General features: G+C 33.5%; 4 protein-coding genes, 1 long non-coding RNA gene and 2 pseudogenes across 16 annotated transcripts; 6 read left to right on the top strand and 1 right to left on the bottom strand.

The window, feature by feature from the left end:
- Nucleotides 1-13,313: 13,313 nt before the first annotated feature.
- Nucleotides 13,314-32,376, top strand: LOC142637312 (uncharacterized). 5 transcript variants are annotated; one of them, XR_012844602.1, is made up of 7 exons: nucleotides 13,314-13,444; nucleotides 25,623-25,725; nucleotides 30,937-31,006; nucleotides 31,172-31,278; nucleotides 31,618-31,701; nucleotides 32,027-32,104; nucleotides 32,183-32,376. XR_012844602.1 is itself a non-coding variant. In XM_075811587.1 (7 exons), exons 3-7 carry the CDS (start codon nucleotides 31,225-31,227, stop codon nucleotides 32,222-32,224), a joined length of 333 nt encoding a protein of 110 aa, XP_075667702.1. In that variant the 5' UTR covers nucleotides 13,314-13,444; nucleotides 25,623-25,725; nucleotides 31,172-31,224; the 3' UTR covers nucleotides 32,225-32,376. The 5 variants fall into 5 exon arrangements, 2 of the variants coding, with proteins under 2 accessions (XP_075667702.1, XP_075667703.1); XM_075811587.1 differs by lacking the exon at nucleotides 30,937-31,006 and adding an exon at nucleotides 31,414-31,510 and having other exon boundaries at nucleotides 31,640-31,701; XM_075811588.1 differs by lacking the exon at nucleotides 13,314-13,444 and adding an exon at nucleotides 20,508-20,701.
- Nucleotides 32,377-40,684: 8,308 nt separating this feature from the next.
- On the top strand, nucleotides 40,685-43,291 carry LOC142633341 (receptor-like protein EIX1; annotated as a pseudogene).
- A 451-nt stretch (nucleotides 43,292-43,742) lies between these two features.
- On the top strand, nucleotides 43,743-48,377 carry LOC142633751 (uncharacterized). 2 transcript variants are annotated; one of them, XR_012843957.1, is made up of 3 exons: nucleotides 43,743-43,798; nucleotides 46,008-46,237; nucleotides 48,287-48,377. It is a non-coding gene; the product is annotated as an uncharacterized LOC142633751 (long non-coding RNA). The 2 variants fall into 2 exon arrangements; XR_012843956.1 differs by having other exon boundaries at nucleotides 46,338-48,366.
- A 13,924-nt stretch (nucleotides 48,378-62,301) lies between these two features.
- Nucleotides 62,302-65,034, top strand: LOC142634084 (receptor-like protein EIX2; annotated as a pseudogene).
- Nucleotides 65,035-66,442: 1,408 nt separating this feature from the next.
- On the top strand, nucleotides 66,443-72,596 carry LOC142636098 (uncharacterized). Of its 5 annotated transcripts, none has more exons than XM_075810177.1 (6): nucleotides 66,443-66,574; nucleotides 66,883-66,977; nucleotides 68,312-68,586; nucleotides 71,523-71,562; nucleotides 71,848-72,060; nucleotides 72,299-72,596. In XM_075810177.1, exons 1-5 carry the CDS (start codon nucleotides 66,545-66,547, stop codon nucleotides 71,975-71,977), a joined length of 570 nt encoding a protein of 189 aa, XP_075666292.1. In that variant the 5' UTR covers nucleotides 66,443-66,544; the 3' UTR covers nucleotides 71,978-72,060; nucleotides 72,299-72,596. The 5 variants fall into 5 exon arrangements, with proteins under 5 accessions (XP_075666292.1, XP_075666291.1, XP_075666290.1 ...); XM_075810176.1 differs by having other exon boundaries at nucleotides 72,295-72,596; XM_075810175.1 differs by having other exon boundaries at nucleotides 71,640-72,060.
- A 2,838-nt stretch (nucleotides 72,597-75,434) lies between these two features.
- On the bottom strand, nucleotides 75,435-82,872 carry LOC142637192 (coatomer subunit zeta-2-like). Its single transcript, XM_075811479.1, has 4 exons — nucleotides 82,782-82,872; nucleotides 80,574-80,733; nucleotides 75,772-75,919; nucleotides 75,435-75,652 (listed from the first exon to the last, which is right to left on the bottom strand). The coding sequence occupies exons 1-4, from the start codon at nucleotides 82,788-82,790 to the stop codon at nucleotides 75,505-75,507; spliced, it is 465 nt and encodes a 154-aa protein (XP_075667594.1). The 5' UTR covers nucleotides 82,791-82,872; the 3' UTR covers nucleotides 75,435-75,504.
- A 30,386-nt stretch (nucleotides 82,873-113,258) lies between these two features.
- On the top strand, nucleotides 113,259-120,595 carry LOC142636097 (receptor-like protein EIX1). Of its 3 annotated transcripts, XR_012844252.1 has the most exons (4): nucleotides 115,568-115,887; nucleotides 116,270-116,345; nucleotides 118,468-118,697; nucleotides 120,172-120,595. XR_012844252.1 is itself a non-coding variant. In XM_075810172.1 (2 exons), the coding sequence occupies exons 1-2, from the start codon at nucleotides 113,259-113,261 to the stop codon at nucleotides 116,305-116,307; spliced, it is 648 nt and encodes a 215-aa protein (XP_075666287.1). In that variant the 3' UTR covers nucleotides 116,308-116,941. The 3 variants fall into 3 exon arrangements, 1 of the variants encoding a protein (XP_075666287.1); XR_012844253.1 differs by lacking the exons at nucleotides 115,568-115,887; nucleotides 116,270-116,345 and adding an exon at nucleotides 117,240-117,606; XM_075810172.1 differs by lacking the exons at nucleotides 115,568-115,887; nucleotides 118,468-118,697; nucleotides 120,172-120,595 and adding an exon at nucleotides 113,259-113,868 and having other exon boundaries at nucleotides 116,270-116,941.
- Nucleotides 120,596-122,694: the final 2,099 nt, after the last annotated feature.

Raw genomic sequence — 122,694 nt, 5'->3', positions numbered from 1 at the left:
TTGAACAAATTTAGTTATTTAAAAAGTTTAAAGTTATTCAAGTAGAGTTAATGTTAACATCCAATCACTTTTGAATTGAAGTGTTGGCAACAGTAATCTACAATTGGGCAGCAAAGTGTGGGAACTATTTCTTGGGGATGCTTAAATTGATTTTATGGAAGGCATATCAAGGAAAACTATTTCTTGGGGATACTTAAATTGATTTTATGCTAGGTAGTGCTAAAGATGACTCTAAAAATTCCAGCTTCTATATAGGTATGGGAGTTGGATTCACAACTGGCTTTTGGGCAATTTGTGGAGCTCTCTTCTTCAATAGGACTTGGAGGCATGCTTTTTTCAAATTTGCTGATGACATAAAAGATCGGATGTATGTGACTACAGTGATAAAGATGAATTGGTTATCTAAAAAGGCAAGAGTCTGCCTGAGTATGTGAAAGGCATCATTATCTACCTAAAGGTATTATTTCAAGTATTATGTCCTTAATATTGGTTGGTTCATGTTAATGTAGCTTTGAATATATGATTTAATTTGTAGCTAATGTTATAGTCATTTGGATTTTATTTCACAAATATAGATTATCTTTAACTTTTGTCTATATTTGTTGTTAGCCCATTGCGTTTGAAATAAAGTTCATTTATGAATTTATACTTTCATAGGTAGATAGTGGAGGAGGGGAAGATGAGTTTCAACTATAGATGAATCATGCACCATAAAGGATACCATTACCACTATGCTACTATTGGACTTTGTCTAGAGATATTTGAAGTGGACAAAGAGGGAACTCATTGGAATACCCTCAATTGAACGAAAGTTGTACTATGACAGTAGAAATTGCTTCTCATATACATAATGCATCAAATAGGTGGTGTAGACCGTTAGTAGTATCATCAGCAACACTTTAAGCCTTCAAGATCTTTTTCTTAGTTGTTTTTTCTGTTGGGTTAGAAGAGACTATAATGCAGTAGCCCATAATGCTGCCAGGCTCTCCCTTTTATCATCTAAGTCCTTTATAAGGTACAATAAACTCAGTCTCCCTGATGTTCTTAGATCTGCTTGTGAGGTTGACTGATCCCATTTGTATCCTGCTCCAGTTTGATTAATGAAATTGAAGATTATCCACACAAAAAAAGAAAAAGAAAAAAAGAAGGTGGTGTAGAGTACCTTTTTTTTCTTTTTCAAATACAACGCGTAGCATGATTTCTCACCTCATGTTGTAAGCTTTAATTCCATAGGAAGATTTACTAATAGAATGGGCTTAACACGAATTCCTATAATTTTGACATGGCGTTATTTAAATTGAAGTTATGATTGATGCCTAGATATTCATGTTGCTAACCTAATACTCACATCACGTTATTATTGAATATTGAAATTCATTGTTTATTCTTCAGGAGGTGACACTGGTTAATGCTCTTTTTACAAAAGAAACCTTCTTGATCTTATTTCATTATGATTTTATCATAAAATACTCATGAACAAAACGAAACAGACTATGACTCCTGTATAGGATGTGTAAGAACTATTTATCTATATAGTGCTAGTCACTTAAAGAAAAAAAATATATTGTTTATCTTTTTCCTTATTTTGACTAAGTTAAGTAGATTGACTAAGTGTTTCTTATGTACTTGTTTATCGTAATTGTTTTGCTTGTAATGTAAGTTGTTTTGGTATTTAATTAAAAAAAAAAAATACACTATAGTCGCAAATATATGAATAATAATGTTGTCAACCGAGTAAACTCAAAAGTTTATGACATGGTCACTTTTGCATATTTGAGGGATAGATAATTTCCTATATAAAAAAAAAAAAATTATTAGCATGAAAGATATATTAACTCCACCTTTTTATTTTCTAGTCCCTTAAAACTTAAAAGTCAAATGAACATTCAAAATGTGACATGGTTAGTCTTGCATATTTGAGTGTTTAATAACCTATTAGGTTGAAATATAGAGAGACTTACGCAAGCCATTGATGAAATATTTAGAAGAGAGAGAGAGAGAGAGAGAGAGAGAGAGAGAGAGAGATATGTTGCAACTTATAGAAGCCACTTTTTGAGTTTTTGGTAACGAGCTATATGAGAGTGTTTTATTTATTTATTTCGCGGTGGTGATGGTTTTTTATTTATTTATTTATTTTTTTTGGGTAAAGTAATTAATTTGTATTAAATTTTTAAATATGAAATTTGAAGTGTATTTTAAAATATTAAGTATGAATTTTGTTTATTATATTTTTCTTTTTTCAACAGCTTATGGAGATATTTGTTGTACTAATTGTTTTGTTACTTGATAAATTTTGCAATTTATATTCTAAATTTATCAATTTTTTTATTAACCATGGTTAAAATTTTGTAATGAGATTTTTATACTAGAAAGTTAGAATATTCATTACTAATATAAATAAAAGGGGTGGGGAGGGGGAGGGGGAGGGGGAGGAGGGAGTTGTTAATTTTTTTTCAAATCTTAAGGGATGGATGTTTTTTTCATTCAAGTTTGGGGTTGAGTGTTGTTCTCTCAAACTTTAAGGAAGGGAAGTGTAACCACTCCAGAGTTTTTTTTAAAACTTTTATGTTAAATATATTACAAAATAAGCTAAAAATTAATTTATTTAAAAAATCTAAAATTTTTATTATTAATTAAAAAAAAACACTAAGAAAAATTAAAAATTTTTTAAACAATTCCTAAGGACACAAGTCTTTTTTTTTTTTTTTTGTGTGTGGATAACCGCTCACAAGTCTTAAACAATATGTTTAGAAAGGTTTTTTCTATTTTTATTTTTTTTCTTCAAGTTTTAGTTTAAATTAGAAACTGGACTTTCTATATTTTACCCAAAAATTAATTCAGTTTTTTAGCCTTAGATTAATTAAGTCCTAAGCCTTTCGATTTATTTATTTTAATGTAGTCATTTCGTTTAGAGAAATGGTATGTTCACAACCTTTTCATAACAAATCTTAAATGGTAGGTTGTTAATAGTTGTTATGGGCGGACAAAAAAGTAATTTCAATTTTAAACTCAAATTAGAACAAATAACAATGTACCATTTATAATTTGTTGTGAAATTATTATGAAAAATATTGTGGATATAACACTTCTTTTTTGTTTACTTCCTTTAAAGTGGTTGTCATTAAGTATCCCAAAACAACATGATTTAGGTATTTTGAATTTCTAATTCAACGTCATTTTAGAATACTTAATGGCACAATGCAATGCCATGGAATTTGATGGAAGGAAAGTTATAAACATGAAATAAATAAATCAAAAGTTACAAGATTGAATTGAACTATAAATAAAGTTAAATGGTGAAATTTATAATCTAGTTTTTTTTTTCAATAAAAAAATCAACAATTTCAATATATTCTTTCATATTCCTGTTTTAGATCTTCAAGTTTTCAACTCAGAAAATGCTGAAACTAATATAAATTGTATTATAAAATATTTACAAATTGACCAAAAAAAAAATGATTAGTGGATTTAAAAAACATAAATAATGAATGACTGATTTATTTTTTATAATTAGTGATACATTAGTTTGTAAAAATTATATAGTAAAATTTGTAGTATCTTTAAAGTTACTCTTTCAACTTTTCAAAAAAATCATTTTCTTGAATGTAAATTTCTTTTAATATCGAGTCTCAAGGATAAAAAAAAAAAAAAAAAAAAAAAAGTTAGTTACTAAAGAATAATTATTATAAAGAATCTTGCTTATATAAAAAAGGATAAAAGAAAATTATTGATGTCTTGAATAATTGCTAAAGAATAGTACTCTTATAGAAAGGATGCCATAAGTTCCAATTCTATGGATATATAAATAACATTGTGTCACGTTTGAAATAAGTTGGTTTAATTACAAATCTAGCTCATCTTCTAACTACATTTATGCATGTTTCACTACCTTGATTGTTTCCTTTATTCCCTTCTTCCCTATGTGCATGGTTTACACGCTATTTCCTAAACTTCCTCAAATCATCTTTCTTTCTTTTTTATTTTATTTTATTTATTTTAATTTTTAAAATCAATAATGTGGCTCACACTTAACTAATTTTTGTATTCTTTAAATTAATTAAGATTTAACAGACACAATGCTCCACTAATTTCTTTTTGAAGGAAAATTATGGCCAAGACGTTGACAAGAACCTCTTAGTAAATATGCTCTTCTTATTTCTTATTTCATCTCAATAATTAAGATGAAAAAATGAAACGTTTTCCCATAGCTTAAGATCAGAAAGAAGATTATTTAAGTCAATACGAATTTTCTTAAAAAATGAATTTTGCATTACAAGTGATTTTATTATAAGAAATTTGTTTGTAGTGCTAGCAAAAGAATAAAGAGTAAACTATAAGTTCATTCAGTATATTCAACTTAGTTATTCAACTGTTACATTAATCATGTTTTACAAAGTATTCCGGTATTACTTTGGTGCATATGCGTGTGTAAAAAATGTATCAAATAAATTCAACTAATTCAGCTAAGACTATAGTAAACACTAAATAGACTTCTATTTTAAAAATGTGTGTTTTTAGAAAAAAATAATGATTTTAAAATATGCCTTTTGAAAAGAAAATTTGAAAAATCACAATTATACATTTGACTTGGGCTTTTGGGATGATTTGCATTTTTTTGGGCAATTTTTGAGAAATGCTATGTCCACAAAATTTTCATAATACTTTTATAACAAATCCTAAATCGTAAGTTGTTATTGATTCTAACTGGAACCTACCAATAAAATTATCTTTTTTGTTCACTATTAATAGCCACCAGTAACAATCTGTCACTTAGGATTTGTTTGTGAAATTGCTACAAACATAACATTTCTCACAATTTTTTGTTTCAATCTTCAACGGACCAAACTTTTGGAGTGATCAAATTTTTTTTTTTAATGGGCTGAAATTTTTATTTAGGGTGTTCAAGTCTTTTTTAGAGTGGTTTAGAATTTTTTTCTAGGGTAGGCAACAACAACACATATTAATTTAAAATTTAATTTTTTTAAAGGTATATATAAAAATAATTTCAAGTCAAAGTGGTCATGTGACCACCCTAATTAACAAGTATAGTCGCCTTTGATGAACAATCTCTACACGGTTACTTGAAAGATGGTTGACAAATGAACTTAACGCAACATCTCATTACTTGTGTGTGGTGAGCATTGATCTTTGGAGGTTTTGCTTAAGCCTTATTATCACTAATTTAATCATGTTCTTAAGAGCACACACACATGATATTTTACTCCATCATGAACCTTAGAATCCAAACAAATGTACTCAACATGAATTTATGGTCTTAGATAAAAATTAATGGTCAACAAGTCACCCAACCAAAAAACAAAAGATGTCAATAAGTTAAATCCTTGATAATTTTGATATTGATAAAAAATCTCTACATGGTTATGTGAGAGATGGTCGTCAAATGAACCTAACACTACATCTCATCACTTGTGTGTGTCGAGCATTGATCTTTGGAAGTTGGGCTTAAAGCCAATATTATCACTAATTTAATCATGTCATTAAGAGCACATTCACATGATATTCTACTCAATCATAAGGCTTAAAGTTCATGAATTTTTGGCCTTACATGAAATTATGTCACATGGTGGAAAATATTGCATGATGGATTAATTGTCAACAAGTCATCTACACGATTACATGAAAGATGATTGTTGAATGAACCTAACACTAAATCTTATCACTTGTGTGTGGTGAGCATTGATCTCTAGGGGTTTGGCTTAAAGCATATATTATCACTAATTTAATCATGTCATTAAGAACATGTTCATGGTATTCTACTCAATCATGAGCCTTTAGTTCTTGACAAATTTCCTCAACGCGAATTTATGGCCTTAGATCAAAATTATGCCACTTTGTAATTATTTAACTTTAGTATTTTTATGTAATTTTTGTTATCTTAGGTTTAGGTGATTTATTTCCTTATTTTAGGTGATTTAATGTTTTTTTTAATCAAATTAGGGTTTTATATACTTTTGTAGCTGCCTTAGGGTTTGCTAGCCGTCTTAGGGTTTCTAGCCACCCTAGGTTTTCTTTTTACTATTTAAACTCATTGTAGCCTCCAAAGACAATTAACTTTTGACACTATTTTTCAATAAACATAGACTTTTGTTAAATTCTTTCTCTGGTAGATTCCAGTTCATCTCCTTGTGGATTCAGGGAAAACCCTCGTGGATTTGAGGTTTACTACCAGAAGCTAATAGTTTAGTTTCTGTTTCATCAAGAGAGCATCGTGTGTGCTTTCTTCAAGCTTCTGCGACATCACAGTGGATTATATTGCTTAATGGATTAATGGTCAATAAGTCACTCAACCAAAAAACAAAAGATATCAATAAGTCAAATAATTAATGATTCTAATATTGATGAAAAATCTCTACGAGGTTACGTGAAAGACCAACACTACATCTCATCAGTTGTGTATGGTGAGCATTGACCGATGGGGTTTTGGCTTAAAGCCTATATTATCACTAATTTAATTGTCATTCAGAGCACATACACATGATATTCTACTTAATAATGAGCCTTGAGTCTCAAAAAAATTTGCTCAACATGAATTTCTGACCATGCATCAAAATCATGTCACATGGTGGAAAAATATTGCATAATGGCTTAATGGTCAACAAGTCACCCAACCAAAAAAAAAAAAAATTAATAATTCAAATTCTTGATGATTATGATATTGATGGAAAATCTCTATTTTGTTATGTGAAAGACAGACATCAAATGAACCGAACACCAAATCTCATCACTTGTGTGGTTAGCATTGATCCTTGTGGGCATTGCCACAGTTTGAAGTGCCCAAATTTGGCTCATGAGTAGATCTAAAATAAAAATTACCACAGAACTCTCTCCAATTAATATCCAACTGCTAAATTTAAATACATCTTACTATTTATATTTACTACTAGTAAACTGAGCAGAAGAATCTATCTTGAAACAGTAATGAGCCTGCAATGCAATCATGTCATTAACGCCCCTAAACATATATGCATATGCATAACAGAGGAATATAAGAACACATGCACGAGATTTAACTTGATCATGGGCATTACTTTTGTGCAAAATCGTATGTGAAAACGAAAGAAGAGACCAAAGTGCGGATGGTTAGAAGTTAGAACAAAGCCATATCTGATCAAGGGAAAAAAGCATATCTTGGTACAATTATCAAACAGTTTACAGGCAAATTAACATAGGTATAATTGGCAAACAAGTCCCCGAACGAACAAAAGTATTCAACAATTCGAAGTTTGGATACAACTATCACTCCGTGGTTACGTGAGAGATGGGCATTGGTCTTTGTCGTTTGGCTTTAAGTCAACAAGTCAAAGTCTTCATAAAAAAAAAAAAAAAAGTGACTTTTTAAGAATCACTTATCACAAGCTCTATAAATCTCCAATTGAATCACCACCACTACTCACACTCAGCTTCTTTTCCTTTAAAGTTCTCTTTCAACCCTTTCTATTATCTAAATTCAGGAAAAAAAAAAAAAAACCATTCTCTTCTCTTCCACTGTTCTTGCTCTATCATGGTTGCCTCTTTTGCAATTCATGTGCTTTTCTTACCATTGTTCTTTGTCATAACCTTCAGTTTATGTTTCTTCAAAGCAGAGTCAAACGTTTCTTGTTGTGAAAAAGAGAAAAACACACTTCTAGGCTTCCAACGAGGTTTAACTGATCCTTATAAACTAAGCTTAGTCTCATCCTGGTCTGACCAAGAAGATTGCTGCAGGTGGGAAGGAGTTCACTGTGACAACAAAACTGCTCAAAGTCACAGAGCTATCAGTAAAATATGTAGGCGGTAAGATTAATCCTTCATTGGTTGAGTTAGAATTTTCGAATGACTTGGACTTGAGCGAGAATTTCTTTAATTGTACTTCTAATTCAAGTTTCCTTGGATCAATGGTCAGTTTGACACATCTTGACCTCAATGATGCCCAATTTTGTGGACACATTCCTCATCAGCTTGGGAACCTTTCAAGCCTTCTCTATCTAAATCTTAAAGAAAATTATGGCACACCTTGATCTAAGCCACACCGACCTTCATTGAGAGGTTGATTGGCTTCAAATTGTAAGTTCACTCTCATCTCTTTTGGAGCTAATCTTAAACAATTGTCAACTTGATAGTTTGACTCCATCGGTTGGATTTGTCAATTCCACGTCTCTTCGGGTCCTTGATCTTTCTGAAAATCTTTTCAATCAAGAGATACCTAATTGGTTCTCTAATCGTAGTACAAGTCTCTTAGAATATCTCGATCTTAGGGATAATTCTTTGAGCGGAAAAATTCTAGATTTGCTAGGGCAGCTTAAGCATCTAACGGGTCTTGATCTTAGCGATAATTCTTCAAGTGGTCCTATTAATCCTTCATCCCTTGGGAATTAATCTCAAATGCAAGCCTTACTCCTTGGTGTAAATAAATTAAATGGCACCGTTCCAAAGAGTCTTGGACTTCTCTCAAATCTATTTGCGGTATCTATTTCACATAATTTCTTTACAGGCAGTCTTGATGAAGCACATTTCTCCAAATTAGGGAAATTAAAAGAACTGGAAATCTCTTATACACCTTTGTTCTTTAAGTTGCTTTGGATTCCCAATGTCATCTGAAAACTACTGCAGAAACCATACCCATGAATCTTTGTTCTCTTGCTCAACAACAGCAAATGCAACTGGAAAAATGTTATCATTTTCATCTCTAGCTATGGCAGAAAGTATATGCCCCTCAAATCTCTCTTTCAGGTGGCACCCATCTAAACCAATGATTAGTCTACAGCCTCCCAAAAAACCAACTTTTTGTGCATTATACTTGATATACATTCTCTTAAATTTGGGCTGTGCATTTTCATCTTTCATTTCAATTTGCAAAATAACCCTACTTCTTTTATCATTCAATGTTATCATCTCTGCATAATCCCTAAGCTTCCTATATTGTAGCTGTTCATCCCCAGTAATCAAGTCAGTAGCTTTCCTTTTTGCCTTATACACCTGACTGTAACTTATGTCAATTTCAAGTGCTTGCTTCACATGATGTTGAATACCAGCCACTTTCCAATTGAGATTTTTTTCAAACTCCTGCATAAACTTCTTTGTAACATAACTTGAAGTCATTTGGCTGTGTTTGAAGGATCTAGGGTAGGTGCACTCTAGATTGAATGTTTTTATTTGGAATGTCAACTCCCCAGATAGTTGAGATGCATAACACCTCCATCCACATTCATTTATGCAATAAACTGATATCTTCTTCTTCTCATTCAGCTTGAACTTGATATCTACTGGCTTCTTTATAGCATATTCCCTCAATGCCTCCCTAAATACCTCAGAGTTTGGAAATTTCATTCCTTTCTTTAACTTTGGTTTTCTCATGTCAGTTTGGACATTAAACTCAGGTTCTTTTGCAGCAGTTGGTGCTGGTTGATCATCATCAAACCCTACTGGACTTTCCATGTCATCTTCAAGAGGTGGGTCATTGTTAGCTGTAGTAGTCCTATGTGGGGCTGCATACACAGGTAGATCCTCATGTGTAGATGGCCCATCATCTCCCTCAGAGGGCCTATGTAGGGCCACTGCATTGACACTAACTCCATTATGTGTAGATGACCCATCATCTACATTTCCAAATACATCGTCATCAAAATCTAACCCCTCAAACCCTTCCTCCAACCAATCAAAATCTTGTCCACCATCTCCTTCAGCATCCACATTAGCTCCCTTATGCATCTCATGCACATCATCATCATTCTGACCCACCTCATGCACATCATCACCATTTTGAGGTGCCTCATGCACATCATCATCATTTGCTACTTCCTCATTACCAAATGGTTGTTCAACTGCAGGTGGCTCCTCACCACCCTCAACATATAGTGTTATCTTATCTGTAGGGCATGCAGCATGACTCTCACACATATAAACTACATTATCATCTCCATTTATAAGCCTTAACCCTTGCTCCAAATTACCTCTAGGAATAAGATAATGAAATCTACTTGTACTAACTGCCCCCATATAAGAACAAATAGCTTGTATTTTAAAATAACTAAGTTTATCTGAGTCAACATTATCAATAAAAGAAGTACTACCTCCTAAATATACCAAATCTGGGTTCCATACAAACTGGCCACCATGATGAATCTCAAAATTGAATGTCAAGTTAGCCATTTGCATATAAAATACAATAGAATAAAGTATGAGATGAGCTTGCATGTGGAAAAGTATCTTGTGGTCCTGTGGTCCACACAAAGCACAACACAGAAACAGACAATATTATTAAAAGTTTTTGTTCTGTTTTTGGGAGACAAACCCATGGAAAGGGAAAGTAGAAAAGCAATAATCAATACTATGGTCCAGCAGCTCCACATTGAAGAATAGAAGCAAAAACCCAATTTCATGAGAAAACATAGCTTAGAATTGAACCTATCTGCATTGCCCCTTTTTTTTTCTCTTTTTATTTATTTATTTTTTTTATGACAAGCATATTCCTTTGCTGGTGGCTCAAAATGGATGTTATTGGAACATAACATATTTTTATGACAAGCATATTCCTTTTTTTCACATTTGGTTTGAAAATCAGAGTATATATGTTGGCACAGAACATATTCATAGTATGTAAAACATAGTAATCCTCAAGTTTAATAGAACAAAAAGCTTGTACTTTAGGAAGCAAAAACCCAGTTTGATGAAATTGAAACATAGTTGTTCAACAAGCACTACTAGTTCAATCACAGCACTACTAGTTAGATCACAAGCAGTACTAGTTCCATGGTTAAGCAAAAACCCAATTTGGAAGAAAGAATTTTAAAACCCAATTTAAAACCCTAGGTTTCAAAAATTAAAAAGTAATAATCCTGATCTACCTGCAACAGCTGAACAGAGGAGCAACTGTGTGTCCTTCTTCCTCGGCTCAGTTTGCATGCACGATCAAACCCCAGTTATCTCAAGCGAAGCAAAGCACATTGCATTGTCTTAGGTGATTCTGATCTACCTGCCACAGTTGAACAAAGGAGCAACTGTGTCTTCTTCTTCCTCGACTCGATTTGCATGCACGATCAAAACCCAATTATCTCAAGCGAAGCCCATTGTAGGATCTTAGTTTGGTGAGCAAGCCGGATGGGAGTGAGTGAGTTTTGATTTGTTTGGGCTTTTGTTTTTTACATATTTGTGTTAGAGTAATGGCAAAGTGAGAGGTGAGTTACGGCACAGTAACGGTGAGAATCACAAGTGGATAAAGTATCAAAATTTAAACCATGAGTAGGCATATCAAATTAGAGGCAAACTACAGATAGATAAAGTGCAATTATCCAAAAAACTAAAGATGCAATATGTCTTCCAGCTTAAGAAAAAATAAATTTTTATTGGGAATGGCCGTAGGTACCATATTAGTAGCTGCGTTTATAAAACATGGCCATAGGCCTTATCTGGAAAAAGGGGAAAAAAAGAATTTGCCTATAGCTGCGATAGGATTGGCATAAATATAAAATAAAAAACTGATCCTTTTTTATTTTTGTTCACCATCAATCTCTTGCTATAGTCACGCTCGTGCTTCTCTAAACAGTCACCAAAACACACGACAACACTCTCATCCGATCTCCGATCTCTTCACGCCTCGAGCATCCGATCTCCGATCCATGCCGTCGAGTACTGCAAGAAGCACGTCGAGGCCGCCGACCTATTGTATACAGCCTGGGTAAGAAAATGTCATTTAAAAAATCTCCCCCAAAATCAAAGCCCAGCCCAGCCCATTAAAAACTTAAAAATGTCATTTAAAATCTCCCCCAAAATCAAAGCCCCTAGTCTGAAATTTTCTCGATACAGAAACAGAGAGACTCGCCGTGTCGTGCCGTGCGACGCCGAGTAAGGAAGGCAGCCGTGTCCTCCGCGACGCTGATTATTTTCTGGTTCCCGTGTCAATCTATGAATGTTTTCCTCGTTTTCTTGCTAGTTCATGTTTAGCTGCGGTTTTCGAGAAACTTTGATCGAAAATGAAAATGGGTTTTATAGTTTTTGTTGGGTCTGTTCATGAGTTGCTGTTGTTTCTTAGAAAAAATTTGATAGAAAATGAAAATGGGTTTTTTTTTTTGGTTCCCTATTGTATACAGCCTGTGTACTTGGGCAGTGCTTTTTTCTTTTTGATTTTTAATGAATTTATTTACTTATCCAAAAAGAAAAAGAGATGATACAAATATTTTAATTCTGCTTGGATGAAGAAATGTGTAATAGGAGATAAAACGAGGTAAACTGCATGACTTTGTTGGTGATGATAGAAAATTCCAGCTATGATGCAGTGAGAGGTTGTCTGGAAGTTGACCTTAAACATTATAAGTGCATCTGAGACTAGTTATTTCCCATATGAATGCTACTGTGTCAGAGGTCTCTTCGCATGGGAAACAGTTACCCACAGGACTGAGTGGATGCCATAAGTTGATGCCTGGCTCCACAATTTATGAGGAGATAAAAAATAGTAGACTATAATAAGAAACCCTTGAGCAAAATAACAGAAAGGAGTTTAAAACTTGAGAAAAATAGCCTTTTAAATTTTTGCATATTTTTCTTGTAAACTTATGAGACTTCTGATGTGTGCTAAACTTGACAAATTTCAACTTTTAGGTTTTGGCTTTCTCCTATTGTGGTTGTTGAACCTTTTGTCTTCTTACTAATCATGATATATGCGACCAAGCATGTATTGCTAGTTTGCTTATGTGTTTCGTTTTTAAATTAAAATTATAATTGAGTATTGTTTTAATTACCAGAACAATGATTGCAGCTTTTGAAGCCTGCTTTTGCAATTATATGAGATAAAGACTCAAAATGTTTCCTTCTATTGATTCGTGGTACTCATAGCATTAAAGATACACTAACAGCAGCAACTGGAGCGGTGGTCCCTTTTCACCACTCAGTTTTACATGATCGTGGTAATGGTTGCTGCTGCTCGTTGGATTGCAAAGCTTAGTGCTCCTTTTTCTGCTCAAAGCTCTTGATAAATATCCTGGCTACAAAGTTAAGGTATGGGCTGTTAGTTATAATTTGATATTATAAATCACTATTTAATTGTGCTAATTCTGCTGATAACTTTTTTTTCTGTCAAACAAATTAAAATGGCATACTTTTTGACTTCTTTGTCCTCCTTTGCATAAAGAAGCTTTATTTATACTGTTTTTTCTTACTTATCAAAAAATAAAATAAAATAAAATGGCATCTTGTGGTAGATCTTAATCTTTTCTTTTTGGATGGATAATAAAGGGGCAAAGAGCATAAATTAATTTCTTGATGTTTTCCTATTAAAAATTTAATTTAATTTTTTAATTTTTAATTTTTACATGATCGTGGAATAAGCAATTTAGTTTTAGGATATGCTCATTGTGGATGGTAATGGTTGCTGCTGCTCGTTGGATTGCAAAGCTTAGCGCTCCTTTTTCTGCTCAAAGCTCTTGATAAATATCCTGACTACAAAGTTAAGGTATGGGCTGTTAGTTATAATTTGAAATTATAAATCACTATTTAATTGTGCTAATTCTGCTGAAAGTTAAGCCTAGACTTAAGCTTCCAGCTGGCTTTTGGGCTGCTAGCTTATTAGGGCCCAAAACCAGCTTGCCTTTGCTCAAATCCTTCCCAGCCCGTGGTACCCATTTAAACTTCTTTTTTTTTTTTGACTGAAAAGATAGAATTTATATTTATATTAAATCAATGACAAGGTACAAGAGTAAGTAAGGGTCCTGAGACATTTCAGGCCTACACAGCTAGCCTGCCACCCAGGACAAAGAAAAAGCAAGGAAACCTCACATCACCAATCCCTTCTAAAGCACAATTGCCTGTTGGTTTCCCATTACACCCCCGCCTAATAAAACCATGCAAAGATTGTCCACGTCCAACCATACGAAACTTACACAGCCCCACTAAGGCCAATATCGACCTTCTTAGAGATGATCATGCAAGAAGGATATTGCACCTCGTCGAAAATTCAGGCTGTACTTGAGGGAGGCTTGGCTAACCGTTGGTACTCTTCTAATAACTCAGACGCTTGCCTATATATATCAGTGGGGTGGGTCTGCACTTGCTTGAACTGGACACGATTCCTTGCATTCCATATAGACCATGCCGTAATAGACCACACTTCGAGCTCCTTTCTGTCAAGCCTGTCCATCATTTGACGTGCCAGAATAAGGAAGTTGATAGTCGCTGCGTTGCTCTTTTGAAGCTTTCCCCGTACTAAGGCCCACATGTTACGGGCTAACGGGCATTCCCATAATATGTGGCACGTAGTTTCACTCTGCTGGCAACATATAGAGCGTCTGTCATCTATTCGCACCTTTCGCCGAGCGAGATTAGCTTTGGTGGGGAGGACGTCCAGGCATGCCCGCCACATAAAGATGCGGACCTTTGGGGGAATATTGAGTGACCATAACTTCTTCCACATGCGCTGGTCATGTGCGTCCAAGGAGTGTTCCCCAGTTGGAGGTTTGTTTAGTCTGAGCGCCACCTAATATGCTGTTCGAACTGAGAAGACCCGGTTTTTGCTTTCCTTCCACTTCAAACTATCCCTCGAGTTCAAGTCTCCCTTCTTACACCGCAAAATGTCCTTCACTGTGGACTGGGTAAACGTGGCCGCCAACAAACTGTGGTTCCACTCGTTGGTTTCTTCACTAACCAAGTCTCGTACCTTCAAGCATGAATTAACTCCAACCAAGAACTGTGGGGGTCGGGGTAGCCACTTGTGAGAACTGACCCCAATTGATCTTCCATCGCCCACCTCCCAAATCGAACCCCCAGGAAACCCACCTCCTCCCTCTCACGTCAACCTCCACGATTAGACCGCTCCCTGTCCAGCATGGTCTCCTCACATCACTCAATTCCCCATGCTCATTTGCTTTTGAAAAAGATGGGAAACGTAGCCTAAAACCTGCCGGGTTTTGCTCACCCAACTCTGAACCCTCATTAATGCACTGCTCTCTCCTTTTCCCTTCTCCTAAAACCATCTTCTCAAGCTTGCCCACCGGAAAATCCCCCCCCCCCCTTGGCACTTGTAGAACTTGGATTCACCGCCCTCTTCTCCTCTCCTAACTGTGTCCTCTTCCCCTTATCTGTGATACTTAATTGCTGCAGCTGCTGTCTATCCTTTACTTTTCCATTGTAGCCTTGCACAGCATCAGCATAAGTTCTATAGTCTTGAGCCTCCAATGAATGCCTATACACCTGAGGAATAAAAGTTGGATGACTGTTTCCAACCGCATATTGGGAAGGGAACAACATCCTTCTTAGTTCAAGGCCAAACACCCTCCAACCACTTTTCTCTTTGCCTTCAGGGACAAAAATCGACCTCCTAGACCCGCCAACTTTGAGTTCAGTCAATAGAAAGAATTGACCAAAAGAATTGGTACTTCGTTGGAGAGTATAGGCACTGTCACCATCTCTGAGAGTGAAAAACTGTTTGGAGTTAGCCCCAACCACAATGTTTTCTATATTATTCATCAGCCATTGTGTTGCATTCTTGCCCATGAAGATTGATCTCATGAAGTATTTGCCCCTCTCAAAAATCCGTAACGAGAAATAGCGTCCCCCTTCCTCTACAACTAGTTGAAAAAACTTGGATTAAATGAAAAAACTGCGAGATCCCCCCATGACTGATCGGAAAAAATGAAAAAAGTAGAATATCTGGCTAAACAGCAATCTGCTTCCAAATCTCACACGCTATATATTACCTCATAAACTGATTTCAAGATAGGCAACTCATTAAGGAGAATATACAATGCACTAATGATCCCAAGCTATTTTGACAACGTAGGAACAGTTGATTCATGGTTTCTCATCATGTTTATAGAAATAACACCAAAGAAAGAAGCTTTATTTATACTGTGCCCTTTTGCATAAAGAAGCTTTATTTATACTGTTTTTTCTTACTTATCAAAAAATAAAATAAAATAAAATAAAATGGCATCTTGTGGTAGATCTTAATCTTTTCTTTTTGGATGGATAATAAAGGGATAAAAAGCATAAATTAATTTCTTGATGTTTTCCTATTAAAAATTTCATTTTTATTTTTTTGTGTTTCTGCTTGTATTTCCGTGAATACTACATTCAATATTATCTTTTCTAGTTCAACCTATCAAGGAATCTCGTGTTACCAAGCATCTTATGTTATTGACAGTACCCCACTACCCCTTCCCTGAAGCTTACCTTGTGCGGTTAATCCCTCTCTAATAGCCTGCCACAGCGTAGTTAGAATGACGAATAAAATCATTCTTCACTATTATTTAAAGCACCTACCATGAGGTTCAAAATATCACTATTATTTACAAAGTTCTGTAAATAAGGCTTATCAAATATCAAAGAAGACTACCGTTGAAAAATCTGACCTCAACCTATCTGGCATGCTCTCATCCGCCCTCACCCAGATTCACCTCCTCTACAATCTCTGTTGCCACCAATAGTCTCTGGCCATATCCCCCTAACCTCTCCCCTCTCTACCAATGCTAAAATGTCCAATGCATCAGCAAAAAATTCCTCATAGATCAGATTTCACCCCAATACATCTAAACAACAAGATCAACTTTGACCCTATCATGGGTCAGCTTGAGTACATCTCAAGTTCTTTCTCAGGTTGTTGTTCACTCGTTTGTCCAATTGCATCTATTTCCACCACAGATAGAACAAATGCAGTGAGCTTGTTGACCCATCTCTTCAATTTAGAAATTGATTACATGGGTGAAAAGGAGGTTGAAAGATAAGAGTTTTAGAGAGAGGGAGAGAGTGAGTCGTTCTAAATAAGACTGAATACCCCACCAGCAAAGTAGTTTCTAGATTCAAGAACTTAAGGCAGGACAAACCCACCATAGGTCCTACTCCGTCAAGTTTAACCAGGCAATTTGGAGACCTTGAATTGTATTGTCACATTACTTCTTTTATATACTTAATGGTATTGTATCCTCCTTTTATAGACAATGGTCCTATCGGTGTGGATATATTGCTTTAGTATATATTTGTGTGGAATGCTTTAAGATTTAATCATTCTAAAGATTAAGCTTGATTTGAAAATTTTAAAAATGATTTTTAAAGTCTAATTAGCTTGATGGTAGATGGGATGAGTTTCTAATCAACTATGGATGTTTCTCAATTTTTGTGTGGATTTAGATAAATGGAATTTCCAACTTAAATCCAAACAATGGAAATTATTATGTTTTTTAATAAGACAAAACAGTGGAATTAATAATTGATGGGATTTTAAATGATGAGATTATAAATCCATTCATTTTAGGTTTTCCTTGTAAATATCAATTACTTCATCCAAACACAAGGTAAGTGATCTGACTTAGTTAAAGAAATATTTCGAAGGGGACAATAGCAGAAATTAGAGAAGATCCAAAGATTAAGAAAGGAGGATTGGGAGGGGGTTGGGGGGAGAAAAGAACCGTCTAGTATAGAAGACATGTTTCCCAATATGCTTTAAATAATGTCACAACAATAGTGAACTCATAGAAGTCACAGAAAAGCAATCCATCCAAATGCATCGATATAATGAGCTCAATCAAAGGAAGGTATGATAACCACACTCATCTCCCAGACCAAATACATAAGAAATTATTGATTAGATGTAAATTTTATATCTTAATAAGCTGGATAAATTGAAATTAAAATCAACAACTTCAGGTGTTGATTCAAGAACTAGTACTACTAGACATTGGTGCCAGTAGGTTTTCTTCTTCTCTTGTCTTGGTGGTTAGGTTATGATTTTTTTTTCCCTTTGTATTTCTATCCTAGTTTATGGTGTTGTTCAATTAGTAATTAATAAATGACTCACCCCCTCCCCCCTCCCTCCGCCACCTATCCCCCTCCACCTTACCCCTTCCCTCCACCACAACCACTACCATCTCTCTCCTTCCCTGCCAACCTAGCCCACACCGGTGACGTATCCAATTCTACCCCTTGCCTCCCAAAAATTTTTCCCTACTCCACAACAAGTCCTTCCCCCCATATCCTTGCCCTCTCACACAACCCTTCTATTGGCCAATTCAGTTCAGTCAGTACATTCCTCATTATACCCAAACCTAGACCTCCTTACCCTTAAATCCCAAGCCTACACAGCACTCGCCAAAACCCACTCCCAAGCCTTTTTCAGCCAAACCAAGGGTACCAGAGGTGAAACACTCTTTTTCTTTTCGTATTGATTCAAAGTCATTTCTCTTGGCTTTTGATGGGGGACGTATGGATGCTTATGCCATTACTAAAAAAAGGGGTAGGCATCATGGCTCTATCTGGGTTGGTAGATCGGGGTTGGATTGGACCATTGCTTGTTTGGTAGAGCTGTTCTGGTGGGACTTTAGCAAGAAACACTTTTTCAAACGGTTTCATGAGCAATATAAAATCTTGGAGTTTTCTAGTAGGTCGAACAAGAGTGGTCTTTTTGTTGAAATCTCTGAGTATCATAATGGGGCAAGACGTGGTTGTTTGTGTCCCGGAAGGGAGGAATAAGGGCGGTTGGGCTTTCCTTGAAATGAAGCTATGTGAATTCTTTTTGGGAAAATCAGCTTCTAGGCTGGGGAAGGAGGCGGTTGCTGGCAGTGGTGGGCTAGAAAATTCCACTGGAAATTCAAGGAATCAAGTTTGGAAAAATCTTAATGGAGATGTGAAATCAGGAAGGGAGTTATGTTTGGAGAATCAGTTTCCAAATATTCATGGGAATTCAAATCAGAAGGACAGTTTTGGGGGGATTTGTCTTTCTTCAAAATTCAAATAAGCATCCCATAAATAGTCGCCCCTTACGTGGCCCTTCTGCCAAATGGACCCAGGCCCACTTCTCCTTAAAAATTACTGCTGCTTTTGATGGGAATACACAACGTAAGGTCTGCTGGAGTACTTGTGTCAAAACAATATGAGCTAAGTTGGGCCCAGTAATATTTGATCAAGCTCAGCGGGCTAAACCAACTAAAGCCCAAAATGAGTTTATTAAAAATCTGGAAAGGTTGACTGAAAGAAGTTCATGGGAGGTGGGCGAAGGGTCGGGGTCACATGCCTCAACTGAGAAGGTTCTGAAGCTGTCACCGAGCACCGACTAGTTGGGTGAGGACCTCCCAAGGGTCGATGGGTGTGTGGATGAGATTTTGACTTGCGATTCTTTGGCGAGATCCTAGTGTAGTGAAGGACCGGACCCCCATGGCTTAGCCGAGAAGCTTTTGATGGTGTTTCCAGGTTTCGGTGAGATGGGTGGAGTCCTTCCAAGGTCTGATGGGTATGGTGATGAGGTTGGGACTGTCGGTGGTCTTTCGGTGGGCCCTAAATCAAGCGGGGCTGAGGTGGGTTGTTTGGGTGACACTGTGTTTGTCGCCGATAGTCCAGCGGAGGACTTCCCAAAGTCCGAGGCTGTTCTAAACTCTGATGGGCAGTCTGTCAACGCTGAGTCTGTTGCTTCCCCATCTCTTTCGGTTTTTGAATTCTCTGATATGATCCGCCACCACAAGCTGCTGGGTAAAAATTGTTTCTCTCCTCTTTCTGAGCTGGGTTTTAATTCTTAGGAAGATGAACTTTTGTTGTTGGATTGGGTCAACCCCACGAGGTCTGGTAAGGATGAGGAGGGTAGGAATGCTTTGGATTGTGTACCTCTGGCTAAGTGGGATCCTCGTGGGGTTTTGGGAAATAGTATCAGAGGCCACACTGGATGATTTTCTTGTGGGGGAGGATTTGGAACCTTCAGTGTGGGTGAAGAGAAAGATTAAAGGCTTTAGTAAATTTGTGGGATTTCCTATTGATTCATGTGAGTAGCAGTGCATTGCCTTCTTTCAAAAGCTTGAGAAGGTGTGGGAAAATCAAGCTACGGCAGGTAGTCTTTGCCACAATACCTCTTCAACTAAAAAAGGTATGATGGAATTGAGGAATTTAGTTTCTTCAGTCAACTATGAGGGGCAATCTGGTTGACAAACTAGAGGGATTGAGAATTTTTGTCGGGTGGGTTCAGTTCGTTGTCCATGAATTTGAAAATCTTATCTTGGAATGTGAGAGAATTAAACAATCCTCAAAAGAGGGATACGGTGAAGAATTTACTCAAGGAGTGGAAGTGTGATGTAGTGTGTTTCTAAGAAACTAAATTGGATTCTGTTAATTCTGCTGTTGTGAAAAATCTTTGGAGTAGCCCTTTTGTTGATTGGGTAGCTTTGGATGCCATTCATATAGCAGGAGGGTTATTTTGGCATGGGACACGAGGGTAGATAAAAAAATGGATTGTCTGGTTGGGTGCTTTTCTGTTTCTATTTTGTAAGAGGGTGTGGCAAACGGTTTTGCTTGGATATGTACAGGGGTGTATGGTCCGAATGTTGATGGTCTTAGGGATGCTTTGTGGACTAAACTTGATAGTGTGATGAGGAGGTGGAGTGCAGTTTGGCATTTTTTTTGGTGATTTTAATATCATCAGATATCTAGTAGAGCCTAGGTTGCACCGACACAGCATTTTTGCCAACGTACCGGTAAGACTCGCCGGACACCGGTGTCCGAGCAGTGTCTTTTTTTTTTTTTTTTTTTTTTTTTTCCGCTTCTCCGACACGGCGCCAACGCGGTGGACACGCTAGCAATGGAAAAAAAACAAAACAAAACCCACATAGCCCAACCTTTGATTTCCCTCTGCTCGCTGCCCTCTGTCCCTCACCGGAGCTACATCGAGCCGATCGGCGAGTCGGTGAGCTCCCTCTCTCCCTCTGTTCCTTCCGATCTCTCTCACTCTCGGCGTGGACAGGTCCGAGCTTCTTCTCTTCTCTCTTTCTATTTCGCGATTTCTTCTTTTCTTTTTTTTTTCTTTTATCTGCTGACTGCTTAGGACCTTTTGTTTGGTGTAATGTGGCGTGTTATATTTATAACACCCAAAGCTTTTTTTTTTTTTAATCCCACTCACTGTGTTATACTTTACTGTATGTATATATATATATATATATATATATTTTTTTTTTACCTTCTTTACTCAACCTTGCCTTATAAATTATAATGTTAATTATGAATTTAGTGATTTTTGTTTTTGTGTGTCCCGCTTATTTCCTTTTATGTTTTTTGTTTGATATTGAATGTAGCCTATTTAAACTTTTGGTTTGTACTCTAAACATTTTGTGTATTATTGTACTACTTTGGGTGTTAGTTTACTTATTTGTAGTTCGTACATAATTTAAATTCTAGATATAAACGTATTTTATGTTTAAAAATATTTAAAAATATGCCTAAATATAAAATTTAATTAATTATTTAATTGCCGTGTCCATGCCATGCCGTGTCGTGTCCTAGTTTTTCAAAAATTGCCGTATCGCCGTATCCGTGTCTGTGTCCGTGTCCGTGCATCAGAGTAGAGCGTCTTGGTTGCACTTCTTTTAGTCCAGCCATGTTCAATTCTCAGACTTTATTGAGAGGAATTTTTTGGTTGATATACCTTTGGTGGGGGGCGAGTATACATGGTTCCATGACTCAGAGAACCCTTCTATGTCTAGAATTGATAGTGTTGGTATCTGCTGATTGGGAGGACCACTTTTTGGATGCGACTCAAAGGCCTCTTCCTCAAATGATTTTGGACCACTGTCCTCTTCTAGTGGAGGCAGGTGGAATGTTAAGGGGAAAGACTTCTTTCAAATTTGTGAATATGTGGCTTAAGGTGGAGGGATTTGTGGATCTAGTGTGAGGTTGGTGGAGCGGATACCATTTTGTGGGTCTCCTAGTTATGTTCGAGCTTGCAAATTGAAGGCTCTTAAGGGAGATTTGAAACATTAAAATAAACATGTATTTGGGGATGTGTCTTTTAGGAAAAAATGCTTGCTGTCTGAGCTTTTGGACTTAGATTTAAGAGAAGGGATGCAATCTTTGTCACTGGCAGATAGTGCAAGAAGAGCTAAGATAAAGGCTGATATGGAGTATTTAGCTTCTTTGGAGGAGATTTCTTGGAGGCAGAAATCAAAGGCTTTGTACTTAAAAGAAGGGGATAATAATATTGGGTTTTTTCATGGGCTTGCTACTTCTCATAGACGTACAAATACTATGAGAGCTGTGGAGGTTGAGGGCATTTTGTATGAGGATGAGTTTGCAATTCGGGATTAAGTGGTGGGTTTTTATAAGTCTTTGTACTAGGAGACTGAATCTTGGAGGCCCACTATTGATGGTTTAGAGTTTGCAAATCTGGATGAAACTGAGAGGCTTACTTTAGAAAGGGAGTTTGAGAAGGAGATTATTGTAGCCCTACGGGAGGCTAAGGGTGATAAGGCTCCCGGTCCAGATGACTTTAATGTGGCTTTATTTCAAAATTGCTGGTGTGTTCTTGAGAAGGAGATCTTGGCTTTTTTTTGCAGACTTCCACAAAGAAGGTATCTTTGAAAAATCTCTCAATGCCACCTTTTTGTGTTTGATATCCAAGAAGCTTAGTGTAGTCAATATTAGAGATTTTCACCTTATCAACCGTGTGGGTAGTTTGTACAAGCTACTTTCAAAGGTCTTGGCACATAGACTACGTTGTGTTTTGGATAAACTTATTTCCAACTCTCAGAATTCTTTTGTTGGGGGTATCATGTTAATGTTGTCTAGGTTTGTTGCACACAATGTTGTAAAGGAGAAGACTGCAGTAGATCTGATGAAGGCTTTGTCTGGTATGTATGAAAAGCCGTCAGCAAACATCAAGGTGCATTTGATGAAGAAACTATTCAATTTGAAGATGGCAGAGAACGCATCAGTTGCACAACATCTGAATGAATTCTACACTATCACAAATCAATTGTCGTCTGTAGAAATTGATTTTGATGATGAGATCCGTGCACTGATCGTTTTAGCTTCTTTGCCAAACAGTTGGGAGGCAAATTACCGAACCACGTAAATATTGTCTTGTGCGTGTGATTATTTTTTCTTTGGCGTGTGTTTTTCTCTGTATTCTTTGTTCTCACAGGTTTAGGAATTCGTGGAAACTCCCTACAGGAAGAAGACAGATTCTTGACTCTGTTCTTATCGCAAATGAATGCTTGGACATTAGATTGAAGAGTGGTATTTCGGGTGTGAATATTAAATTGGATATTGAGAAGGCTTATGATCATGTGAGTTGGAGTGACTTATTTTACCTTATGGAGAGGATGAGTTTTGGGGAGATGTGTGGGAGATGGATGAAGATGTGTATTTCTACTGCCCATTTTTCAGTGCTTATTAATGGGTCTCCAGCTGGCTTCTTTGGCAACTCTCGTGGTCTTCGCCAAGGGGATCCTTTATCTCCACTCCTATTCTTATTGGTAATGGAGGTGTTGAGTAGGTTGTTGAAAAGGACAAAAGATGGAGGCTTTCTCAGTGGATTCCAAGCAAGTCCCAATACAAGTGGAGGTTTGCATATCTCTCACCTTTTGTTTGCTGATGATACTATTCTCTTTTGTGATGCATTCGAGGAACAATTATTACATATTCGTATGGTTCTAATTTTCTTTGAAGCTATCTCAAGATTGAAAGTAAATGTTAGTAAGAGTGAGATTGTGCCGGTTGGTGAGGTTGGGAATTTGGATGCCTTATCTTGTATTTTATGTTGTAAGGTAGGATGTTTACGCATGTCTTATTTGGGTATGCATTTGGGGGCACATTATAAGGATTCCTCAATATGGAACCCTATCATTGAACGGATAGAAAAAAAAGCTCGTAGGTTGGAAGTAGTTATAGAGGGAGTAGACTTACTTTATTGAAGAGTACCTTATCAAGTCTCTCTACTTATTTTTTTTTTATCTTTGTTCACTATTCCACAAACATGTGGTGGATAAATTAGAGAGGATTCAGAGGAATTTCCTTTTGGAGAGATCTAATGATGTTTTTAAATTCTCACTTGTTGCTTGGGAGAAAGTTGTGTGGCCAGTGGAGGCTTGGGGATTCGGAAGATTGAGCTGTTTAACCAAGCTTTGCTTGGGAAGTGGCTATGGCGATTTGGGAATGAGGTCACAAGTTTATGGAGGCAAGTTATAGCTTCCAAATATGGGGAGGCCAGTGGAGGATGGTGTACTAGAGTTGTTAGAGGAACGCATGGATGTGGTATGTGGAAGAACATTAGGAAGTGGACTGAGAGCTTCTTTGGTCATGTGTTGTATGCGGCGGGTGAGGGTTTTCGTATCAGATTTTGGTATGACCCTTGGAGTAGCCCTACTGCCTTGAAAGATTTATATCTGGCAATGTTTGCTATTGCTGTGGATAAGACAACTACAATTTTTGATATGGTTGAGTTTGCTATGGATGGGGGTGGTAGAAGCTAGAACTTACGCTTTCGTCATGCTTTTCAAGATTGGGAGACAGGGATCTTTTATGATTTTTTTGCGCATATCTCATCCAAGTTACCTAGAGGGGGTGATGATACCATGATATGGCAATTTAATCGTAGTGGTGTTTTTGATGTGCGATCTTTTTATTTTTCATTGCTAGCAGCCCCATTGGTGTCTTTTCCTTAGAAGAGGATTTGGTGTGTTAAGGTACCTATAAGGGTGGCTTTCTTCTTATGGACAGTTGCTAAGGGTGAGATTCTTACTATAGACAATCTCGTTAAGAAGAATTTACCTCTTGTTAATTGGTGCTGCCTTTGTCGATGTGAAGAGGACACTGTGGATCACTTATTGATCCACTGTAAGTATGCTCATACCTTGTGGAGTGAAGTCCTTCGTTTGTTTGGGGTTTAGTGGGTGATGCCGAAGAATGTTGTTTCTCTTCTCTCTGCATGGTGGAATTGGTTGGGGCGTCACACTTCAAAAGTGTGGAATATGGTTCCAGCATGTCTTATGTGGTTAATTTGGAAGGAGCGCAATGCCCAAACTTTTGAGAAAATTGAGAGACTTGTAGACTGTGTGAAGTCTTTACTACTTAGGACTTTGTTTGAGTGGTCCCGTATTTGGGGATTTACGCATTGTCATTCTTTGTTTGAATTACTTAATTCTGTTAGTCTTTCTTTTTGATTGGTTTGTATTCTTTTCAGTGCCGTGAGTTTACTATCGTAAATTCATTGTATTTTTATTATCAATAAAGTTTGTTATTACATATAAAAAAAAAGACATTGGTGCCGGTGACAACTTCACCTTGAGCCTGAAGCAAAAGACTAGATCCTCAGAAATTCTGTTTATATATATAAAATTAATCTCCTTAATATGAGATGATCTCAAGTCACAAGGAAATCTCAAGAAAAGGCTCAAGTTTAGTTTGTGAGCTACAGATTCAACTAGAAATGCTCTTGTTCAAGTAGATAGCAAATGGGAAATATGGAGTTTAACAATTGGAACAAGTAGCAACAATTAATCGTAATCAACAGGTGACCATAATTACAAATTACGAACAGGGGCATTGAATTTCAATACATGAGGTAAATTTAACACTCTGATACAAACTACATTGCTTTGCTAGGATATGATATTTGCAGGTACTTTGCTTTGCTAGATCTTCTCTGTAACATATAGGGATAAGATCCACTCCATTTATATCCTCCAATTCCTTCCAATTTTTAGCTAGATGGGAGAGGATCCTTTCCCTAAGATATAAACCTCTAATTCTTTGTTACTCTCTACCATGCTATGTCATCATCCAGTCAGTTTTGAAATTTAAATTACTGTACTGAATTAGTTCATGCAATAAATGCTCTCATATATATAATTTTTTTTTTTTGCCTTAGTTTTTCATTTTGTCATTTTCAGATTGTTGGGCATTCACTTGGTGGTGGTACTGCTGCGCTGTTGACATATATTTTACGAGAACAAAAAGAATTATCCTCGACGACTTGTGTCACATTTGCCCTAGGTATGTACTGATCAAGCCTGTTGCTTATGTTTGCTTTCTATTTCTACTGATAGCTTTGTTTTTAGTTGTTTTACAAAGTCTTCATAAACTTTTGTAACTAGATTTACCTATAAAGGATTAAGAAGGTTATGGGGACAAAGGATTATCAATGTGTGCACCTGCCTTTTTTCCTCATTTTGTGGCATCTTACTTGATGATTATCTTCAGTGAAGTCAGAATGATGTGGATTTCCAAATTAAAAATGACTTTATCCCCTAGTTTGCAGCTTTTGTTTCCATTGTATGTTTCTTCTATCAGTTAGGTTTCAGATGGCAGTGGAAATTGTGAATTATTTCTATAGAGAAACAGAAAAGGCTCTGATAGATATGATGGCTAATTTATCTAATTATCAAGTGAACACGCAAGGATGAAGAAGATGCTCTATAACATTAGGAATACAAGATATGACATAACTAAGGACACCGGATAAAGTTTATTTGCATGGCATATAAGCCTGAGAAACTTAATCGGGAAACTAGATCATGAATATGACAGTTGCTTTTAAACCATAAGCTGGAAACTTAGTCCGAAGGTTCAAGAAAATGAAAACCAAATAATCACATAATGTTATCAACCATGTGCTGATTGCTTGATCAGATATTTCTTCCATATATCTAACAGTCAACCAACGAATGTCTCTCCCTCTTATTGTTCTTTGTGTCTTTTTTTTTTTTGCTGGGCATCAAATTAATTATATAAGTCTGCACCATTTAGCTCCAAAATTTCACGTTTACATTAGCTAGATCACAAAAGATTGTGACTTTTTTTTTTTGGATAGGTAAAAAAGATATATATTCAAGAACACTACCTTATGCAGATAAACATAAGGCAGAGTGAAAAATACATAGGGAAAAGAAAGAGTAAAAAGGAAAGGAAAGGAAAAGAAACTAAGTACATAGGAGAGAGCTAAGGAATATAGGGAGAGAATCACTAGAGGTGAGTCCCCAAGCCCTAGACCAATCAAACAGAGTGCCACTAAAAGAGGCCAATAGCTGGTCATCCGAACTTTCCATGTCCTCGAACGTCCTCTTATTGCGCTCCCTCCAGAGACACCACATCAAGCATAAAGGAGCTAAATTCCAAATGCTAGACAAATGCTTTCCAGGCCAATTCCACCAACTGAATAGAGTATCCGTAACTGATCTAGGCAAGACCCAAGAAAACCCAAAGGATCTAAATAACAAACTCCATAGTCGAGAAGCCTTTCCATAATGTAGTAACAAATAATCCACCGTCTCCTCATTACTGCGGCACATGATACACCAATCGACAAAATCTAACCCTCTACCCCTCAAATTATCCTCTGTAAGGATCCTATCCCATATAGTAGTCCACACAAAGAAGGAAACACGCCGAGGTGCCTTAACCTTCCAAACACCTTTCCAAGGGAAAATAATGGGCTAGGGGCTTCTCAACTTATTGTAAAATGAACGAATATCAAAGTCTTCATTCTTTGTCAACTTCCATCGCATACGATTTCCATTCTCAATAGGAGGAAGATTAGAACCCGAGGTACGGAGAAAATCATTCACCCCACCCATTTCCCAATCATTTGGTCTCCAAATAAAATGAACATTCCAGCTTCTCTGCTCCTCAATCCCCAACCGTTCAAGAAAAGAGGCCACCGATGCCTCTTTATTGGATGCAATACCATACACGCTTGGAAAAGATAGTTGAAATGGAGATTCCCCACACAATTGATCAGTCCAAAGTTTCACTCTATCCCCCACCCCTACCTCAAAGAGAATATTCTTGCTAAAATCCTCCCATCCCATACGGATACTTCTTCACAAGCCACACCATGCTCCCCTCTACCTAGCTTGGACTTCCATCCCCCCCATTCTTCCCCAAACTTGAGGGCTATAACCCTTCTCCAAAGTCTTGTCTCCTCAATTCCAAACCACCATAACCACTTCCCTAGTAAAGCTTTATTAAAAGTGGTTAATTTCCTTACTCTTAATCCACCATTTTTCAAAGGTGCACACACCTTGTCCCATCCCACCAAATGAAACTTGGAGTCCCCCCACAAGGAATCCCTTTGCAACCTCTCAATTTTATTGGTCACATGCGTAGGGATGGTAAAAAGAGACAAATAATAAGTGGGGAGACTAGATAAAGTGCTTTTAAGTAACGTTAGTCTTTCACCTTTTGACAAATACATCTTCTTCCAACCGGCCAACTTACGCTCAAAATTTTCCAAGATAGGATTCCAGACAGTAAGGGACTTGTAGGATGCCCCCAAAGGCATACCAAGATAGGTCATAGGCAAAGACCCAATCCGGCATCCCAAAATCTCTGCTAGGACATGGACATTAGGAACCTCCCCAATGGGAACCATCTCACTTTTCAGCGCATTAACCTTTAAACTTGTCGCTGCCTGGAAACAAAGAAAAAGCATCCGAATATGAAGAATTTGCTGCTCATCAGCATCGCAAAACAGAATCGTATCATCTGCAAACAAAAGATGCGATACACATACCCCCCCCCCCCCCCCCCCCCTTGTCTACCGTTGGCCCTAAAGCCTCGAAACAAACCAGCCTCTTCAGCTCTTTTCATCATCTTACTGAGAACCTCCATCATAACCAGAAACATTGGCGAAAGCGGGTCCCCTTGTCTCAATTCCCTCGAACTCCCAAAAAAATCAGCTAGAGACCCATTAAACAAAACAGAGAATTGGGCTGTAGATATGCATGTGCGGATCTACCTACACCACCTCACCCCAAATCCCATTCTCTTCAACAAATCAAGAAGAGCCTCCTAGGTCACATGATCATAAGCTTTCTCAATATTTAATTTACAGATAACCCCCGGAAGCTTACTCTTCACCCTACTATCAACACACTCAATAGCAATGAGAACTGAATCAAGAATCTGTCTACCACCCACAAAACTGTTCTGAGACTCAGATATCAACTGATCCAAAACCTCTTTCATGCAGTTTGCCAACACCTTGGCCAAAATCTTGTAGACACTCCCCACCAAACTAATAGGTCTAAAATCTCGAATATTGGAAGCACCATTCTTCTTAGGGATTAAGGCTATGAAAGTTGCATTAAAAGATTTTTCAAACTTACTGTGTTGATAAAACTCTTCAAATACAGCTAAGATATCTCTTTTCATAACTCCCCAACAATGGTGATAAAAAGCCAAAGAGAAAGCATCAAGACCTGGAGCTTTATCTCCTTCCATCTCTTTGACAACTCGAAGGACCTCCTCCTGTTCAAACCTCCGTTCAAGCCAGTCCCTCTCCAACCCCTCTATCTGATCAAACTCCAATCCTTCCACAAATGGCCTCCACTCCTCTGTCTCCTTGTACAAATTTTTATAAAACTGTACAGCTTGGTCAGCCATCTCGGATTCATCCTCATAGATAATCCCATTCACTTCCAACATACTAATATGGTTATACCTTCTCCGAGAATTGGCCATCTTGTGGAAAAATTTGGTATTGTTATCTCCTTCCTTAATGCAAAGCATCCTCGATTTCTGTCTCCATGAAACCTCTTCCAAAGAGAGAAGGTTCTGTATTTGAGATCTCAACCCAGCCCTCTCACCTAACTCCTCTTCAGAAAGGCCATACTCCCCTTCCTTAACATCCAATAATTTCAAAGCCTCCAGCAATTGTAACAGTTTGAGAACATGTGGAGTCATCAATTGACGACTCTAGTGCATGGAAGTCACAATCAATTGTAACAGTTTTCTTAAACTGCATATATTCCAGGAGGTGTAGTACAAGAAAAGTTCTCTGATGGAGCTTCCAAGGCAAATATTTATAGACCTGGATTTTATGAAAGTCAACTGAAACTGAACCGCTTGTCCAAGTACCTTTCGCTTGCCAATATCCTGCCTACTCTAATAGTTAAAACACATTAGAAAGTAGTCCATGTAAAAGAACTAAAAAAGCATATATATATATATATATATATATATATAAAAGCTTACCTTCTTGAAATGAAGGTCTACCTTATCCAGGCTGCTTGTAAAAGTTGCTTTATACAGTAGTAAACTTATACAGTAGTAAACATCAGATTCTCAACTTCAGAGCTTAGAATGTGTGAAAATAAGATCATAACAAATATATATATATATATATATATATATATATATATATATATATATATATTATACACCTTCTATTGTACAGATAAAAAGTGAAAGCCAAACAAATGGTACTCCTAAAGTGATTCTTTCCTAAAGGACTCTATAGTCCATACAACAACCAAGCATTAGTACTGAATTATTTGATTTCAAGTTCTTCCCTTTTTATGGTCTTCAGGAAGTCTATCTCTAATTTATAATAGTTCATAAAATTCAGTTTTTAATTTTATATTATAAGGTTTAATTTGAAATCTCTTCTAAAATATGTTGGTAAAAATAATTACTTTTCACATTTTTACATCCCTATAGTTGGCCCTTAGTTGATTAGATTCTAACACCAACCTCCTTGTGGTTTTCTAAAATGACACTTCCCCTAAACAGTTTATGAAAGGAAACTTCATTCATTAAGGTTTGTATAAATGCAACATGCAACTTTCCATTAACATAATATTTCATTTTTAAAATGATTCCTATAAATTATACTTCTAAAAACTACTCCAAAAACTATTCCAAAGAATCCAAACATAAAAACTATATGGACAGCTTTTCTTCTTGACCCACAACGCTGAATAACAACTATACTGGGAAATTTTGACAACTAATTGAACTTGGGTTAACCATTTTTTATTTACCAACATGGGGCATCCTTTTGTTGCTACTTGCTAGATATGATTGTTGCCAGTAAGACAGAAATTTACTATTAAAAAAAATCAACTTAGTTAATCATAAAACTTATTTGGAAGAAGATGAAATCTTACTTAGTTCTAAGCTTGCTGGCTGCATTGCAGTCTTTGGCCTCTTTAGATATATGCAAATATAACTATAATGGCTGGCCATTTTGCCTCCTACTTTTGCGAGTTCCACATGTAGTCTGGGACGACCTAGACTACAAACAATGGGGATTGTGAAACAAATTGTTATAATTTATATGATGTTGTTTCACATGTGATTTTTCACCTTGTTTAACACTTCTATTATTATTATTATTATTATTATTATTATTTTATTTTATTTTTTTTTCTGTTAAACCTGCTTGAATTTGATGAACCCTTGCTGACACTAATATGTGTCAAGGAAATTTTGTGGATTGCCAGTTGGGGAAGAACGTTTTTCCATTGAGTTAGATGAGAACAACCAAAGTGTGGTATGAACTACTTTCCTTTTCGAAACCTACCCACTTTTCTGAGCTCACTATAACATAATGGCTTAATTGTTTATATTATTTTATTTTCTTCTATTTTTAGGCACTTATTCATGGGTTGATGGTTTTTCTAACTTGAAGAATTTTTGTTAAACAAAAAATTTGCAGCCTGAAGAATCAGAGATATTCTCGAGCCTACATAGACTTCAAGAAACTGGAAGATGTTTTCGACTTTGCAGAGTTTTTTGTTGGACATGCCTTTGTTAATGAGAAGGGTAACTAATAATGACATGCCTTATTCTTTACATTACAAGTTTACAAACAGATGTGTTTTATGTTGTTGAAGTGGTTTGATTCAGTGAATATCATTGTATGAATTAATTAAGTTAATATCATTGTATGAATCTCAGGTGCTTAGTATAAGGTTTAAGTTGAATATGCTCCTTCACAGAAGGCTCCAAAGTCAACTAGTAAAAAGGATGGTTGTGATTGGGACCATATATAAATGTATTTTTACAGTTTGCATTCACATTTACTAAGAATACCATTTTACTAGATTTTGTTATTAATACCTACCTTTTTCTTTTATGAAAAAGTAGATCCTGATTATGTAGGGTTCCTCAAAATTATTGCAAGGCCGGCTGAGCATCTACCTAGTGCAGAAATACAGTTGGAGTGAAAAGAAGCAGAGCAAGCTGGTTTGTAATTATTTTTAATGACTTTGAATGTGTGTGTGTGTGTATATATATTAGTTAGATAATCTCATATCGAAATATAGTCGTGTATAATTTTGGCTTTGTGGCACCCAAGCTCCCTTTATTTATTAATTTTTGGGCCACCATGGTGCCTATTGTATGTAATGATTTGAGTTTCCTATTTTGATGCCACCCTGGTGCCGCATAAGGTTGTGTCCAAATGTTGTGGAGTGTCATAAGGAAAAGTGGACACAACTTATTAATTATTTGTGTTTAAGAGACATTTTTTTTCCTATAGATTTATTAGTTTCTCCATACTTATTTCTAGGTGCTGCAAAAGAAGCTCCTATCGTTACACCACTTATGGAATATGTTCGTCAGAAACGAGCCATTGAGTGGAGTCCAGGTAATGTGTTATATATTTTCGTATCTTCTCTTCATTACCTTGCGGTCTATCTTAAAGAAAAATGTTCTTTTATTGCAGTTTAGTTCGACAGAGTTGTTTGTTGCTGATTTTGTGATGTAATTAGATTATTATTGTCGTTCTTTTTGCTTGGCTGCCTTCTTTGGGTTTTTATTCTTTTTCTTCTCTTTTAGATTTAATTGATCATTGTACTCTACACCATGACTGATGGTCTCTAGTATAAGTCCTGTACATGTGTTTTTTTTCTTTTCAATGAATTGCGTTATTTATCAAAAAAAAATTATGAAATAGAACACTGGATTGTTAGGAAACCCCCTTGTATCTCATCATTCATACTGTGCTTATACTTATTGTGTATGGGTTAGTGCTTATTCTATTTTGTTTTCTAAATAAATTTAGAGTTAGTGTTTGCTTGGTAATGTCAAGGCTCTGAAAATCAATGAATAATATCAAAAGAAAGGAATGTTGAGATTTACAGTCAGTGTAGTCACCACCACTTGAAAGGTTTTAAAAAAAAAAAATTGCATGTGCGTGGGGAAAGGAATAAAAGGTGGGTGTGGACTATTGGTGGAAAGGAATACAAGGTGGGTGTGGACTGCATGAACATTGGAGAACTGTGAAGGCCAAGAAAAGAAATAGACCACTAGAATATGTGACTTGCTGTATTGGTAATTCTGTAAACGGAAAATAATTTGATTCTCTACTAGTATTGCAAGTTGATTGTGATAAACCTGTTATTGTTGTTGAAGAGTGAGTTTAAGTATTTTGAGTAGTAGTTTTTTTTTTTTTTTTTTTTTTTTTTGGGTGAAAATAAACAATGGAATGCCTTCTTTGAAAGGGTAAATATTGAAAGGTTGATGATTTTATAGTCGCGTTTGTAAAACATATTAAAAAATTATATAGCCGCGTTTTCAAAATGAGGCTGTAGGCCGAGGATCTATAGTCGCGTTTTAAAAACGTGGCTATAAACAATTCAAACAAATAAATAAAAACCCTATAGCTGCATTTTCAAAATGTGGTTGTGGGCTGAGGATCTAGAGCCATGTTTAATAAACATGGCTAATGTATACCCTATAGTTGCGGCTTAGAAACGCGGCTGAAATAATACCTATGGACCTATCAGACCTATAGTTATAGGTTTTAGGCAATGGCTAAAAATGTGGCTATAGAAAATGCCGTTATAGACCGAATTGACTTATAGCCATGTTTTTAGGAGCCCACTTTTTTTTTTTTTTTTTTTTTGTAGTATGGTCTTGAATTCAGAACTTGTTGGCTGTTTATCTCACCAATATTAATAAAAAGGAGTCGATGCTTAGATTCCAACCCTATCAATTTTCATTATATAATCCCTAACACAGCAATTTAATAACTACTCATACTATGAGTTCCAGTTAGCTCAACTAGTAAAATTTTTTATGGTTGTATAAGAGATCTGGGGTTCAATCTTCGCCTACACAAAAAACTGATTGGTGTTTTGGTCTGATGATAAAGAGTTATCATCAGGAGTGGACGCCACAAGTTTGAAACTCTTAAAAAAAAAAAAAAAAAAAAAAAAAAAAAAAAAAAAAAAAACTACTAGTGAACATGGATCACACATTGGGACCACCATTTAATTACTACTAATGAATATAGATCACACATTGGGATTTAAATCAACAGCCCATCATTTGCAAAACCAAACCTAAAATCTAATAAGTCCCATAAAATCCTACATTAATCAAAGCCCAAAATAGCAAACATATCATAGGTCCATAAACTTAACTCTTGGTTGAGTTTTCGTCACAAACATTGCCTAATATTAACTAACACAACCAATATGATTCTCATCATTTGGAGCTAAAACAACCCCCATCATGTCCAATTAAAGCCTCCTACCAACTGCCACAAGATCCTAAATTGATCAAAACCTTAAACTGGATAACGTTTCATAGTCAAATAAGCCTAACACAGCCAATTTGATCCCCACCACCTAAATTACTACGACTAATCCACACGGTTCACACATTCTGAACCCAAATCAACCACCCATCATTTCCAAAACCAATCCTAAACTCTCCTACAGCTGCCTCGACATCCTACATTGATCAAAACCCCAAAAATGGCTAAAATTTCATAGTCAAATAATTCTAACACAAAAATTTGATCCCCACCATCTAATCACAACTGCTATTACACATAAATCACACAATTTGGATATAAATCAAACCCCAATCATTCCCAGAACCAATCCTAGAGTCTCCCAACAACTGCCACAAGATCCAACACTGATCAAAACCCCAAAGTGGATAACATTTCACAGCCAATGTGACACATAGATCACAAAATTTGAACCCAAATCAACCACCCATCAATTCCAAAACCAATCCCAAGCTTATCCAAAAAGGAAACCAGTCTTAAATTTGACCATTGAATGTGTCCTTTCATGTTTATGAGGTGTACACTCATTTTTATTGTCACTTTGCTTGGACTATCTTTTGAACGGTTGGCCATTTAAGATTTAACCATTTTTTCCTTTACCAGTTTGTGTGGAGTCAACTATTCTTCGTTGTATTGATATCATCAACATCTAGAAAAATTATCATTATATAATTGTCGGGGACGTTTTTGCGACAAGGGCAAAAAATGCGAGAATGACCTAAATCTTCCCTTTAGTTCTTTAAAAGTGATTATTTGTGGAGAATCAAGCTCGAAATTTCAAATGTATAATAAACAAAGACTAATGGTGCTTTAACAAGAGAGAAATCAAATAGCTAATAACAAAAATGCTGAAAAATGCATAGAAACACAACAGGTCTGAAACTTTGACCCATAACCAGCGAGAAAAGGAAATTGAAAGAGGTTGTGAAGAAGAGAGGGAAGGTTCTCCTGTACCCATATTTCCATTCCTAAGCTTCGGAATTGTGAGAATGTTGGTTGATTGAATGAGTTTTTGCTATAAAGTTTTAGCTACGTGGGTAAAATGTGGTTCGTTCATTTAAGCTGAAGAGAGAGTCTTGTATTGAGTTTGGGGTGTTTCTAATGACTGGTTTTTTAGTAGTAGTAGAGACTTTTATCCAACGTGATACTAATTTGATGTCTTGGCTTAGGTTGCTTTTGTTTAAGGAATAGCTTGCATGCATTTAACATGATTTGGGAAATAAATGGGGTTTGCTCTAATTGGCTGCCTTTTGTCAGCCATTTTAGATTATTGGAATACTCACCTAAGTAAGGGCTAGCAGCTGGAGTTGGCGAATAACAGTCAACTATATTTTAAAGGAAAAATGGTTTAGGGCAGAAACTTTGGGTTACAAATAGCCAGAGCATAAAAACTCTTTTGGGGTGGAAATTTTGGGTATAAGACCTCGTCCATGAACCTGAGGTGCTACTATTATCCCTTACCCACTTGGTAGCCACACTTCCTCAATTTCCCCAATAAATCGTATGGGATTGGGCTATTCTTAAAAAAATATAATAGAATATAATATAATACATTAATTGAGCTCACAAGGAAGTCGGGCTTGGTTGAATCGGGCTTATACAAAATGTGTCATTAAAATGGATATCAACAATAACCACAATAATATTTTGTTTCACAATTACAACAATATCAAGTAAATCTACCTCCACTTCCTTTAGTTTAGGTTAGTGTAAATAAATAAAATTTCAAGGCAAAAGAAGGTGAAAAAAAAAAAATCAACTATTACGCAGACAAAGTTTTCAACATTACTAGTGGGATTCAACTTTATTTGGCTCATTAATGATTATTGTTTAAAAAATATAATAGAAAGAACACGGCATCTAGAAGTTGGATATTTGACATATGGTCTTACATGAAAATTATGTCACACGGTAGAAAATGTGTAATGGTTGAAAAGTCACCTCTCACCCCAGGATGGGGTGGGGGTTAAAGAAAAAGAAGCTAGAAAGTCGATAACATTGATATTGATGAAGAAAATCTATGTGGTTTATGTGAAAAATGATCGTTAAGTGAAATGATAGTCCTTTGTTCCACTATGAGTATTCAATTTTATGCACCACAAATGTAATATACTATGGGTCTTATTTCTTTCCACTTTGATTACTTTATTAGAAAACGTGGCGTGTAGTAATTTGCAATAAACGAAGGATAAAAGTGGAACATGGAACTTTTATTTCGTCCAATAAACCTAGCACATCTCATCACTTGTCTTTGGCATATATTGATCTAGCAAGGTTTGGTTTACTATCACTAAAAGAATTATGCCATTAAGAGCACACATGCATACACATAAGATTTTTCACCATCATGAACCTTAGGTTCTGGACAAATATCCTCCACATGAATTTCTGAATGTGTATTCTTGACCTCACAAGTATATTGCTTAATTATTGTATCGAATATGAACTCAACTGGAAGAAGAGAATGTAGGGAATAATGATCCCATATTTTGAAAAAATACCCCACAAGCACTTATATTTATGGAGTGGCCTTCATGCTAAGGGTGCGTGGTGGTGACCATCTTTTAAAATGGTGCCCATTTAACCATTATTCCGTTTGCTAGTTTGTGTGGAGTCACCATTCCTTCGTTGCAATGATATCACTAGCAGAAAAATTATCATTATATAACAATAATAAGTTTTCTTTAAATCTTCCTCCACTTCCTTTAGTTCAAGTTAAATAAATAAAAGTTCAAGGCAAAAGAAGGTGAAAAAAGGAATCAACTATTAGGCAGACAAAGTTTTCAATATTACTAGTGGGAGCCAACTTTATTTGGCTCATCAATGATTGTTTTTGAAAAAATATAATAAAAAGAACACAGCATCTAGAAGTTGGACATTTGACATATGATTTTACATGGAAATTATGCCACATGGTAGAAAATGTGTAGTGGTTAACAACTCACCTCCCACCCCAGGATTGGAGTGGGGGTTAAGGCAAAAGAAGTCAAAAAGTTTTTTTTTTTTTTTTTAAATTTTTAGAAACAAGTCAAAAAGTTGATAACATTGATACTAATAAAGAAAATCTGTGGTTTATATAAAAACTAATAGTCCTTTGTTTCACTATGAATATTCAATTTTATGCTCTACCAATTGTAATACTATGGGTCTTATTCCACTTTGATTAATTTATTAGAAAAAGTGGCATGTGGCAAATTGCAATAAGAGCATAGTAATAATAAATGCAATGTTTTAACTTTAGATATATAAATGTAGATTTGAGAGGAGATAATTGCATTGTATTAATTTAATGTGTTTTATATATTATTACATTTATAAAGTGTAGATTCCATTAAATAGTAAGTCTTTGTATACATCTTATACGTCATAAAAAGTGATATAGAAAAAAAGCTACCTACAATAGATCATTTGAAACCATTTGTTCTTTGGATGACTTGGTTAGTTGGTTATGCTCAACCCATCACCACTTACCAATTAGGTGGCGTTTCATTTGCGTAATGCTAGATTCCATGGAATCACATACATGGGAATGTTAAGGTTGGTTATTGAACACATGGGGTTCCACTGTATCTACCTTGAAATGGTAATTATACTGCAATCATGTCTTTATTTAAGGGTGCAATCATGTTAGTAAGGCCACTAAACAGTAACACTTGCATAAATGAAGAATTGGAAAGCACATACATGAGATTTTAATCAACCATGGGCACTACTCTTTTGCTAAACGTGCGGAAGGTTAGAACAAAGCTATATATATACACTATGCTCATGGGAAAAAGCCTTTCGTCAAACAATTTTATCAAACACCTTACAGGCTTAATTATTATTGGAGTATTTTTTAATTATTTTAAAAAAAATTCCTTACAGGTAAACTGTGAGATGTCCATTGGCAAATAAAAGTCACTGAACCAAAAAAAGAAGAAGAAGCAATTAAGGGTATTTTTGGTAGTGACTTTTAAATAACAGTTTTTAGTGTTCATTGGTAAACAACTTACAGGTAAACTGTGAGATGTCCATTGGTAGTGACACCTATTTTTATAACACTTAAACACGTATTTTTACAATACTGAAAACTGAATAACAATACTTAAACACTACTACTAATTGAGCCCTAAGTCACTGAACGCAAAAAAGAAAACAAAAAGTAGTCAACAAATCAAAGTCTTGAACTACAATTCCTACGCAATTTCGTGAAACATGAGGATTGGTCTTTGGCATTTGGTTGAAGTCATCAAGTCAAAAGTCTTCATTAAAATTAAAAGGGTAACTGCACTTTCTTCTAGGGAGAAATGACACTCCATTGATATCCAATTGCATTTTATTAAATTAATATTAAAAATGTTATGTACTATCATACCATATTTCTAAAATTATATTATTTTCAAAATTTTGAATTTGTGTTTCTGATATACCCTCATTTTCTAATATTCCGTCAAGGCTCATTGCTTGTTAGAATTGTGTTGCTAAATAATTAAAATTTTCATATTTTAATACTGAAAACTAAATAACAATACTTAAATACTACTACCAATTGAGCCCCAAGTCACTGAACACAAAAAAAAAAAAAAAAAAAAAAGTAGTCAACAAATCAAAGTCTTGAACTACAATTCCTACGCAATTTCGTGAAACATGAGGATTGGTCTTTGGCATTTGGTTGAAGTCATCCAGTCAAAAGCCTTCATTAAAATTAAAAGGGTAACTGCACTTTCTTCTAGGGAGAAATGACACTCCATTGATATCCAATTGCATTTTATTAAATTAATATTAAAAATGTTATGTACTATCATACCATATTTCCGAAATTATCTTATTTTCAAAATTTTGAATTTGTGTTTTTGATATACTCTCATTTTCTAATATTTCGACAAGGCTCATTGCTTGTTAGAATTGTGTTGCTAAATAATTAAAAATTTCATATTTTAATAAATTAAACTTTTGAGACCATCAATAATTTAACATTGCTTAATTATTGTATCAACAACACTGTAATGGAAATTCTTCACCAAAAGCCAACCTTTAGCGTGAAAATTTTGAATGAAATGTTAATTCCACCGTCATATCATAGGCCATCGTGGAAAAATATTGCATAAAAGATTAATGGTCAACAAGTCACCCAACTAAAAAACAAAAAGATGTCAATAAGACAAATGCTTAGTGATTTTGATATTATTGAAAAATCTCTATGTGGTTACATGAAAGATGATTGTCAAATGAACCTAACACTACATCTCTTCACTTGTGTGTGCTGCGCAATGATCTCTAGGGGTTTGGCTAAAAGCATATACTATCACTAATTTAATCTTGTCATTAAGAGCACATACACATGACTTGACATTGTATTCAATAATGAGCCTTAAGTTCCAAAAACAATTTCCTCAACATGAATTTTTGGCCCTACATGAAAATTATGTCACATGGTGGAAAATATTGCATAATAGATTAATGGTCACCAAGTCACACAATAAAAACAAAAATTCAATAATTCACATTCTAGATGATTATGATATTAATGGAAGGGCAAGATATTAATGGAAGGGCAAGACTTAGGTATAGTATTTAAGTGCTATTCCTTAGGTTCCCCTGTTAAGATTCTGCCATGTGGATTTTTTCTTATGGAATGAAATTGTATTTTTTAATTAAGTGGTCACATGACTAAATCTTAAGAGAGGAGCCTAAGGAACAGGACCTAAGGTACTATACCTAAGTTTTGTCCTTAATGTAAAATCTCTACATTATTACGTGAAAGATGGTTCTGAAATGAATCTAATACTACAGGTTCGTTTAAGAACAATTTATTTAGTTGAAATTGAAATTTTTTTTACTAAAAATGTAAAAAATAAAAAGTTAAAAGCTAGTTGAATAATACGATGAGACCTATAAATAGTACCAATTATACATAGAGACCCATAAATAGTAAAAAAAAAACTACAAAATTAAATAAATTTCTTCCCAAATTCTCAAAAAAAAAAAAAAAAAAAAAAAATTTCTTCCCAAACGGACTGTACATCTCATCACCTGAGTGATTAGTGTTGATCCTTGTGGGTTTGGCTTAAAATAATATAAAAGCACAAATCAACAAATCAAGGTCTTTATTAAAATAATATAATAATAAGAAAAATGAGAAAGGGTTTATAAAATCACTATATATATGGCCGCCTCTTTTGAAAAATTTTATTTTTATTTTTGTGACAAGTAAAATATTTAGAAGTCTAAAATAAATTAAATTATATATATAATGAAAAATCATTACAAAATTTTTAAAAATGTAAAGATAAAAAAAAATATAAATTAATACCATAAATAATTTGAATTTCTTCTAAATTTTTTGGTTATCCTCGTGCATTTACACCAGACTACAACACTAATATATAAACTTAGGAGGGAACCAAAACATCAACTTGCACTGGCCACACATGATTAGGTAAGAAACTAATGAACCTTACCTAATCATGAAACAAACAAGAGTATTGGTAATTGGTGTTTGGCATTTGGCTTAAGTCAACAAGTCAAAGTCTTGTTTAAAATAATATAATAATAATGAAGAATCCCTATATATTATCACGAGCTGCAGTAACATTCAATTACATCACCTCCACTACTCATATTTCAGCTTTTCTTCCTTCAAACATCCCTTCCTTCGTTACCATGGCCGCCTCTTTTGCAACTCTTCATCATGTGCTTTTCTTAGTATGGTTCCTTTTCACTACCTTCAGTTTAAGCTTCTTCTTCTTCAAAGCCGAGTCCATCTCAAGTGTCTCTTGCAATGAAAAAGACAACCAAGCCCTTCTAACTCTCAAACGTGGTCTCACTGATCAAGACCACGTCCTCTCATCCTGGTCTGACCATAAAGATTGCTGTATTTGGGACCGAGTTTTCTGTGACAAGAAAACTGGCCGAGTCACTGAGCTCCACCTCAATTATCCGAGGTTAGGCGGTGAGATTAGTGGTTCGTTGCTCCAATTAGAACATTTGAATTACTTGGATTTGAGTTACAATGACTTTAATTGTACTCCAATCCCATCTTTCCTTGGTTCAATGTACAGTCTCACACATCTTAATCTCTCAGGCGCTAACTTCAGTGGACTCATTCCTCATCAGCTTGGGAACCTTTCAAGCCTTCGCTATCTGTCACTTGGAAATAATTATGACCTCTATGTAGATAACCTTCGTTGGATGTCTGGTCTCTCTGCCATTCAATACCTTGACCTGAACTTTGCTGACCTTCACAGAGAAGTTGATTGGCTTCAAATAATGAGTAAGTTCCCATCTCTTTCGCAGCTATACTTGGAATATTGTCAGCTTGATAGCCTGAATCCATCTCTTGGATTTGTCAATTTCACGTCTCTTCGACTCCTTCATCTTTCTGGAAATCATTTCAATCATGAGATACCTAATTGGTTCTCTAATCTCAGTACAAGCCTCTTAGAGCTTTACCTGTTCAACAATGCTTTGAAAGCCAATATACCGCCTAGCATTTTCAATTTAGAGAAATTAGAACATCTTGATCTCGGAGTTAATTCTTTAAATGGTCCTATACCTTCTTCCATTGGGAATTTATCTCGTATGAGAACATTAATGCTCGACCAAAATCAGTTCAATGGCACCATTCCAAAGAGTCTTGGGCTTCTCTCTAAGTTAGAGGCGTTGTCTGTCGGAGAAAATTCTTTAACCGGTACCGTAGATGAAGGGCATTTCAGAAAACTCTCAAAATTAAAGTATCTCTATATGTCTGAAGCACCTTTGTTCTTTAATGTCAATTCCAATTGGGTTCCCCCCTTCCAGCTTGGCTATGCCTACATTAGCTCAATTAAGATAGGTCCTAATTTTCCTTCATGGCTACAATCACAAAGATCCCTCAGTATGTTAGAAATGTCCATGTCAGGAATTTCCAGCAAAGCTCCGGGTTGGTTCTGGAATTGGACTGCAAACATTACATTTATCAATCTCTCTAACAACCACATAGAAAGTAATGTATCAGACATTTTTCTGACTTCTACTGTCAAAATGCTCAATATAGCTAACAACTCATTTTATGGACCCATTTCTACTTTCTTATGCCAAAAGAAAATTAGAAAGAATAAATTAGAGGTTTTAGATGCATCAAACAATCTCTTATCAGGAGAACTTTCTCACTGTTGGAAGTATTGGCCGTCTTTGATCCATTTAAATGTAGGGAGCAATAATCTAGTAGTTAGAATTCCCTACTCCATGGGGGCTTTGGTTAACCTCTAATCATTTCGTTTGCAAAACAATAGCATCTATGGAGATATTCCTTCATTGATGAAAAAATGCTCAAATCTGATGCTTATGGATATGGGTGATAATCATTTGTCCATCATACCACTATGGATTGGAGAAATGAGAAATCTTTTAGTTCTCCGTCTAAGATCGAGTGAGTTCAAGGGTAATATACCTCAACACATATGCCAAATTTCTTCTCTTATAATATTAGATCTTGCCAATAATAGCCTATCTGGATCCATACCAAACTGCTTGAAAAATATTAGCGCCATGGCATTACATGATTCCAATGTTATTTCATCTTCTTCTATGTATTATTTATATTTGGATCTGTTTGCACCCTATGTTGAGAATGTTCAGCTGGTTCCCAAAGGGAACGAAATGGAATACAAAGAGAACCTTCTATTAGTTAGGCTCATAGACCTTTCAAGTAACAACTTATCCGGATCAATCCCTGCGGAGATTTCTGATCTCTTTAAATTGCGTTTTTTGAATTTTTCTCGAAATCATTTGATGGGAAAGATACCAAAAAAAATTGGGAGTATGAAAGAGTTAGAGTCGGTTGATCTCTCACGAAATCATTTATCGGGTGAAATTCCTCCAAGCATGTCTAATATGACATTTCTTAGTCTCTTGGACTTGTCATACAACAACCTCCCGGGTAGAATTCCTTCAAGCACCCAACTTCAATCATTTGAAGCCCTTAGGTACATTGGAAATCCTCAGTTATGTGGTGATCCTCTTCCAAATAGCTGCACAATTGAGGAACAATCTTTGAATAAATCACCAATTGGCAGTGTTGAAGATGATTCTAAAAACTCCAGCTTCTACATTGGTATGGGAGTTGGATTTGCAACTGGCTTTTGGGCAATTTGTGGAGCTCTCTTCTTTAATAGGACTTGGAGGCATGCTTATTTTAGATTTGCGGATGAAATAAAAGATTGGATTTATGTGACTACAATGATAAAGATGAATTTACTGGAAAAGCTAAGAGTCTGCCTTAGTAAGTGAGGCATTGTTATCTAGCCAAAAGGTATTGCTTCAAGTTATATGTCTTGAATATTGTTTCTTTCATGTTATTGTTGTAGTCAACTACTTTTAATATACAATTTAATTCATAGCTAAATGTGATAGTCATTTGGTTTTTATTTCACAAATATGACATAACTTTAGCCTTGGTTTATGACATAATAGTTTTACTGAAAATACTGTTCCCTATTTTAAAAATGGGTTTCTCATTTTGGAACCAACAAACTCTACTCAATTGAACCAAATCTATGATTGACTTTGAATTGAGTTGGGTTTTGATAACAATATTAGTCAATCATAGATTGACTTTGAACCAAATCTATGATTGACTTTCTTATCTTCTTCTTCTTCTTCTTCTTCTTTTTCGTGCTTTTGTATGACCCTTTTGCTCTTTTGCAAAAAATATTCACAGGTTGTGAAAACTCTTGCAATCCAAGACAATTACAATTAGAAGCAGATATAAATAAATTGTTTCTATATATATACCAGGTCAGTGTAACTATGACTTCGTCATCTGAATTATCTTGTTTGTTACCTTTGCATAGGAACTATATGAGTCTATTGTTACTGTCAAATTTCACTAAGGATATTGTATGTATGAGAAAAGATAGGGACCATATCAGTAGTGTAGACCATTTGATTGGTTTTTATTAGGCTCTTGAATGAATTTCTTACCCAATTATGTTGATATACATGCTTATGTTTGAAGTAGTAACTATATGGAATTTGATGTTATGGTCAAATTAATTAAAGCAAATTTACCATAACAATGAGATCTACCTCAAATGACTTCCTCTTCCATAATAATGAGATAGAGGGTAAGGTTTTGATTCAAAACTTTATGAATGCATAATATACCAATAATAATAATAATGATAAAAAAGACTATTCCCTGAGTTTCAACCCTATCAATTGTCATATATTGTGTCATATCTATTTGTAATAGGTGAATGCATTAGTTAAGGATTTTTATTTTTATTTATTTTTTAATTTTAAATTTACTTGAAAGAAGTGGTAAATTATCATTGAGATTGTGTTTGGATGACCTTATTTTGACTAACTTACCTTGTTTAAAAATACAACTATAGTTAAAAAAAGTGAGGCTTCAAAAAACTTTTCATAAGTTGTTTGTTGAAATTAAATTTACATTTTAATCTAAAACAAACAGAACCTTAGCATATAAAGTTCATGGTTAGGCATCAACTATTTTCTAGTTCCTGTCTCTATGGTATTTAAAGATAGAAGTGAATGTAGTATTATAATGATTAAGAATTTTAAGTTAGATCACCACTATTAAATATATATTTTGTGCCTATTTTAGTTTCAAAACTTCTTAAATCTTAATTACTGAAAAAGTTGAATTACTTGCAAGGTGATAATAGACAAATAATAGTAGATGTGACATAACTTAGCTTCATGGGAATTTATGCTACCTTTGTCATTTAGTGTACTACTTCATTGGTTGTCCTTTAATCTCATTTTTTTAATCATTAACTATTTGGGAAGGCATGCTGATGAGGCAAAAGCAGAGGAGTTCAATGAAATGGCTTGTAAAGCCTCTCTTACTTATCAACAGAAGCAGGTCCAAGAAAACATTCATGCTCAGATTAAAAGTTTCTCCATGTGTATAAATGAAATTCTTCTACCTTATACTAAAATGATAGGTGAGGCTCAAGAACTGCCTCCACAACCAATAAATGATCCTTGTCAGAGTGGCTTTGGTTTTGCTGTTGGCAGGAATGGCCAACCTACAGACTTTCTTGGTAAGATCTGTTTGTAATAAAAAACCCTTTTCCAATGTTGCATTATGAGCTTGAAGTTGTGCGAGTGTAGCTTGAGATGTTCAGGATCTTTGAATTTTCTTGTGGCTCACCCTTGAAATAGGGGGATTATATTGATTCAAAGGAATGATCTTTTGATTTGTCGATTGAGTACCCTAACTTCTTTAATTTTTTCCTTAAACAAATTTAATTATTTAAAATACTTAAAGTTATTCAAGTAGAGTTGAAGTTAACATCCAATCACTTTTGAACTGAAGTGTCAACAAAAGAAATCTACATTTGGGTAGCGAAGTGGAGGGGAAGATGCCTTGGGGATACTTAAATTGATTTTTTGGAAAGGCATCTTCAATGAGCTTTTAATTATTGTTTCCAGAATACTCATTGGGAGTTTGTTATCTCTAGCTTCTATAAGGTCTTTCTAAAAAATCATGTTTTTGTGTTTGTGATGTGATTTTTTCTATAATTTTTAACCTTTTTACTTCTAAATTAATATTCTTAGATGAAATGTTGATTTTATATATTTTTTTGGAAAGATAATATGCTCTAGTTGTTAGATTTCTTGCAAACTTCAATGTTGCGAATGAGCATTTCCCTCTTTTTAAGAACAAGGTGGCAAGTGAGATTGAGGGTTCATGACCCACCCATATGTGTAACTTACCAATAAAACAAAAAGATTACTTACAAGCTTTGATGCTGTTAATACCTTCTAGAATATCTCTTGGCTTCTTTTCATTGAGGTTAAAGGTCTAAATCTAAAATAGTGTATGTTCTTTTTTGAATGCCATTCTTATTGCAGCTAAACAAGGAATTCAACTAGTTTGTAACCTAAAACATGACATTATTTGGGTTGAAACCTTGGAAACCAAATTGATTATAAAGGTTATATGAAGTTCTCAGTTTTGATTGATACTCGACAGGGCCTTGATTGGAAGTCATTGTATTGGAGGTAACACATATAGAGGTTTAGATTATTTTACTGCAAGAAAGTGCTAGATTATGATCAATTCTCATTTTAGTATTTGGATGTCATGCTGCTGGCTAGCAAATACATGGATATGTGGGAAAAAAAAGGGGGATCAATATCTCATGAAGTACAAGGATGTCCTCCAAGCTGGACTTATGCCCTCCAGTTTAATCTCCTTATGTGGTAAGAACTAATCGGTGTTCATTTAATTATATGGTTAATGTTTCAAACTTTTTCTTGAATATATTTCCCAATAACATCAAATCAACCCTTGCCGCATCAGAGGTTGCATGAGAGGGCTTCAACTGGGTGCCAGTTCCATAATACACAGCTGTCAAATATGTTTGATTGTTACAAAATTCATTACAATTGCGCATACAAGCAGGATCCCATATCATAGTCGCTGTACTGGAATCAAATTAGAATGTTTTCAGCACCCAGATTTGATTGCAAGACTATCAGTTTTTGCTTAATGTACTGGAGTATATGTACTTGTTGAGCTTGGATAAATTTCTTATTACAGGAAAACATCAAAATCCAGAAATCTGTATTGTTGTCTTCTGCTGAGTTGCTTGTCTAACAGTTGTGAAATTCCTTAGGTTTCCTTTGGTGGCAACATTGCTTTGGGTTGTCTGCTGCACTTAATTTGATATTCATGATCATGTATCGCCACACTCTTCTGCATCTTGTGGTGCAGAGGCTCTCGACATTTCCATCATTTGACACTTTCATTTGATTTTTCTTGTTGACCTTGCTGTCTTCAATAATTATTGAACTGCTCCTCCTTGTATTTAATAAGTTGCTTTTTTTCATGGTTAGTTTCTTTATCAAATTGTCAACAATAAACTGTTTTTACTTATGCCACTATTAACATAGCTAAGCAATGCCCTTTTTGGCCTACATGTAGAAAACACATGAAGTTAGAATGCAATTTATGGCATTTTAATTTTTCTATTAAAACTTATGAATTTGTGAAGAGAATAAAAGAGGAAGGTTTATATGTACAACACATTTTTTTTAACATAACTGCATTATTTGGGTTTTTAGTACCTATCTTCTGTCTAGGTACAGAAGAAGTCTCAATTAACTATTACAAAATTTCCACATTTGGTTCTGATTACTTAAGAGCTTGTGGGTGTGTCATGTGTGTTCTAGTTCTCCCATTAAAGTACCAATTACTAATGATTTTTCTGCACATCATTGAATTGTGCTGAACTCTCTGAAAGACTAAAGGACCTCATTGTTTACAAGCTTGATGGTGAAATACTTCACAAGGAAGCCAGCCAAGGTATATGTTTAAACGGTGAAGCTGATGTTGGTACTGTCATAGCCTTCTAGCCTGGTGTAACTTTGAGGATAACCCATTTTTAATAATCAAAATCCTAAGCTCCTTTTGTTATAAGTGAATAAATTAGTTGTTAAGGCCTTTGTTTTATAATAAATTATACAAGAGTCTGTTTGAATGAGCTCATTTTGACTGTCTTACTTTGTTAAAAAATAAGCTGTATAACAGTACAACTATTCTTAGAAAAAGTGAGGCATTAAAAAGATTTACATAAGATGATGGTGAAAAGAAGCTGATGTTTTTAAGCCAAAACAAACAGAACCTTAGTGTATAACATTCATAGAGGCACCTACTATTGTTTAGTTCCTATGTTAATGGTTTTTAAAGTTGAAGTGAGTGCAGTACTATAATAATTAGGTATTTTATGTTGAGATCACCACTAATTGATTCATATATTGAGCCTATTTTTGGTTTTCAATCTTCTTAAAATCAATCCAAAAGTTGTATTATTTGCGTGGTGATACAACTCAAATAGTAGTAGAAGTTCAAAACTTGACATAACTTGATTTTAATTATTGCCTAACTTCCATCCAAAGTTTTAGCTTCTTTGATCTTGTGTATCTACGTCAAGTACTTTAACAAAGCTAAATTTCTTTTGACTAGTTAATAGATAATGCCAAGAGTGAACTTTTAAATCATGTCTTACATTTTGTGTAGATGCACAAGATCAAAGAAGCTAAAACTTGGATGGAAGTCAGGCAAACATTGAAAAAATTATGTTGAGTTTTGAGCTTCTACTATCATTTGATTTTATCACCACGCAAATAAGACAACTTTTGTTTGTTCCCTACTTTGCCACTTGGCTTCATGTGAATTTATGCTACCTTTGTCGCTCAGGGTACAGCTTCATTGGGTGTCCTCTAATCCCAAAATTTTTCTCATGACAGACTTGAACATCCAGCTACAACTGTTTGGGAAGGAATGCTGATGAGGCAGATGCAGAGGAGATCATAGAATGGCTAGTGAAGCCTCTATTGCGATCAACGAGCCAACTCCAAGAAAATGTCCATGCTCAGATTAAAAGTTTCTCCATGACTATGGATGAAATTCTTATTCCTGATACTAAAAGGATAGGTGATACACATGAAATGCCTCAACAACCAATAGCTGCTTCTCATTGGAGTGGCCTTGGTTTTGCTGTTCGCAGGAATGGCCAACCTACTGACCGGTAAGGTTCTATTTGCAATCCGGAAACTTTTTCCAATGTTGCATTATGAGCTTGAAGTTGTGTGAGTGTGTCTTGAGATGTTCAGGATCTTAGAATTTTGTTGTGACCCATCCTTTCTATGTTTGAAGTTGTGGGATTCTCTTGATTCGAGGGAAAGATCTTTTGATTTGTTTGATTACCTTAGCTTCTTTACTAGTTTCCTTGAACAAATTTAGCTATTTAAAAATTTTAAAGTTATTCAAGTAGAGTTAATGTTAACATCCAATCACTTTTGAATTGAAGTGTTGGCAAAAGAAATCTACAATTGGGCAGCAAAGTGTGGGAAATGGGATGGTGGCCTTCAAGGGTGCGAGAGGGGAGGGGAGGGGAGGGGAAGGGAAAATTTCTTGGGGATACTTAAATTGATTTTATGGAAGGCATATTCAAGGAGTATTTAATTATTGTCCAGAATGCCTACTGGGAGTTTGTTGGGGTATCTAATGCTTTATCCATTATCTCTAGCTTCTATAAGGTCTTTCTTGAAATCCTGTTTGTGTTTGTGATGTGATTCATAGGTAGTTCTACACTTTTTAACTTTTTTTCTTCTAAAATAATATTCTTAGATGAACTGTTGATTTTATATTATTGTAATGATAATAGCTCTAGTTAGAATCAAATAAGTAGTGTTTCTGCACCCAGATTTTCTACAAGACTATCAGTTTCTTTATTGTGCTGGCTTATAGGTATATGTTGAGTTTGGATAAATTTCATATTACAGGAAAACATCAAAATCAAGAAATCTGTGTTGTTGTCTTCTGCTGAGCTGCTTGCTTGTCCTACAATTGTGAAATGCCATAGATATCCTTTGGTAGCAACGTTTTTGTGTCTTGTCTGCCACACTTAGTTCGATATACATGACCATGTATCGTGCTCTCTTCTGCATCTTGTAGTGCAGAGGCTCTCTTGACATTTCCTTCATCTGACACTTTCATTTGATTTTTCTTGTTGACCTCACTGTCTTCAATAATACTTGAACTGCTCTTCCTTGTATTTGATATGTTCTTTTTATTATTATTGTAATTATTTTTTTCATGGTTACTTTTTCATCAAATTGCCAACAATGAACTGTTTTTACTTATGTCACTATTAACATAGCTAAGCAATGCCATTTTTGGCCTAATTAAACATAGAAAACACATGAAGTTAGAATGCAATTTATGGCATTTTAATTTTTATGATAACAACTTGTGAATTTGTGAATAGAAAAAAGAGAATGGACTACGTACAACACATTGTTTTGGGTTTTCTGTACCCATCTTATGTTTTGGTACAGAAGAAGTTTCAATTAGTGATTCAAAATGTCCACTGTTGGTTCTGATTATATAAAAGATTGTGTGTGATGTGTGTTCTAGTTCTCCCATTTTAAGTACTCACTATTAATGATTGTTCAGCACAGTTGTACCTGAAACAAAGCCATTGAATCGTGCTGAACTCTCCGAAAGACTACAGGAGCTGATTGTTACAAGCTTGATATCAAGCCATCTCAAATGCCACACAAGGAAGCCAGGCGCCAGCCAAGGATTATATTTAGATGGTTAAAGTGAAACTGATGTTGGTGCTGTCATGGCCTTCTAGCCTGGTGTAGACTCTACCAGCATACTATACATTACATTCCTGGATACCCGAGTTGATGTGCAGAACACATATACGATAACAAGGTATGATGGAACTGTGATCAATGCCCAACATTGGGGTTTTGGTGGCTACTAGGGTACTTCATAATGAAGAAGCGTTGTTAGACTACAGAATGAGCAACTTAAAGCGACGACGCATGATATACTCCAATGTATGAAGAGGACCAAAGGAGATGAAGCTTCGTGTATGTTGATTAGCTATAATTTTATTCCACACCTTCTCACCCTGGTGTACTTTTTCCATGTTTATTAGTTAGCAATCATATTTTTTATTTAATTGTTTTGAAGCTGCAATCGCCAACCTCTGTAAACTACGTAGTTATGGCATCTAGATGAAGATTGTACTACTTTATGCTCAAGTTTTCTTCATATTCATAGAGTCACAAGTAACATAGGTATGTACTACTCTATGCTCAAGTTTTCTTTCAAGTTTTCTTTATGCTAAGGGGTTGGCTTAGTAGTTCTGAAGGCTTCAAGATATCCTTTTGCTAGCATCTCGGGGCCACTTCAAAGTGATTCCTCCTTGTAATTACCGTGTGTGTGTGGGATGGGAGGACTGTACATGCTCAAGTGAATAGTTAGATACTTAAAGATGTCAGAACACCCTTGTTATCAAAAAAAGAAAAAAAAAATGGTAGTTCTGTATGCTTGAGTTTTCTTCATATACAAAGTTTGGATTAGCAATTGTTTGAGGGATTGGTTGTGGTTGCTTTCCTTTTGCAATTAATTCTTTTATGAAATGATCAAGATGGAAAGATATTATTAAACAAATGATGACATATTCGGACGTTTACTGTGAGATGTGATACTATCTTACTTGCTATGTTAAGGTGGAAACCTGCTTTTGTAGTTTTTAGTATCATTGAGATCATGTAAACAATAATGCACCATTCAGATGCAACATATTTTAAACCAAAGGATTGGATTTTGTACCGTGGTGCGGACACCAAGCTAATGCCAATTGATTCCACTAGTCCATATTATGGGATGCGAATTTGTTTTGAGGGTTTTAACTTTTAAGGGTTTCATTGCAATCTTAATTATGATTTTTTTTTTTAATAATTGTTTTTGCTACAATTATGAATTATGAATTGATTTCCCTTATTTCATGTACTTTGGTACCTTATTTATAGACCCTAGAGTAATCCCAAGCTCTCCAAACAAGGCTATTTTGCATAGTTCGAGACTATACTCCCTCTCTCTTACAGTGGGATGGGTCCCACCCACCATGGGGCCCACCTCTCTGTGAGAGGTAGGGAGTATAGTCCCAGACTATGCAATAATTTTTCCCCCAAATAGCCACCACTAGATCCTACATTAACATTACATTGTACTCCAAAGTGAAGTCTTGGTTCAGTTGTAACAACAAACACCTTATAAACATTCAACATTAACATCAAATGCACACTCTTTTTTCTAATATGTGAGCCCTCTTATGACTAAAATGTAAATGAATTCACACATTGCACAGATCTAAACCAAAAATAAAAGTAAAAATTGTAGGAAACTTTAGACCCAAATGTAATAACACGGGAGAAATTTTTTAAAATAGACTAATAGAAAAGTTAGAATTTGCTTCATTTCTAGGGATCTATTCCAATGAAAGTGTTGAGAAATGAGAATCAAGATACAGAGTACGTTTTTTTTGGCAACGAGCCATGTGAGTGGTGGAGATTTTTGGGATTTAGTCCTCTGGAGTTGTGCAAGTCCACATTACAAGTGTTAGATATGGCGGTATCTAGCCCTCCAACAACGGTGATTTTTTTTTTTTTTGTCAAATCAACAATTCTACCAATTTTTTTATATTCCTGCCATACTATTTTCAAGTCAACTTTAAATATTCCTGAGATAAAAAGGGGGGAAAAAAAAACGTTTATGTAAGTACATATATTGATGAAAAATATCATTGTTTTAATCATTTTATTGAATGTAAAGTTTTATTTTATCAAATAGTAGACATCGTATTGAATCTTGCCTATATATATTTAAAAGAAAAAAAAAACATTATTGATGCATTTGCGGGAATAATAATAATTATTATTATTATTTAATGATCACTATAAATTAAAATTCCATGTAGTGAATTGGGCAATGCACCAACTGATGTTTTGTAATCTGCTAAAAAAAGCCATGATTTCTTTCTCTATCTTTGGTACATGCATATTGATAATTGCATTAGCTTTTGCAGGTTGACTTGAGTTGCTTACTCAATGAAGCCTCGAACCTCCTTCCAGCTTTATATGCTTTTGTGCAAGATGGACACAAGATTTCAAGTTAGGGAGCCGGAGTACAAGGAAAAAAAAAACTTTAAATAAGTATTTATATAGTATTAACAAACTATGACAAATACACAAAATTATTGTTTTATAATACATTTAGATGCAATCATCTACTAAAAAAAAAAAAATTACAAGATACCATTGTTTTTAAATATATTATAGTGCAATCATCTATGTAATCTCAATTTATAGATTTACTAGTTTTCAATTTATAAATTTATCTAATTTAGTGAGCTAATAATCTTGGAGGACAGGGGGCCCAACTATAAATTTTATAAAAAAAAAAAAAAAAAAAGGTCTAGTTAATGTATGCTCTTAGGGCACACATTAATCATCTATTTTAGAAAATTTTTTAGGAAAAAACTTTCCTATAAATTTTTTTTAAAAATGGTTTACTAATATATGTCCTAAGGGCATACGATAGTAGAACTCATAAAAAAAATTATACTTAGAAAAAAAAAAAAAAAAAGTCTTCTTGGGGTTTGGAGGGACTCAGGCCCCTATGCCCCCCCCCCCTTAGGTCGGTCCATATTTTGTGGAAGAAGATGAAGATTGTATTTCTACAATTTGTCTCACACTTTTTTCAAGTTCACACTGCCTTCAACATTCAATTTTTCTTTTATTTTATTTATTTGAGAAACAAACTAATTGCTAAACACACACGTACGCACACTCAATTACACTCTCTCACCAAATGTTCTCAACATGATTTTCTGGCCTTACATGAAAATTATGCCCCACAGTGGAAAATATTGCATAATGGATTAATGGTCAACAAAGTCACCCAACAAAAAAACAAAAGTTGTCAACAAGTCAAATTTTTGATGATTTTGGTATTGATGAAAAATCTCTACATGGTTACATGAAAGACAGTCATCAAATGAATCCAACACTAATCTTATCACTTGTGTGTGGTGAGCATTGATCTTTGGGGGTTTGGCTTAAAGTCTATGTTATCACTAAGTCAATTATGTCATTAAGAGCACAAGCACATGATATTTTACTCAATCATGACTTCCACACAAGTATCCACAACATGAATCTCTGGCCATACATGAAAATTATGTTGCACAGTGAAAATATTGCATAATGGATTAATGGTCAACAAGTCAGCCAACCAAAAAAAAAAAAATGTTAGTAAGTCAAATTCTTGATAATTTTGATATTGATGAAAAATCTCTACACAGCTACGTGAAAGATGGTTGCTAAATGAACCCAACACTAAATCTTTTCACTTGTGTGTGGTGAGCATTGATCTTTGGGGGTTTGGCTTAATGCCTATGTTATCACTAAGTCAATCATGTAATTAAGAGTGCAAACTCATGATATTTTACTTAATCATGACTTCCACGCATGCAAATGTCCTAGACATGAATCTTTGGCCTTACATAAAATATTGCATAATGAATTAATAATTTAATGGTCAACAAGTCACCCGAAAAAGAAACCAAATATGTTAGTAAATCAATTCTTGATGAAAAATATCTATGCAGTCTCGTGAAAGATGGTCATCAAATGAACCTATCACTACATCCCATCTCTTGTGTGTGGTGATATCTTACTCAATTGTGAGCCTTAATTTCCACAAATATCCACAACGTGAATTTTGGACGTGTATTTCCTGTATAATCTCATTTTCTAATATTCTAACAAGGCTCATTGCCTAATTATTGTATGAACAACACTGTAACGGAAAATAGTTCCCCAAAAACCTAACCTTTATGTTAACTCCACCATCAGATCATAGGTTTATGGAAAAACTAATTTTTTAATAAGCCAACTAGAAGTACGTAGTCAATATTGATAAGGATCAGCCTTTCTTTCAGGGGTGTAGCCAAGATTTTTTACTTGGGGGCCGAGTTAGAGTATTTTTATAAAATTATCAACACTAATACATCCATAAATTGTGTAGTTCACCATAGACATACAAAATATCCAAAAATGAATATTTTGCATCAAAAGTATGTCTAATTAGACGTAGACCCGTAAATTGCACGTGATAATTTTTAGGTAAATTACTATTTTGGTCCCTAAACTTAGTAAATAGTTTTTTTTTTTAATAATTAGTTTTATAATAATTTTCATGATCTCATCTATAACGTTTCTTACAATCATTATATATTTATTGGTTGATGATTTGCATAACATAGACATTAAATGAGAGGTAGAATTGTTCATTAGATTTTTAAAAGTCATGGTGTATGAAGATTATATATATATATATATATATATATATATATATATATATATATATATATGGTTAAATGAAATGTCAAAAAATGAGATTATAAATTTTTTCAACTTTGTTTCTTATATGATTTCTATTATTATTAATTGGAGAACATCTCATTTTTAGTTATGATAGGAAATATAATTCCCTACCACCGCACACTCTTGGTGCGATGGTCACTCCACAGGTATAAATGCTTGTGAAGTGTGGGGGGCAAGGGCCGGGGTTCAAGTTTCCAGGAGGGAGTTTCACACACATATACACTTAAATTAGGCTAGAGTAGAAATTCTGTCTTGTATCAAAAAAAAAAAAAGGAAATATGATTCCCTAGTTAGTGTTTGATTAGTTTTAAGTCTAAATTTTGTATTATTATGTTTAATTGTTGATTATTGATTTAATTAAGTGAATGTAATGGTTGATTTTATTGCATTGTAAAGTTTTTAATGTCCTCTATATGGTCATTTTTATTTTATTTTATTTTTTTACTCCTCTTGACCACTTCTTTGTTTTCCATTTTTTTTTGGAGAAGACTTTATTTTCCATTTAACGGATAATAATTGATATTTGATTTCACTTCTATTTTTCTTCCTTCGTTTATTCTTTATTACTTTATATGTTCTCTTGCTAGCTGTAATTTTAATGATTATTAGTTATAGATGTAGTTATGTTAGTGTTATGTCAAAGGTTTTTTATTTTTTATTTTTTTTTTTCTAAATTTTCAAGGAAATATAAAAGGCATTTTTCTAGTCCGGTCTTAATCAATTAAGATACCCATAATTAATATCTTAACGGAAGTAATAATGAGCCTTATTTTTTTTTTAAAACTATGAAGTGGTTAGATTAGTGGTATATCAAAGTTTTTTTTTTTTAAAATGATTTTCTAAAGAAATGTAAAAGGTCTTTTTTGAAAAAACAAAATTGGTGACTTTTTGAAGAGTAGAAATATGATTTTTTTTAATTAACTTATTCATAGATTTCATTATTTAGTTATAAACATTTAAAGTAAAGTAGATGAATATATAAATGCAAAATTATATATAACGTTACAACTGCACAAGATGGATATGTATAGATAACCATTTTTGTTTTTGATTCTTCATGAATCAGAATTTCATTTTTTTACTTATAAATATCTAAATTAATTTTTTTAATAGAAAAATCTAAATTAAAATAGATAAATATGTGAAGGTAAATTATATGAAAAGTTAAAACTATCCAAGATGAACATTTAGCCACTCGTAGATATGTGTTCTTTGAAGGCTAAAAGTATGCTTGATTGCTTTAGCTAGAGCTATATAACTATGCAAATATTGTTATGAGTGGTTCCACCAATTGCAAATTATCAAGTTTGGTGGCCTTATAAAATAGGTATTTCATTGTGCAAAAAACTTTACATGGACTCCTCTTTGTGACAACCTTTTTTTTTTTTTTTTTTGCCGGAACAACTTAATAATATTAAGACTTAAGTTACCAAAATTTTTCATCTTGGGAAGTCCTCGTGTTGCACCCCTTAAAAAGGTTTCTCAAAAAAAAAAACAAAGTTACCAAATGTATATGTGGTAGCTGTGAAACACATCAGTGATATAAAAAATAGAAAGGTTTAAATATTTTTAAACATAAAATAAGAAAGATGGAGGAGTGGAGATAAGGGAGAAAAATAAAGACAAAAATAAAAAAAGAAAAGGAAAAAGAAGTCCGAAGATAGAAGCTACGTGGAGACAAGAGATTGATAAGGTGAGTGGGGGTAGGTGGGGTTAGGTGGATTTTGAATTTTTTTGTTTAGTTCTTTTATATATATATTTCATAATATTTTCACAATATTTTTACAATAAATCTTAAGTGTTAGGTTGTTACTTTTCTATAATTCTTGAGCTATTGCATTTGCAAAACTAAACCGATCATGCTTGTATGTACGCTTGATCAGGGCTGAGCCTAGACATTTTGGGGCCTAAGGTAAGAATTAAAAATGAGGCATTTTTTATACTTATATATTAATTAAATTAATATTTATTTAATATTTTTATATTATAATATATTTTATTTAAAATCTATTTTTCTTGCCTTTTGAGATGCAAATTGATTAATTAAATTTTTGTATTCAAGTTCTTCTAACATCTCCTTTTCAATCGATAGTATAACTAATCCACTTAATCTTTCTTTTTTTAAGTTTTTCATATCCAGATGCATATTTTCTAGTAGATATTTCTAATCAAACAATATATTTATAAAGACTAAAATAAAAAATAAATTTCAAGTGTAGAGCAAATGAGAAATAGAACCTGATTTATATAAAAAGTATTGTTGTAGTTTCTTTACTACCTTAAACTATGCTCCAGATTACACTTTGCACCCTAAACTATTCGGATGCATAATTTGCACCCTAAACTATGACTTTTGTTACACTTTGCACCCAGCGTTAGTTTTACTGTTAAATTGGATGGAAATATGAAGCATGTGACTTGCACATGTGACTTACTCAAATGGGACAAACGTAAAAGACCAAAAACCCCCCTCTTCCCAATCAATTAAAAACAATTTTTTTTTTCTATCTCTCTCTCAACACCACCGTAGATTCATAAAGAATATAAAAATTTGTAGACTGCAATCTACACAAGGAGATGGGAACAAAATTGGATTGGTCTTCGCGAGATCTCTAAATTGTGTTGGGTAATTGGATTGGATTTTGGATTTGTACCTTTATGGGGAACTATACTTTGTTCACTTGCTGTTCTGGTTTGCGATTGTTGTAGCCATGAAAATTGAAATTGGTCCTTTAATGGTTTATGCGTCTCATTTTAAATGGAACATTACCTACATGTTGTTTTGGGTTTTTTAAAATCTTAATTGCTTATGTGAGTCCCACTTGGCCTTTTCATATCACCAAGCCACTTTGTAAGTTCCTTTGTATCACCGTGATGTCCAGCAATTCTAATGGCACGGTGACCAACAATAATCTTCAACTTTGCAGTGGATTTCGTTGATTCCACCTCCTATTACAAAGATTTATAAAGAACACGAACATAGTTTTAGGGAATTCATCGCAGTGGTGGAATAATGGTGGTGCCGAAGATGATTTTGCTTTGGGGATTTAGGGTTGTAGGGATTTTGATTTGGGGAGAGGAGCTCATACGCACGAGAGAGAGAGAGATGAAAAAAAAAAAGGTTTTGTTTTTAATTGATTGGGAAGATGAGTTTTTTGGTCTTTTATGTTTGTCCTACTTAAGCAATACACATGTGCAAGTCACATGCTTCATATTTCCATCTAACTTAACGGTAAAACTAATGTTAGGGTGCAAAGTGTAACAAGGGTCATAGTTGAGAGTGCAAACTGTGCATTTGAATAGTTTATGGTGCAAAGTGTAATCTGAAGCATAGTTTAGGGTGGTAAAGTGTAAATTTCCCCTAAACAGCTGAACCTGAGTGAGAGAAGCGCTCAGGAAGTCAGGCGGAGAAACCAATTCTACTGAACGGGCGGAACGACTGACTGGCTGAGAAAGAATAAGACTATAAGAGAGGGCGGAGGAACTGAGGAAGAGGAAGCTTGTTGTCAGGGCTGGAGAGCAGATGAGATCATGAGAACAAGGGACAGAAAGAGAATTAGAGAGAATGGGAGACAGAGAGAGGCGGAGAGCAGAGACTAGAGAGAAAGGTAAAATTTTTAAAGTTTTGAGTTATTTTATTTGTTGTGATTTGTGATTGTTTTGTGGTTAATATGTTAGACCGGATTTGTAGTTTATCTGGATGATTTTTGGTTTGTCTAGAGGATAATAATGTTTGATTTACCAAAATTTTTGTTCTTTGGTTAAAAGGATATGCCAAAGTTTTGTGCTTCACCTTAAACAAAAAATTTTTTCCTCTACTGTGTCAGATTTTTGTGCTTCTCCTAAAACTAAAATTTTTTTTCCCTACTCCCTCTTATTTGGAGTCTTCCTTCCACTTAGGGCCTTAGGCAACTACCTAACTCGCTTAAGGGAAGGGCTGGCCCTTCGCTTGATTAAATTCTTTGTCATGAAATACTTTCAATGATCCTATCAATGGGGGCAATATGTGGGCCATGATCTGGATATTATGTAATTAGTGATGTGGAGATTGAAGTATTGTGAAGGTGGATGTTCTGATTTCAGCCTATAAAAAAAAAAATATTATTATTATTATATTTCAGCAACCCCATGGGAGCAACACGTAAACATGACCTTTTCCACAACGACAATACACAACACATGGCATAATGTATTTGCAATATTCTTTATATTCTTTACTACATGTATAAATTGAACAATCATTTCTGTATACTATACGCATCTATTATATTCTCTTAGTTGTGCCTAAATTTTTAGGTTGAAACCTAAATGAGATAATTTGGAAAATAATATTAATTTGATAATAATTATTTTCCAAATCACCGAACCTAACAGTTGCAAGAAGAGTGGAATCTGGAAAGCCTTGGACTTGGATAATAAATCTTAGACCTTTAGATCCTTCTCTAACGTTTTCAAATCCATTCTTCTGCAACTAGAAAATTCAGTACCTCTAAGGATTATCCCTAGAAAAAAAATTTTCAGGTCACGGCTAAATAGCCCAATCGAACAATTGACTCAAAATGTTGATTTTGAACATCAAAGAGGACCATTTGACCAATAACTCACATATCCCATTTTTTAAGGAGTTTGTTGCCCTACATTGTTTGAATTTCTGCACTTTCCTAATCTAGGGTTTAAAAACTTGGGAATTTCTTTAATCATACAGTTTTAAGCTTCAAAATTTTACTCTTTTAATTCATGCATGCTCCAAATTGTGTCTTGGTTGTTTCTAGATGATGTATTTGTTCCACTGAGCCCCATTTTGTCCACTTCGGTCCATTCACTCCATTTTGGTCCACTTTAGTCCTTTCAGTCCAATTCGGTCTATTGTGGTCGATTTCGGTCTATTTCAGTTCATTTTGGTCCATTTTGGTACACTTTGGTCTATTTAAGTCCACTGCTGTGTATTGCGGTCCACATTGGTCCATTTTAGTCCAGTTCAGTCCATTTTGGTCCGTTCAATCCACTTCGGTCCAATTTGGTTCATTCAGTCCAGACGATCCACTTTACTCCATCTCGGTCCATTTCAATCCATTCAAAGTTCTTTCCTCAATTGTTTTTACTTTTTTTGTCTTTGCAATGTTGTCAATAAAAGTTCTAAACCATTGTAACAGAAACTTGCTTCCTTTCTTGCTGGCTGAGAAATATAGTTCCTTCACATAATCTTGCATTCATCGTCTCTGGTCTAAGAACATAAAAATGTTCACAACCTGATAGACCTCTTCAGTGGTGCCATGTCCAAGTTGTCTTGAGCAGTTGAGCTATTGGAGCTAAATGTATAAACATGTTAAAAATTAAAGAATTCCATTCTCAAATGTAAATAATCTCTACTTGTCCCTAGTTTTGGAATATCTTGAGGATTCAAATTACACGCTATAAGGACATGAAGGACAAATGGACAATGGAGGGTTTGGAATGTTGATACAGGTGTGGCAACAATAGCAATAATTGGATGGTTGGGAATGTCAATGTTATTGAATAGTTGGGGTTTTACTCATTGTAGCATCCATGGGCACTACCACAGTTTGAAGTGCCCAAATTTGGTTGAGGGTAGAAGTCAAAAAGTCTGATAACAATGATACTAATGAAGAAATCTAGAAGTTGGACGTTTGACATGGTCTTACATGAAAATTATGCCACACGGTGAAAAATGCATAATGGAAAATTATGCCACAGTGGGGGAAGTGAATTGTTAACCAAAAGAAGTAAAAAAGTCTGATAACATTGATACTAGTGAAGAAATCTAAGCGGCTATGTGAAAATTGATCATCAAGTGGAATATAAAAGTCCATTGTTTTGCTATGAGTGTTCAAGTTTATGTTCCACCAGCTATATTATATTATGTCTGATTTTCTTTGTCATCATCAACTTGATTACTTTAATAGGAAAAAAAATGACATATAGCAAATTGCAATTGGTGACAAATAAAATGTAACAGGGGATTTTTATTGTGTCCAATGAATCTAGCACATCTCATCACTTGTGTGGGGTGAGCATTGATTTATGAGGGTTTGGCTTAAAGCCCATATTATCACTAATGAAATCATGTCATATGAGATTTTAATCAATCATGAGCCTTGTGTTCCAGACAAATGTCCTCTAAATGAATTTCCAGATGTGTATTTTTTGTGTACTCTCATTTTCTAATCTAATTCTAGTGATGCTCATTCCTTAATTATTGTATCAAAAGCACTGATGGAAATTAGTTCACCAAAAAACCAACCTTTAGCATGGAAAATTTGATCCAAATATTAACTCCATTAGAGCATAAGTACTTGGACAAACTAATTTTTCAAAAACTGACTAGAAATGAATAGGTCAATATAGATAAGGATCAGCCCTTCTAGGATGGTCATGCAAAATGATATTGGGAACATATCAGCATGGACTTTAATTAGAATAAAGCTTCTAACATAAAACATCCCAACAAAAACGCATATGCTTTTTAGCACTTAATATGATCTCTACATGCCTCTAGTTTTGCAAGATCTTGAGGATCCAAATTACACGCTGTAAGGACATAAAGGACAATGGAGGGATTGGAAGACAAGGGGAATTCTCCACGCATGCATGGGGATGGAATCCCGGAAGCAATGGTGTCGCTGGTGTTGTTGTCATGCCAATACAGGTGTGACAACAATAGCAGTAATTGGCTGGTCTGGAATATTATGGTTATTGAATAGCTGGGGTTCCACTCATTGTAGCATGCATGGGCACTGCTATAGTTTGAACTTTGAAGTGCCCAAATTTGGCTGATAAGTAGATCTAAATTGCTGGGAATTAGGAAACCACGAGCACAAAAATTACTACATTACTTTTTCCAATGAATATCCAATGTCTAAATTTAAATAGATCTTATTGTTTATATCAACTAGTAGAATATTGGGCAAAGGTATCAACCTTTAAATAGTAACCAATCCGCAATCATGTCATTTAATGCTGAACTTAAATAAGAATTTACTTTTGTGCAATAAACAGAGTTCCATACATGAGATTTTATTTTTCTGCAATATAGGAGTAACAAAACCGAAAGAAAGGGACAAAATGCCGAAGGTTAGACCAAAGACATATACAATGTGCTCATTGGATAAAAAACCTTTCCTGATGACTTTGCAAAACAAGTCACCGAACCAAAAAAAAAAAAAGGTAAATAGGTCAAAGTCTTGATGACTTTGATACACAATAAACAATTATTTCTACGCGCTAAAGTGAAAGACGGTATTGATCTTTTGGCGTTTGGCTGAAGGCAACAAGTCAAAGTCTTCATTGAAAAAATTATATTGATAAGATAATGATTGTTTTGAAGAATCACTATAATTTTTTGAATAAGTCAAAGTCTCATCAGAATATATTATCAGTTCACACCCAGTAGATTCATCAGTATATATTATCACGACCTAGTAGTCTCCAATTGCATCACCTCCACTACTCACACTCAGCTTCTCTGCCTTCATTTTTGTTTTTCCTTTGTCATGGGTGCCTCTTGTGCAACTCATGTGCTTTTCTTACTATGGTTCTTTGCTGCTACCTTTAGTTTAAGCTTCTTCAAAACAATGTCAAATGAGGTCTCTTGCAATGAAAAAGACAAGCAAGCACTTCTTAGCCTCAAACGAGGCCTCATTGATCCTTTCAACTTACTCTCATCCTGGTCTAGCCAAAGAAGATTGCTGTAGATGGGATGGTGTTCATTGTGATAACAAAACCAGTCGAGTCACAGAGCTCCACCTAGCGTATACCGGGATAGGGGGTGAAATTAGTCGCTCATTGCTTGAATTAGAGTTTTTGAATTACTTGGACTTGAGTTTCAATGACTTTAATCGTACTCCTATTCCAACGTTCCTTGGCTCAATGGGTAATCTCACACATCTTGACCTCTCAGACGCCAACTTCTCTGGACTCATTCCTCATCAGCTTGGGAACCTTTCAAGCCTTTGCTATCTGTATCTTGGATCTAATTTTGATCTCTATGCAGATAATCTTTATTGGATGTCTGGTCTTTTTTCCATTCGATACATTGACCTAAGCTCAGTTGACCTTCACAAAGAAGCTGATTGGCTTCAAATAATGAGTAAGTTCTCCTCTCTTTCTGAGCTATACTTGTCCAATTGTAAGCTTGATAGTTTGAATCCATCTCTTGGATTTGTCAATTTCACATCTCTTCAAGTACTTTATCTTTCTGGAAATCATTTCAATCATGAGATACCTAATTGGTTCTCTAATCTCAGTACAAGTCTCTTAAAGCTTTACCTGGACGATAGTTCTTTGAAAGGCGAGATACCGCCTAGCATTTTCAATTTAGAGAAATTGGAATATCTATCCTTGTATCCCAATCATCTAATTGGAAAAATTCCAGAGTCATTAGGCCAGCTTAAGCATCTAACATATCTCGATCTCTCTTTTAATTCTTTAAATGGTCCTATCCCTTTATCTGTTGGGAATTTATCTCATATGAGAACATTATCCCTCAACCAAAATCAGTTGAATGGCACCATTCCAAAGAGTCTTGGGCTTCTCTCAAATCTAGAGGAGTTATATATCCAAAATAATTTCTTAACAGGAACTATAAATGAAGGGCATTTCAAAAAACTATCAAAACTAAAGGATCTCTCTATGTCTCAAACACAATTGTTCTTTAATGTCAATTCCAATTGGGTTCCCCCCTTTCAACTTGAGTATGTCTCCATGAGCTCAATCAAGATAGGTCCTAATTTTCCTTCATGGCTACAATCACAAAGATCCCTTGGGTTTTTGGATATGTCAACGTCAGGAATTTCAAGCAAGGCTCCAAGTTGGTTTTGGAATTGGACTTCAAATGTTGAAGCTATCGATCTATCTGACAACCACATAGAAGGGGATTTGTCGAATATTTTTCTGAATTCTACTGTTATAAATCTAAGATCTAATCACTTCAAGGGTCGCTTTCCACTATTGTCTGAAAATGTCAAAGTGCTCAATATAGCTAATAACTCATATTCTGGACCTATTTCCACTTTCTTATGCCAAAAGGTAATTAGAAAGAATAAATTAGTGGTCTTAGATGTATCAAACAATCTATTGTCAGGAGAACTTTCTCATTGTTGGAGGTATTGGAAGTCTTTGATCCATTTAAACTTAGGGAGTAATAGTCTAGCAGGTAGAATTCCCTACTCCATGGGGGCTTTAGTTAATCTCCAATCATTGCGTTTACAAAACAATAACATCTCTGGAGATATTCCTTCATCATTCAAAAATTGCTCAAATTTTGGGCTCATTGATATAGGTAATAATCATTTGACAGGGATCATACCACCCTGGATTGGAGAAATGACAAATTTGTTAGTTCTTCGTCTAAGATCAAATGAATTTAAAGGTCGTATACCTCCACAAATATGCCAACTTTCTTCTCTTAGAGTATTGGATCTTGCTGATAATAGTCTATTTGGTGTCATACCAAATTGCTTGAAAAATATTAGTGCCATGGCACTACCAGAACCCAATATTCAAGTTTTTCCTTTTGAACCTTTAAAATATATGTATGGTTATGTATCCTACATTGAGAATCTTAAGTTGGTTCCCAAAGGTAAGGAATTGGAATATGCAAGGAATCTAGAATTTGTTAAGATCATAGACCTTTCAAATAACAACTTGTCTAGATCAATCCCTACTGAAATTTGTGTTCTTTTTGAATTACGTTTTTTGAATTTGTCTCGAAATCATTTGATGGGAAAGATACCAGAAAAAATTGGGAGCATGAAAGAGTTGGAGTCAATCGATCTCTCAAGAAATCATCTATCGGGGATAATTCCGCCAAGCGTGTCTAATTTGACATTTCTTAGTTACTTGGATTTGTCTTACAACAACTTCTATGGTAGGATTCCTTCAAGCACCCAGCTTCAATCTTTTGATGCACTCAGCTATGTTGGCAATCCTCAACTATGTGGTGATCCTCTTCCAAAAAATTGCACAATAGAGGAAGAATCTTTGAAGAGATCACCAACTGGCAGTGCTGAAGATGACTCTATAAATTCCAGCTTCTATCTAGGTATGGGAGTTGGATTTGCAGCTGGCTTTTGGGCAATTTGTGGAGCTCTCTTCTTCAATAGGACCTGGAGGCATTCCTGTTTCAGATTTTCTGATGACATAAGAGATTGGATTTATGTGAATACAGTGATAAAGTTGAATTGGTTATTGAAAAGCTAAGAGTCTGCCTTAGTAAGTGAAAGGTATCATTATCTAGCTAAAAGGTACTATTTCAAGTAATATATTCTTAATATTGTTTTGCTCATGTTAATGTGTAGTAGCCTACTTTAAATATATGATTTAATTCATTGTTTATACTTCAGGAGGTGGCACTGGTTCATGCTCTTCAAAAGGCCAAAAAGAATCATTTGCAAAAGATATTTTCTTGATCTTATTTCATCCTGGATGTATCGTAAACATACAAGAACAAAATGCTACAAATTATGATTCTTGAATATGATGTGTAAGAACTATTTATCTATATAGTGCTACTAGGCATTTAATGAAGAATTATTTCACCATTAGCATAAATTCAGAGTTTAGGTCACTGAATATAGTGCTTCCTGTACTCATTGATTCATTTCACAATGGCTTTTCCATTCCACAAATTCCAAGAGGTCTCTCTCTGGTTTTGTTTTTACGGTTTTACTGAAAATACTGATATCCATTTCTCAATAGCAAAAATGGGTTTTCCATTATGGAACCAACAAGCTCTACTCAATTGAGCCAAATCAATTACTTTTGTTAGACTAATCTTAGTTTCGGTCTTGTTCTTTGGGCAAACCCAATACAATATTGGTCATGACGATTAAAACCTTCTTTCATTTAGGCCTTTGTTTTGTTTTTTTTCCTGTGTTTTTGTATGACCCATTCGCTCTTTTGTGAATGATATTCGTAGGCTATGAAAACTCTTGCAAAAGCCCACTTTTGCTAGGGATTCATGCTTAAAGGGCCAACTATGGCCACCATATTATTGAAGCCAATGATGGGCCTTTTATTTATTTTTTAAATAATCAACAGGGAAAACCTATTAGAATGGATCAACTTGCTAACAAAATCAAAAGAGTATACCGTATAAATGGTAAGATTATCTATTTAGGTAAAATTATATCTTATCCTTTTTATTTGAAGACTAAAATGTTATTTTGATACTTTATGAAATTTTTTTTTTTTATTCTTAAATTTTAAAAAGTTGGTTTGCAATCTCAAAATTATTTTTAAATGTTTTAATTTTTGTCTTTAGGTTTTAAAAAAGATTATTTTTCATTGTTAAAATATTGAAAAAAATTTCATTTTTCGTCCTTATTTTGTATATTATTAAAGAAAATTTTTTATAAAGTTTAAGGATGAAAATAATATTTTGATAAAGTTTTAAGTATCACACTCTTAGTATTTTAAAAAAAAGTTATTTTTTTTTAAATTATTACGGCGAATTAATTTCGACCTAACAAACCAAGGCACAGACCACAGACAAGTTTTTGGCCAGGTCATTGAAATGTGAAACAAGGAAATAAATTGAGAGGTCAAAGATATGGTCGACGTTAGAACTCTAAAGTCGACACAATAGACGTTTTCAGTAACACCAAGGCACAGGGACGCCACCATAAAGGGCGTAACGGAAAGCGCACGCTCTTCGTTTCCCTTGCAGTCAATTTCACAGAGTTCAGCTCACTGAACCAAAAAGATTGCTTTCTGTACTCATCGATTCACTTCACAATGGCTTTTCTATTCAACAAATTCCAAGAGGTCTCTCTCTCTCTCTCTCTCTCTCTCTCTCTCTCTTTGTGGTTTTAGTTTTACACTTCTACTGAAAATACTGTTCTCCATTTCTCAATAGTAAAAATGGGCTTTCACTTTTCCATTGAGTTCTACTCGATCGAACACAATCTATGACTGTTATTGAACTAATCTGATATGGGTTTTTGTTCTTAGTGCAAACCCAGATCAGTTTTAGTCATAAAGATCAAAACTTTGTTTCATTTATGCCTTTGTTTTCTTCTTTTATGGTCTTTTTTGAATGACCCTTTTGCTCTTTTGTAAATGGGTATTTACAGGCTGTGAAAACTCTTGCAAAAAGTCCCACTTTTGCTAGGGATCCAAGACAGTTACAATTTGAAGCAGACATAAATAGATTATTTCTATATACCAGGTCAGTTGTGACTGTGAATTTGTTAATTGAATTATCTCTCATGTATTACCTTTAAACATGAACTGTATGTGTCTACTGGCTAGTTTCAGTAATGCTGTTGTTTGTGTTAATGTGCAAATATAGGTAGCATATTGTAGTGTAGAGTTTAGACCATTTGATTGGTTTTAATAAACCTCTTGAGTGAATTATTTTCCTCAATTTTGTCGATAAACATGCTGATGTTTGAAGTAGTAACTGTTGTGGAGTAGATGCTATGGTCAAATTAATTAGAAAAAATTTATCATAACAATTAGCTGTACCTGAAATGACATTTCCACCCGTAAAATGGGATTGAGGGTAAGATTTTGGATTCAAAACTTGCTGGGTGTGTAACTTACCAATATTTAAATAAAAAAAAAGGGAGTAGATACCTAGATTCCAACCCGATCAATTGGTATAATTGTGTCAGATCTAATTGTCTTTGCAGCGCCTTTAATCATTGGCTGATGAACTCTTTCTCTGCATTTTATTTTTAGTTGTCCATGACATCTCATTTTGCTCTAGTTGTTACCATAGCTATATTAATTTTCTTTTCTTTTCACCAATCATCCATTTCATATTCAACGTATAGCGATGATCATGGTATGAACAATAACAAACTTTTTTGCCCAACAAGTTGCTTAACAAAGAATGTTCAGTCTTGTAGATATCTTAAAGACATTCCCTTCATCCATAGGCATATGCAATCACACAAAACCCTTGGAGCCCTTGATCATTTCATGTATGTTGATATAATTTTTTGAGAATCATACTCTTTAAGAGAAGGAAAGATAGGGATGTAGTGATCATGTAGAGATTATCTTTTAGGTTGTTTTCTCACTGAGACATTCCTTATGTTTTCCCTTTTCTGCATCCACAAAACATAAGAAAATGGAAAAATATGGGCGTTGTGCTGGCTATTGACCATGTAGAGATTAAGAATTTCATTGTTTACATTTAGGTTGTTCTCTCACTGATTGTGACATATCCCTTGCGAATCAAAATGTTTATTACTTCTTGACATAACTGATCTTAATGTTTGCCTCACTTCTATATAAGTTTTAGCTTCTTAGATCTTGTGCATCAATGTCGAGTACTTCAACAAAAGATAAATTTCTTTTACCTTTTTGATTGATTAAGCCAAAAGTGAACATTTAAATAATGTCAATTGCATTTTGTGTAGATGCTATTTTGTTTGTTCCCTACTGTACCACTTTGCTTCATGTGAATTTATGCTTCCTTTGTCACTCAGTGTTCAACTTCATTGGGTGTCCTTTAATCTCAAATTTTTTCTTATGAAAGACTTAAACATCCAGCTACAACCGTTTGGGAAGGGATGCTGAGGAGGCAGATGCTGAGGAGATCATTGAAATGGCTAGTAAAGCCTTTCTTGCTGATCAACAGAAGCTAGTCCAAGAAAACATCCATGCTCAGATTAAAAGTTTCTCCATGTCTATATATGAAATTCTTCTTCCTGATTCTAAAAGGATAGGTGAGGCATACGAATTGCCTCCACAACCAACAGCTGCTCCTCGTCGGAGTGGCCTTGGTTTTGCTGTTGGCAGGCATGACCAACCTACTGACCATCCTGGTAAGATTCTGTTTGCAATCAAAAAAACTTTTCCAATGTTGCATTATGTGCTTGAAATTGCATGATTGTGACTTGAGATGTCAAATCTTTTAGTTTTCTTATGACATATCCTTTCTATGTTTGCGGTAGTGGGATTATCTTGATTTTTCTTTTTTGGATAAGTAACGATAAATTTTATTAAAAAAACACAAACCAAATACAGCGGGGTGTACTCAGTGTGATTATCTTGTTCGAAGGAGTGATATTTCGATTTGTTCCGTCAATTACCTTAACTTCTTTACTAGTTTCTTTAAACAAATTTAGTTATTTAATAAGTTTAAAGTTATTCATGTAGAGTTCAAGTCAACACCCATTCATTTTTAAAAATGAAGTATTGGGCAGCAAAATGGAGGAAACAGGGTGGTGGCCTTGGGGGTAGGGGAGGTGAGGGGAAGATGCCTTGAAGATGCTTGAAATTGATTGGATGGCATCTTCAAGGAGTATTGAATCACTATTTCCAGAAACTCATTGGGAGTCTGTTGGTGTATCTAATGCTCTATCCATTATCTCTAGCTTCTATACGGCCTTTTTCTTTTGGTAAGTTACACATGCATCTAGTGGGTCTTGAACCCCTGACCTCACCCTCGATCTAGCACTTGCAAGGGGAGGAGGTGCCAGTTGAGCTAGAGTTGATAGGCAAAAGTCAATTGGTAGTATTCAATCTTTTGTACTTCTATAAGGTCTTTCTTGAATTCATGTTTTTTTTGTTTGTGATGTGAGTCATTGGTAGTTCTTGATATTATATATTTTTGGAATGATGATATGCTCTAGTTGCTAGATTTATTTTTCAATGTTGCTACGAGCATTCTCCTCCTCTTTTAAGAACAAGGTGGCTGGAGAGGTTGAGGGATCATGACCCACCCACGTGTAACTTACCAATAAAAACAAAAGATTTCTTGCAAGCTTGCATGCTGTTAAAACCTTCTAGAATATCTCTTGGCTCCATTTCATTGAAGTTAAAACTCTATGTAAGAGTATTTGTTCCTTGCTTTGCTTGCATTATTACAGCAAAACATGTAATCTCAACCAGTTTGTAACCTAAATTGGGAATTTGTATATAGGTGCTTTCAATGGTTTAAGTTTGGGAGGATTAATAGATCTAGGGTATAGAGTTGTAGAAGAAAAGGTGAAGACTCAAACTTGGTTTGATGAGTTTTGTATGGTGATTTGATAGAGAAAATGTGTGGGGTGTTATGGTGTTGATAGGCAAGAGGAAGGGCTTTACTTAGGGTTTGGGATATAACGAAGAAGGAAATGAGAGGAATTTATGGTATGGCCTGTATGAGTATGAACAGTACCATAAGAAAGAGAAGAAGAAAAGAGAGAACAAAGAGAGAGAAAGTAAACAATAAGGCCAAGATGTAAAAGACTAACTTGGACTCAAAGAAAATAAAACCTAAGATAGTTATGATCTCCTAGAAAATTCTAGATAAAAATAAAAAAATACCTATATTCACAGGATTCCAGAGATTACACTTCTGCTCCTAATTACAAAATTGGCCAGAACTTGTTGAATAAAAACCCAAATAAAAACTGTTTCAATCTTAGGACACATATAACTAGACCTTTAAAACCCCATGACTTTTACTTCAATTGGACTTGAAACATGGCCTCATAAAATAAATCTTGAACAGTCGAACTTGTGAAGTGATAACAACTTAATCTTCCATGGCAGCATCAAGAATGTAACATTATTTACATTGAAACTTGTAAACGAAATTGATTAATAGAGTTTGTATTAAGTTCTCAGTTTTGATAGATATTCTTCAGGGCCTTGATTGGAAATTGTTGGACGGGAGGTAAAACATCTAGCATTCAAGATTCATTTTATTCAAGAAATTGCTAGATCATGTTCAACTCTCATTTTAATATTTGGATGCTGTGTTGCTGGCTTACAAATGCCTGGAAATGTGTTAGATGATAAAAGAAAAATTACTAGCAAAAATCCAGGTAGGGAAAAAAAGGGTCAATATCTCTCAAAGTACAATAGCCACTTAAGTCCTCCTGTTCAATCTCCTTATGTGGCAAGAGCTAATTGATACTGTTTTTAATATATGAATAATGTCTCAAACTTTTGTCTGTTGCTGACTATATTTCCCGATACTGCAATAAAAAAACCCTTGCCACGTCAGAGGTTGGATGAGAGGGCTTCAACCTCAGTACCAGTTCCGCTATACACAGACGTCAAGTATGTTTGATTGTTACGGAACTCGTTACATCTGAGCATATAAGCAGTACCCCATATCATATTCTGTGTACTGGAATCAAATTCAAAGTGATTCTGTACCCAAATTTGACTGCTAGACAATCAGATTTGTCTAATGTACTTGTGTGTATACTCTCACACACACATACACATTTTGAGTTTGGATAACTTTGGTATTATAGGGAAACATCTGAAGCATGAAATCTGTATCGTTATCATCTGCTGAGTTGCTTGTCCTGCAATTGAGAAAGACCATAGGTTTCCTTTGGTGGTAACATTTCTGTGCCTTGACTGCGGCGCTTGGTGCGTAAAACCAAAAAGTTCAGAAATAGTTTGATATGCATGATTATGCATCACCTCTATCTTCTTCATTTTTCTTGACATCTCAGTTGTCTGATTCTGACTGTTTCATTTGATTTTTTCTTATTGACCTTGCTGGCTTTAATAATACTTGAACTGCTTGTATTTTATCAGTTATTGTTTCATGGTTAGCTTTCGTCAAATTGTCTAACAATCAACTGTTTTTACACATGCCACTATTAACATGGTCAAGCAATGCCATGTTTGGCCAAGATGTTTAGAATTTTCATGACATAGTCAAGCAATGCCTTGTACCCTCAGGGTAATTGTTGACAAAAACCTTTCCTTTTGGTCCATGAAAGACTTTATTCATCCTATGCTTTTAATGCAGGTACCTCAACAAATGAAATTGAAACAGATAGCTTGGTCCAGTGAATGTTTTATTTTAAAAAGTTTAAAGTTATTCAAGTAGAGTTAATGTTAACATCCAATCACTTTTGAATTGAAGTATTGGCAAAAGAAATCTACAATTGGGCAGCAAAGTGTGGGAAATGGGATGGTCGCCTTCAAGGGTGGGGGAGGGGAGGGGAGGGGAAGATTTCTTGGGGATACTCAAGTTGATTTTATGGAAGGCATATTCAAGGAAACCTATTTCTTGGGCATACTTAAATTGATTTTATGCTAGGCAGTGCTGAAGATGACTCTAAAAATTCCAGCTTCTATTTAGGTATGGGAGTTGGATTCACAACTGGTTTTTGGGCAATTTGTGGAGCTTTCTTCTTCAATAGGACTTGGAGGCATGCTTTTTCAGATTTGCTGATGACATTAAAGATCGGATGTATGTGACTATAGTGATACAGATGAATTGGTTGTCTAGAAAGGCAAGAGTCTGCTTTTGCAAGTGAAAGGCATCATTATCTACCTAAAAGGTATTATTTCAAGTATTATGTCCTTAATATTGGTTGGTTCATGTTAATGTAGCAGTTACCTACTTTGAATGTATGATTTAATTCGTAGCTAATGTGATAGTCATTTGGATTTTATTTCACAAATATAGATTGTCTTTAACTTCAGTCTATATTTGTAGTTAGCCCATTGCGTTTGAAATAAAGTTCATTTATAAATTCAGACTTTGTTTTAATGTTTTGAAACCTTTTTGATAGGTAGATAGTGGAGGGGAAGATGGGTTTCTACTACGGATGGATCACCATAAAGAATACCATTACTACTATGCTACTATTTGACTTTGTTTAGAGATATTTGAAGTGGACAAAGAGGGAACTCATGGGAATACCCTCAATAGAACCAAAGTTGTACTATGACAGTAGAAATAGTTTCTCATATACATAATGCATCAAATAGGTGGTGTAGAGTACCCTTTTTTTTTCAAATACAATGCGTAGCATAATTTCTCACCTCATGTTGTAGGCTTTAATTCCATTGGAGGATTTACTTATTGAATATCGAAGAGGTGGGCTTGACATGAATTCTTATAATTTTGGCATGGCATTATTTGAATTGAAGTTAAGCTTGATGCCTAGATAGTCATGCTGCTAATACTCACATCACTATATTATTGAATATTGCAATTTGGTGACACTGGTTCATGCACTGTTTACAAAAGAAAACTTCTTGATCTTATTTCATTCTGATTTTATCATAAAATATTCATGAACAAAATGAAACAGATTATGATTCCTGTGTAGGATGTGTAAGAACTATTTATCTATATAGTGCTAATCACTTAAAGAAAAACAAAATTTTTGGTCAATACACTATAATCGCAAACATGAGTAATAATGTTGTCAACTGAGTAAACTCAAAAGTTTATGACATGGTCACTTTTGCATATTTGAGTTATAAATAATTTATTAGCTTGAAAGATATATTAAATCCACCTTTTTTATATTCCAGTCCCTTAAAAATTAAAAGTCAAATGATCTGGTCAAATGAACATTCAAAATGTGACATGGTTATTTTTTCTCCTATTCGGTTAAATAACCTAGCTATTAGGCTGAGAAATATACTAACTCCACCTTTTTTTTGTTTTTATTTACCAATCTCATAGAATCAATTTAAATTATCATTTCTTGTTTCTCAAAAAAAATTTTAAAATGATCATTTCTTTACCATTCAAGGATACAGTTTATTTTTGTTTATGGAGAGTAAATTATACACGCCATCTTGTGGAGAAATTATTAGATCCACCAGGAGAACTGCTGGCGTGATCCTCCCAACTAATGAGATAATGTCATTTATGCAAATGTGTGAGTGAGCTTCCTAATCAACATAAGGAATAAAAAATAAAAATTACTAGGTAATGTTACATTTGCATAAATAATGACATTTTATTGGTTGGGAGGTTAGAGAAGACCATGTCAACAATCCACTGGTGGACCTAACAATTTCTCCATCTTGTGGTATACCTGTAAAACATGGAGCAATCTTGTGCTTTATTTGTGAATTTACCTTTCATGATTTGCTTTGTTTGACAAGTGCAAATATCACATATTGATATGTTATTTTTTCAATCTAGTCACCTGTTGAAACATGTACCATTGGGTTAGGAAGTCCCATACATGCAAGCCTAGGTGATAGATGGATTTTAGGACTGGATCTTGGCGAAGGAAGGAGTTTTGATAGAAAAGTATCCCGACATGGTCATAGGTGATAGATTGACTTGTTTAAGCGCCTGGAATTGAAGCTGTGCTGGGTATTTTTGAAAACATCCAATACGAGGAGCAACTCCCCTAGTCCGTTTACATGACAAACACTTAGCCAATTTGAATGTTAATGCTTTTATTGTTTCATATGGGGTGTTAATTCATGTTAGCATGTCGAGTCAAAGTAGGGGTATTTAGTTAAATAGCTCAATCCAAACCTAACCCATTTAATAATTGTGTCTTGACCCTTCAACTTCAAAAGAAGTGCATACTCTTCAACCCAAATCAAAATAACATGGTTCATAAAAAAAATATAACATTTATATAAAAATAAGTTTTTTGGTGAGGTTTAGTCCATAAAGCGAGCCAATATGCCCAAGCTAGAGCGCTCATTTTTTTAATTTGAATTTGAATTTTTATCAAAATACAATCTTGACTATGTTAATTACAGATTGACATTCTATCCACTTTGGTCTATTCGATCAAGTTCGGTCTACTTTGGTCCAATTAGGTCCATTCAGTTTACTTCAGTCCATTTGGTTCACTTTGGCCTATTTTGGTCCATTTCAGTCCATTCAGTTTTGTTTGGTCCAATTCTGTCTACTGCGGTCCACTTTAGTCTATTCGGTCCATTTTGGTTTACTTTAGTCCAATACTTCCAATTCGGTATATCCGGTCCAATTCGGTTTACTTTGATCAGTTCAGCCCAATTTGATCCATTCATTCCATTTTGGTCCCATTCGGTCCATTTCGTCCATTTGGTCCACATCAGTCCAGTTCAATCTATTCGGTTTAATTTGGTCCATTCTGTCCATTTCAGTCTACTTCGGTCCATTTAGTCTATTTTAGTTCACTTCGATCCAATTTAGTGTACTTACTAAAGAATGAGAATATATAAATTTAAGTTGAGACTACTATTAATTATTTGAGTAGTATCAATTGTAATTATATGAAAAATTTTAATTATCATAATAATCTCCTTAAGAGAATGAGAATTTGAATAATAAATTTGAAACTTAAAAATTTTAGTTGTACCAAAAGAAATTAAGAAAATATAATGCATAATAACAATAGTTAGAAGAATATGAATCATTTCAATCAAAAACATCAAAAGTGATAAAATTATATGTTTGCAAAATAGAGTTATGAAAATTACTTTTTGAAATTGTTAAATTTTGAGAGTGAACAAATTATCCACAATAAAATTTAGAAAATAAATTATACATATTTAATATAAGTTTGTTATGAGTTTTGATTATCATAATAATCCCCTTTATGAGAATGAAGAATTTGAATAGTTTATTTGAAACTTTGAAAGTTTAGTTGTAAAAAAAAAAATAGCATATTGTAATATAATTTCAAAGAATATAGACCACCTTATAAAAGAATAATATCAATCAAATACACCCAAAATAATAGAATGATATATTGGTAGAGATAGAAAGATGAAAAATAATTATAAAAATTGTTTAATTTTTAGAGGGTACATGTTATCTTCAAAAAATAGATATATGTTCTTAATAAATAATACATTCCTTCACCATAGAAGCACTGCAGTAAACTAGACAACACTTACTGATGCTTCATGGGAAAAGAAAAAAAATCCTCCAATAGAGAAGGAAGATTGATAATTCTCCATAGTAGAACAAAATTCTTTTTCCTTTATGTTCTTCTTATCCATTATGATCTATCAAACTGATCCCACATTCATTATTGGAAGCGTGGAAAAAGGAACATGGAAATATTTGATAGAGTGCAAATATGCAGGGTTTGTGAATTTAAGAAGCATGTTACATACCCTCCATCAACAATCTCATCAAGACATAAAAGAATGAGATCCAAGTTTTCGAGTGCCTCCCTTTTATCAACAGTGTTCCAACAGCAAGTGAAATAGAAGAACGCATAAAACAGAAGCACAAACTAATAAATCTCTTTATCAAAAATCAAGAAACAAAGGTTAATTATGACAAACAATACCTCAAGAGAAGGGCAACTGCATCAAAGAATCCCTGAAGAACTGTAGCTAAGATGAGTTCGTTTTCATCATCACCTCCAGTCACAAAGAAGTGCAGGTCCTGGAAGAACTTGTAGATAACAATGTTGTTCTCAAACATAGCTATCTCAGCTGCAGACTGTAACACAGCAATGTATCAATAATTCAAGTCTCAGGCGGTGTACCATATTTACAAGGCTTCATCAACCTTTATAGGGTCCTATCACCTGTGGCAATACTAATATTTTGTGTTTTTGTTGAGTCCCAGCTAAAAATTTTCCAGGTCAATTAGAATAAATGAAAGATGCGATAGAGTATGGCAATTTGAACTAAAGCACATGCTTGTCACTTTAGCTTTACGTTCACAAGAATATGCATTTGTGGCTTCAAGCCATGGGGCTAAAATATGCAGATATGTAATCATTGCTTTACCAATCCTTTTGACACCAGTAAGAAGATCAACTAAAATACCAAAACCTGTATTATTATACTTTTAAAGTGGTGGTTGAAGGTTTTGGCTAACTGTTGTTAGCACACAAATAGCATAGAGAAAATAATGCAAGAAATACACTAACGCTAACTTTTACCATTAAAAAAAAATACACTAAGGCTAACATTTTTTATTACACAACTATACAGAATGTAGTGCAAGCAATACACTCCAATGCCCTTGGAAATAAAAATATGTTCAAGGATAGAAAACTGCTGATCAGTAATTTAGCCAAGGTCATTTAACAAGAAGGTGATTGACTGACATCTTGCAAATGTTTCAAGAGAAAATCTATGTATAAAGATTAATCATATTACCCATTTTCCCAGTTTCAGAAAAATAATACATGATTGACCATATGGCTATGTCCTCTGTAGTCTGTAGAGCACACAAACTTGACTAATTGTATGATGCTATGGTTTCAAATTCTACAGTCAATATTGAAATTCAAGGCACTAGTACAAAATCTTGTGCTTAAAAAGCGACACGTGTTTTGTTTGAAAAAGTATAGATCACATCAATCCAGAACTGAACTTATTAGAGGGATCAATATGAGAAAAATGCTCATACACCCCCTGAACTTTTTTATTAGCTAATTTACTCCATAAACTTTACATACCTGCCAAATCAGTACCTCCATTAGTCTACTGTTAAAAAGACTAAGAACATCCACATCAGCTCATGTAAAAACTTCTAAAACAGAAAAAACTATCAATTTTACACATTTTGAGCAAAAAAACACCCACATCAGTGGGTGTAAAAATGTTTAAAACTGTGGAAATCCATCCATGAGCTACAGTAACCGTGTATATTTACACGGTTACTGTAGCTCGTTTATCCAATTTTTTAATAATTTCAAGTTCGCTCGTTTTTTTCTCTCTTCTCCCAGTTAACTGCTCTTCTTCTTTTTCCTCATACGCAAAAAAATACACCCACGCACAAACACATCCACACAGATACACTTGCTCAAAAAAAAAAAAAAAAAAAAGACAGAGATACACAAACACGGAGCTCGTGGATCGTGGATGGTGGATCGGAGCTGTGGATGGTGGATCGAAGCTCGGATCGGAGTGTGGATCGTGGGTCGGAGCTCGGATCGGAGCTGTGGATGGTGGATCGGAGCTCGGATCAGAGTGTGGATGGTGGATCGAGGGTCGGAGCTCGGACCGGAGCTGTGGATGGTGGATCGGAGCTCGGATCGGAGCTGTGGATGGTGGATCGGAGCTCGTGGCTTGGAGCTGTGGTGGATCGTTGGTCGGAGCTCGGATCGGAGCTCGTGGCTCGAAGCTGTGGTGGATCGTTGGTCGGAGCTCGGATCAGAGACTGGGTGATCTGGAAAATGGGTACAGAGAGAGAGAGAGAGAGAGAGAGAGACAGAAACAGAGAGAGCAATTTCAGAATGGGTAGAGAGAGAATGAGGGAGCGCGGTATGTATAGTGGTAGTTAAAAGAGAAATAATAAAAAATTTGATAAAGTTGATTATTTAATTAATAGATGTAGTAGAATAGATGAACTGATGTGGGTGATTTGTAAAAATGAATGTGTAAAATTTTAAAAGGAGGTTTTTTTGTGTAAAATAGACGGAATTTTTTACACGAGCTAATGTTGTTGCTCTAACGGAATAGTCATGTGAGACACACATGAGCTTTAAAAAACAAACTCAACCCCTAAATTTGAAACTTGGTGAATTGATGCAAAGATAGAGAACATTTCAAGAACCCATTGACACTCTTACCAACTTGAAGGGGCTTCGAATCCCCACACGAATCCAACAACACACAGAAAACACCATAATCAGCACAAACACCTTGACCCATATACTACACAATTTTTATTTTTTTTATCTTTTTTTTTTTTTTGCATAACAGTGGAAATTTTATTGATGAAACAAAACATACAAGATAAATCAGAGTTCACGCTTACAACAGCACACTTAAATCAGAGTAACCAGACACTAACTACAACACACTGGACTACACATTGACTATTACAACAACAACAACAAAAAACAAATACGTCCTTAACCACACCAAACTACCAGCAACTAAACATTACAACAACAACAAAAAAACTAGGAAAATAGGCCACAATTTCGCCCAGGCCAACTGTCAGCCCAAGCGGGAAATCAACTCCTCCAGCCACACTGAACGCAACCACTCAACACACAGGCAAAACCACTCCACAACTTGTTCAACCTTGCCTCCTCACACAAACCCATCAAATCAACATTTGGTGGGTCACTGCATAATGGGTCACTCTCATTTTCATTGTTAAGCTAATTACTGTTCATCTTTTGCACATTGGACTGGTTTTGCTTCCTGTTACTCTTGTGACTGAAAAAGGTTCAGGGTGGGATTTGTACTGAGTGTTGGTGCTTTGGCAGTGAGAGACACCACTACCGTAGCGGCAATAGGCCTCTGAGTCATGGGTATTGGGTAGTGCATAGGTGCATAGAGGTTTGGAAGATGTGGGGTTGAGAGAGCTGAGCTGAAAGTTGTGCTATTTGAGGTCTCAAGTGGGAAGCGATAATGGAGTTTCTTGAGCCTTGAAGAGATATTAGAGAAGCCATCCTCTATCCTATGATGCACGGACACGGACACAAAACGGACACGGACACGATGATACGGCAATTTTTAAAAAACCAGGACACGACACGGCATGGACACAGCAATTAAATAATTAATTAAATTTTATATTTAGGCATATTTTTTAATATTTTTAGACATAAAATACGTTTATATCTAAAATTTAAATTATGTAAGAACTACAAATAAGTAAATTAACACCCAAAGTAATACAACAATACACATAAAATGTTTAGAGTACAAACCAAAAGTTTAAATAGGCTACATTCAACATCAAACTAGAAACATAAAAGGAAACCAAGCTTTAAACTTACAATATTTAAGTAAATCACCTACAATATTTAAGTAATTTAACTTTAATAAATAAATAAAACTATAGCAGTAAAAACTAACAACATTATATTATATGGCAAATAATGTAACAACATTATATTATATCCCACTCTCAAACAGTGACCGTGAGAGTGGGATTAAAAAAAAAAACGTGTTATAATTTAAATAAGTAACCCGTACCATTCACCCAACCAAATGGCCAAACAAATATCTGAAAGAACAAAAAAAAAAGAAAAAACAGAGAGAAGCTTAAAGAGTCGGACCTAAGTTGTCCACGCCGAGAGAGAGAGAGAGATCGGAAGGGACAGGGATGGCGTCGACGTCTATGAAGCTCGCCAATCGGCCCGATCTAGCTCTGGTGAGGGACAGAGGGCAGCGGCACAGCGGGCAGAGGTTAGAGGGAAGGCGGGTGGGTTAAGAAGTGAGAGCTTGAGATGTGGGTTTCGGTTCTCAGACTTTTGTTTTAGGGTATATCATGAAATCAACGGTATTGGTAAGTCCATTTGTCAAAATCTGTGATTTTCTTTTTTCACTGCTGGCGTGTTTGACGTGTCAGAGCCGCATCAGAGCTGTGTCAGAGAAGCAAAAAAAAAAAAAAAAAAAAAAAAAAAAAAAAAAAAGCACGGACACCGGAGTCCGGCGAATCATACTGGTTCCGGTGTCCGACATATGTCAGACACCAACACATTGCCAAAAATGCTGTGTCGGTGCAACCTAGCCTCTATCCAGTCTGACCTTGCTTCTTTTCTTTGTTCTTTCCATTAATCCATTGAGTTTTAAATTAAGGGGTTTGAGTTTGTATTTTTAAAGCTCAGGTGCGTCTCATGTGACTATTCCGTTAGTTTTGACAGCATACTAATTGGAGATACTGATTTGGCAGGCATGAAAAATTTATGGAGTAAATTGGCCAATAAAAAAGTTCAAGGGGTGTCTTGGCCACTACTTCAAAGTTCAGGGAGTGTATGGCATTTTCCCCGATCAATATAGCATGGCGCGCATGAATTTATATGCATAGAATTGCAAGCCATGCACACAAGTTCTAGTTATCCACAGATGTAACACACCATTATTTCTGAAATACATGAGAGGAAGCTTTCTGATTTTTTTTTTTTTTTTTTTGATATGTAAAATGTTTTAGTCAAAGAAATAAAAGCTCAGAATGGCAGGCATCGAGGGGAAGCTTTCTGATTTGGTTTAAATATTAAAACTGCATTCTAATTTAGCAGAAGAAAATAGTTTTTAATGCAATTGAATAGCAAACAACTAGCTGAGAAGGCAAAAAAATAGATGAGAAAGTTTGCATACCCATATATATAATTAATTGGCTGATAATATTTGGACTAGAACAACTGTACTATTTTGAGTTATCACAGCATACCTTCAACCCGAGCATTGGACTTCAGAGTCTTGGTAAAAACAGATTTTTCAAAAGCTAACTTTGCACTATTTGTTGGCCAATCATCTGAGTAATACTTGACTGCTACACGCTTCCCTTCAGAGTCTAGAAGAAGAATTTTCTTCACCGTAGGGCATGATTCCTATTTTTAAAAAAAAAAAAAAACTGGATTAATAGAGTAACAAGTCCCTTTACACTAAAAAAGACATGTTTAAAACGTAACAGTAAAAAAAATGCAGAACATATCTTTTTTTTTTGCTACATCAATATGTGGGGGGGACAGGTTTGAACCATAGACATATCTAAATTTTCAACCAAAAAAAAAGGAAAAAAAATCTATTGCATGTCACTAGCACGACCAAGACTCAAGTCTGCATGACCAATACTTTAAGATCACTCTGATGAACCTTTACAACTTTTTTCCATTGATAAGTTACCCATCTAATGGCTTTTGAACCCACAGACTCACCCTCCATCCATTCTTGTGGGAGGAGGGAGTTCTATTTGAGCTAGAACTCACTAGCAGTTCACTTTCATGAACAAATATGTGACTAAGACTACTGTATCATTGGCTGTGTTTCCAACATTATCATTCTATTGATTTATGTCAATTTCTGCACAACTGGCCATGTAACCACTCCAATGCTATTGCTTACGCCATATAATCTCACTCAACCAAGTCACCCTCCATAATTCCCTCAAATTCTAGAGGTTCTATAACTGTACCAAGCTGGGGATTCGCATATTGCTGCATGCAGTTCTTTGTGCATTACTGCACCTAAGGCAGCCAATGTGATTCTAGCCATTCCAATACTCTACAACTAATCAGCATAGATTGCACAGTCAGGACCTAAATCAACCACCCATCATTTCCAAAACCAATCCCAAATCCTCCTAACAAGTCTCACAAGATCCTACATTAATCAAATCCTAAAATGGCTAGCATTTCATGGCCACATAAATTGATCTCTTGGTTGAGTTTGAGGTAACATAGTCAAATACACCTAACTCTGCCAATCTGATCCTCCTCCATGTAGTAACTACTGCTATAGAACATAGATCACACATTGGGACCACCATTTAATTAGTACTACTAATGAACATTGATCACACATTGGGACATCAACAGCCCATCATTTTCAAAACCAAACCTAAAATCTAATAAGAACTCCAGGAAATCCTAAATTAATCAAAGCCCAAAATGGCTAACATTTCATAGCCCCGTAAGCTTAACTCTTTAGTTGAGTTTACATCACAAACATTGTCGAATATACCTAACAAAGCCAATATGATTCTCATCATTTAAATACTACAACTATTCAACATAGATCAGACAATTTGATGTCAAAGCAACCCCCATCATGTCCAAAACCAATTCCAAAGTCTCCTACCAACTGCCCCAAAGTCCTACATTGATCAGAAGTTCAAAACCACAAACTGGATAACGTTTCATTGTTAAATAAGCCTAACACAGCCAATCTGATCCCCACCATGTAATTACTACCACTAATCACACAGATCACAGATTTTAGAGCTCAACCAACCACCCAGCATTTCCAAAACCAATCCTAAACTCTCCCAATAGCTGACACAACATCCTACATTGAGCAAAACCCCAAAACTGGCTAAAATTTCATAGTCAAATAAGCATAACACAGCCAATCTGATCCCCCACCCCCCACCATCACCATGTAATTACTACCACTATGCCACACAGATCACACCCTTTTGCATCCAAATAAAGCACCCATCAAACCCAAAACATTAACATTACATTGAGCTCCAAAGTGAAGTCTTGGTTCAGTATTAACAACAAACACCTTATAAACAAACATTCAACAACATCATCAAATACACACTCTTTTTCCATTATGTGAACCCTCTGATTACTAAAAAGTAAATAAATTCACACATTGCACAGATCCTAAACCAAAAAATTACAAATTGTACGAAAATTTAGATCCAAAACTAATAACACAAAAAAGGGGCATTTAGAATTTGCTTAATTTCTTCGGATCTATCGTACTGAACAAGCATAGAAATCATAAAATTTTCTCAGCGACCAAATAAACAGAGATTAACAATAGTCCTAGTTGTATTAATTTGTGGATTCGGAATTTGAAAGTTGAATAAACATTTCGTTGTGTGCAATTGTAAGAGAAATAGAGAGAGAGAGAGAGAGAGACTTACGCGAGCCATTGATGAAATATTCAGAACAGAGAGAGAGAGAGAGAGATATGCTGCAGATTACAAAAGCGTATGCTTTTTGAGTAGTTTTTGGTGACGAGCTATATGAGAGTGTTTTATTTTATTTTATTTTATTTTTTTCGCGGTGGTGATGGTGTTTTTATTTTATTATTTATTTTCGGGTAAAGTAATTAATCCGTATTAAATTTTTAAATATGTTCTATCTTTTATATCAAATATATATATATATATATATATATGAATTTTGAAGTGTATTAATTTTGTATTAAAATATTTGAAGTTTATCAAAAGATGTAATTGTATTAAATTTTTAATTGAAGTGTATATTAAAACACACCCAGTGATGGGAGAATATATTAAAGAAACTAAGAACATCCACATCAGTGTATCTAAAATTATGTATAATGCAAATTTTTTTCAATTTTACACATTTTGAGCTACATCAGTGTATCTAAAACTAGCTAAAATAGTGTAAAATCATCCCCGAGCTACAGTACCGTGTATATTTACACGGTTACTGTAGCTCGGGTAAACAATATTTTATCATTTCTCCTTCGCTCCTTTTTTTCTCTCTCTGATCCGTTCTTAACAGACTCCATCATTTTCTCAACACAGAATACAGAGATATACTTTGCTCAAAAAAAAAAAAACACAAACATACACAAACAACCACAGATCGGTGCTTGACTTGTAGATCGGTGCTTGACTGGTCGGAGCTCGTGGGTCTTGCCGTGGATCGGAGCTCGCGGACGCTGGATCGGAGCTGGCGGATCGGCGATCGGTGCTGGCGGATCGCGATTGGAGTTGGTGGATCGGCGATCGGAGCTCGCGGATCGCGATCGGAGCTCGCAGATCGCCGATCGGGGCTCGCGGATTGCGATCGGAGCTCGCAGATCGCCGATCGGAGCTCCCAGATCGCGATCGGAGCTCGCGAATGGCGATCGGAGCTCGCAGATCGCCGATCGGAGCTCCCAGATCGCGATCGGAGCTCCCAGATCGCGATCGGAGCTCCCAGATCGCGATTGGAGCTCGCAGATCGCAATCGGAGCTCGCCGATCGAAGCTCGCAGATCGCGATCGGAGCTCCGGATGGTGATCTGAGCTCGCCGATCGGACTCGCGGATGGTGATCGGAGAGGGAGTTGATGGAGAGGGAGAGGGAGAGGGAGTTGATGGAGAGTCTGAGAGAGATGGGTTTAGAGAGAGAGAGCGAAAGTGAGAAATGAGTTAGGAGAGAGAGAGAACGCGGTAATTTAAGAGGTTGTTGGGGAAAAGAATAAAATATTAAAGAAAATTAATTATTTAATTAAAAAGGGTGTAGGATAGATGAACTGATGTAGAGGTTTTGTAAAATTAGATGGGTAAAATAGAAAAAGTAGATTTTTAGTGTAAAATTGGGTGTGTAAAATGGAGGATCTGATGTGGATGCTCTAATAGTTGTGTATATCCAAAATGATCTAACTCTTTTTTTTTCTTTTTACTTAATACTACACGTCAGAACCAAAAGTGCATGCAACACTTACTTCTGCAGAGCAGTAAATAAACTCACACACCCCAACACACACACACACACGCACACGGTGTGGGACTAAGCTCAGACTCTTTTTTTGCTTAATACTACTCGTCAGAACCAAAAGTGCATGCAACACTTCGTTCCGTGAAGCAGTATATAAACTCACACACCCCAAAAATGTCTAGCTATTGGATACACAGCACAAGTTCTAAACCTCTTTAACTCACTCATTTTTCAATGTGTGATTAACCCACTATTTTTATTTTTATTTTTAGAATACTAATTATTTTAACATATACATGGAGAGAATGGAAAATGTATAGAATATTGTTTATTATATTTTTCCTTTTTCAACAGCTTATGGAGATATTTGCTATTGCAATTATTTTGGTACTAGATAAATTTTTTATTTTTATTCTAAATTTATCAATTTTTTTATAAACCATAGTTAAACTTTTGTAACGAGATTCTTATACTAGAAGGTTAAAATATTCATTACTAATATAAATAAAAGGGGGGAGTTGTTAATTTTTTTTTCCAAATTTTAAGAGAGGGGGGTGTTTTTTCATTCAAGTTTGGAGTTGAGTGTCATTCCCTCAAACCTCAAGGGAGGGGAATGTAACCACCCCATAGTTTAAAAAAAAAAAATTATGTTAAATATATTACAAAATAGGCTAAAAATTAATTTATTTTAAAAAATATAAAATTTATATTATTAATAAAAAAAGATAACACTGAAAAAAAATTAAAATTTGTTTTTAACAATTCCTAAACACACACACAAGTCATATATGTATAACCGCACAAAAGTCTTAAACAATGTGTTCAGACAGTTTTTTTTTTCCTTCAACTTTTAAGCTAAATTATAAACTGGACTTTCTATATTTTACCCAAAAATTAATTCAGTTTTATAGCCTTAGATTAATTAAGTATCTATACCTTTCGTTTTATTTTTTTTATGTAGCCATTTCATTTAGAAAAATTTTACGTTCACAATATTTTCACAACAAATCTTAAATAGTAGATTGTTATTAATTGTTATGGGTGGATTAAAAAAGTAATTTCAGTTTTAAATTTAGACTAGATCAAATAACAACGTATCATCTATGATTTGTTGTAAAAGTATTACGAAAATATTATGCATATAACACTTTTATTTTGTTTACTTCTATTAAAGAGGTTGTCATTCAGTATCCCAAAATAATGTGATTTTGGTATTTTGAATTTCTAAAACAACGTCATTTTAGAATACTTAAAAGGCACAATGCCATGGAATTTGATGGAAGGAAAGTTATGAATCTAAAATAAATAAATCAAAAGTTACAAGATTGAATTGAACTATGAATAAATTTAAATGGTGAAATTTATAATTTTTTTTTTTGAATAAAAAATCACTAATTTCAACATAATCTTTCATATCCCTGTTTTAGATCTTCAAGTTTTCAACTTAAAAAAAATGCTGAAACTAATATAAATTGTATTATAAAATATTTACAAATTGATAAAAAAATCAATATGATTGGTGGATTTAAAAACCATAATTAATGAATGACTGATTTATTTTTTTTATAATTAGTGATACATTAGTTTGTAAAAATTATATAGTAAAATTTGTAGTATCTTTAATGTTACTTTTTCAACTTTTCAAAAAACTCATTTTCTTGAATGTAAATTTCTTTTAATATCGAATCTCAATGACAAAAAAATAAAAAGGTTAGTTGCTAAAGAATAATTATTATAAAGAATCTCTTTTGTATAAAAAAGGATAAAAGAAAATTATTGATGTCTTGAATAATTGCTAGAGAATAGTACTCTTATAGAAAATAAGTTCCAATTCTATGGATATATAAATAACTTTGTGCCACATTTGAAATAAGTTGGTTTAATTACAAATCTAGCTCATCTTCTAACTACATTTATGTATGTTTCACTAGTCACTACCTTGATTGTTTCCTTTATTTCCTTTCTTATCTATGAGGTTAGAGTAATTCTACGGTACCCTTTTTTTTTTGGGTACTGAACTCACTAGTTAGCAACCTGTTATACTAGGTTACCAAAGCATCATATTTGACGGTTTCATTCTCACATTGTGCAGTTCCAACATTACATGTGACAATTCTTTTGTTACATTTGATGGTTATCTTATTTTTTTTCTTACATTTGATGGTTCCTTCCTCATATTGTGTAATTCCAGGCTTCCAGCATCACATGTGACAGTACTCTAGTTACATTGGTGGTTCTTTTTATTTTTTCTCACATCTGATGGTTTCCTCCTCACATTGTGCACTACTAACATAACAAGTGACGGTATTTTTGTCACATTTGGTGGTTCTTTTATTTTTTTTCTCACATTTGACAGTTTCATCCTCATATTATGCAATTTTAACATTACATGTGATTGTTTTTCTGTCACATTTGGTAGTTCTATTTTTTTCCCTCACATTTGATGGTTTCATTAATTGTCATATTAGGCAGTACTAGCATCAGATCTGATTGTCCTTTTGTCACATTTGGTTGTACCCTATTTTTTTCTCACATTTGTCGATTTCATCCTTACATTGTGTAGTTCTAATATCATATGTGACTGTTGTTTTGTCACATTTGGTGGTTCTTTTTTTTTTTTTTTTTTTTACATTTGATGATTCTATTGTCATATTAGGTAATACCAACATCACATCTGACTGTACTTTTGTCACATTTCGTAGTACCCTATTTTTTTGTTCACATTTGACAGTTTTATTGTCACATTGGGCAGTACTAACATCACTTATGACCGTACTTTTATCACATTTGGTGGTACCATTTTTTTTTTCCCACATTTGATAGTTTAATCATCACATTGGGCAGTATCAATATCACGTCTGACCATGCTTTTGTCACATTCGGTGATATTCTCATTTTTTTCTCACATTTGAAAGTTTCGTCGTCACATTGGGTAGTACCAACATGACATCTGACCATAATTTTGTCACAATTTGTGGCACTATTATTTTATTTTATTTTTTTTTACATTTAATAGTTTCATTGTCATATTGGACGGTACCAACATCACATGCGACCTTACTTTTGACACATTCAATGGTTCCTTATTTTTGCTCACATTTGACGGTTCCATTGTCACATTGGACAGTACCAACATTACATGTGACCGTACTTTTATCACATTCGATAGTTCCCTTATTTTTTTTCTCACATTTAATGGTTCCATTTTTACATTAGGCAATACTAACATCACATATGACTGCACTTTTATCACATTTGATGGTTCCCTTTTTTCCCCTTATATTTAACAGTTACATCATTACATTGGGTAATATTAACATCACATGTGACCGTACTTTTATCACATCCAAAGGTTCCCTTATTTTTTTCTCACATTTGGCAGTTTCATCATCACATTGGGCAGTATCAATACCACATCTGACCATACTTTTGTCATATTCAGTGGTACTCTTATTTTTTTCTCACATTTGAAAGTTTCATCGTCACATTGGGCAGTATCAACATGACATCTGATCATACTTTTGTCAAAATCTGTGGCACCATTATTTTATTTTATTTTTTTAACATTTGGTAGTCCCATTGTCACATTGGACAGTACCAACATCACATGCGACCATACTTTTGACACATTCGATGGTTTCTTATTTTTTTTTTCTCACATTTGACAGTTTCATTGTCACATTGGGCAGCACCAACATCACATGTGACCGTGCTTTTATCACATTCAATGGTTCCCTTATTTGTTTACTCACATTGGATGGTCCATTTTTACATTAGGCAAGACCAACATCACATTTGATTGTACTTTTATCACATTTGATGGTTCCCTTTTTTTTTTCTTACATTTGACAGTTACATCATTACATTGGGTAGTACCAATATCACATGTGACCGTACTTTTATCACATCCAATGGTTCCCTTATTTTTTTTGCTCACATTTGACAGTTCTATTGTCACATTGAGCAATACCAACATTACATGTGACCAAAATATCCCTAAAACTCTTAGAAAATACTGGGATACCCTTAAAACTTAAAAATGATGGAAATACACTTAGAACCTAAATAATGATCGAAATGACCCTAAAACCAAAAAAATGACCAAAATATCTTTAGAACCTAAAAAATAACCTAAATGACCCTGAAACATAAAAAAAATGGTTGAAATGACTTTGTAAGCTAAAAAGTGACTAAAATACTCTTAAAACTTAAATAATGACCATAATACACCTGAAACCTAAAAAAATGATCGAAATATTTATAGAACCTTAAAAATGACCTTAAAACTTAAAAAATAACCGAAATACCCTTAAAACCTAAAAATGACTTAAATGAACTTGAAACCTAAAAAATGACAAAAATGAACTTGTAACGTAAAAAGTGACTAAAATACCCTTAGGACCTAAAAAAATAACTGTAATGCACTTAAAACCTAAAAATGACCAAAATACTCTCAAAACCTAGAAAATTACCAAAATACCATGACTAAATAACGACCGAAATACCCCTAAAACCTAAAAAATGATAGAAATACCCTTATAACCTAAAAAATGACCATGATGCCATTGAAACCAAAAAATAACCAAAATGACCTTGAAACCTTTATTTGCAAGACCAAAATGACAATAAAAATGTTATATAACTACTCTACTTGCTTCCCCCCCCCCCCCCCCCCTTAAAAGTCTCAGTGGAACTTATAAAATTTTCTTTTGTAATTTAGTTGTTGTATTTTGGTGTATACTTATTGTAATTTAAAAGATGATAAATTATCTATAAAAAACTATCTAGTACACACACACACACACACAAACACACACCATTTTTTTAAGTTTTTTTTTGAAATTCTCGCAAAAAAAAACTTAAGGTTGTCTTTGGATGGCAACATTTGGATTTGGATTTTAAATCAATGGATTTAAAATGCCTTGATTTGAAATCCATTGATTGTAAAATTCCTTGTTTGGGTCTTTTTATAAAACTCAAGATTTGAAATTCATAATTTGAATTTCCATTATTTGGATACCTAAATTTAGATTTGGATTTAGAATTGGATTTAAGATCATAAAATATTTTTTTCCAATTATTGTCTTTCTTAAACCTTCTACATTTTGATTTTAGTAACATTTTTAATAAATACATGAGGTAATAAAAAAGTTATTGATAATCCAATTGACAAGATGATGACTAAAAATCTGTCATCATAGACAACTAATAATTTGCTATTAGTTACAACTTGGACTTGAAAAATATGAATTTATCATATAACTAAAAACAATTTTTATTGTTCCATCATAATCATTATCAATGGCAAGGACAATCATAATCGATCTAGAAATTATGGACATTTGACCCCAAAATTTATAACCAACTTTCATGTACTACAAATAGGTCTCTTGTTGTAAAGTATCTAAAGGAAGAAGCCAGACTACAAAGAAATCCATTATAAGTTTCTTAACTACTACTTACTTTGCTACTTTCTCATCACAAGAAGGAAAAAACTTCATTGACAACGGAAATCCATTACAATGTATTTCCTTCAAATCTATATTTGAATACCCTCATGGAATGAGACAATCAAAAGTAGCTTGCAATGGGTCTTCATGTCTAGATCATTCATCCCTAAGTTTTCAACACGGCAACTTATAACTTGTAGGAATTTCTTATTGTCCCTTTAGCAACTCAAGTGGTAAAGGAAATATCTGCATTTACATGGTATAACTATCAACACTTAGAAAAATGAGATGTGGTCACCACCTTGATTAATAAGTAGAGCCACCCCTAATAGTGGAAAATATTGCATAATGGATCAATGGTCAACAATTCAAAAAAAGAGAGCCAGATTCTAGATGATTCTGACATTGATGAATAATAGCTACGCGGTTACTTGAAAGATGGATGTCAAATGAACCTAATGCAACATCTCATCACTTGTGTGTGGTGAGCATTGATCTTTGGGGGTTTTGCTTAAAGCCTATATTATCACTAATTTATTCATGTCATTAAGAGCACACTCACATGATATTCAACTCAATCATGAGGCTTAAGTTCATGAATTTTGGGCCTTACATGAGATTATGTCACATGGTGAAAAATATTGCACAATGGATTAATGGTCAACAAGTCACCCAATTACAAAAACAAAAGATGTCAATAAGACAAACTCTTAATCATTTTGATATTGTTGAAAAATCTCTACACGGTTACCTGAAAGATGATCGTCAAATGAACCTAACACTACATCTTTTCACTTGTGTGTGCTAAGCATTGATCTCTAGGGGTTTGGCTAAAAGCATATATTATCATTGATTTAATCAAGTCATTAAGAGCACATACACATGACTTGAGATTGTACTCAATAATGAGCCTTAAGTTCCAAAAATAATTTCCTCAACATGAATTTTTGGCCCTACATAAAAATTATGTCACATGGTGGAAAATATTGCATAATAGATTAATGGTCAACAAGTCACCCAATAAAAACAATAATTCAACAATTCAAATTCTAGATGATTATGATATTGATGGAAAATCTCTACATTATTACGTGAAAGATGGTTCTGAAATGAACCTAATACTACTGGTTTATTTGAGAACGGTTTATTTAGTTGAAACTAAAAATTTGTTGTTGAAAATGTAGAAAATAAAAATTTAAAAGCTAGTTGAATAGTACAATGAGACTTACGAATAATTCCAATTGTACAATGAGACCCATAAATAGTAAAAAAAAACTACAAAATTAAATAAATTAAATAATTTTTTTTTAATTATGAAACAAAAAATAAATGCAAAAGAGTAACGGGATCATGAAAATCAACTAATTTGTGTTGTGTTCACATTTTTAATACTATGAAATAAAAGTATGTCCAACTCTATCATTGTCTTGCACTCATCAATAGTGCGACATTAAAACACGGTGTGAGCAAATGTGTATGCATGTATCTTATAGATGATTTAAAACCATGGTAGAATATGACTTTACATTGCGTACCAAGTATTCTCTCTACTTATATACCCAAAACAAAAACTATCCAACCAAATGACTCAAGCCTAAATCATATTTAATCCCTTAATTTTAAAAAAAAAATTTATAGGGGTTTCAGCGTCTTGATGGTAGTGGGAGACCAATATGATGGAGGCGGCAGCCCCTTAGATTTCTCTTTCTCTCTCTTTCAAATGTTTTGTTAGTCTTAGCTCTTTTATTTTGGTAATATGTAGTGAAATAATGCGGTTTATTTAACAATTCATAACATTTTTGTGTCTCTCTATCTCTCTCCAAGGCCTTATTTGGTTAGTTATTAATATTAGTCTTTAATTATTATTATTATTTTTCTTTTTTTTAAATATTAAAACGGTGGGTATGCTAAAAGATATGAAAAAGAGAGAAATGTGTGATGTAAGCTTAAGCAATAAATGAGAGATTAATGAGATAATAGTAAAATAAATTAATGTAAACTTTTGAGTAACAGTAAAAAAAACTTAATGAAAGAGGTAAAAAAATGCTAAATGCAAAATTAGAATGTCTATATATATAGAGTGATTATTCATTTATAACTCCTAATCACTAATCATCATAAGTCTCAAAAAACTGTGATAGATTATCATATGTACAAAATAAGCATAGATTTTTTTTTATCTTTATTTTTTAAAAAAGGATATTGCTATTGTGTTCATCCTTATAAGAATCTAAGCACAGATTAAATTTTTATTATTTTTGACAATTTTTCTTTGATTCCTTTATAATTTATATATTGTGTTGGTTTAAATGAAATTTTTCTCAAGCTTTCAAAGGATGGACTTTAGATAAGATGTTCAACTTTTATACACCAAGCATTGGCTGTAAGTCTTGTACATGGAACAAATCGAGATAAGAAATTAAGAATATGGTCCATTTTGGTTGGCCTTAGCTTGATTTGTCTGGACATCAATTTTCTCTCTTGCCAAAAGTCCGACTTATTTTAGATGGAAGTTTCCTTGATTATTACTTGTATACAAAATTCCAGGATCATTAAATTGGAATAGGTCCTTACTGACCTAATCAATTGGAATAGGATGAAATTTCTTCCCATTCACAATAAAAATTGTGTACACTCCAAACGTTTTCTACATCTCATAATAATACGTTGTGGAAAAGAGTCATCTAAGTCCCACATGATTGAGAGTTGTAGTTGAGACTATGGCCCATAAGCTTTACTATTCAATACTTTGTGAGAAAAATTAAACACTCATTTGATATAACAGGAGACTATGGAATTTGACACTGCATACACTGGAGTTTGTTCTTGATGTTGTGAAATTGCTGTAGGTATTAAAAACTCTAGTTTGATTAGTTGACAAGTCATGTTCTTTAAGCATGAAAAGTCTACAATGAAAAACTTTTATATTCCTATAATAAATATTTTGGAGAGAAAATTGTTAGCTCCCCATCCCATTGGGACCCCGCTATTTATACAAAGGAAAAAATGTCCAATACTCTTAAGTATGACTTAGTTACGTGTGGAATTTTTGTGCAATTGTGCCTAGATTTCTTTTAAAAATTTAATTATAATTTAAACTCTAATTTGGTGATTTTTATGAGTTTTGTGGTTTGATTTTGATTTAGTAAAGACACATTAACCAAAAGATACGAAGGTAGAGCTATTAAATAAATCTGTACTTTCAGATTAGCAATTGCCGATGGCCAATGCAAATTGTCATTTGTGGTTGTGGTATGAATAAGCGGTATGTTGTTTGGGCGACTAATTGAGGCAAAGAAATTAACCATATTAAAAGGGATTAGCAACTTTTTTTTCTCCTTTACCATTTGTGGTATGTATATGTCTTTTTTCACATATGCTCAAGTGAAGTACCCATTAGGATTTTCCTTAATTATGATAAACATATTAATTTTTTTAAAGGAAGTTCTATATTTATTGAATGATATATATATGACAAGGGCCATGGAGCTGAATTGGCATCTCCCCATACACAAAATGTCTAGGGTTTAAGGGAGAAAATGTTCAAATTGTGAGAGTCATGGAGAAAAAGTTCAAGTCGCGGGATTAGCATACATATTGTAATTATTTCTATATATATATATATATATATATATATATATATATATATATATATATATATATATATATATTGTTTTCCTTGAGCAAAAGCAGTTGCGATGGAAGGGTGGAGTGAATGGTTTTTTTTTTTTTTTTTAACCTTGAGTATTTTGGGTTTTTTCAAATGAGTAATGGCTCCTCTTAGGCTCCTAAAATTTTTGGTTTATTGATTTTGCTATCTATAACTTGATTCTTCTTTACCTAATTGTTTGAAATTTTTTTTAAGTACATTTTTTCTTCAAGAAAATGAATAGAAATCTCCATTCATGTTCATGCTCATGTTAATATTCATATTTGTATCTTTTGCAATACTCAATAAGTTGTTTACTCATGTTGTGAATTATCAATTGTAGTTTAAAAAAAGAATAAACACAATATTGTTCAATTAAACTAACTAACAACATTCCAATCATTACGTGCACAATGGGGTGATGAAATGGTTGTTCAATTTATTTAAGAAATGTGATCTGGCTAATAGAAATTAAAAAATACAATAACTTTCATGCGTAGTCATGCATTATGCCTTTACGTATATCTTATGCATTTTATGAGTTTTATTTTATATAAATGTATTTCATAAAATTAACAAAATTTATCATAAAACCCTTCATTGTATTTCTTAAAATCACTACATAAAAATGAAAGAAGTTTTTTTTCCCTAAAACAATGTTCTTCAGTCATAATATTTACCAAAAAAGATCATACCAAAAAAAATTGTGCAACGCATGGGCCAATAACTAGTCTATATATATATATATATATATATATATATATATATATATATATATATATATATATATATATATAATTAAAGCCAAAACTAAGAGAAAATTTAATTAGATTTTAAATTGGATCCCAATTATTGTCTAATTTTGTGCTACTGTCCAATTTAAGAACATTGATTCCAAATACCGATGGACTCATCATTCCAAATATATTGCAATATACTAACTTTTTTTTTTTTTTTTGATGAGATAGTGGCTCCTAAAAAAGGACCATATACGGGACTATGATTTCATGAACAACATGTAATTTTAAATAGAGTGATGGTAGGTTGCTATACATCTATATATTGGAGTCTAATTTTGCATCATGTGTCTCATCTAATTTTTAAATTTGTGTGTCAAATGAATTATTAGGTGCAAAAATCAAAGAGTCTAAATTCAATTAGATTCTAAATTGAATTTTAATTAGAGTTCAATTTTGTGTCATGTGTCCCATCTAATTTTTTAATTTTTGTAGCAAGTAAATTATTTGGTACAAAAACCGAAGAGACTAGATCCAATTAGATTTTAAATCATATATATATATATATATATATATATATATATATATAATTGTGATTGTTTTTAAATGTACATGTGCATATGCACGGGATTACACATTACTTTTATTAAATGGATGTATCAATTTTTAAACACAAAATAGGAAAATAATTAGGAAATTGATTTATTACCTAGTTGACATGACACTAATTATATTCATTAAAATGTTAGTTTACAAGATTTTTATAATATAATTGACAATAACTTTAACTTCTTAAAAAAATGATAATGTAAAAAATGGACATTTGGCTTTTCCTTCTTTTTCTTTTTTTTTTAATTTTCATTTTAAAATTAGGTAAATAGTATGTTTTGTAGATGATGTTCATAAGCAATTTAACTAAAAAGTCAAGACTTATACAGTTATACCCCATTTGGTTGGTGAGAAAGTAGACGAAAAGAAAAGAAAAGAAATTTTCAATTTCTGCTAATAAATTGACATCTCGTTTACTTATGGAGATGCAATTAATATATTTTCAAATATCTTATTTTATTTTCTAATTAAGGACACGTGATAATTCAAAGCATAGCTTAGATGGCATAAAAATATTATTTTGATATTAATGTTAGATAAATCAATTCTTTTCATGTACCGCTTAATAATAAGGATTTTTTTGACAAAAAACAAAAAGTTTAGAAACAAAATTGACACATTTAAGATGTTAAAAATGATTTTGATACATTATACAAGTGTTAAAGACTAAAACAATAATCAAACATGTTTTTTACATATTTTTATTGAAGATTAAATTTTATAAAGATGTGGTTTAAAACCCAAGTTTTACACTTTCTAATCCCAACATGTCACATCATCTTATCATGTATTAAAAAATAAGCACAACCACACTCAATCAATTATAATACTCATCTGAAAATTCAGCCAAATTGGGAGTTTATTAAGATGTTATTAATTGTAGTATGATGTACTGAGTTTTAAATAAAAAGCTGATGTGACATCTCTTATTGGATGGTGTAAAACACGAATTTTACACCACATTCTTATCAAATTCAGACTCTTTTTATTAATATCCTCAAAAAAAAATTTATTAGTTGAATTTGGAAACTAGTATCTTGTTTGGTTGTAAGGGAGATGAAAAGGAAAGAAGGGAGGAGAAAGTAAGGGAAGGGAAAGGGAAGAAGAGAAAGTTGTACATAAAATGATTGCATTAAAACAATTTCTTTGAAAGAAAGGTCTTCTTTGAAAAAATAATGGGACCGTTTGAAGGATTGTGCTAAGAAAATTTCTAGAACACAAATGTTTCTCAAAATTATGGGTTGTGACAAAAGTATGAAACTTCATCAAAAAAGAAAAAAAGTACAAAATATTGAGGAATCGGTCAAATTGTGTATTCTCACTTTTTAATAGAAAATTGAAAAGTGAAAATACTTGGGACCATCACAGCACATATTGATATAGAAAAGCTTAATGAAAGAGGTAAAAAAATGTTAAATGCAAAATTAGTGCACCACTTGGAAAGACCTCATACACTTCTGTATGAGGTCTCCTTTTATATATATATTGATTGATTGATTATCTTTGTCAATGTACACAACTAAGCAATCATTAAACTGTTGATCTCCCATTCAATTACTAATACCTTACCAAAATAAGTAAAAATAAAACAAAATGCATTATCTCTTTTCATGATATGTTCCAACTAATTTTTGTATTCTTTAAAGTAATTAGGATTAAATTGACACAATACTCCACAAATTTTTTTTTAAAGGAAATTATGGCCAAGAGGTTGACAAGAACCTCTTTATAAATATGCTCTTCTTATTTCATCTTGATCATTAAGATGAAACATTTTCCCATATCCTAGGATCTAAAAGAAAATTATTCAAGCCAATACGAATTTTCTTGGAAAATGAATCTCGAAATTCAAGTGATTTCCTTATAAGAAATTTGTTCATAGTGCTAGCAAAAGAGTAAAGAGTAAACTATAAGTTCATTCAATATATTCAACTTAGGCATTCAGCTGTTACATTAATCATGTTCTACAAAGTATTGAGGTATTAATTAAGTGCATATGCATGTGTAGAAAATGTATCAAATAAATTCAACAAATTCAGTAGAAGACTAAAGCAAGCACGAACAGACTAAGTGACTAACTATTTGAAAATGTGTTTTTAAAAAAATATATATAATGATTTTAAAATATGCATTTTGAAATCAAAATTTAAAAAAATCACAACTAAACATTTGAATTGGGCTTTTGGGCTAATTTGTATGTGTTTGGGCAATTTTTGAGAAGTGCTATATTTACTATATTTTCATAACAAACCCTAACTGGTAAGTTGTTATTGGTTCTAATTTGAAATTAGCAATGAAATTATCTTTTTGTTCACTACTATTAGCCAGTAACAATATGCCACTTAAGATTTATTTGTGAAAATGTTGTTAACATAGCACTTCTCACAATTTTTTGGTTCAATCTTCATTGGACCAAAATTTTATTTTTAATGGCTCAAATTTTTATTTAGGGTGTTCAAGATTTTTTTAGAGTGGTCCCGAATCATTTTTAGGGTGGTCAACAACACATAGTAATTTAAAATTTAATTTTTTAAGGTATATATATAAAAAATAAAATTCAAGTCAAGGTGGTCACCACCCCGATTAACAAGTAGAGCCGCCCCAAACAGTGGAAAATATTGCATAATGGATCAATGGTCAACAAGTCAAAAAAAGAGAGACAAATTCTTGATGATTCTGACATTGATGGATAATCTCTACGCGGTTACTTGAAAGATGGATGTCAAATGAACCTAACACAACATCTCATCACTTATGAGTGGTGAGCATTGATCTGTGGGGGTTTTGCTTAAAGCCTATATTATCACTAATTTAATCATGTCATTAAGAGCACATACGCAAGATATTTTACTCCATCATGAGCCTCAAGTTCTAAACAAATGTACTCAACATGAATTTGTGGTCTTAGATGAAAATTAATGGTCAATAAGTCACACAACCAAAAAACAAAAGATGTCAATATGTCAAATTCTTGATGATTTTGATATTGATAAAAAATCTCTACACTATTATGTGAGAGACGGTTGTCAAATGAACCTAACACCACATCTCATCACTTGTGTGTGGTGGGCATTGATCTTTGGGGGGTTTGGCTTAAAGCCAATATTATCACTAATTTAATCATGCCATTAAGAGCACATTCACATGATATTCTACTCAACCATGAGGCTTAAGTTCATGAATTTTGGGCCTTACATGAAATTATGTTACATGGTGGAAAATATTGCATAAAAGATTAATGGTCAACAAGTCACCCAACTAAAAAACAAAAAGATGTCAACAAGACAAATGCTTAATGATATTGATGTTGTTGAAAAATCTCTATGCGGTTACATGAAAGATGATTGTCAAATGAACCTAACACTACATCTCTTCACTTGTGTGTGCTGAGCAATTTCCTCAACATGAATTTTTGGCCCTACATGAAAATTATGTCACATGGTGGAAAATATTGCATAATAGATTAATGGTCAACAAGTCATCCAATAAAAAAAAAAATTCAATAATTCAAATTCTAGATGATTATGATATTAATGGAAGGGCAAGACTTAGGTATAGTACTTAAGTGCTGTTTCTTAGGTTCCCCTGTTAAGATTTTGCCATGTGGATTTTTTCTTATGGAATGAAAGTGTATTTTTTAATTAAGTGATGACATGAGTAAATCTTAAGAGGAGAACCTAAGGAACGGGACCTAAAGTACTATACCTAAGTTTTGTCCTTAATGGAAAATCTCTACATTATTACGTGAAAGATGGTTCTGAAATGAATCTAATACTACAGGTCCGTTTAAGAACAGTTTATTTAGTTGAAACTGAAATTTTTTTACTAAAAATGTAAAAAAGAAGAAGTTAAAAACTAGTTGAATAATACAATGGGACCTATAAATAGTACCAATTATACAATGAGACCCATAAATAGTAAAAAAAAAAAACTACAAAATTAAATAAATTTCTTACTAGATTCTCAAAAAAAGAAAAAAAAAATTTCTTCCCAAACGGACTGTACATCTCATCACCTGAGTGGTTAGTGTTGATCCTTGTGGGTTTGACTTAAAATAATATAAAAGCACAAGTCGACAAATCAAGGTCTTTATTAAAATAATACAATAATAAGAAATTTGAGAAAGGGTTTGAAAAATCACTATATATATGGCCGCCTCTTTTGAAAAATTTTTATTTTTATTTTTGTGACAGGTAAAATATTTAGAAGTCTAAAATTAATTAATGAAAAAGCATTACAAATTTTTTTAAAATGTAAAGATAAAAAAATATAAATTAATACCATAAATAATTTGAATTTCTTCTAAATTTTTTGATTATCCTCGTGCATTTACACTTTTTAATCCCAACATGTCACATCATCTTATCATGTATTAAAAAATAAGTACAACTATACTCAATCAATTATAATACTCATCTGAAAATTCAGCCAAATTGGGAGTTTATTAAGATGTTATTAATTGTAGTATGATGCACTGAGTTTTAAATAAAAAGCTGATGTGACATCTCTTATTGGATGGTGTAAAACACGAATTTTACACCACATTCTTATCAAATTCAGACTCTTTTTATTAAAAAAAGTATGAAATATTGAGGAATCGGTCAAATTGTGTATTCTCACTTTTTAACAGAAAACTGAAAAGTGAAAATGCTTGGGACCATCACAGCACATAATGATATAGAAAAGCTTAATGAAAGAGGTAAAAAAATGCTAAATGCAAAATTAGTGCACCACTTGGAAAGACCTCATACACTTCTGTATGAGGTCTCCTTTTATATATATATTGATTGATTGATTATCTTTGTCAATGTACACAACTAAGCAATCATTAAACTGTTGATCTCCCATTCAATTACTAATACCTTACCAAAATAAGTAAAAATAACACAAAATGCATTAGCCCTTTTTATGATATGTTCCAACTAATTTTTGTATTCTTTAAACTAATTAAGATTAAATTGACACAATACTCCACAATTTTTTTTTTAAAGGAAATTATGGCCAAGAGGTTGACAAGAACCTCTTTATAAATATGCTCTTCTTATTTCATCTTGATCATTAAGATGAAACATTTTCCCATATCCTAGGATCTAAAAGAAAATTATTCAAGCCAATACAAATTTTCTTAGAAAATGAATCTTGAAATACAAGCGATTCCTTATAAGAAATTTGTTCACAGTGCTAGCAAAAGAGTAAAGAGTAAACTATAAGTTTATTCAATATATTCAACTTAGGCATTCAGCTATTACATTAATCATGTTCTACAAAGTATTCAGGTATTAATTAAGTGCATATGCATGTGTAGAAAATGTATCAAATAAATTCAACAAATTCAGTAGAAGACTAAAGCAAGCACGAACAGACTAAGTGACTAACTATTTGAAAATGTGTTTTTTAGAAAAAAAATATATAATGATTTTAAAATATGCCTTTTGAAATCAAAATTTAAAAAAATCACAACTAAACATTTGATTTGGGCTTTTGGGCTAATTTGTATGTGTTTGGGCAATTTTTGAGAAGTGCTATATCTACAATATTTTTATAACAAACCCTAACTGGTAAGTTGTTATTGGTTCTAATTTGAAATTAGCAATGAAATTATCTTTTTGTTCACTACTATTAGCCAGTAACAATATGCCACTTAAGATTTATTTGTGAAAATATTGTTAACATAACACTTCTCACAATTTTTTGGTTCAATCTTCATTGGACCAAAATTTTATTTTTAATGGCTCAAATATTTATTTAGGGTGTTCAAGATTTTTTTAGAGTGGTCACGAATCATTTTTAGGGTGGTCAACAACACATATTAATTTAAAATTTAATTTTTTAAGGTATATATATAAAAAATAAAATTCAAGTCAAGGTGGTCACCACCCCGATTAACAAGTAGAGCCGCCCCTAACAGTGGAAAATATTGCATAATGGATCAATGGTCAACAAGTCAAAAAAAGAGAGACAAATTCTAGATGATTCTGACATTGATGGATAACCTCTACGTGGTTACTTGAAAGATGGATGTCAAATGAACCTAACGCAACATCTCATCACTTATGAGTGGTGAGCATTGATCTATGAGGGTTTTGCTTAAAGCCTATATTATCACTAATTTAATCATATCATTAAGAGCACATACATAAGATATTTTACTCCATCATGAGCCTCAAGTTCTAAACAAATGTACTCAACATGAATTTATGGTCTTAGATGAAAATAAATGGTCAATAAGTCACACAACCAAAAAACAAAAGATGTCAATAAGTCAAATTCTTGATGATTTTGATATTGATAAAAAATCTCTACGCTATTATGTGAGAGACGGTTGTCAAATGAACCTAACACCGCATGTGATGTTGGTACTGTCAAAATCTGTGGCACCATTATTTTATTTTATTTTTTTCACATTTGGTAGCTCCATTGTCACATTGGACAGTACCAACATTACATGCGACCATACTTTTGACACATTCGAGGGTTTCTTATTTTTTTCTAACATTTGACGGTTCCATTGTCACATTAGGCAGCACCAACATCACCTGTGACCGTGCTTTTATCACATTCAATGGTTCTCTTATTTGTTTCATCACATTGGATGGTCCATTTTTACATTAGGCAAGATCAACATCACATTTGACTGTATTTTTATCACATTTGATGGTTCCCTTATTTTTTTTCTTACATTTGACAGTTACATCGTTATATTGGGTAGTACCAATATCACATGTGACCGTACTTTTATCACATCCAATGGTTCCCTTATTTTTTTTTCCTCACATTTGACAATTCTATTGTCACATGGAGCAATACCAACATTACATGTGACCAAAATATCCCAAAAACTCTTAGAAAATACTGGGATACCCTTAAAACCTAAAAATGATGGAAATACATTTAGAACCTAAATAATGATCGAAATGACCCTAAAACCAAAAAAAATGACCAAAATATCTTTAGAACCTAAAAAATAACCTAAATGACCCTGAAACCTAAAAAAATTGCTGAAATGACTTTGTAACCTAAAAAGTGACTGAAATACTCTTAAAATCTAAAAAATGACCATAATACACCTAAAACCTAAAAAATGATTGAAATACTTATAGAACATTTAAAATGACCAAAATGACCTTAAAACCTAAAAAATGACCGAAATACCCCTAAAATCTAAAAATGACCGAAATGAACTTGAAACCTAAAAAATGACAAAAATGAACTTGTAACCTAAAAAGTGACTAAAATACCCTTAGGACCTAAAAAAATGACTGTAATGCACTTAAAACCTAAAAATGACCAAAATACCCTCAAAACCTAGAAAATGACCAAAATACCATGACTGAATAACGATCGAAATACCCCTAAAACCTAAAAAATGATAGAAATACCTTTATAACCTAAAAAATGACCGTGATGCCATTGAAACCAAAAAATAACCAAAATGACCCTGAAACCTTTATTTGCAAGACCAAAATGACAATAAAAAGTTTATATAACTACTCTACTTGCTTCCCCCCCCCCCCCCCCCGCCTTAAAAGTCTCAGTGGAACTTATAAAATTTCCTTTTGTAATTAAATTGTTGTATTTTGGTGTATACTTATTGTAATTTAAAAGATGATAAATTATCTATAAAAAAAATATCTAGTACACACACACCCACACACACACACACACACACTATTTTTTTAAGTTTTATTTTGAAATTCTCGCAAAAAAAACTTAAGGTTGTGTCTGGATGGCAACATTTGGATTTGGATTTTAAATCAATGGATTTAAAATGCCTTGATTTGAAATCCATTGATTGTAAAATTCCTTGTTTGGGTCTTTTTATAAAACTCAAGATTTGAAATTCATAATTTGAATTTCCATTATTTGGATACCTAAATTTGGATTTGGATGTAGAATTGGATTTAAGATCATAAAATATTTTTTTCCAATTATTATTTTTCTTAAACCCTCTACATTTTGATTTTAGTAACATTTTTAATAAATACACGAGGTAATAAAAAAGCTATTGCTAATCCAATTGACAAGATGATGACTAAAAATCTGTCATCATAGACAACTAATAATTTGCTATTAGTTACAACTTGGACTTGAAAAATATGAATTTATCATATAACTAAAAACAATTTTTATTGTTCCATCATAATCATTATCAATGGCAAGGACAATCATAATCGATCTAGAAATTATGGACATTTGACCCCAAAATTTATAACCAACTTTCATGTACTACAAATAGGTCTCTTGTTGTAAAGTATCTAAAGGAAGAAGCCAGGCTACAAAGAAATCCATTATAAGTATCTTAACTACTACTTACTTTGCTACTTTCTCATCACAAGAAGGAAAAAAATTCATTGACAACTGAAATCCATTACAATGTATTTCCTTCAAATCTATATTTGAATACCATCATGGAATGAGACAATCAAAAGCAGCTTGCAATGGGTCTTCATGTCTAGATCATTCATCCCTAAGTTTTCAACACGACAACTTATAACTTGTAGGAATTTCTCATTGTCCCTTCAGCAACTCAAGTGGTAAAGGAAATATTTGCATTTACATGGTATAACTATCAACACTTAGAAAAATGAGATGTGGTCACCACCTTGATTAACAAGTAGAGCCACCCCTAACAGTGGAAAATATTGCATAATGGATCAATAGTCAACAAGTCAAAAAAAGAGAGCTAGATTCTAGATGACTCTGACATTGATGAATAATAGCTACGCGATTACTTGAAAGATGGATGTCAAATGAACCTAACGCAACATCTCATCACTTGTGTGTGGTGAGCATTGATCTTTGGGGGTATTGCTTAAAGCCTATATTATCACTAATTTATTCATGTCATTAAGAGCACACTCACATGATATTCAACTCAATCATGACGCTTAAGTTCATGAATTTTTGGCCTTACATGAGATTATGTCACATGGTGAAAAATATTGCATAATGGATTAATGGTTAAAAAGTCACCCAATTAAAAAACAAAAGATGTCAATAAGACAAATTCTTAATGATTTTGATATTGTTGAAAAATCTCTACACGGTTACATGAAAGATGATCGTCAAATGAACCTAACACTACATCTTTTCACTTGTGTGTGCTGAGCACTGATCTCTAGGGGTTTGGCTAAAATTATATATTATTACTAATTTAATCAAGTTATTAAGAGCACATACACATGACTTGAGATTGTACTCAATAATGAGCCTTAAGTTCCAAAAACAATTTCCTCAACATGAATTTTTGGCCCTACATAAAAATTATGTCACATGGTGGAAAATATTGCATAATAGATTAATGGTCAACAAGTCACCCAATAAAAACAATAATTCAACAATTCAAATTCTAGATGATTATGATATTGATGGAAAATCTCTACATTATTACGTGAAAGATGGTTCTGAAATGAACCTAATACTACAGGTCTATTTGAGAACAGTTTACTTCGTTGAAACTGAAAATTTGTTGTTGAAAATGTAGAAAATAAAATTTAAAAGCTAGTTGAATAGTACAATGAGACCTATGAATAATTCCAATTGTACAATGAGACCTATAAATAGTAAAAAAAAAACTACAAAATTAAATAAATTTAATGATTTTTTTTAAAATTATGAAACCAAAAATAAATGCAAAAGAGTAATGGGACCATGAAAATCAACTAATTTGTGTTGTGTTCACATTTTTAATACTATGAAATAAAAGTATGTCAAACTCTCTCATTGTCTTGCACTCATCAATAGTGCGATATTAAAACATGGTGTGAGCAAGTGTGTATGCATGTGTCTTATAGATGATTTAAAACCATGGTAGAATATGGCTTTACATTGCGTACCAAGTATTCTCTTTACTTATATACCCAAAACAAAAATTATCCAACCAAATGACTCAAGCCTAAATAATATTTAATCCCTTAATTTTTTTTATAAAAAATACTTATAGGGGTTTCGGCGTCTTGATGGTAGTAGGAGGCCAATATGACGGAGGCAGTAGCCCCTTAGATTTCTCTTTCTCTCTCTTTCAAATGTTTTGTTAGTCTTAGGTCTTTTATTTTGGTAATATGTAGTGAAACAATGTGGTTTATTTAACAATCCATAACATTTTTGTGTCTCTCTATCTCTCTCCAAGGTCTTATTTGGTTAGTTATTACTATTAGTCTTTAATTATTATTATTATTATTATTATTATTTAAATATTAAAAAGGCGGGCATGCTAAAAGACATGAAAAATAGAGAAATGTGTGATGTAAGCTTAGGCAATAAATGAGAGATTAATGAGATAATAGTAAAATAAATTAATATAAACTTTTGAGTAACAGTAAAAAAAACTTAATGAAAGAGGTAAAAAAATGCTAAATGCAAAATTAGAATGTCTATATATATATAGTGATTATTCATTTATAACTCCTAATCACTAATCATCATAAGTCTCAAAAAACTGTGATAGGACTTTATCATACGTACAAAATAAGCATAGATTTTTTTTATCTTTATTTTTTTTAAAAGGATATTGCTATTATGTTCATCCTTATAAGAATTTAAGCAAAGATTAAATTTTCATTATTTTTGACAATTTTTCTTTGATTCCTTTATAATTTATATATTGTGTTGGTTTAAATGAAATTTTTCGTAAGCTTTCAGAGAATGGACTTTAGATAAGATGTTCAACTTTTATACACCAAGCATTGGCTGTAAGTCTTGTACATGGAACAAATCGAGATAAGAAATTAAGAATATGGTCCATTTTGGTTGGCCTTAGCTTGATTTGTCTGGACATCAATTTTCTCTCTTGCCAAAAGTCCGACTTATTTTAGGTGGAAGTTTCCTTGATTATTACTTGTATACAAAATTCCAGGATCATTAAATTGGAATAGGTCATTACTGACCAAACCAATTGGAATAGGATGAAATTTCTTCCCATCTATGATAAACATTGTGTACACTCCAAACTTTTTCTGCATGAAATTTTTCTCAACCTTTCAGAAGATGGACTTTAGATAAGATGTTCAACTTTTATACACCAAGCATTGGCTGTAAGTCTTGTACATGGAACAAATCGAGATAAGAAATTAAGAATATGGTCCATTTTGGTTGGCCTTAGCTTGATTTGTCTGGACATCAATATTCTCTCTTGCCAAAAGTCCGACTTATTTTAGGTGGAAGTTTCCTTGATTATTACTTGTATACAAAATTTCAGGATCATTAAATTGGAATAGGTCCTTACTGGCCAAACCAATTGGAATAGGATGAAATTTCTTCCCATCCACGATAAACATTGTGTACACTCCAAACTTTTTCTGCCTCTCATAATAATACGTTGTGGAAAGGAGTCTTCTAAGTCCAACATGATTGAGAGTTGTAGTTGAGACTATGGCCCATAAGATTTACTATTCAATACTTTGTGAGAAAAATTAAACACTCATTTGATGTAACAGGAGACTATGGAATTTGACACTGCATACACTGGGGTTTGTTCTTGATGTTGTGAAATTGGTGTAGGTATTAAAAACTCTAGTTTGATTAATTGGCAAGTCTTGTTCTTTAAGCGTGAAAAGTCTACAATGGAAAACTTTTATGTTCCTACAATAAATGTTTTGGAGAGAAAATTGTTAGCTCCCCACCCCATTGGGACCCCCTATTTATACAAAGGAAAAAAGGTCCAATACTCTTGAGTATGACTTAGTTACATGTGGAATTTTTGTGCAATTGTGCCTAGATTTCTTTTAAAAATTTAATTATAATTTAAACTCTAATTTGGTGATTTTTATATGAGTTTTGTGGTTTGATTTTGATTTAGTAAAGACACATTAGCCAAAAGATACGAAGGTAGAGCTATTAAATAAATCTGTACTTTCAGATTAGCAATTACCGATGGCCAATGCTACATTGTCATTTGTGGTTGTGGTATGATTAAGCGGTATGTTGTTTGGGCAACTAATTGAGGCAAAGAAATTAACCATATTAAAAAGGATTAGCAACTTTTTCTTTCTCCTTTACCATTTGTGGTATGTATATGCCTTTTTTCACATATGCTCAAGTGAAGTACCCATTAGGATTTTTCTTAATTATGATAAACATATTAATTTTTTTAAAGGAAGTTCTATATTTATTGAATGATATATATATATATATATGTGTGTGTATATATATATATATATATATATGTGTGTGTATATATATATATATATATATATATATATATATATATATATATATATATATATATATGACAAGGGCCATGGAGCTGAATTGGCATATCCTCATACACAAAATGTCTAGGGTTTAAGGGAGAAAATGTTCAAATTGTGGGAGTCAGGGAGAAAAGGTTCAAGTTGCGGGACTAACATACATATTGTAATTATTTCTATATATATATATATATATATATATATATATATATATATATATATATATTGTTTTCCTTGAGCAAAAGCAGCTACGATGGAAGGGTGGAGTGAATGGTTTTTTTTTTTTTTTTTTAACCTTGAGTATTTTGGGTTTTTTCAAATGAGTAATGGCTCCTCTTAGGCTCCTAAAATTTTTGGTTTATTGATTTTGCTATCTATAACTTGATTCTTCTTTACCCAATTAAGTTTGGAATTTTTTGTAAGTACATTTTTTCTTCAAGAAAATGAATAGAAATCTCCCTTCATGTTCATGCTCATGTTAATGTTCATATTTGTATCTTTTGCAATACTCAATAAGTTGTTTACTCATGTTGTGAATTATCAATTGTAGTTTAAAAAAAGAATAAACACAATATTGTTCAATTAAACTAACTAACAACATTCCAATCATTTCGTGCACAATGGGGTGATGAAATGGTTGTTCAATTTATTTAAGAAATGTGATCTAGCTAATAGAAATTAAAAAATACAATAACTTTCATGCATAGTCATGAATTATGCCTTTACGTATATCTTATGCATTTTATGAGTTTTATTTTATATAAATGTATTTAATAAAATTAACAAAATTTATCATAAAACCCTTCATTGTATTTCTTAAAATCACTACATAAAAATGAAAGAAGTTTTTTTTCCCTAAAACAATGTTCTCTAGTCATAATATTTACCAAAAAAGATCATACCAAAAAAAATTGTGCAACGCATGGGCCAATAACCAGTCTATATATATATAATTAAAGCCAAAACTAAGAGAAAATTTAATTAGATTTTAAATTGGATTCCAATTATTGTCTAATTTTGTGCTACTGTCCAATTTAAGAACATTGATTCCAAATACCGATGGACTCATCCTTTCGAATATATTGCAATATACTAACTTTTTTTTTTTTTTTTTATGAGATAGTGGCTCCTAAAAAAGGACCATATATGGGACTATGATTTCATGAACAACATGTAATTTTAAATAGAGTGATGGTAGGTTGCTATACATCTATATATTGGAGTCTAATTTTGCGCCATGTGTCTCATCTAATTTTTAAATTTGTGTGTCAAATGAATTATTAGGTGCAAAAATCAAAGAGTCTAAATTCAATTAGATTCTAAATTGAATTTTAATTAGAGTTCAATTTTGTGCCATGTGTCCCATCTAATTTTTTAATTTTTGTAGCAAGTGAATTATTTGATTCAAAAACCGAAGAGACTAGATCCAATTAGATTTTAAATCATATATATATATATATATATATATATAATTGTGATTGTTTTTAAATGTACATGTGCATATGCACGGGATTATACATTACTTTTATTAAATGGATGTATCAATTTTTAAACACAAAATAGGAAAATAATTAGGAAATTGATATATTACCTTGTTGACATGACACTAATTATATTCATTACCATGTTAGTTTACAAGATTTTTATAATATAATTGGCAATAACTTTAACTTTTTAAAATAATGATAATGTAAAAAATTGAGATTTGGCTTTTCCTTTTTTTATTTTTTAATTTTCATTTTAAAATTAGGTAAATAGTGTGTTTTGTAGATGATGTTCATGAGCACTTTAACTAAAAAGTCAAGACTTAAACCCCATTTGGTTGGTGAGAAAGCAGAGGAAAAGAAAAAAAAAAAAATTTCAATTTCTGCTAATAAAATGACATCTCCTTTACTTATGGAGATGCAATTAATATATTTTCAAATATTTTATTTTATTTTCTAATTAAGGACACGTGATAATTCAAAGCATAGCTTAGATGGCATAAAAATATTATTTTGATATTAATGTTAGATAAATCAATTCTTTTCATGTACCACTTAATAATAAGGATTATTTTGATAAAATACAAAAACTTTAGAAACAAAATTGACACATTTAAGATGTTAAAAACCATTTCGATACATTATACAAGTGTTAAAGACTAAAACAGTAATCAAACATGTTTTTTACATATTTTTATTGAAGATTAAATTTTATAAAGATGTGGTTTAAAACCCAAGTTTTACATTTTCTAATCCCAACATGTCACATCATCTTATCATATATTAAAAAAATAAGCACAACCACACTCAATCAGTTATAATACTCATCTGAAAATTCAGCCAAATTGGGAGTTTATTAAGACGTTATTAATTGTAGTATGATGTACTGAGTTTTAAATAAAAAGCTGATGTGATATCTCTTATTGGATAGTGTAAAACACGAATTTTACATCACATTCTTATCAAATTCAGACGTTTTTTATTAATATCCTCAAAAAAAAAATTTATTAGTTGAATTTGGAAACTTGTATCTTGTTTAGTTGTAAGGGAGATGAAAAGGAACGAAGGGAGGAAAAAGTAAGGGAAGGGAAAGGGAAGAAGAGAGAGTTGTACGTAGAAGGATTGCATTAGTACAATTTCTTTGAAAGAAAGGTCTTCTTTGAAAAAATAATGGGACTGTTTGAAGGATTGTGCTAGGAAAATTTTTAGAACACAAATGTTTCTCAAAATTATGGGTTGTGACAAAAGTATGAAACTTCATCAAAAAAGAAAAAAATATGAAATATTGAGGAATCGGTCAAATTGTGTATTCTCACTTTTTAATAGAAAACTGAAAAGTGAAAATGCTTGGGACTATCACAGCACATATTGATATAGAAAAGCTTAATGAAAGAGGTAAAAAAAATTCTAAATGCAAAATTAGTGCACCACTTGGAAAGACCTCATACACTTCCGTATGATGTCTCCTTTTATATATATATATATATATATATATATATATATATATATATATATATATTGATTGATTGATTATCTTTGTCAATGTACAAAACTAAGCAATCATTAAACTGTTGATCTCCCATTCAATTACAAATACCTTACCAAAATAAGTAAAAATAAAACAAAATGCATTATCCCTTTTTATGATATGTTCCAACTAATTTTTGTATTCTTTAAACTAATTAGGATTAAATTGACACAATACTCCACAAATTTTTTTTTAAAGGAAATTATGGCCAAGAGGTTGACAAGAACCTCTTTATAAATATGCTCTTCTTATTTCATCTTGATCATTAAGATGAAACATTTTCCCATATCCTAGGATCTAAAAGAAAATTATTCAAGGCAATACGAATTTTCTTAGAAAATGAATCTTGAAATACAAGTGATTTCCTTATAAGAAATTTATTCATAGTACTAGCAAAAAAGTAAAGAGTAAACTATAAGTTCATTCAATATATTCAACTTATGCATTTAGTTGTTACATTAATCATGTTCTACAAAGTATTGAGGTATTAATTAAGTGCATATGCATGTGTAGAAAATGTATCAAATAAATTCAACAAATTCAGTAGAAGACTAAAGCAAGCACGAACAGACTAAGTGACTAACTATTTGAAAATGTGTTTTTTAGAAAAAAAATATATAATGATTTTAAAATATGCCTTTTGAAATCAAAATTAAAAAAAAAAAATCACAACTAAACATTTGATTTGGGCTTTTGGGCTAATTTGTATGTGTTTGGGCAATTTTTGAGAAGTGCTATATCTACATTATTTTCATAATAAACCCTAACTGGTAAGTTGTTATTGGTTCTAATTTGAAATTAGGAATGAAATTATCTTTTTGTTCACTACTATTAGGCAGTAACAATATGCCACTTAAGATTTATTTGTGAAAATGTTGTTAACATAGCACTTTTAACAATTTTTTGGTTCAATCTTCATTGGACCAAAATTTTCTTTTTAATGGCTCAAATTTTTATTTAGGGTGTTCAAGATTTTTTTAGAGTGGTCACGAATCTTTTTTAGGGTGGTCAACAACACATTAATTTAAAATTTAATTTTTTAAGGTCTATATATAAAAAATAAAATTCAAGTCAAGGTGGTCACCACCCCGATTAACAAGTAAAGCCGCCCCTAATAGTGGAAAATATTGCATAATGGATCAATGGTCAACAAGTCAAAAAAAGAGAGACAAATTCTAGATGATTCTGACATTGATGGATAACCTCTACGCGGTTACTTGAAAGATGGATGTCAAATGAACCTAAAGCAACATCTCATCACTTATGAGTGGTGAGCATTGATCTATGGGGGTTTTACTTAAAGCCTATATTATCACTAATTTAATCATGTCATTAAGAGCACATACACAAGATATTTTACTCCATCATGAGCCTCAAGTTCTAAACAAATGTACTCAACATGAATTTATGGTCTTAGATGAAAATTAATGGTCAATAAGTCACACAACCAAAAAACAAAAGATGTCAATAAGTCAAATTCTTGATGATTTTGATATTGATAAAAAATCTCTACACTATTATGTGAGAGACGGTTGTCAAATAAACCTAACACCACATCTCATCACTTGTGTGTGGTGGGCATTGATCTTTGGGGGGTTTGGCTTAAAGCCAATATTATCACTAATTTAATCATGCCATTAAGAGCACATTCACATGATATTCTACTCAACCGTGAGGCTTAAGTTCATAAATTTTGGGCCTTACATGAAATCATGTCACATGGTGGAAAATATTGCATAAAGGATTAATGGTCAACAAGTCACCCAACTAAAAAACAAAAAGATGTCGATAAGACAAATGCTTAATGATTTTGATATTATTGAAAAATCTCTATGCGGTTACATGAAAGATGATTGTCAAATGAACCTAATACTACATCTCTTCACTTGTGTGTGCTACGCAATGATCTCTAGGGGTTTGGCTAAAAGCATATACTATCACTAATTTAATCTTGTCATTAAGAGCACATACACATGACTTGACATTGTATTCAATAATGAGCCTTAAGTTCCAAAAACAATTTCCTCAACATGAATTTTTGGCCCTACATGAAAATTATGTTACATGGTGGAAAATATTGCATAATAGATTAATGGTCACCAAGTCACCCAATAAAAACAAAAATTCAATAATTCACATTCTAGATGATTATGATATTAATGGAAGGGCAAGATATTAATGGAAGGGCAAGACTTAGGTATAGTATTTAAGTGCTATTCCTTAGGTTCCCCTGTTAAGATTCTGCCATGTGGATTTTTTCTTATGGAATGGAAGTGTATTTTTTTAATTAAGTGGTCACATGACTGAATTTTAAGAGGGGAATCTAAAGAACATGACCTAAGGTATTATACTTAAGTTTTATCCTTAATGAAAAATCTCTACATTATTAAAGATGGTTCTAAAATGAATCTAATACTACGGGTCCGTTTAAGAACAGTTTATTTAGTTGAAACTGAAATTTTTTTACTAAAAATGTAAAAAAGATGAAGTTAAAAGCTAGTTGAATAATACAATGAGATCTATAAATAGTATCAATTATACAATGAGACCTATAAATAGTATAAAAAAAAACTATAAAATTAAATAAATTTCTTCCCAAATTCTCAAAAAGAAAAAAAGAAAAAAAGAAAAAATCTTCCCAAACGGACTGTACATCTCATCACCTGAGTGGTTAGTGTTGATCCTTGTGGGTTTGGCTTAACATAATATAAAAGCACAAGTCAACAAATCAAGGTCTTTATTAAAATAATATAATAATAAGAAAAATAAGGAATGGTTTGAAAAATCACTATATACATGGCCGCCTCTTTTGAAAAATTTTTATTTTTATTTTTGTGAGAAGTAAAATATTTAGAAGTCTAAAATTAATTAAATTATATATATATAATGAAAAATCATTACAAAATTTATAAAAATGTAAAGATAAAAAAAATATAAATCAATACCATAAATAATTTAAATTTCTTCTAAATTTTTTGATTATCCTCGTGCATTTACACCAGACTACAACAATAATATATAAACTTAGGAGGGAACCAAAACATCAACTTGCACTGGCCACACATGATTAGGTAAGAAACTAATGAACCTTACCTAATCATGAAACAAACAAGAGTATTGGTAATTGGCGTTTGGCATTTGGCTTAAGTCAATAAGTCAAAGTCTTGATTAAAATAATATAATAATAATGAAGAATCCCTATATATTATCACGAGCTGCAGTAACATTCAATTGCATCACCTCCACTACTCATATTTCAGCTTTTCTTCCTTCAAACTTCCCTTCCTTCAATTCGTTACCATGGCCGCCTCTTTCGCAACTCTTCATCATGTGCTTTATTTAGTATGGTTCCTTCCCATTGCCTTCAGTCTAAGCTTCTTCTTCTTCTTCAAAGCAGAGTCAATCTCAAATGTCTCTTGCAATGAAAAAGACAAGCAAGCCCTTCTAACCCTCAAACGTGGTCTCACTGATCAAGAACACGTCCTCTCATCCTGGTCTGACCATAAAGATTGCTGTATTTGGGACCGAGTTTTCTGCGACAAGAAAATCGGCCGAGTCTCTGAGCTCCACCTCAATTATTCGAGGTTAGGCGGTGAGATTAGTAGTTCGTTGCTCCAATTAGAACATTTGAATTACTTGGATTTGAGTGGCAATGACTTTAATTGCACTCCGATCCCAACTTTCCTTGGTTCAATGTTCAGTCTCACATATCTTGACCTCTTAGGCGCTAACTTCTGTGGACTCATTCCTCATCAGCTTGGGAACCTTTCAAGCCTTCGCTATTTGTCACTTGGAGTTAATTCCCTCTATGTAGATAACCTTCGTTGGATGTCTGGTCTCTCTGCCATTCAACACCTTGACCTGGGTGATGCTGACCTTCACAGAGAAGTTGATTGGCTTCAAATAATGAGTAAGTTCCCATCTCTTTCGAAGCTATACTTGTACAATTGCCAGCTTGATAGCCTGAATCCATCTCTCGGATTTGTCAATTTCACGTCTCTTCGAGTCCTTTCTCTTTTTGATAATCATTTCAATCATGAGATACCTAATTGGTTCTCTAATCTCAGTACAAGCCTCTTAGAGCTTTACCTGTACGGCAATTCTTTGAAAGGCAATATACCGCCTAGCATTTTCAATTTAGAGAAATTAGAACATCTTTTTCTTGGAGATAATTCTTTAAATGGTCCTATACCTTCTTCCGTTGGGAATTTATCTCGTATAAGAACATTATACCTTGACCAAAATCAGTTGAATGGCACCATTCCAAAGAGTCTTGGGCTTCTCTCTAAGTTAGAGATATTGTATGTCGGAAAAAATTCTTTAACAGGTACCGTAGATGAAAGGCATTTCCAAAAACTCTCAAAATTAAAGGAACTCTATATGTCTGAAGCACCTTTGTTCTTTAATGTCAATTCCAATTGGGTTCCCCCCTTCCAACTTGACTATGCCTACATGAGCTCAATCAAGATAGGTCCTAATTTTCCTTCATGGCTACAATCACAAAAATCCCTTAGTTTATTAGATATGTCCATGTCAGGAATCTCAGGTAAAGCTCCGGGTTGGTTTTGGAATTGGACTTCAAACATTAGAATTATCAATCTCTCTAACAACCACATAGAATGTGATGTATCAGACATTTTTTTGAGTTCTACTGTCAAAGTGCTCAATATAGCTAACAACTCATTTTATGGACCCATTTCTACTTTCTTATGCCAAAAGAAAATTAGAAAGAATAAATTAGAGGTTTTAGACGCATCAAACAATCTCTTATCAGGAGAACTTTCTCACTGCTGGAAGTATTGGCCGTCTTTGACCCATTTAAACGTAGGGAGCAGTAATCTAGTAGTTAGAATTCCCTACTCCATGGGGGCTTTAGTTAACCTCTAATCATTGCGTTTACAAAACAATAGCATCTATGGAGATATTCCTTCATCATTGAAAAAGTGCTCAAATCTGAGTCTCATTGATATGGGTGATAATCATTTGTCCATCATACCACTATGGATTGGAGAAATGACAGATCTTATAGTTCTCCGTCTAAGATCAAGTGAATTCAAGGGTTATATACCTCAACAAATATGCCAACTTTCTTCTCTTATAGTATTGGATCTTGCCAATAATAGCTTATTAGGATCCATACCAAACTGCTTGAAAAATATTAGCGCCATGGCATTCCCAAATTCCTATGATATTTCATCTTTTTCTATGCCTTTGCTGTATTCGTATGTATATGAAGAGTATGTTGAGAATGTTGAATTGGCTCCCAAAGGGAAAGAAATGGAATACAAAGAAAACCTTAAATTACTTAGGCTCATAGACCTTTCAAATAACAACTTGTCTGGATCAATCCCTACTGAGATTTCAGATCTTTTCGAATTACGTTTTTTGAATTTGTCTCGAAATCATTTGATGGGAAAGATACTAGAAAAAATTGGGAGTATGAAAGAGTTAGAGTCAGTTGATCTCTCACGAAATCATTTATCGGGTGAAATTCCTCCAAGCATGTCTAATTTGACATTTCTTAGTCTCTTGGACTTGTCATACAACAACCTCTCGGGTAGAATTCCTTCAAGCACCCAACTTCAATCATTTGATGCCCTCAGGTACATTGGAAATCCTCAGTTATGTGGTGATCCTCTTCCAAAAAGCTGCACAATTGAGGAACAATCTTTGAATAAATCACCAATTGGCAGTGTTGAAGATGATTCTGAAAACTCCAGCTTCTACATTGGTATGGGAGTTGGATTCGCAACTGGCTTTTGGGCAATTTGTGGAGCTCTCTTCTTTAATAGGACTTGGAGGCATGCTTATTTTAGATTTGCGGATGAAATAAAAGATTGGATTTATGTGACTACAATGATAAAGATGAATTTACTGGAAAAGCTAAGAGTCTGCCTTAGTAAGTGTGGCATTGTTATCTAGCCAAAAGGTATTGCTTCAAGTTATGTCTTGAATATTGTTTCTTTCATGTTATTGTTGTAGTCAAATACTTTTAATATACAATTTAATTCATAGCTAAATGTGATAGTCATTTGGTTTTTATTTCACAAATATGACATAACTTTAGCCTTGGTTTATGATAGTTTTACTGAAAATACTATTCCCTATTTCAAAAATGGGTTTCTCAGCAAACTCTATTCAATTGAGCCAAATCTATGACTGTTATTGAATTGAGTTGGGTTTTTGATAACAATATTAGTCATAAAGTTTAAAACTTTCTTTCATTTATGCTATGCTTTCTTATCTTCTTCTTCTTCTTCTTTTTGTGCTTTTGTATGACCATTTTGCTCTTTTGCAAAAAATATTCACAGGCTGTGAAAACTCTTGCAATCAAGACAATTACAATTAGAAGCGGACAGAAATAAATTGTTTCTATATATATACCAGGTCAGTGTAACTATGACTTTGTTATCTGAATTATCGTGTTTGTTACCTTTGCATATGAACTATATGCGGCTGTTGGTACTGGCCAATTTCACTAAGGATGTTGTATGTAATGTGAAAAGATAGGGACCGTATCAGCAGTGTAGACCATTTGATTGGTTTATATTAACCTCTTGAATGAATGTTTTGCCCAATTATGTTGATATACATGATTATGTTTGAAGTAGAAATTGTATGGATTTTGATGTTATGGTCAAATTAATTAAAGCAAATTTACCATAACAATGAGATTTACCTCAAATGACTTCCTCTTCCATAATAATGAGATAGAGGGTAAGGTTTTGATTCAAAACTTAATGAATGCATAATATTCCAATAATAATAGTAATGATATAAAAAAAGACTATTCCCTAAGTTTCAACCCTATCAATTGTCGTATATTGTGTCAGATTTATTTGTAATAAGTGAATGCATTAGTTAAGGATTTTTATTTTTATTTTAAATTTACTCGAAAGAAGTGGTAAATTATCATTGAGATTGTGTTTGGATGACCTTATTTTGACCGTCTTACTTTGTTTAAAAATACAACTATAGTTAAAAAAAGTGAGGCTTTAAAAAACTTTACATAAGTTGTTTGTTGAAATTAAATATACATATTAATCTAAAACAAACATAACCTTAGCATATAAAGTTTATGGTTGGGCATCAACTATTTTCTAGTTCTTGTCTCTGAGGTATTTAAAGATAGAAGTGAATGTAGTATTATAATGATTAAGAATTTTAGGTTGGATCACCACTATTAAATATAATTTTTGTGCCTATATTGGTTTCAAAGCTTCTTAAATCTTAATTACTGAAAAAGTTGTATTACTTGCAAGGTGATAACAGCCCAATAATAGTAGATGTGACATAACTTGCCTATATTGGTTTCACCTTTGTCATTCAATGTACTACTTCATTGGTTTTCCTTTAATCTCAATTTTTTTTCTCATTAACTGTTTGGGAAGGGATGCTAAAGAGGCAAAAGCAAAGGGGTTCAATGAAATGGTTTGTAAAGCCTCTCTTACTGATCAACAGAAGCAGGTTCAAGAAAACATTCATGCTCAGATTAAAAGTTTCTCCATGTGTATAAATGAAATTCTTCTGCCTTATACTAAAACGATAAATGAGGCACAAGAACTGCCTCCACAACCAATAGCTGCTCCTTGTCAGAGTGGCCTTGGTTTTGCTGTTGGCAGGAATGGTCAACCTACGAACTATCCTGGTAAGATTCTGTTTGTAATAAAAAACCCTTTTCCAATGTTGCATTATAAGCTTGAAGTTGTGTGAGTGTAGCTTGAGATGTTTAGGATCTTTGAATTTTCTTGTGGCTCATCCTTGAAGTAGGGGGATTATATTGATTTGAAGGAATGATCTTTTGATTTGTCCATTGATTACCCTAACTTCTTTAATTGTTTCCTTAAACAAATGTAATTATTTAAAATATTTAAAGTTATTCAAGTAGAGTTGAAGTCAACATCCAATCACTTTTGAATTGAAGTGTCAACAAAAGAAAGATGCCTTGGGGATACTTAAATTGACTCTATGAGGCCTCAATTGGGAGTTGTGTTATCTCTAGCTTCTATAAGGCCTTTCTTGAAATCATGTTTTTGTGTTTGTGATGTGATTCGTTCTATAATTTTTAACCTTTTTACTTCTAAATTAATATTCTTAGATGAACTGGTGATTTTATAAATTTTTTTGGAAAGATAATATGCTCTAGTTGTTAGATTTCTTGCCAACTTCAATGTTGCAAATGGACATTTCCCCCTTTTTTAAGAACAAGGTGGCAGGTGAGATTGAGGGTTCCTGACCCACCCTTATGTGTAACTTACCAATAAAACAAAAAGATTACTTGCAAGCTCTGATGCTGTTAATACCTTCTAGAATATCTCTTGGCTTCTTTTCACTGAAGTTAAAGCTCTAAAATAGTATTTGTTCTTTTTTGAATGCCATTCTTATTGCAGCTAAACAAGGAATTCAACCAGTTTGTAACCTAAAACATGAAATTATTTGGATTGAATCCTTGGAAACCAAATTGATTAAAGGTTATGTGAAGTTCTAATTTTTGATTGATATTCGACAGGGCCTTGATTGGAAGTCATTGTATTGGAGGTAACACATATAGAGGTTCAGATTATTTTACTGCAAGAAAGTGCTAGATTATGATCAATTCTCATTTTAGTATTTGGATGTCATGCTGCTGGCTAACAAATACATGGATATGTGGGAAAAAAAAAGGGGATCAATATCTCATGAAGTACAAGGATGTCCTCCAAGCTGGACTTATGCCCTCCAGTTTAATCTCCTTATGTGGTAAGAACTAATCGGTGTTCATTTAATTATATGGTTAATGTTTCAAACTTTTTCTTGAATATATTTCCCAATAACATCAAATCAACCCTTGCCGCATCAGAGGTTGCATGAGAGGGCTTCAACTGGGTGCCAGTTCCATAATACACAGCTGTCAAATATGTTTGATTGTTACAAAATTCATTACAATTGCGCATACAAGCAGGATCCCATATCATAGTCGTTGTACTGCAATCAAATTAGAATGTTTTCAGCACCCGGATTTGATTGCAAGACTATCAGTTTTTGCTTAATGTACTGGAGTATATGTACTTGTTGAGCTTGGATAAATTTCTTATTACAGGAAAACATCAAAATCCAGAAATCTGTATTGTTGTCTTCTGCTGAGTTGCTTGTCTAATAGTTGTGAAATTCCTTAGGTTTCCTTTGGTGGCAACATTGCTTTGGGTTGTCTGCTGCAATTAATTTGATATTCATGATCATGTATCGCCACACTCTTCTGCATCTTGTGGTACAGAGGCTCTTGACATTTCCATCATTTGACACTTTCATTTGATTTTTCTTGTTGACCTTGTTGTCTTCAATAATTATTGAACTGCTCCTCATATTTAATAAGTTTTTTTTTTAAATCAAATTGTCAACAATGAACTGTTTTTACTAATGCCACTATAAACATAGCTAAACAATGCCCTTTTTGGCCTACATGTAGAAAACACATGAAGTTAGAATGCAATTTATGTCATTTTAATTTTTATAATATAAATTATGAATTTGTGAAGAGAGTGGTTTATATGTACAACGCATATTTTTTTTTACCATAATTGCATTATTTGGGTTTTAAGTATCTATCTTCTGTTTAGGTATAGACGAAGTCTCAATTAATTATTACAAAATTTCGACATTTGGTTCTGATTACTTAAAGCTTGTGGGTTTGTCATGTGTGTTCTAGTTCTCCCATTAAAGTACCAATTACTAATGATTTTTCTGCGCATCATTGAATTGTGCTGAACTCTTCGAAAGACTAAAGGACCTCATTGTTTACAAGCTTGATGGTGAAATACTTCACAAGGAAGCTAGCCAAGCTATATGTTTAGATGGTGAAGCTGATGTTGGTACTGTCATAGCCTTCTAGCCTGTTGTAACTTTGAGGATGATCCATTCTTAATAATAAAAATCCTAAGCTCTTTTTGTTATAAGTGAATAAATTAGTTGTTAAGGCCTTTTTTTTAATATAAATTATGTTTACAAAGTAAAAATCAAATAAATTTTCACGATTGTGTTTGGATGAGCCTATTTTGACTGCCTTACTTTGTTAAAAAATAAGCTGTAGAACAGTACAACTATTCTTAGAGAAATAGTACAAATTTTGTTTGTTCCCTACTTTGCCACTTGGATTCATGTGAATTTATGCTGCCTTTGTTGCTCAAGGTACAGCTTCATCGGATGTGCTTTAATCACAAATTTTTTCTCATGACAGACTTGAACATCCAGCTACAACCATTTGGGAAGGAATGCTGATGAGGCAGATGCAGAGGAGATCATAGAATGGCTAGTAAAGCCTCTCTTGCTGATCAACAGAGCCAAGTCCAAGAAAATATCCATGCTCAGATTAAAATTTTCGCCATGTTTATGGATGAAATTCTTATTCCTGATAATAAAAGGATAGGTGATGCACATGAATTGCCTGCACAACCAACAGTTGCTTCTCGTTGGAATGGCCAACCTACTGACCATCCTGGTAAGGTTCTATTTGTAATCCGGAAACTTTTTGCAGTGCTGCATTATGAGCTTGAAGTTGTGTGAGTGCGGCATGAGATGTTCTGGATCTTAGAATTTTCTTGTGACGCATCCTTTCTATGTTTGAAGTAGTGGGATTATCTTGATTTGAGGGAAAGATCTTTTGATTTTTCTGTTGATTTCCTTAGCTTCTTTACTAGTTTCCTTGAATAAATTTAGTTATTTAAAAAGTTTAAAGTTATTCAAGTAGAGTTAATGTTAACATCAAATCACTTTTGAACTGAAGTGTCGGAAAAAGAAATCTACAATTGGGCAGCAAAGTGTGGGAAATGGGATGGTGACCTTCAGGGATGCAGGAGGGGAGGGGAGGGGAAGATTTCTTGGGGATACTTAAATTGATTTTATGGAAGGCATATTCAAGGAGTATTTAATTACTGTCCAGAATGCCTACTGGGATTTTGTTGGGGAATCTAATGCTATATTCATTATCTCTAGCTTTTATAAGGTCTTTCTTGAAATCAAGTTTGTGTTTGTGATGTGATTCATAGGTAGTTCTATACTTTTTAACTTTTTTTCTTCTAAAATAATATTCTTAGATGAACTGCTGATTTTATATTTTTGTAATGATAATATGCTCTAGTTGGAATCAAATTAGAAGTGTTTCTACACCTAGATTTTCTACAAGACTATCAGTTTTGTTTATTGTACTGGCTTATAGGTACATGTTGAGTTTGGATAATTTTCATATTACAGGAAAACATCAAAATCCAGAAATCTGTGTTGTTGTCTTCTGCTGAGCTGCTTGCTTGTCCTACGACTGAGAAATGCCATAGATATACTTTGGTAGCAACGTTTCTGTGTCTTGTCTGCCGCACTTAGTTTGATATACATGACCATGTGTCATGCTCTCTTCTGCATCTTGTGGTGCAGAGGCTTTCTTGACATTTCGTCATTTGACACTTTCATTTGATTTTTCTTGTTGACCTTGCTGTCTTCAATAACACTTGAACTGCTCTTCCTTGTATTTGATAAGTTCTTTTTATTATTATTATAATTATTTTTTTCATTGTTAGTATTTCATCAAATTGTCAACAATGAACTGTTTTTACTTATGTCACTAGCGACATAGCTAAGCAATGCCATTTTTGGCCTAATTAGACATAGAAAACACATGAAGTTAGAATGCAATTTATGGCTTTTTAATTTTTATGATGATAACTTTTGAATTTGTGAAAAGAAAAAAGAGAAAGGACTATACGTACAACACATGGTTTTAGGTTTTTTGTATCCATCTTATGTTTTGGTACAGAAGAATGGTTTTGGGTTTTCTGTATCCATCTTATGTTTTGGTACAGAAGAAGTTTCAATTAGTGATTCAAAATGTCACTGTTTGGTTCTGATTATATAAAAGATTGTGTGTGATGCGCGTACGTTCTAGTTCTCCCATTTTAAGTACTAACTATTAATGATTATTCAGGACATTTGTACCTGAAACAAAGCCATTGAATTGTGCTGAACTCTCCAAAAGACTGCAGGACCTCATTGTTACAAGGTTGATATCAAGCCATCTCAAATGCCACACAAGAAGCCAGCCAAGGATTATATTTAGATGGTGAAAGTGAAACTAATTTTGGTGCTGTCATGGCCTTCTAGCCTAGTGTAACATACTCTACCAGCGTACTATACATTACAGTCCTGGATACCCAAGAGTTGATGTGCAAAACACATATAAGGTAACAAGGTATGATGGAACTGTGATCAATGCCCAACATTGGGGTTTTGGTGGCTACTAAGGTACTTCATAATGAAGAAGCGTTGTTAGGCTACAGATTGAGCAAGTTAAAGCGACGATGCATGATATACTCCAATGTATGAAGAGGACCAAAGGAGATGGAGCTTCGTGTATGTTGTTTAGCCATAATTTTATTCCAGACACCTTCTCACCCTGGTGTACTTTTTCCATATTTATTAGTTAGCAATCAGATTTTTCATTTTAACTGTTTTGAAGTTGCAATCGCCAACCTTTGTAAATTACAGAGTTATGGCATCTAGATGAAGATTGTACTACTTTATGCTCAAGTTTTCTTCATGTACATAGAGTTACGAGTAACATAGTTCTGTACTACCTTATGCTCAAGTTCACTTTATGCTAGTGGGTTGGCTTAGTAGTTCTTAAGGCTTCATGATATCTATGAGATTATGAGTTCAAAACCTCTTGCTAGCATCTTGGGCCACTCTCAAGTGAATTCTCCATGTAATTATC

The sequence above is a fragment of the Castanea sativa genome, chromosome 5, assembly GCF_040712315.1.
Source record: "Castanea sativa cultivar Marrone di Chiusa Pesio chromosome 5, ASM4071231v1".
Taxonomy (NCBI): Eukaryota; Viridiplantae; Streptophyta; class Magnoliopsida; order Fagales; family Fagaceae; genus Castanea; species Castanea sativa.
This window is presented reverse-complemented; position numbering and strand designations above follow the sequence as displayed.

Coding starts and splice junctions, on each gene's coding strand:
- LOC142637312 (XM_075811587.1), top strand. CDS start 31,225: ATGTTTTCGACTTTGCAGAGTTTTTTGTTGGACATGCCTTTGTTAATG. Junction 31,702..32,026: donor AAAAGAAGCAGAGCAAGCTG/GTTTGTAATTAT, acceptor ACTTATTTCTAG/GTGCTGCAAAAGAAGCTCCT. Junction 32,105..32,182: donor AGCCATTGAGTGGAGTCCAG/GTAATGTGTTAT, acceptor CTTTTATTGCAG/TTTAGTTCGACAGAGTTGTT.
- LOC142636098 (XM_075810175.1), top strand. CDS start 66,545: ATGGCTTTTCTATTCAACAAATTCCAAGAG. Junction 66,978..68,311: donor AGATTATTTCTATATACCAG/GTCAGTTGTGAC, acceptor TTAAACATCCAG/CTACAACCGTTTGGGAAGGG. Junction 71,563..71,639: donor GAAACAGATAGCTTGGTCCA/GTGAATGTTTTA, acceptor TTTGAATTGAAG/TATTGGCAAAAGAAATCTAC.
- LOC142637192 (XM_075811479.1), bottom strand. Junction 75,920..80,573: donor GTCCAATGCTCGGGTTGAAG/GTATGCTGTGAT, acceptor TACAGTCTGCAG/CTGAGATAGCTATGTTTGAG. Junction 75,653..75,771: donor GCAGTTGCCCTTCTCTTGAG/GTATTGTTTGTC, acceptor TGTTGATAAAAG/GGAGGCACTCGAAAACTTGG.
- LOC142636097 (XM_075810172.1), top strand. CDS start 113,259: ATGGCCGCCTCTTTCGCAACTCTTCATCATGTGCTTTATTTAGTATGG. Junction 113,869..116,269: donor TGATTGGCTTCAAATAATGA/GTAAGTTCCCAT, acceptor AAATATTCACAG/GCTGTGAAAACTCTTGCAAT.